The sequence below is a fragment of the Budorcas taxicolor genome, chromosome 8, assembly GCF_023091745.1.
Source record: "Budorcas taxicolor isolate Tak-1 chromosome 8, Takin1.1, whole genome shotgun sequence".
NCBI lineage: Eukaryota > Metazoa > Chordata > Mammalia > Artiodactyla > Bovidae > Budorcas > Budorcas taxicolor.
This window is the reverse complement of record NC_068917.1, coordinates 41,421,248-41,565,426: the sequence shown is the minus strand read 5'-3', so window position 1 is coordinate 41,565,426 and position 144,179 is coordinate 41,421,248. Positions and strand designations below refer to the sequence as shown.

Genomic DNA, 144,179 nt, shown 5'->3' with positions numbered 1-144,179 from the left:
CCAGTGCTTCACAAGAGAAGCCACTGCAATGAGAAGCCTATGCAAGGCAACGAAGAGTAGCTCTGCTAGCTGCAACTAAAAGCAACAAAACCACAACACAGTCAAAAATAAATAAAAATAGTGGATGTGAACTAGTCAGTTAGTAATTGCACAAGTGACTGTGGCCAGGATTTTTGATGAAGCTCACAGGAAAAAAAAAAAGTAATGGCTTCTAAGCATTGTTGTAGCCTCAATGTTTGTGTCCCCTCCAAATTCATATGTTGAAGCCCTAACAGCCAAGGCGATGGTATCTGGAAGTAGGCACTTGGGAGGTAACTACTGAGGTCGGGTCATATGAGAATAGGGCCATATGATAGGGTTAGCATCCTCATTAAGAAGAGACACAAGAGATTCTTCTCTCTGTTGAAGACAGCCCTGCAAGCCAGGAAGAGTTCTCACCAAGAATCACATCTGCTGGCACCCTGACCTTGGACTTTCTAGCCTACAGAACTGTGACCAATATATATCTGTTGTATAAGTCACCTGGTCTATGGTGTTCTGTTGTAGCAGCCCAAGCTAAGACAATGCTCTAAACAGTCTTTTTCCAAAACCTGGAATCTGTCCTATTTTCAAAAAGTGGGGATCCAAATACCCCTCCTGCCTGTGTAGGAAAGCTCAGAGCAACACACAAGAGAGTGAGACAGAGATAGAAGTTGAGAGAGAACTTTTTTAGAAAGGACTATAAATTTCCATGTAGTTATTGAAGGCACTGTATTAAATGAAGTAGTTGTTCAGGTGGAAGGACTGGAAAATAGAGGTATTAGTATGAAGTTTGTGATACAAGGAAATGAGCAAATCACCTCCTGGAGAATCAGAGACAGAAAAAGATCAAGGCCAACCTAAGTTAGTAAGTTGTTGTAGCAAGACTATAGTATTAATAGTATTTCTTTAAATGATACTTGCAGTAGAGATTCCATTACCTAGAGTCACCAAAGCAGATATTGCTATCTGGATGTTCACATGTTACATAAACCCCATACGTGTGTGCTAATACATGCTAATACATGCATGCTCAGTCATGTCTGACTCTTTTGCAACCCCATGGACTGTAGCCAGTCAGGCTCCTCTGTCTGTGGGATTCTCCAGGCAAGAATACTGGAGTGCGTTTCCATTTCCTACTCCAGGAATCTTCCCAACCCAGGGATGGAACCCAGGTCTCTTGCATCTCCTGCACTGGCAGATGGATTCTTTACCACTGTGCCACCTGGGAAGCCCCTAGTTGCTATCACAATATTTTAGAAAAGCTGAGTCTTTGGCGGGGAACTACCTAGATAGAAGGGACACAATTTTAAGACTTAAGGCCTAGGGGCTTGACAGTTTTGGTCCTAATGGAAAGCAATAATAAAACCATAATTGTTATATTCTTGGTCACTTATTTCTCAAGGCCACTTCTTTCTGAAGAAGTGAGGATGAAATAAGCTATACAGGAATAAAATACCAATAAAGGCACAGTCAGGAAAGGGATGTTCTTTCTCCAAGATCCAGGTGGAATACATGGCTCTTGGAGAAAAAGCATTCCTTTCCTATTAGTAGGTGGTATCTCTACTATGCTGATCCTTCCTACTCTGCACGATCTCCCATGTCTGAATCCGCTTTTGGCTTTCTCTCTGGCCTAATTTTATTTCCCAAGTTTGAATTAATCTCTAGCACTTTGCTAGTAGTGTGAATCTGACTTGAGAAATCCATATGTATCAGGTAATCAATCAATTATATCTTCCAGAGCCTTCTGAGATGTTCCAATCTGGGCTAGTTAACTTCAATGCCTTGGTACATAACTCTCATTCTGGGACCATCCCTCATTATCAATCCTGGGAATTCCTTGACCTCATTTGTATCACAAGTTTCATGTACCCTATGTTTTCCCCTTCCTTGTTTTGGTGGAGCATATCCTCCAGTAACTTTCTGGGAAAGGGTACTTGATAAATAAAATATGACACCTTGCATGTATTAAAATGTCTTTATTCTGTCTTCACAGGTGATTGACAATTTGGCTCAGTACAGAATTATGGGTTAAATCTTGAAGGCACTGTTCCTTTGCCTTCCAGATTCCAGTGTTGCTTGTGAAAAATCTGAAGTCATTCTGATTCCTAGCCGCTTGTATTTCACACCTCCCTCTCTCTCTCTCTGCACCAATATTTGCTTTGAGTTCTGAAAATTCACAATGAAGTCCTTTATGAAATTACATTGAAATTGATTTCTTTAGTTCTGGGGGATTTTCTTGAGTTACTGACAAATTTCTCCCCTCTATTTTTGCAGTTCTCTTTTTTGGAACCTAACATTCAGCTGTTAAATCTGCTAGAATGACACATTAATGTTTTCTTTTCTTATTTTTCATTTCCCTTATTTTCTGCTCTACATTCAGAGATGTTTTCAGTTTCATTGCCTAATTTTTATACTGAGTTTATCATTTTGGTAATCACATTTTTAGTTTTCAAGAGTTCTTTTTTATTCCTTAAATATTCCTTTTATAGTGTTCTCTTATTTCAAGATTACAGTATCTTATCTCTATGAAAATATCAATGATCATTTTTAAACTATTTTCCTTCTTCCTACATTGTCTCTGTTTTCTAAGTTATTACTTAGTTTGCATGCTTTGGCATTAATAGTTTCCTTTTGTGTACACAGCTTTCCTCAAATTTCTGATATTCTTTAGTTGTCTTCTCACAGTTAAGAGAGCAGACTAAAAAGCTAATTGAATGTCCAGAGTACCTGGGTGCCATATGCTCACTGTGAGTTTCATCATTAGATATTTCAGAGAGTCTTTTAACTGGGAATCTAAAATGCCAGTATGTGATAAAGTATGCCAAAAGTTGTTTGATAGCTAACCTGTTGACCATTCTTCCCTACACAGTTGCTAACAGAACATCATTTTGTTTTTCTTTAGAATGGTAAATTTCCTCCATCCAAGGTATGAAACATAGTCCTGTGGGAGCAGCTGCATAGCCTATAACACAGCTTCCAAAAGGCACAGCAATTCTTGGCCACGAGTTAGGCAAATGTCAGTACCAAAAGAGTTCAATCTAGGAGTACAGAGCAGAGTGGAAGTGGAAGGTATTCTCAAAGCCACAAAGGTAACTACATCATGATCCCAGACTGTATCTACTCATTTACAGCAAGACTAAGGAAAATGACAGGGGAGGGGGAGAGTCAAAGGAAGTTCAGTTCAGTTCAGTCGCTCAGTCGTGTCAGACTCTTTGCGACCCCATGAACCGCAGCACAGCAGGCCTTCCTGTCCATCACCAACTCCCAGAACCTACTCAAATTCATGTCTATTGAGTCAGTGATGCCATCCAACCATCTCATCCTCTGTCATCTCCTCCTCCTGCCCTCAATCTTTCCCAGCATCAGGGTCTTTTCAAATGAGTCTGCTCTTCACATCAGGTGGCCAAAATATTGGAGTTTCAGCTTCAGCTTCAGTCCATCCAATGAACACTAAGGACTAACCTCCTTTAGGATGGACTGGTTGGATCTCCTTGCAGTCCAAGGGACTCTCAAGAGTCTTCTCCAACACCACACTTCAAAAACCATCAATTCTTTGGCACTCAACTTGCTTTATAGTCCAACTCTCACATCCATACATGACTGGAAAAACCATAGCCTTAACTAGACAGACCTTTGTTGGCAAAGTAATGTCTTCGCTTTTTAATATGCTGTCTAGGTTGGTCACAACTTTCATTCCAAGGAGTAAGCGTCTTTTAATTTCATGGCGGCAATCACCATCTGCAGTGATTTGGGAGCCCCAAAAAATAAGGTCAGCCACTGTTTCCACTGTTTCCCATCTATTTGCCATGAAGTGATGGGACCAGATGCCATGATCTTCGTTTTCTGAATGTTGAGCTTTAAGCCAACTTTTCCACTCTCCTCTTTCACTTTCATCAAGAGGCTTTTTAGTTCTTCTTCACTTTCTGCCATAAGGGTGGTGTCATCTGCATATCTGAGGTTATTGATATTTCTCCTGGCAATCTTGATTCCAGCTTGTGTTTCTTCCAGCCCAGCGTTTCTCATGATGTACTCTGCATAGAAGTTAAAGAAGCAGGGTGACAATATACAGCCTTGACGTACTCCTTTTCCTATTTGGAACCAGTCCATTGTTCCATGTCCAGTTCTAACAGTTGCTTCCTGACCTGTATACAGGTTTCTCAAGAGGCAGGTCAGGTGATCTGGTATTCCCATCTCTTTCAGAATCTTCCACAGTTTCTGGTGATCCACACAGTCAAAGGCTTAGGCATAGTCAGTAACACAGAAATGGATGTTTTTCTGGAACTCTCTTGCTTTTTTGATGATCCAGCAGATGTTGGCATTTGATCTCTAGTTTCTCTGCCTTTTCTAAAACCAGCTTGAACATCAGAAGTTCACGGTTCACGTATTGCTGAAGCCTGGCTTGGAGAATTTTGAGCATTACTTTACTAGCATGTGGGATGAGTGCAATTGTGTGGTAGTTTGAGCATTCTTTGGCATTGCCTTTCTTTGGGATTGGAATGAAAACTGACCTTTTCCAGTCCTGTGTAATGCAAAAAAAAAAAAAAATCAGGTACCAAGCACACTGGGGAGCAAAACTGAAGCAAAACTTACCCTACAAATAAAGCCAAAATTAGGGGATGGAGGGAAAAATACAACAGAGGATTGTCTAGACAAGCTGGGCTCTGGTTGGAAAGGAAGCATTCAGTTCAGTTCAGTTCAGTCACTCAGTCATGTCTGACTCTTTGCGACCCCATGAATCACAGCACACCAGGCCTCCCCATCCATCACCAACTCCCGGAGTTCACTCAGACTCACGTCCGTCAAGTCAGTGATGCCATTCAGCCATCTCATCCTCTGTCGTCCCCTTCTTCCGCTTTCAGTCTTTCCCAGCATCAGGGTCTTTTCCAATGAGTCAACTCTTCGCATGAGGTAGCCAGCTACTGGAGTTTCAGCTTTAGCATCATTCCTTCCAAAGAAATCCCAGGGCTGATTTCCTTCAGAATGGACTGGTTGCATCTCCTTGCAGTCCAAGGGACTCTCAAGAGTCTTCTCCAACACCACACTTCAAAAGCATCAACTCTTCGGCACTCAGCTTTCTTCACAGTCCAACTCTCACATCCATACATGATCACTGGAAAAAGCATAGCCTTGACTAGATGGACTTTTGTTGGCAAAGTAATGTCTCTGCTTTTCAACATGCTATCTAGGTTGGTCGTAACTTTTCTCCCAAGGAGTAAGCATCTTTTAATTTCATGGCTAAGCTTTAGGTTACTGATGTTGTTGATTAGACTGCCATTTTCAGGCCTGACTCAGGAACTGGTGAGAGTTTGAGCCTAACAGATGAGATACATCATCTGCAGAGCTCGATAAAACATTGAGTGACAAAATAAGGCAGTAATAAACAACATAGGGTAAAGTAATATCTAAAGCATCCTAAAGAGAGTGAATGATTCACATAAGGACAACATGGTTAAAGTAAAAGGAAAAGGCTCAGGGTTGACAATTAGTTATGTGTACCATTATAACAATACCTACTGTAAAATATGAAAATATCTCCATGCTAGTTTGCAAATAGCAGTTACAATGAGCTTCAAAGTGTCCTCCTCTCCTCACCCCTCTCCCTCACTGACATCCCCAGTGGCAGATCATCTCATGACCCAGCATATAAACAGCACAGCGGAAGGTCTTTTGGACCCTATTCCAGTCACTCTCCATTCTGTTTATTGTGCTCATGCATCATTGGTTATTAAATAATTTGCTATATTCCTGGGAGGCTTAACCTGAATTGTGAATGTAAAAATGTGTATCTGTCTGATGTATCAAATGTATGCAAATGAACAAGTTAATAAGTATTTTTGTATGAGCAACCCAACTGTTTAGTACCTTTATGCATGTCAGTGCAAAGACATTCTAAGAGGTTATGGAAAGAATTTTCATCAATAGAGGAGTCTTCTCATAATGATATGGGAAACTTCAAGGTTTTCTGGTCCATACAGCTATCTTTTATAACCCTTCTGTGTCTATGAGACATCTGTAGTATTTACCAATCTAACAAGGTCCAGTAAAACACTTTCAACTTTAAGATACAAATTCAACTCTGGGCTCCTGTTAAAACTCCACATCCTCCGATGATTTCACCGAAATGAGAATAGAAGGAATTACATACTTTTAAGGCACAAGCCGTAAGGACAAAAAGAGAGAGGAGACAATCACCACAAACATGAAGAAAGCAGAGGGAAGAGTAGTAACTTGCCTGGAAGACAAGCAAGAAAGAAAGTCAAGAATCAAAGCAAGTTACATTGAATGACCTCCAAAGGTTTAAGAAGTGGCAGCACCAGGTGTCTCTGGAAGTAGAAAAAGGAGGGTGGTGGAAAGAAAATGGGGCTAAAAATATGAAGACAGGTTGAAAATCCAGTTAAGGAGTTAGACTTCCTACAACCCCTCCCCCAACTGTGGTCAAGCAACTATGTCAAAATCATCACAAAATACTGAAAGTTTACTGACTGGAAAGGGTAAAACAGGGTTTTTGTATTGAAGGCACAAATGAGAGCAAGGATTTTGTACTCAAAACAGGGAGATAATTTTGCAAAACAATAAAGCCAGAGATGGCCAGTGAAGATCTTTATGTTCAACTAGTCATTAAAGTTATATAAATTAAACAGTAAAATGTAATTTTCCCTATAAAATTGGCAGACTAATGATATGATCTAGTGTTAATGAGAACACAGGAAAATAAACTCTCTCTCATTCTGCTGATAGAGTGTTGTTATAAGTTTTTCTGATTCATATATATATATAATATATTTTTCTATATCAGGTCACTTATTCATTCTTCTACCTCAATTATTCTGCTATTGATTCCTTCAAGAATATTTTTCATTTCAGACATTGTATTGTCCATCTCTGTTTGTTCTTTAGTTCTTCTAGGTCTCTGTTAAACATTTCTTTCATCTTTTTGATCCTTGCCTCCATTCTTTTTCTGAGATCCTGGATCATCTTCACTATCATTATTCTGAGTTCTTTTTCTGGAAGGTTGCCTATCTCCACTTCACTTAGTTGTTCTTCTGGGGTTTTACCTTGTCACTTAATCTGGAATACATTCCACTGCTGTTCCATTTTGTTTAACTTTCTGTGATTGGGGTTTCAGTTCCACGGGCTGCAGGACTGTAATTCTTCATGTTTGTGCTCTGTGCCCTCTGGTGGATGAAGCTAAGAGACTTGTGCAGGCATCCTGATGGGAGGGACTGGTGGTGGGTGGAGTCGGGTCTTGTCCCTCTGGTGGGCAGGGCCATGCTCAATCAGACTTTAGTCTGCTTGTCTTCTGATGAGTGAGCTGTGATTCCTCCAAGTTGCTTGCTTGGTCTGAGGCTTTCCAGCACTGGAGACTACAGGCTGTTGGGAGGGCTCACACTAATGAGTATACCCCAAAACCACTGCTGCCAGTGTCTTTGTCCCTACAGTGAGCCACAGCTGACCCTGCCTCATCAGGAGACTCTCCAATACAAGCAGGTAGGTCTGGCCCAGTCTGCTTTTTCCCCTGGGGCCTGGTGCTCACAGGTCCTTGTGCATGCCCTCCGAGGGTGAAGTTTCTATTTCCCCCAGTCCTGTGTAATTCCTATAAATAAACTCCACTGGTCTTGAAAGCAAGCTTCTCTGGGGGATTCTTCTCCTATTGTCAGACCCCCAGGCTGGGAAGCCTGATGTGTGGTTCAGAACTTTCACTCCAGGGGAAAAACTTCTGTGGCATATTTGAAAAAGAATAGATACATCTGTATGTATAACTGAATCACTTTGCTATACCCCTGAAACTAGCATAACACTATTAATTAACTGTACTACAATATAAAGTAAAAAGTTTTTTAAAAAAGAAAGAAAATAGCAACACAGGATCCTGGGGTAGGGGTGGGAAGCAGGTGGGGTAGGGTAAGGATAGGAGATTTCTCATTGCATATCTTTTAGTATCTTTTGAATTCTGTGTCTTGTGAGTGATTTACATATTTTCCCATCACCACATATACACACACAAAAACAATTTTAAAATAAAAATGTTTTTAAAGTATTTGAAAATCATAATAAAAGAATGTATATTTAATGACATGGAAAATGTTCATGATAAACTGATAAGAGAAGATAACAGGTTATAAAGCAGAAATGTATATATAATTCAAATCTAGTAATCATATATGCACAGAGGGAAAAAAGCCTGGCAGGGTATAATCAAAACTTTTCTTTTGCAACTAGAAAGAATTGTTAGCTTTAAATGGATATTATATATAGCTATAAAAAAGACATAATAAAATAAACACATAACAACATAAATAAATCTGACATAAATTTAAATAAAAGAAGTCACACACACACACAAAAGTGTTTATTACATGATTCCATTTATAGGTTGTTCAAGAAGAGGCAGAATTTATGTTAACAGAGGCCAGATTGGTGACTACCTCTGTGGGAAGAATGGCTGTGACTGGAAAGGGGCATGAGATAATCTTCTAGAGTGTCAGAAATACTCCATGTCTTGATCTGGGGGGATGTTACATAGTTGTGTCCATGTGTACAATTATCTTGAGATATACACTCAAGACTTGACCACTTTATATATGTTATGTCTCAATTTATAAAATTAAGCCTGGAAGGATATGTGTGTGTATGTGTGCATGCTCGGTCGCTTCAGTCATGTCCGAGTCTTTGCGACCCCATAGACTGAAGCCTGCCAGGCTCCTCTGTCTGTAGGATTTCTCAGGCAAAAATACTGGAGCAAGTTGCCATTTCCCTCTCCAATTATGAGAGTTAAATATACCATATCTCAAGAGAAAAATAATAAGGATGTTCCAGGTAACATGAAATGGTAAAGAGGTTGAACTCTGGAGTCAGATAGACCTAGGTTTGAATTCCAGCTCTGCCACTTATCAGTTCTGTGAATTTGGGCAAGGTATCCAACCTCTCTCTGTCTCAGATTCCTCACCTGTAAAAATGGGAAAAATAAGAGTACTGATATCACAGGATTATTGTAAGTGTCAAACAAGATAAAGTAGGTGAAGTGCTTAAAAGAGTAATAGCAGGTATTGTATTCAGGAAAAATTTCTCTGCTGCTAAAAGTAAACGCAGAAATTCTTTTTTTTTTTTTGATCCAACACAGGAGCATGCCCATGCCTAAGCACCCACTTGCACACACACATGCATGCATACACATACACACACAGACACATACACACAGATTCTCTACAAATGCCTCTATTCTATTAGCCAAAATTACCAAGAAATAAAGCAAAAAGAAAAGAGACTAACAGCCAGAATTACACCATTTCCTGGAAAAATATAAAGTATTAGACAAAAATATTTTAAAGTATGTATATTTCAATTTGCATAAAACATTTTGTGAAGTTTCCAATGGGATTTTCAAAAAGTCTAACATCAAAAGAACATATTTCAATATTCATCATCAGTTTTCAAAATTATCACTTGGGAATAAACAATAAGGTCTTACTATATAGCACAGAGGACTATATTCAGTCTCCTATGATAAACCATAATGGAAAAGAATATTTTAAAAAGAATGTATGATTGAATCACTTTGCTGTACAGCAGAAATTAACACAATACTGTAAATCAACTATTCTTGTTCAGTCGCTGAGTCGTGTCCCCATGGATTGCAACCTCATGGATTATTTCAATTCAAAAATATGTTTAATTCTCACTGAGAATTTCAAATAGGAAATTGGAAAATACATTAGAAAATGGACATGCAAGTTTGTAAATGCAATTGACTTCCCTTATTGGAGATATTCAGATCAATCATTAACCATGTGGTGAAAAAGTAAATAAATCTTTATTTGTATACTAATAAAAGCTGAAATAAACCCTGTAATTCTTTTGCTTGGGCCAAAGGGAAGAAAATGATAATAACTCTTTTTCATAGATTTTTAATCAGAACTGCACTCCTGGCCTGGGAAACAGAACTATATCAGTGGATCAATGACTAAAAGAACCAGTATTCTAAAGAAAATTTTCAAATTGTGAGTGAACATAGCACAAGTTTAGTAACTAAATTATACAAACAAAATGAGAATAAAAATCTTTCAAAGGAGTGCCTTGTGAAGTATTTTTGTTGGCAGACAATGCAAATTTTAAAGCAATGTACAATATTTTAGGGATAATTCCAAACTCTAAGAAATAAAAAGACAAAGATCTTCCCATGTTCAAAGTTTAAAAACCAGGTTATTTGTGATTTTTGTTTTACCACTGAACACCAATAGTTTAATTTCTGAGTGTGAGAGAGACCAGAGGACACATTAGTAGAAATACACAAATCTCATGTTAGTCAATAATATAAAAAAATAGTCAAAACTGATACTGAAAGGTTGTTGCTGAGCCATGAAAAATGCCAGGATTCTTGGCCTCCAGAGGAGAGGAATTCATTCCAGGGCCAGTAACTAAGCTTGATCGCTCAGAGCTTTTGTGTAATAAAGTTTTATTAAAGTATAAAAGAGATAGACAAAGCTTCCGACAGACATCAGAAGAGGGCAGAAACAGTGTCCCCCTTCTAGTCTTTAGCCAGCTGTTTTATGTCTGTTAGAAAGCTGTTACTCAGATAAGAGAGACGCCTCTAGGCTGAGGGAGTTTCACCAGACCCCTCTTCCACAATATGCATTTTTGAGATAGGATGGCATGAGGTGTGTCATCACCCAGCCATAAAACAATTGATATGAATACTGGTTTGTTGAGCTATTATCAGCCCAAGATTTGAGAAAAGAAAAAATGTTAGTCTTAGGTGGAATCATTTTGAAGAAAGGCAAATTCCAAAGCAAATACACAGTTTCATTAACATAGCTGAATAAAAACATTTCCGTAAGAAAAATGCATTGGTTAGTTCAAGATTTGAGAAGTTAAGTTCAGGTGGAACCAGGTGTCGCCATGGCAACACAGAATTTTAAGAGAAACCTCTTTTTAATTTTGTATGGAGAAGGAAAAAAATCTGACACTTATAGTTTGCTTCCTCCTGCTGCTTAAGGGAGAGATAAAAAAAAATGTCTGACACTTGCAGCCTATTTCCTCCATTTGGAGACCCCTGGCCTTCCTGCCTGTTACCTTCCCAATACCCTACTTCCTCTGTGCCAAACACTACTCTAAGTGTTTTTCATGTATCTACTAATTTAATACGGTAAATATTATCCAATTTAATACAGTAAAAATTATCTACTAATTTAATACGGTAAATATTATCATTTTTATCACTTAACAGACAAGGAAACAAGGAACAGAGGGATTAGGCAACTTTACCAGGTCATGAACTAATAAATGACAGAATCATGATTCTAATTCAGTCGTCAGACTCTAATACTGATGCTCTCACCACTCAGTCATCTAACTCGATATTAAAAAGTATGTAAACTCAATGATGTCATGTTGACAGTATCCTTGATATAATGTGATGAGAATGACATGCTCCTTTGTGGTTATCCTCTCCCAAACATCAGACAACCTTAAATTGATAGACTTCTACAAAATACTCGACTAACACTACTCAAAACTGTCAATGTCCTCAAAAACAAGTTAAGTCCAAAAAACTGTCACGGGTCAAAGGAAGCTAAAACGGCACTAGGACTAAATGTAATGTGGTACAAATGGTGGATGAAATTCTGGAATAGAAAATGGACATCAGGGAATAATTAGAGGATTCAAATTGTGGAGCTTACTTAACAGGAATACGCCAGTGTTGGTTCCTTGGATGTGGCAAATGTAGTGCAGTAATATAAGACACTAATAAGAGAAAGCTGAGTGAGTGGATGTAGGAATGCTCTGAACTATGTCTGCAAATTTAATGTAAATCTAAAACCATACATACAAACAGCTTATGCAGCTCAATATTAAAAAACAAATAACCCAATTTAAAAGTGGATAGAAGATCTTCTTTCTTCAAAGAAGACATCTAGATGGCTAAAAAGCACATGAAAAGATAGTCAATACCATTAATTATTACAGAAATGCAAGTCAAAACTATAATGAGGTATCATCTCACGCCAGTCAGAATTGTCATCATCAAAAATATACAAAGAAAAAATTCTGAAGAGGGTGTGAAGAAAGGGGAAGCCTTCTAGTGCTGTTGGTGGGAATGTAAATTGGTGTAGCCACTCTGGAGAACAGCGTGGAGATTCCTTTAAAAACCAAAAATAGAGCTATCATATGACACAATAATCCCACTCCTGAGCACGTATCTGGAGAAAACCATGGTTCAGAAAGAATAGCCAGGACATGGAAGCAACCTAAATGTCCATCAACAGAGGAATGAATAAAGAAGATGTGGTACAGGGACTTCCCTGGTGGTTCTGTGATTAAGACTCTGCTTCCACTGCAGGGGGAACAGGTTTGATCCCTGATCAGGGAACTAAGATCCTGCACGCTGCACAACATGGAAAAAAAAAAAAAGAAAAGGAAGATACAGTACAAATATACAATTAAATAATACTCAGACATAAAACAAAACAAAATAATGCCATTTTCAACAATATGGATAGACCCAGAGATTGTCATACTGAGTGAAGTCAGACAGAGAAAGACAAATACCATATGCTATTGCTTATATGTGGAGTCTATTTTTTAAAAAAAGATAAATTTATCTATAAACCAGAAATAGACTTATAGATGTAGAAAACAAGCTTAATGGTTACCAAGGGGGTAAGGGGAAGAGGGATAAATTTGGAAGATTGGGGTTGACAAATACATACTACTGTATATAAAATAGATAACTAATAAGAACCTGCCTCTTGAGAAATCTGTATGCAGGTCAGGAAGCAACAGTTAGAACTGGACATAGAACAACAGACTGGTTCCAAATAGGAAAAGGAGTACGTCAAGGCTGTATATTGTCACCCTGCTTATTTAACTTCTATGCAGAGTACATCATGAGAAACGCTGGACTGGAAGAAACACAAGCTGGCATCGATTGCCGGGAGAAGTATCAATAACCTCAGATATGCAGACGACACCACTCTTATGGCAGAAAGTGAAAAGGAACTAAAAAGCCTCTTGATGAAAGTGAAAGAGGAGAGTGAAAAAGTTGGCTTAAAGCTCAACATTCAGAAAACGAAGATCATGGCATCTGGTCCCATCACTTCATGGGAAATAGATGGGGAAACAGTGGAAACAGTGGCAGACTTTATTTTGGGGGGCTCCAAAATCACTGCAGATGGTGACTGCAGCCATGAAATTAAAAGATGCTTACTCCTTAGAAGAAAAGTTATGACCAACCTAGATAGCATATTCAAAAGCAGAGACATTACTTCGCCAACTAAGGTCTGTCTAGTCAAGGCTATGGTTTTTCCAGTAGTCATGTATGGATGTGAGAGTTGGACTATGAAGAAGGCTGAGTGCCAAAGAATTGATGCTTTTGAAGTGTGGTGTTGGAGAAGACTCTTGAGAGTCCCTTGGACTGCAAGGAGATCCAACCAGTCCATTCTAAAGGAGATCAGCCCTGGGATTTCTTTGGAAGCAATGATGCTAAAGCTGAAACTCCAGTACTTTGGCCACCTCATGCGAACAGTTGACTCATTGGAAAAGACCCTGATGCTGGGAGGGATTGGGGGCAGGAGGAGAAGGGGACGACAGAAGATGAGATGGCTGGATGGCATCACTGACTCGATGGATACGAGTCTGAGTGAACTGCAGGAGTTGGTGATGGACAGGGAGGCCTGGCGTGCTGCGATTCATGGGGTCACAAAGAGTTGGACACGACTGAGCGACTGAACTGAACTGAACTGAGTAAGAACCTGTTGTATAGCATAGAGAACTCTATTCATTACTCTGTAATGGTTTACATGGGGGAAAAAACTAAGAAAGAGTGGGTAAATGTATAATTGATTCACTCTGCTATACACCTGAAACGAACACAACATTGTGAATCAACCATACTTCAATAAAATTTTTAATTACAAAAACATTTTTAAAATGTGTGTTACAAATAAAAATGGTCTGCATAAATTCCCTTTTTTAAAAACGTAAATCTAAAACTATTCAAAAATCAAAAGGCTATTTATTCTAAAATATATAACCAAATGTATGATTTTTTACTTGCCATCTCCACTCATCCTTTGAGGTACTTCTTGGTGAGATATCTGACAGATAGGCAGCTAGTGTCAGAAAAACACAAAGAGGAAAACAAATGAGAGATTTTCTTTCCATGCCAAGAAAAAACTCCTGGAAAAGAAACTGGGATTCATCTTGTTGCTCTTGGAGAAAGTTCTCTGGAATCTAGCCAAAAGACCTGAAGGCAAATGAAAATAATCCGTATTTTTCCAACTCTCTTTTACCAACAAGGATATGATTCGTGCCCTACCCCCAACCTAAGGACATTTTTTTAACAATGGAATTTCCATATTTCCTGTTTATTAGAGTTCAGTTCAGTTCAATTCAGTCACTCAGTCGTGTCCAACTCTTTGTGACCCCATGAATCGCAGCACGCCAGGCCTCCCTGTCCATCACCAACTCCCGCAGTTCACTCAGACTCGTGTCCATCGAGTCAGTGATGCCATCCAGCCATCTCATCCTCTGTTGTCCCTTCTCCTCCTGCCCCTAATCCCTCTCAGCATCAGGGTCTTTTCCAATGAGTCAACTGTTTGCATGAGGTGGCCAAAGAACTGGAGTTTCAGCTTTAGCATCATTCCTTCCAAAGAAATCCCAGGGCTGATCTTTAGAATGGACTGGTTGGATCTCCTTGCAGTCCAAGGGACTCTCAAGAGTCTTCTCCAACACCACACTTCAAAAGCATCAATTCTTTGGCGCTCAGCCTTCTTCACAGTCCAACTCACATCCATACACGACTACTGGAAAAACCATAGCCTTGACTAGACAGACCTTAGTCGGCAAAGTAATGTCTCTGCTTCTGAATATGCTATCTAGGTTGGTCATAACTTTTCTTCCAAGGAGTAAGCATCTTTTAATTTCATGGCTGCAGTCACCATCTGCAGTGATTTTGGAGCCCCCCAAAATAAAGTCTTCCACTGTTTCCACTGTTTCTCCATCTATTTCCCATGAAGTGATGGGACCAGATGCCATGATCTTCGTTTTCTGAATGTTGAGCTTTAAGCCAACTTTTTCACTCTCCTCTTTCACTTTCATCAAGAGGCTTTTTAGTTCCTTTTCACTTTCTGCCATAAGAGTGGTGTCATCTGCATATCTGAGGTTATTGATATTTCTCCCGGCAATCTTGATGCCAGCTTGTGTTTCTTCCAGCCCAGCATTTCTCATGATGTACTCTGCATAGAAGTTAAATAAGCAGGGTGACAATATACAGCCTTGACGTACTCCTTTTCCTATTTGGAACCAGTCTGTTGTTCCATGTCCAGTTCTAACTGTTGCTTCCTGACCTGCATACAGATTTCTCAAGAGGCAGGTTAGGTGGTCTGGTATTCCCATCTCTTTCAGAATTTTCCACAGCTTATTGTGATCCACACAGTCAAAGGCTTTGGCATAGTCAATGAAGCAGAAATAGATGTTTTTCTGGAACTCTCTTGCTTTTTCCATGATCCCGCAGATGTTGGCAATTTGATCTCTGGTTCCTCTGCCTTTTCTAAAACCAGCTTGAACATCAGGAAGTTCTCGGTTCACATATTGCTGAAGCCTGGCTTGGAGAATTTTGAGCATTACTTTATTAGCATGTGAGATGAGTGCAATTGTGCGGTAGTTTGAGCATTCTTTGGCATTGCCTTTCTTTGGGATTGGAGTGAAAACTGACCTTTGCCAGTCCTGTGGCCACTGCTGATTGTTCCAAATTTGCTGGCACATTGAGTGCAGCACTTTCACAGCATCATCTTTCAGGATTTGAACTAGCTCAACTGGAATTCCATCACCTCCACTAGCTTTGTTTGTAGTGATGCTTTCTAAGGCCCACTTGACTTCACATTCCAGGATGTCTGGGCTCTAGATTAGTTACTAGTATACAAAACAGACCTTTCATACAATCTTTACAGGCACCAAGTATAACTATGCAGTTTTATTCAATATTACTTTGGATACTCCAGAAAACCAATTCTGACTAAACCCTGAGATGACAGCAGGAAGTCCCCTCTGTTAATTCAAGGAGAAACTCCAAACCAGAAGGTAGTGGAAGACGGTTTTTGTAACCAGACGACTCCTGATATGTGGGCAAGAGTTGGCCAGGAAATAACCATTCCAGGCAGAAAGAGTGACATGTGCCGAGGCCTATAGGCAAGAGGATACAGTAAACTTGAAGTTTTCAGAACTGCAAAAATTTAGCTCTGGAGTATAAAGTGTATGATGGGAAGTGAAAGAAATGAGACTGGAAAGATAACACATCAAATTTGTTTCAGGATACATTTCAGGAAAGAAGAGTCTACTGTGAACAAATGCAGTCACGTGTGCAAGAAAACATTAAATGTATATGCAGGAATAGACTTAGGACAAGCCTCTGATCTGGGGTGGTATACCAGAAAAACTTGCCTTCTAGTCACTCAGTATCTTGGTGAAGAACTTTCACAGATAGAATGTTCAAATACATTGTGTTATAGGCACACCAAGGACTACTATACAGCAGTGAAAATGGATAAATTATAGCAATAACACCAAAATGAATGAATCTTAAAAACAGTGGATAAGTCACAGAAGAATACATAAGGTATGATTCCATTTATATAACATTCAAAAATGGTGACAGATGTTAACTAGACTTATTATAGTGATCATTTCACAATAAAGTTGATCCTTGAACAACATGGAGGTTAGGGATGCCAATCCCCACACAGTTGAAAATCTACATATAATTTACAGTTGGCCCTATGTATCTGTGGTTCTATAATTATGAATTTAACCAACTGTGGATCATGCAGTGCTACAGTATGTATTTACTGGGGAAAAAAAATCCATGTATAAGTGGACCTGCGTTGTACAAATCTATGTTGTTCAAGGATCAACAAATACACAAATATCAAATCATTATGTTGTACATCTGAAAGCGTTACATGTCAATTATACCTCAATAAAAATAAAGTTCAATAATTGGCAAAACTAAATAATACATTATTTATAGACACAAAGGTGATAAGAACTTATGAAGAAAAAAAGGAATGATCATCCCAAAATTTAGAGTAGAGGTTAACTGGTGGAGAAAACAGAATGAGATGGACATGATGTATCAAGCTTCATAAACACTGGAAACACTGTTAGTTGAGTGGTGAGTACATAGTTCTATGCATAATTTTTTAGAAGTATGTATATTATATATACTTTTGTGTGCATAATATTTTTCAGAATTGAGAAAGATAATGAAAAGATTAAATGTGAGTTTAAAAAGTGAAGCAGCCCTCAGTTTACAGATTAATACCTCAAATCTGCTACTTATTGGTGATGGACAGGGCAGCCTGGAGTGCTGCAATTCATGGGGTCGCAAAGAGTTGGACACAACTGAGTGGCTGAACTGAACTGAACTGAACTATGTTACGAGTTATTTTCTGTGTCTATCAGTTTCTTGATCTGCAGAAATGGAGAAACTAGTCTCACAGAGTTTAACAGTATTCCTAATCTCTCTCTCTCTCTCAAGATTATTATGAGGATTAAATGAAATAACACATGTGAAAGCACTTAGAACAATTTCTGGCACATAGTAAGTAATCAATAAACATTAGATATCACCATTAATTTTACTATTGTAGCAGGTATTTAATAAATGCTAATTTTCCTCTGTCCCTTCTTTCAGAAAGAGAAGAGGAACCAGTGCAAATGAAGGTCCATTTGGAATTCCAATAGAAGAATCAAGCACAGCCGTTAGTGTTTATACTTTGCTTCATTACTACTGTATTTCTTCTAATATTCACATTTTGTGACATTTTAATGTTTCTAAAACTGGGGTTGAATGATTTAATCAGCAGGATTTAATACAGGTTTTTCCTCCTAGAAACCTCTTATTAAAATGAAGATGTGTCTTACAACTGATTGTGTCTCAGAATCAAGGAAATAAAGTAGTTATGCTGTTGCTATAGAAGGCATGACAGTTTTAAGACAAGAATAGCTAAGCAACTATACAGAAGAGTCCAGGCCTTAGGTTTTTTGTGTTATAACAAATTCACCACAATGGCCATAACCTTTAAAAGATTGTGAATTTTCTATTGGTAGTAGCCTGATTGTTCCCAGGCCTCTGCAGCCTATGGATACAAGTAAGTCAAACTGCTTTGGCCCCCATGTTTCACTAATTCTAAATCCTCAGGGCCAAGCTTCAGGACTTAAGCACACCTTCCACTCCCAAGTCTTCCCAGTAACTTCTTGGAGTCCTCTATGCTCAAGACCAGCCTTTACATGAGATTCTAATCTGTTCTCTCTGTAGATGTCCAGTCTGCGCCCAGTCACTTGAGGGAAAGTGTACTCAAAATCTCAACATCCTCCAGACAAATTTTCCTGCTTAGTTAAAGTATCAAGTAATCTGGGTCCCTTATACACATTAACAGCAGTCTGTGCCTTTGTTGAAACTGCATGTACTTCAGGAAGTGTGTTACGTGGGGAAGAGGGTGATAGTGAGAAGCAAGTATGTCAAAATGTCTTTCGATAATCCCCTGCTTCCCTTTTAAGGAATCCTCCTAGTTTTTAGATCCTGACTAAAGAAACACAAAAAACCCTGGGTTCCTTGGCAGAGCACAGACAACTTATTTCTCTCCACCCATAACTAACCAAGTCTTTTCTGGCTCATGTACCAGCTTCACATACATTCTTCTCTTGGATGACTCCCTATTGTCGCTCCCAGGACTTACCATCCAACATACTATCTTTCATCATGTAAGAAGAAATAAAATAAAAATTTCTGGAAAGGGAGAATCTATTCCCTACACTTGCCTCATCCAACTGGAAAAAAAAATGAGAACATATTCTGTTGTGAAAATCCCCCTAAAGTCTGCTCATCAGTTGAGTTCAGTTCAGTTCAGTCACTCAGTCGTGTCCAACTCTTTGCGACCTCATGAATCGCAGCACGCCAGGCCTCCCTGTCCATCACCAACTCCCGGAGTTCACTCAAACTCACGTCCATCGAGTCAGTGATGCCATCCAGCCATCTCATCCTCGGTCGTCCCCTTCTCCTCCTGCCCCCAATCCCTCCCAGCATCAGGGTCTTTTCCAATGAGTCAACTCTTCGCATGAGGTGGCCAAAGTACTGAAGTTTTAGCATCATTGCTTCCAAAGAAATCCCAGGGCTGATCTCCTTCAGAATGGACTGGTTGGATCTCCTTGAAGTCTAAGGGACTCTCAAGAGTCTTCTCCAACACCACACTTCAAAAGCATCAATTCTTCGGCACTCAGCTTTCTTCACAGTCCAACTCTCACATCCATACACGACTACTGGAAAAACCATAGCCTTGACTAGACAGACCTTTGTTGGCAAAGTAATGTCTCTGCTTTTGAATATGCTGTCTAGGTTGGTCATAACTTTCCTTCCAAGGAGTAAGCGTCTTTTAATTTCATGGCTGCAGTCACCATCTGCAGTGATTTTGAAGCCCCCAAAAATAAAGTCTGACACATACTGCCCTTTATTTAGCTTAGTTTTGTAGCTTCTTTGCCTTTTATCTTCAGCATTAGGAGGAGAGTTTCTCGTTTGGAATCTGGGAAAATGCCTGAAAACACTAATGTTTCTGCAAGCATCAAAAGAAAAGTCCATTCTCTGGAACAAAATAGTGGTTACAGAGCCCTTACTACTCTTGGTTGTTTTGTAGTCTTAAGTTGTATCTGACTCTTGTGACCCCATGGACTGTAGCCCGCCAGGCTCCTCTGTCCATGAGATTTCCCAGGCAAGAATACTGGTGTGGGTTGCCATTTCCCTCTCCAAGAGATCTTCCAAACCCAGGGACTGAACCTCAGTCTCCTACATTGACAGGCGAATTCTTTACTATGAGTCACCAGGGAAGTCCAACTACCCTTTGTAGGTCTTTATATAGCCTTCACATTCCCAACAAGAAAAATATTCATTTTTAATCTAGGGAAGTTCCTATATCTTTTTTTAAATTAATTTATATTAATTGGAGAAGTTCCTATATCTCTTGATCATTTTCCTTTCCCTTCTTTTCACCCTTCCACCTCCCTGTCAATTCCTCTTCTTCTTCTGAGGAGCCACAAACAAAATTCCCCCTAATAAGCCACTTCATCTCATACATATCATCTATTGCAAAATGGAGGGGGGAGAACACTAGTTCTTCAGATACAACCAGATTCTGAATTTTAATTTGACTCCTCCAGGGATTCTTGCTACAATTATATACACCACCAAAGAAAGTGAATAACTCTCCAAATAAACTAAGCTCCTATTTAATTCCTGAGAGTATGTTTGGGCTTCAGAGAGGAAAATCCTACTCTGTAATATACCTCATTATTTTTTTAATTAATTAGTCCATGTAGAAGGGCTACTGAAAGGAAATGCCATCCTGGTTCTAAATGAAGACCAACTCAACTGCTGAACTATGAGGATTATTACCAATAACTCAAGTAGCTGTAAACCACAGCAAATAAATCAGTTCATGCTGGAGAATATCTATGGGGAGGGTGACTCACTGCATACATTACTGATGGAGCTGGGCTGTGATTTGAGATAGTTATGAAAATAACTTATAAACTGAAATCAAATATAATGTTATGGCTTTCCACAAGAAAAGCCTAACTACCAATTTTCTCCTCCTCCTCTTGAAACATTCTGACTGGATTAGGTTTTCAACTATATGTCTTATTTTAAGGCCCAATTAAATATTTGAACATTTTTCCTGGTATTCTGCTAAAATGAACAAAATATTCATGATAGTATTATAGTTCTGTCATCATAGAAATAAAGCCCTAGGGAAATCACTATGGTTAAATCTAGCAGTGCAAATGATCAGACTACAGGGTGAGTTATCACTTCTTTAGAAGCAATCTTAACCACCAATGTGGATTATTTTACAAGAGCTGATGTAATCAGGAAGCTCTATATTGACCTTTCATAACAAAAGAAGTTATGAAAGGGGTTTCCCAGGTGGCACTTCCCATCTGCCAATGCAGGAGATTTAAGAGATGTGGGTTCAGTTCCTGGGTGGGGAAGATCCCCTGGAGGAGGAAATGGCAACCCACTCCAGTATTCTTGCCTGGAGAACCCCATGAACAGGGGAGCCTGCAAGGCTACAGTCCACAGGGTCACAAAGATTCGGGCACGACTGAAGCGACTTAGCCTATAACACAGTGCAACAAAAGAAGTAGTGAAAATCGCTGACACTGGTGCAAGTCCCGAACCATTTCTAGACTCAAGTATCAATTAATACAATCTCACTCCTTCCATCCCCAAACAACCCAGATCTGGTGAGTGGTATAACTCTGCTTTTACATTCAAGTTTTACTAATTCATTTCTAAAAGATAACATATAGGCTTCTAAACAGTAAAAGAAAAACAATCATTTTGTTGTATCACTTACCTTTACAAAGGATTAGTATAAATCCACTACTCTTACTAGAAAAATAATTCAAATATTATTCTTTACTAAAAATGGGTCAATAATGTCTTCCTTGGCAACAAAAGATAGCAAACCACTGTAGGAATAAAAATAATTTTCAAGATCTCTTTTCAGAGGTTACTGAATCAAATATTTTGTCTGGTTTTAGTACATGTGTGTGCATGCTCAGTCGCTTCAGTCGTCTGACTCTTTGCAACCCTATGGACTCAAGCCTGCCAGGCTCCTCTGTCCATGGGATTCTCCAAGCAGGAATACTGCAGTGGCAAGAACAGTGACATGGGTAGCCATTCCCTTCTTCATGGGACCCTCCCAACCCAGGGATTGAACCCAGCTCTCCCACATTGCAGGCAGGTTCTTTACCGTCTGAGCCATCAGGGAAGCCATAAATAGCATCAAAAGTGCATAAATAGCATCAGAAAGCTTTCAGTTTCAGATGAACAGTTTTGTAAGCCTTGCTGTATAATACAGATTATTTCATTGTCTAATATAGAGACGTGAGCTTCTAAAGTCATGAGGCAGTAGCTCAGTATTTTACATCTTAAAAAAACAGTTTATTCAAATAGTTTCTTAGAATCACTATAAATCAAGCGAAACTTCATTTGAAAGATCTATGTTTCCAAAAGACATGAGTTTTTTGTACGTACTTATGCATAAGCCCAATAAAATGGATTATTTCATTGTGTTACCTATTTTTCCAGGTCTACTCAGGTCAGAACATTACTAGATAGGAGGCCCCCTTCCAGAGGCTATATTTTGATTTGGAATCTGGAAACGAAGTTGCTCAGAGAGGTCAGGTCAATTTTGTATGAGAGAAATCATTACTCTACAAAAAGAATCAAACTTCACAAAAGATTTCATACACTAAACGAAAGGGTGAGGAAACAGAAAAATAAGAAAATAGACAGTGAGGTTGGTGGCTGCAACAATTCAGAGGATAATCAAGTGCAAGCTCAAATCCAGTGATTTGGAATCTCAGCTTGGAATAGACAAATGTGTGCTCCACATTATTTAGTTTAATTCAGAGGTTTCTTTGCCCTTCACCTTCAGTTTTGAAAGAAGAATACTGGTTCAGAGTCAGAACATTCCTGAAACCACTAGTGTTTCTGCAGGCAATGGAGGAAGAGTCTACCCTCTGAAACAAAACAGTTTTTAAGCAGTCCTTACTGCCCTTTTCAGGCCTTTATACATACAGGAAAATCCCTTATCAGCCTTCATGTTTCCACAAGGGCAATCCTTATTTTTTTAATCTAGGGAGGCACGTGCTTCAAGGTAAGCCAATAATAAACACTACTGAGCTATATGAAAGGATTATTAAATATAAAGCCGAAGGTTTATAGTTGGTTTGGATGCCCAGCTAGATGCTTCACTGTAGCTATATAGACATGAGTATGGCAAATTGCTGAAATCTGCTGAGGATCATATCACCTTCCACAAGATCATGCTTGTAAGAATTACCAGAATATCCAACAAAACCACTAGAAACTAAGACCTGCTCAAGGCTATTCCCTGGGAATGGGCAGCCAGGTAATGAGCTAAGTGATACCTAGCCACCTGCCCTCACTGGACTGAAGTCCTGATTTTTCCACTCTATAAGTTACCAGCTCTGACTGAAGTAGGGGATATGGTAGCTTGGCACCCTGACAGAGCCTGTTCAACTATTACTACTTTTCTGTGCGGACCACCTCCCACAGCTGATAACTGTGTATGTGGACAGAGATGCCCTCAGAAACGTAAGTGGATGCTTGGAAAAGAAAAAAAAAAATGAAAACCCATGAATAATCTGCATATATCATATTTATTCTCTCTTAAATTCTCATAATACAGTAACCTTTGCTTTTCTTAAGCTTAAACTTGACACAACTATTATAAATTTACTAATTCTCCCTCCCTTTCCTTCCTTAAAGTGACAGACAGTTGTGACTGGTCAGGCTCATTTTCTAAGCTCCACCACCCCAAGCCTCTGGCACTGTTGATACTTCATACCATGGGGGCACTGTTAAATTTAAGAGCTTTGAGAGGGCCTTCAAATACACTTTATAAGTGGTGCCAGAAGTGTCTCAGGCTCCTTTGGGAACTTCAGAAGTGAAAATTGGGAGGGTACCCATTTTGGAGTTCTAGACTCCCTGTCCCACTTTGAGGTGGTTTTTATTTATTACATGTATGAGGCTTTGTTATAAATCTGTTAGCACAAAAAAGTTCAACTGACTTTCAGAGTTTTTAAAATGTCTGCTGTGATGGAAAGAGGTCAGTACACGGAGTCAGATGTGGTTTTAAGGCCAGTACCAGTCACCTACTGAGGTAGGAGGGCAAATACCTCTCCCTGACAACCGCTGCAGTACCTACCTCACAGGGACGTTGTGATGTCGAAGCCACTATGAATACTGGAGGCGCAGGCACTGAGCCTAAGTTCCGCCCTCCGCCGCCTTCAGGCCGGAAGTCCGACCTCCACAACCCCAACCCAACCTACCCTACCCTCCAGCCACCGCCCCCAACCCTAGCCGGAAGTGGACCCTATAAACCAAGGCATCTACCTCCGCAGCCAGGACATTCACTCACTGGCCAAGGCGTCCGTTCTACCAGCCAAGACATGGATCCTCCCTGCCTAGAGTCCCACCCCACCCTAGAGTCTGACCCCAAAGGCCTAGACTTCAACTCTGCTGGCCAAGACTGTTTCTCCTCTGGTCACGAGTTCGACTCTCTCTACCAAGAACTGGACCTGGACTCTCTTAATGAAGATCTTCTTTCTCAGTCTATGCCAGACTCCTTGACAGAGACCGCTGCAGGCCCTTATGAATCCCACTTGACTGCCAAACCAGAGGATCTCACTGAGGCAGAGCAAAAGGAGCTCAAATCTGAGCTCGCTAAACTGGAGGCAGAAATTGTAGTGCTACGCCAAGCGCTGGCGGCCAAAGAGAGACGCTGTGTGGAGCTTAAGAAGAAGCTGGGCCTTACGGCCTTCGTGGGGCTGAGGCAGAATCTGTCCAAGAGCTGGCACGACGTTCAGGTCTCCAACGCCTACGTGAAACAAAAGACGTCAGCTGCGCTGTCCACCATGGGCTCTGCCATCTGCAGGAAGCTTGGAGACATGAAGAAATCAGTCACATTCAAATCCTTTGAAGGGCTTATGGGGACAATCAAGTCCAGAGTCGCAGGTGGCAGAGAGCTTGGCGGTGACTGTCTTCCTTCTTCAGCGGGGAGTGGGGATGATCCACTCCCAGTTTCTGGGAGTAGGGATGATCCGCTCCCGGTGTCTGGGAGTGGGAATGATCCAGTTCTGGCAAGTAGGGATGACCTACTCCCCTTTCTGGAGCCAGAATGAGCTCCTTGGTTAACTTGCCTGGCCACCTAACCAGCGCAAGTACCCCCTTCCGTGATCCTAACTGCAACTCTGCCCATCAAAAACAAGTAACCAAACCACAATGGTAAAGTGAATTTAGGAAACGGAGAGAGTCCAGTTTTGAGAAAAGCAATCCCCGTTAGTACATAGATATTTGCTACTGTTGAGATAAAAAATCCAACGTTTCGTACCCAGTTATTTCACACTGAAGTTTGTAGATGAAATGTATCACTATACTAGCCTTCCTGGGGTTGCATTTAAATGGACAGGAGTTTGGTTACAGAGGGGTTTTAGGCCAAAGCCAAAACTTCTTTTTTGGAAAAACTGTGTACAAAAAGGGCAAAATAGGTTTCTGTTTAGATCTAGGAACAAAGTATGAAAGAACTACAAGTTTCCTTCCTTCTTTCCCTAATCTTAGAAAGAACCTTGAAAGCTCTGCCTGGGCTATGATTTTTATTTTTTAAAGGTGATAAAACTGTTGTTTTTCTCTGAGACCCTCAGAAAGGGGGAAAATATTAATAGTCTAATTGGTACGGGATACTATGACTTTTATAAAATGATTTTTTTAAACTGCTAATTAAGCAAAGTAGCTTCAATTTAGGGATTGTCAACTACTTTGGACTCAAGCTGAAATTGCAATTTTATTCTGCTTTGTGCTTTGTTTATAATCTTTTTATATATGAAAATGAGGGCCTTATAATCTAATCCTTGTGGCCGTGTGTCTCTGCCACAGCAGCATGTTACCTATAAAAAAAGAATATTGTTCCTTTGTTCTGCAGCAATTCCTAGTTATCATTTTCAGTTGAGGGACTGAAGGGAAAAGAGCATTGCCAAATTCAAAAAAGGTAAACCCCTGTCTTAAGTGACATTTAAGACAGACTGTCTTTCCCCTGAAATTTTGGCCATTATACCTTTGAATGGACCTAACTGATTGTACATCACTGGTCACTTTGACTCCAAGATTGTACTTGTTTATAAGCACTTGTTTGTACTAATCCGAAATGAGAAGGAAACAAAACCCAGCCCTCAGGGGATATCAAGATAACAGGACCCTGTAGGACCTGGTTTGGGTTTATTCGAACTTTCTCATATCTGATTTTCATAGGAGCTGCTTTTTTTTTCTTTCTTTCTATTTTCAGCTGTCAGGATCTGGCAGCTTCTTTCATTCCTCCAGTAACACTGCCTGGATTAAAAGCTTGTGTTTTATATTGGCTTTTAGCAGGGGTCTAGAGTCTTTATTTTCTTGGATATATATATTGATAACATCTCATTGCCTAAAGGTAGTCCCTCCAATGTAATAAAGTGATCCTGTATTGTTGACTTTTGACTGCTTCCCTTATATTTCTTCGGTTTGACTATAAGCAAAACCAACAACCACTATAAATACAAAAGCATTTGGTAAACTATAAAGTCACTGATATAAAGTCCACATATTCCTGAAAGCAAAGTTTTGCTTGGATTAAAACAAGATGTTCAACTTGTGTTACAAGTTGTGTTTTAAGTTGTTGTAGTTTTTTAAATTTTTGGCTGATTTATTTATTTTTGGCTGTGCTCAGTCTTTGTTGCTATCTGCAGGCTTTCTCTAGTTGAAGTGAGTAGGGGCTACTTTGCTGTTGTGCACGGGCTTCTCATCACGGTGGCTTCTCTTTTTATGGATCATGAGCTCTAGAGCACCCGGGCTTCAGTAGTTGCAACTCACAGGCTCCAGAGTGCAGGCTAAGTAGTTGTGGTACATTGCCCTGCAGCATGTGGAATCTTCCTGGCCCAGGGATTGAACCTGTGTCCCCTGCATTGACAGGCAAATTCTTTACCACCAGACCACTGGGGAAGTCCAATTTGCTGTAGTTTTATAAGTTGAAGAACTAGAGAGAAACTTGCAGAATTCATGAAGCTAAAGTAGCCCAACAGGCAAAGTCTTTGATCCCGTATTACAGAAAGCCTTGTGTTAGAGAAAATCTCCAGCTAACATGATGGGCCAAACCCAGAATATGTTCTATTTTATTTAGTAATTTATACAAATGCTATAATAGTTTCCCCCTATAAATCCTCAACTCCTGAAAGCAGTGAAGAACACAACTATTTTTGTTTATCATTGTATTCCCATGCCAGGCTTAGGGTAGATGCTCAATAAATACTTGTTGCAGAAGGAATCAATATCACATACTTCAGACATCAAATCTTGAATCCAAGAAATTATCAACAACATGAACTCGTTGACAAATTCCTCCTGCTTTTAAAGCATTTCACTTCCCTATCCAGAGATAATTTGAGATCCTACTATGTGTCAGGCACTGTGCCAAGCTCGGAAGGCACAGAAATTTATTAGTCATGGCCCCTGCTCTCTAGAAACATTTTCAAATCATTGCAACTCATTGCAGTAGATGCTAAAATATAAGATACCTATAAAGAAAGAATGTTCAACTCTGCCTTGATAGATCAGAAAAGAATTCAGAGTCAAAGTCTTAGAGGACTAGTAGGAATTTATAAGATATAAAAGAGTAGAACATTCCAGACAATATCCAGAGGAACTAATTCATGAAGGAATGTAATAGAATAGTATGTTCCAGGAAATACCAATAGGTCGTTGTGGCTAGAGAGAGGGAGGAAGTGGTGAAAGATGAGGATGGAGAAATAAGCAAAGGGCAAGATCATAACTAGTCTTATATACTATGTGACATTAGTATTTAATTATGTAGGAAATGAGGAGTTGAAGGTGCTTAAGTCAAATTCATGTTTTAAATGTATCACTCTGGTCACCATAGAAATAGATTAAGTATTTAAGAGATATAATCTCTAAAACTTCGGAAGAAACTGCATAGGAGAGAGGGACAGATAGATTTGCAAGTTGATAAAGATGTAGAATTGAAAAGACTTGATACTGATAATGCTGGAGCTGAACATTCATTTTGCTTTGACTTTTTTATTGGATTCCAGCATACCTGCGTCAACAGCCACAGACACCAAACAAAATGCCTCCATGAGCATGTGGACTCTGGATCAAAAGTTTCCTGCAGATTTTCTTTCTTCCACTTGCCTCTACCCGTCCCATACATTGCTGACCTTCATTTTCTAGCCTGTTAACCTTTATGATTGGATCACTTCTGTTCATCTAGCCATGTCTGGATTTTGTAGCCCAGAATCAGTCTATTTCAGTTTAGGGAACTTCAGGATGCAATTTGCAATAGTGCTCAGAATATGTGAACCCTCAAAGATGCCCCATCTGACTCAATTTCTGAGAACCTTTGGTTGGGAGTGATATTGGAACAAAATTCCGAGTTTCTTGGTTTTCTTGATTTTCCACTGCTCATATGAGTGAAGAGCTGGAGTGGAAGATAGAGACAAGGTTGAACATTCTAACTCCCACAGATGGCACTCTCCATGCAGTTAGCAAGGATGGGAGTATAGTACCAAACCCTTGTTCATTAGCATCGTACATACACCAGCATATTGCAAGCATCACTCCCAGAGAAATTCACTTGCACTTATGGAATCTACTTTATTCTTATCTTCATATTTGAGAGAAAATATATCACATACCTATTCTCATGAATTGCATGAACTGCAGAGGGGTCAGCAGTAATCTAGAACTGTGTAGGTCTTCTGACAGTGCTAGCCAATGTGCTTGATGGTCCTCCCCATTATGGGGACAATGATGCCATTTGTTGATTCTGCTAAGGAATGAGATCAGTTGCCTCTGGGCCATGGAATTTCATTTCTTGTCCATGAATTTCAAGATAATAAAAATGATGAGTGCCACGCTATCAAAATTACTGGGGCTTCCAGGCAGCTATTAATATCTGAGACCATGTTCCGCTCCTTCTGACCAGATCTATTTCTGGGAGGCTCAGTGATGCCATGCCTCCCAGTGCCTATAGCCTGATTCATATAAGGCAAGTGAAAAGTGGAAGAATGCCCTCAAAATGATGCACCTTGGCCAGCTACTATGACACAGTATCATGGCACTTGGTCATCTCTCAGAAGTTGCTAAGCAGATCCCTAGAACAGTCAAAAATATCTGGAAATTCCTGAGAATTTACCAGGTAATTTAAAAGTTCCTTCCCTGTTTAACTATACAACAATCCAAATAAATGATCACCTCAAGAAAAGAAGTGGGTTCTTCTGGAAGTTGAAGGTTTCCATCACCTCTACCCCAATCCTGGCTACTCTTACCTCAGGCCCATGGCACTAAAACTTTCAGCTAATTGGAAAATGCTTACCTAAATTAGAGGAACAATTCATAGACTTAGCTGAGCCAAACTTTCATTCTAGAACATTAGAACTAAAAAATTAAAAGATTCAATTACATTGAAAATGGTCCATACAGTCATATAGATTTTTCATATTTAACTTCATAGTATGGCTTTAAATATCCTAATATTGACCTAGAAACTTGTATTGTAACCCAGGCCACCCACACTTCTGACCAGCTGGCCACAAACCTTCAGGGATTTCTTAGTACTCCTCGAAATACCATAATTAATTGGAATGACTCACAGAACTCAGGAAAGCCCTGTGCTTGTGATTAAAGTTTTATTATAAAGGGTATAAATTGGGATTGATGAAGTGGAGAAGCACCAGAATGAGTCCTTAGAGAAACTCTGATGCTTCCATGTCTTCAGGATGCATCATCCTGACAGCATATAAATCTATGATTACCAATCTGGCAGGCGCAGGTGTACAGTTTCAGGTGACCAGAGTTTTTAGCGGGGTTTCATTACACGGGTATGGTTGATCGAATTATTGGCCACATGATAGAACTCAATCTTCAGTCCTCGTCTCTCTCCAGAGACTGGGATGTCAGGCTGATATAATGTGACTCAACTCTCCAAACCTTAATCCATGGTTGGGTCTTTCCAGCACTGCTAGCTCCCATCTTGAAACTATTGAGGGACCTATCAGGAATAACGACAACAGTTCTTTCACTCGGGAAATTCCAAGGATTTAGAGGCTCCTTATAAGGAATCAGAGACAAAGACCAGCCAATATTTTTTATCATACAGAAAAACAAGCAATAGGAAGCTGCTCTACAAAATGGTCCCTCAATCTCCACAAACGCAAGCAAAAGTTATTGCGCCTCTGTGCTAGCCTGTAAACACTTCTTAGAAATAATTTAGCTGGTCAATGTTTCTTACTGCCACGAAAATCTCATATAATTCACAGCATTGCTTCACCACCCAACATATATCATTCCATAACTCTTATAGCTTCCAGACTATTATTTACCCCAAATTCCTGATTATTAGAAACACCCCAATGATCAGCACCTAGAAAAGACACACACTACAGTGGACACGACTGAGCAACTGAACTGAACTGAACGCATGCATCTTGATGAGTTTGGACATATGCATACATCAATTCAACTACAACCAGTACCACAGTTAGAGTACTGAGCTATTCATCACCTTAAGAAAGTTCTTTGTGTTGTGTATGTTTGTGCAATTTGCATGTAGTAAGAATACTTTATATGAGTTCTATCCTCTTAACATGTTTAAGTGTGACATATTGTATTATTGACTATAGGTAATAAGTTGTTTAACAGATCTCTGGAACTTATTCCTGCTATATAACTGAAATTCTATACCCAATGAGAAACAATTTCACATTTTCCCCTCCCTCTAGCCCCTAGCCAACAAATTTCCTGCACTGTTGTATGTCTGTTAGATTTTATTGTATCCTGAACATTGTGAATATTGTTTTGTTGTGTGTCTGCTTATACATCTCTATATAAAAAATGATGAACTTTGTTCTGACAAGCAATGAAGATATTTGAGTCAGTTATATCCTTCTGAATCTTTTTTAAAGCTTTCTTAGTGTAGATCTAAAGTAGTGTTTAATAGTACCAGTTAAGTTCAAACTGATGTAATGACCTTCCTTATGTTCATACTGAATGCTTCGGTGTTGTTCAATGAGTTCTTTCTACTCTGATTGTCTCAGTCTTGTACCAACAGTGATAGTTGTTCTGTTTACTGTTCCCCTCAGGTAGTTGTTTTTCCCTGCTATTTGTTCTTTGCCTGAACTATGGTGTTGGAGAAGACTCTTGAGAGTCCCTTGGACTGCAAGGACATCCAACCAGTCCATGCTAAAGGAGATCAACCCTGGGTGTTCTTTGGAAGGAATGATGCTAAAGCTGAAGCTCCAGTACTTTGGCCACCTCAAGCAAAGAGTTGACCCATTGGGAAAGACTCTGATGCTGGGAGGGATTGGGGGCAGGAGAAGAAGGGGACGACAGAGGATGAGATGGCTGGATGGCAACACCAACTCGATGGACATGAGTCTGCGTGAACTCCGGGAGTTGGTGACGGACAGGGAGGCCTAGTGTGCTGCAATTCATGGAGTTGCAAAGAGTCAGACATGACTGAGCGACTGAACTGAACTGAACTGAACAGTGGACATGTATAAAATGCCTTCAAAGGCACCAGTGACCATTGGATTGAGGCTGTACTAGAGATGAGACATCTACTCCACTCATTCTTGCATAAAACTTAAATATGTCTTCCTTAGCATGTTTATCTATCTTTATCTATCCTATGGAAGAAGATAGCTAATTATTCCCATCTCTGCGTGTTCATCCTGCCTTCCATCAATCCTTGCTGAGCCAAGTCAATCTAAATCTTTACCTACTCTTAAATATTATCTCCTAGTCCTAAAAACTTGGGCTGAGAAGCCAGGGCACATAAAAATATTAGACACCTGTTGATTGGTACCTTGGCTCCCTCGTCTATGGTACTTAATACCATGAGGATTTTATGGAGCCAGAAAAAATTGTAATGGAAATCAGTCTCCCACTGTAAAATTATCCTGGACCCTGGCCAGGGCCTTTCATGAGGCTTTCCTGATGGGGTTGGGTGGGGAATCTAGGGGAGTGGGATGAAGCTTTGCAGCAGCCATCCTGAACACCATCTCATTTGTTTCTAGCATGCTGTCATACTGAACTCTCCTCCTTCCTCTGTGCTCTTCTCCGCCTCTGTCTGACTCCCAATTTTTGACACTATACCCCCAACTTTAAGCCCACCTTTGGCTATATGGATTTGTTATTCAAATCGAGTGTTCTCATCAACTGGCCCTTATCTTTTCCCAGTGGACTTAGTTTACCTTTCAATCTGTGACTTTGTGTTGCTGCCTATGAAAGCCTGATAAGCCCACCTGAACCTTATAGGAGAGGAGATAGGCACACATTTGGAGGAATTTGATTGGCTAGTTTGTAATGTATATAGTTGCCAGGAAGGCAAACATTTATAACAATAAGAGCAAACATTTATATACTATTTACTATGGACCATAAATTTTCCCAATTTCATTTCATTTTATTAATTTAGTCCTCATGATACCTCTGCGAGGTAGATTATTATTCCAATTTTACAGATTAGGAAACCAAAACGCAAAGAAGTAAAGCAACTTTCCAAAAAATATACAGCTAGTAAATGACAGAGCCACATGCATACCAGAAAGAGGAGTCTCCTCAGAAACCAACCCTAACAGAACCCTGCTGTTAGACTTGAAGCCTCCAGACCTGTGAGAAAACAAATGTCCTCAATTTCAGTCACCCAGTCTGTGGTATCCTTTTATGACAGCCCTACCAGACTAATCTCCTTCAAATTTTTACTCAAAAACAACCCCTTTGGCCACCCTATGTACAGTTTTAACCACTGTATCCTTGTTCCTGGGTTTAGCATCACATGTCACATTATATTTTTGCAATCTGTTTATTGTCTGCCTCTTCCACTAGAACGTGAACTTCATAAGGGCAAGATTTGTGTCAGTATTGTTCACTAATATATTCCCTCTGTATAATGCAGTGTCTGGCATAAATTAAGTGTTCAGTAAATGAATGACAGGAGGAAAGAGAGTCCAGGAGCTGACTGGCTCCATTCTCCTCATTTCTCACCAAACTCCACAGGACAGAAAGGAGGCAGGACTGGGACAATAAATGAAAGCTTGTCTGTATGTAGAATGGTTTCAGCATGATGACAAATACCAACTTCTACAAACAGAGTAGCTAGAGTCAGAAAAGCAAACCAAAGAGACATCTAAAATCGCTAAAAACTTAAGGGCATCTAGGCAACCAATGACTGACTCTACCCTGTACCTGCTTGTTAAGGCTTGTGACTTTTACTTCTGCTTATTTTACCTACTCAGATATCTGTCTTCAGAATGCTTCTGCCTCCAGAAGCCTTCTCACTCTTACTTCATCACTCTTGTCCTTAGCTAAGGCAAGGTTGGTGGTGATTTGAGGAATGATATGCAAGTTTACCCAGGGTCTTCAAAAATGTCCTTCCCTTAAAAGCTCGAGAGTCCAAGAAAAATAAATGCTTATAGTGTTCGCTCAGGTGGCAGCCAGGGGTCTCTCCAGGCTCCACCAGGAATCCTTTGCTTCTGCCTAACTTCCGCTACTGTCTATAGCTCATTCCTGGCCACTTGATTTTCACCTCCCTCCCTGGTCTCTTTTGATGGCATCTTAGTTTTGGTTTCATCCCTGGATGCTTCTGTTGAATTACCTTAAGCACTTTACTCAGAAGTCTCTTGGCAGATGAACCCAGCATCCTGGAATTCTGCTCCTGAAGAAGTGGATTTAAAGCAAAGAAATAAAGAGAAGGGGCTTCCCAGGTGGTACTAGTGGTGAAGAACCCACCTGCCAATGCAGGAGACACGAGAGACATGGGTTCAATCCCGGGGTCACAAAGATCCCCTGGAGTAGGAAATGACAACCCACTCCAGTATCCTTGCCTGGAAAATTCCATGGACAGAGGAATCTGGCAGGCTATATGGTCCATTGGGCCATAAAGAGTCAGACATGACTGAGAGCCTTAGCACCAACAAAGAGAAATTCTGTAACATCCTCATCTCTCAGCCACCTCCCCTCTACTCACAGCTTCTCCTCAACACTAGGGGGTGCTAGTCACACTGTCATTTTACCCTGTTAAACCTCCAACCATCAGTTACGTTTCTTGATATGTTTATCACTAAAGACTAAATCCATGGCCCCTCTTGAAATATGGGTAAATCTTGCACCTGTTCCTTATATGATAGAAGAGGACTTACCATTAACTAGGGTTTTGACCTTAACCTGTAGAACCTACTTGAAATACTGAGAATAAGGTCAGGGGGGAATTTCTTTGCTAAATTCATAGAGTATCTGATTCCGTGTGTTCTGTGTATTCGTTTCAAGACTAGGCAAGTAGAGGGGACTCCTTGTTCTGATGCAAAATGAGAAGAGAGAAATCCTTCTTTGAAGAAAGAGGTTGTTTGTGGCAATGGAAGGAGAAGGAACAGAATCAATTATTGGGCTTGGTGGATGAAAAGCAAGGAAAAGAGGAAGGGCACTCAGGCTGAGGACTGGGGGGTGGATGGAGTGCAGGCACGGTGGGACCTGAGGGCCACCTGTGCCTAGGAGCCTTGGACATGTATCGCCAGTTGGCTGGGGTGCTGTGGGCCAGGAGTATCACGCGCTATTTTGAGGTGATGGCGGTTATGGGAAGGAAGGAGGAGAAGCAACCTAAACGTTCATTGTCAGAGAAAGGGATAAAGAAGATGTAGTACATTTATCAATGTACTACCAATCAGCCATTAAAAAGAATGAAATAATTTTATTTGCAGCAACATGGATGAATCTAGAGATTATCATACTAAGACAGAGAAAGTCAAATACCATATAATATTGCTTATATGCAGAATCTAAAAAGAAAAAAAAAAAAAACACTTCCCAGATGGCACTAATGGTAAAGAACCGCCGATCCCCTGGAGAGGGCATGGCAACCCATTCCAGTATTCTTGCCTGAAGAATCCCATGGAGAGAGGAACCTGGCAGTCTATAGTTCATAGAGCTGCAAAGAGTCAGACATGACTGAAGTGACTTAGCATACACACACATAGGCAGAATCTAAAAAAATGATACAAATGAACTTATTTACAAAACATAGACTCACACACTTAGAAAACAAACTCATGGTTACCAAAGGGGAAAGAATGGGGAGGGAGATAAATTAGGAGTCTGAGACTGACATATACACACTACTCTATTTAAAATAGATAACCAGCAATGACATATTGTACAGCATAGGGAACTCTGCTAAATATTCTGTAATAACGTAAATGGGAAAATAATTTGAAAAAGAACAGACAGATGCGTATGTAAAACTGAATCACTTTGCTGTACACTTGGAACTAACATAGCATTGTTAATAAACTATAGTTCAATATAAAATAAAAATGTTTTGTAAAAGAAAGGAAGTACATCAGGAGCTACTCTAAAACTAAGCAAGGGAGAATTCTCACAACATATCATCCTCCAGTCCCCAGACTCCGGGGACTAAGGAGTCTGAGAGCCTCCAGCTCCACACCTCATTACCCTGCTTTCAATCACCTCTTAGGGAAATTCTTTGCCCTAGGCAACAGAGGCTCAGAAATGGAGGATGGGAAGGACAGAAGAGGCTCCATTCCTGGCATCCATAGTTAGATCCCTGAACATATTTCCCTGTAAAAATACTGCTCATTGAATGGCCACATCATATAGTTCTGTTGGAACTTTACTTCTAAGTATTATGGGTTAAATATAACTAACCACCATGTATAATATGGTTTCTATGGAGTTCCACATAACTCACTTCTACAAACAAACCACTGGAATTCTGGCACTCCAACAGGAGGACTGCCTGTGCAACTCTCAAGTGAGAGAGGAAGATAAATTAATGTGTTTTGAGACCGTTGACTTCATCGGACAAGGAAAGACTTTGTGTCCTTTTTGCTTGAGAGCTTTCTTATATTGCCTCCTGATCATTCTAGAGATAAAGAAATATAAGAGAACAAGTAAAATATAAGAGAATGAGTAAAAATCAGAAGGAAATCTAATTTTAGCTTCTTTGGGTATTTTGATAATGAAAACTACTAAAGCATACCAAATAAAAGTGAGATCAGTAAATTAAGTTTATCTAAATTCAGATTATTAAACTGTACTTTAACCACTTTAGTATAATTGTATGTGTGCATGCACATACACACAGATTAGGGAGAAGTGGAGAAAATCATTCATGTAGTTCTTCTTAGTGAAACTGCAAGTTTAGTTAACCCTGAAAAGATGCCATTATTTCGTGAGCTATAGGTCATTGTTTATGTGCAAGTTAGCCAGACATGTATCCTTTTTGGGGACCCTTAGCAAAACAAGACATTTAACTTCTAGTACATAGAAATATTTTTACATTTGCAAGGGTTTTTTCTGGTAAAAAGAAACCCCATGATTTGAAAATGCAAGAGATGAAACAGGCTTTTAAAAATGATTCTTCAGTAATTAACATTTTTACATAAAAGAAATGCCCTGCAAATATGTAAAGAGCATTTATAAGTGTCAGGACAGAGATGAAAAAAAAAAAATCCAGTAAACCTTGATATCATGCATTTGAGCACTTCCTATGTGCTAAGGGCTTTACTTCTATTATGTTCTTTAATCCTCACTAAAGGAAGAAATTAACTCTCACATTTCATCAATGAGAAACTTAAGGCAGAGAGATTAAAGAACTTGCCCAAGTCTTCGAAATCTGCAAATAACAGAGTGAACACTTGAATCCAGGTGCAGATAACTCACGGCCAGGCTCTCAGCTACTCTGCTGCCTCACAAATGGCAGAAGTCCAAGTGCCACTATTAAACATTAGCTATTATTACCAAGAATTGCCCCACGGGGATCTTTATAGTGCAAGTATCATGTGCAAAACACTCCCAAAGGGTTTCTCTTTAGAAAAGAGTACACTTGCCAGAGGAAGGTGTTTCTGAATATCATTATCGGTAACAAATCCTTGAACTTAATCTATACTTTTTGGGCAATAAACAATCTAAACAAGTATCATTTTTAGAAATAAACCATGAACAATGCAATCTGCATTAAAAAAAGCATAATGTCTTGGAGGGATATAGATGCCCCGCTTGAGGGAGCTGGCAAACAGAGGTGGACAGGCAAACACAGGGGCACATGTATGTTTACATGTGTGTGCACCTTGAGGCATGGTTCTGTTATCATCCAAGAGAAAAAGGGAGTCATGGTCTGTTCTATCTCTAGCCTTATACAGAAGCTTGTTAATATTGGGAGGTTCAAGTCTAGTAACCTGAACTAGTTCATTGCATAACCCACTCTTGAGCCTCTGGCAGAACTGTGGTGGAAGTTTGGATCCTTTCCCCCAAGAGAGCCCATAAAGCTTAAGAGCTGTCAATTCTTTCTCCTGGCAGCTGATCAATGTCTATCAGTTCTTGTGGGTAGACCTTCATTGCTTCCTCTTTCCTCCTGGGAAATGACTGCTGGGCTTCTAAAGCTATCACCCTCCACATCTCCTAAAATGTAGTATGTCAGAATTGCAATCAGTGTGCACCCAACAGTATTACCCACCCCAGCTCCCCACCAATTCCTAACCAAAGCTCTGGATATTCACGAATCATTATGACTACTTAATCCCAGTGAGTTCTACTGAATTGCCTCTAAATTTCTCTGGATGTGTGAATAGGGAAAGGCTTAGCTGCTCAGAACAGTTGTTAGACTCAGTACCCATGAAAGCAGGGTCTGAATCTGCATCTCAACCTCCACTGACTGGTTGGACCCAGCAGAAATCTGTCCTCAGGATTTTGAATTTTCCTTCTGTAGTCATAGTCCCCACACCTAGGGACAGAGGAGCCTGGTGGGCTACAGTCCATGGGATCACAAAAGAGCTGGACATGACTTAGTGACTAAACAACAAGGGAGTAAAGAAAAGCAAAGACATTGCCTTCTTGCCAGGGTGAACAAACAGATGCTCTGAATCCAGTGGTTCATAACAAAATGCTCAATTTCTCCTTGCTTGGCAGCAGAAGTTGTTCTAGCTAGGATAGAAGTTAGATTCCAAGTGATCAGAACTGGAACAGTGTTTGCCATGTGATGTCAGGCGGTCAAGTGGGCCAGTTAAGTCACAATTCAGTAGGGAAATCTTACAGTTGAAAGCTGGCAAGACAAATAGCTAATATATAACCCAAAGGCCAGAAATTAGTATCTCAAAACAAAGACTTGAGAATCAGACAAACTGTGGTTCAGTTTGTTACACAGGAAGATAGAGAGCAAAGAAAGGTGTTGAAGGGCACTGTTGTAAAGAACCTTAAAGTGTTTTTAAGTGAAAAAGAAAGTGAAAGTGAAGTCGCTCAGTCGTGTCCGACTCTTTGTGACCCCATGGACTGTAGCCTAACAGGCTCCTTCGTCCATGGGATTTTCCAGGCAAGAATGCTGGAGTGGGTTGCCATTTCCTTCTCCAGGAGATCTTCCTGACCCAGGGATTGAACCCAGGTCTCCCTCATTGTAGGCAGACGCTTTACCATCTGAGCCAAAGGACATACAGGCAGGTTTGTCAGGTTTACAGGAAAGTGTGCATACTTCTTGCTCCTGCCCATCTTTCACATGAGTTGGAACAGTTTCAGGCCCAGGGGTATGCATCAGTGAGTTACACTATAGAAAAGCTCCTTCCTCAGAGCTGTGATATTACCTTGGCTCCATCTGAATATTTTTGTCTACTTTTACCTATATTTGACCACAGACTGGCTGAAATCTCAAGTCCCTTCTTTCAGATGTTCTGTCTAAAAGCTTTGCAGATAAGTCTCAAGGTCCCAATCAACTCTCACTTAAAGCTTTGCAGACCTAATTGCAGGTTGACTGGCAAACAAGATATGATAAAAAAAATCTGAAAGCCTTTTCATGGTCTTCAAAGCTTAGACCATCAGTCTCAACTTATTATAGCTTCTCCTGCTTACCTCCTTCTAGCTTCACTAGTCTTTTTGTTCCCTGATCATTCCAAGCTCCCCTTCCACTCCTAGACCCAGGCCCTACCTCAAGTCCTGTACTTTATAAGGTTCCATCTACCTTTCCTTCTTTCATGTCCTTCCCTGTAGGGTGAGGTCAAAAGACAAGGGACATGCCACTGAGACCCAATACCTCCCACCCTTTTAGATCACACTTGGGATTCCTAGGACCACAGAAGGCTCTAACCAAACAGCCTCCAACCTGCCCCTAGAACCTGCAAGGAGGTTTTCCCTACCTTCATCCTCCTGAGAGAACCACCCCCACCTCTAGATTCTCTGTTATGTAGCATATCGTGGAATATAGTGACACAATGTAGTTATTAAACAAAGAAATCAAATTATTCAACATATTTGGTTAGAAATATGAAGAGTTAAATTAAAAGCAGTGCCTTCAGCTGTGCCCTGCCTGAACATCAACTCACTAAAACATCATTAAACCAGAAAGTCAGGGAAACTCAGAGCTCAAGTTACTCCCAAGACAACTTTAGTTCTTGTCTCTTTTGATGAAAATCCAGGAACTTGCTCCTAGTCTTTCAATATATGCAGTGCTTCAAGGTTTGAGGATTAAACCCAGCATTTCACAAGTCCATTGCCAAATTAATGCTACAACACAAACATTATCATTGACAGTAAAGACTGTCTTTTTAAAATATTTTCCAAGTCAGAATGTCAATCATATTTGGACTGTGGTGCAGAGATTAGATGGAGAAGGCAATGGCACCCCACTCCAGTACTCTTGCCTGGAAAATTCCATGGATGGAGGAGCCTGGTAGGCTACAGTCCGTGGGGTCACTAGGAGTCAGACACAACTGAGCGACTTCACTTTCACTTTTCACTTTCATGCATTGGAGAAGGAAATGGCAACCCACTCCAGTGTTCTTGCCTGGAGAATCCCAGGGATGGGAGAGCCTGGTGGGCTGCCGTGTACGCGGTTGCACAGAGTCAGATACGACTGAAGTGACTTAGCAGCAGCAGCAGAGATTAGAATATTTAGTACTTGCAATCTTAAAATAATTGCTCATGGACACTGGTTTGCTGATACAAACTAAGTGATAAATGTAAATTAAAATGACCAGATGCTATATGGCTATTCAGAAGGCCGGTATAGAGAAGTGCAACTGTCTTTCAAAACTTACCTCTGCTTATCTACATATGTATGTTTCTCTTTCTAAGTTCAACCACTTGGAGTGTGTGGATGTCCATTTTCTTAACTCAGATTTATTAGAAAACAACATGAAGCAAAACTTTCTGCTAATCCTTCATTGAGGATTGAGTCCCAGGGAGGCAAGAATGAAGGGAAAAAGCAGATACGGCAAAGAAGAAGAAAAAGGTAAATAGACTCTTTCTCGTATTTACTGAGCTCACTAGACCTTTAAAAGAGACTTCACAAGTTGTTTGTTAATGTAGGATATCTCCAGAAAGGCATTTTTGGAATTACTGCATTTTGGAATCTTTGAAGGGCAAGAAATTTATCTTTCAGCTTTTTTTCCTTGTCCGGTTTCCCATACGGCATTAACTCAGTGCTGTTCCTGCCATGTAAAGACAAAGAGATTTTGATACTTCCTACTGTGGACTGGAAGAAAAGCATTTATTAACCGATACTTGCATGGCAAATGCCAGAGGATAAATCGATATGATTTTGTAAAGATAACCATATCCTGCCCACTAGCCATTACTGGGACTGTCACCAGACTGGATGAATGGGGACCCACCATCATCCAGAACCATGATCCATATGGTTTTGAGAGAACATAGACGTGAACTGAAAGGGAATGTGATGAGTAACACCATCCCCACATCCTTCCAGTACAATAGCAGCACTAATTACTGCAATCTTTCCTCAGGTGAGACATTGTTTCTAATTTACATTCTTGAATGGGAGGGTGGGAATGGTCAGTTTCTGGAACTTCCACTTGGCTGTTCTAAAAATAAAGGTCCTTAATTTACATAGTGGAGGGAACATATATAAGAGTTCTGATATCTATTCCAGTTGATACCTATTCCATTTATATATTCAAGGACTAAGAAAATAACCACAGACTACAGGGCGGGTCTGCTGACTCAATTGTCCTACTGTGAATTGGACTTGGGCTAATACCCCGCTTATCATCTGGCTACGGTAACTTCTGCTCTAAACAGAAGACCAGGATAGCATTTTGGTTCTCCTAATATCAGTGTCGGGCTTCCCTAGTGGCTCAGATGGTAAGAATCCACCTGCAATGTGAGAGACCTGGGTTCGATCCCTGGGTTGGGAAGATCCCCTGGAAGAGGACATGGCAACCCATTCCAGGATTCTTGCCTGGAGAATCCTGGTGGACAGAGGAGCCTGGAGGGCTGCAGTACATGGGGTTGCAAAGAGTCAGACACAACTGAATGACTAAGCACAGCACAGCACAATATCAGTGTTAGTGCCAGCTCAAGTCTCATGTCTAACAGATTTGAAAAGCCTGAGTAGTTGCCCTTTCCTCTGGAACAGTTACGCTGGTAAATGACCGAAGGTCCCCTTAGGGAAGAATCAGAAAAGACATTTATCATATATATCTATGGTGGCACTGACAGACTGTTCCTCATGGGGACAGGTCTCCCTTTTGGTAAATGAACTCTAGGTCTATAATCCCATTAGTTCTAGAAACTGGGTGATTTTTTCACTGCAGCACTGATGTCAGCTTTCCAGCTCTCAACTTTCTATTACACAAATCAAACAATGCCCAGGTCAGTTATCCACCTATCTTACCCCTAAAATCACCATAGATCCATGTAAGCCTAGTCACTCCGATTTCTACTCTGACTTTGATGCCATTGTGACTCTGAGAATTAAGGCCTGCCACTGGTCTCTGTCATTCTGAAATCCCACCAGCCTCATTAATATCAGGCAGCCTAACTTCTACGCCACATATACAGTCATGGCCAGCAGAGAAGAGGCACCACCAAGCTTCCTAAAGAAACTGGAGTACCTAGCACTAGTATATTTCTTATTGCTGTAGAGATGAGAGTGAGCTCTGGACCCTTCCAGGGGATATAATCAGTGATAAGCTCTCCGGTTGTACATCGTAAATCCATTCTAACGTTCCTTATCTGGAGCTGCCAATGAGGTGTAGTAGAGGCAGTCTTTGAGAACAGTATTATCTTGTTAGGCACATTTAGGTAAGATCACTGCACAGCCTCTAGGAAAGCAAAGAGGAGGCTGCTTTCCTTTGGCAAAGAAAGCAGGTAGATGCCACTGGCCCAGAAATATTCCAGGAAATTTTTTTAGTTCTTTCTTAGGTATATCCACTCAAATATCTTCATTACAGACAGATCTTCCTGCCCTCTTTTCCACCTGGGTCCTGAGATTTTCATATAGCATATTCATGGATGCTACAAATTTAATTTCCTTTACCTCTCTACTGTCTTTATAATTATAATCTGTATCTGATTTTCAACTAAAGTTGAAACTACTCCAGAGTATTCTACTCTGAGACCAGACTGCTTTTGACACCTTTGGTTTTCAGAGGATCCTTTAAGTTAGCAAGGAGCTGCCCGAGTCTATCATTTTCTTTTAATAAGACTTGCACTGCCACCAAAAGCAGCCACCCCATATAAAAAATCTCATAATTACCATTTACCACATTATGGTCTCACAGTGCCTTGTCTTCTGCCTTGCATCTCCTTCCAACTAATCAGGGGTGAAATTTCATTAATTGTGATCTCAGTGCCAGGGGTTATTATTACCACCACTACCACTGAGCAGTGGGGTCTCTATTGCCTTTAGTCAAGCAGGCAAGTCAACTCTAAAATTCCATCCTGAGAGTTTGCTTTTTGGGACTAATCCTGGAACCTGTTGGGGCATCACAGGTGGCACTAGTAGTAAAGAACCCACCTGCCACCACAGGGTGACATAAGAGACACAGATTTGATCCCTGGGTCAGGAAGATCCCTTGGAGAAGGGCATGGCAACTACTCCAGTATTCTTGCCTGGAGAATCCCATGAACAGAGCAGCCTGGCGGGCCATGGTCCATAGGGTCACAAAGAGTTAGACTTGACTGAAGCAACTGCACACATACACACACACTGGAATCTGTTTTCTTAGCCTCAGTTCCAACTGAGTCTAGGCTTTTGTGCCATTGTTTTATTGGGAGTGCAATTCTACAGAAAAAAAGAGGAAAAAAGAGAAGTCAGCCAGGAAAGGAGAGGAGGTAAATACAAAGTAGAGCATTAATAAGTTGACCATAGCTCCATAAGGCATACCATGAATTGTCCAGTCATCCTGGGACCTCTCTAGAAAAGCCATAAAAGCTACAGTGTCTTGAAATACTTGTTAGGGAAAAGAAAGGTGGGCAATTTATCTACTGATTGCTTTGTGTTTCCTACTTTCTTCAGACAAGTTTGCCTCATATAGCATGAATGCCCCTTCTTCCATATTCCCTCTGAACATCTACTGGCTCCAGATCGATCAAACAGGTCATAGAGTTACTGTCACAGCAGTGAAGAACCTTGGAACATAATGGATCTATGAAGACAGATATATAATCTAGGTCTTGCAAGCACAAGTAGGGAGAAATGTCATCTCACAACTTTTAGCCATTCAAAGTTATTGTTAAAACTCTCAAAGAGAAACAAAGCTGGATATGAGTTAAAGGCAGTAAAAACAGATTTATTCAGTACCTACTGCTATAGTTAAGAGAGTCCAATGTAAACCAAGCTCAACTTTGATCCATGTAGAGGTGACTGGGCATTTTAAAGGGAGAAAGATGAAGTGGAGAGAGGGAGAAAGTAAGTAGAAGCTCAACAGAGTCAGGCAAGAGGAAAATTATATTTAAAAAATGGGTAGTGAGGTTGGTCTATGGGATCACAAAAAGTCAGACACTACGGAAGCGACTTAGCAGGCACAAACACGTGTACATTTAGTCCCACACTTCTCTAAGAAGCCTGGAGGCTGTAACAGTTCCTGTCTGACTGACAGATGGAAACCTCAGCCACCTTAAAAGAAGACCCCTGCTTTAGCCTTCTAGAGCCACATGTAGCCTCTTCAGTTTCAGCTCTGTCCAGGCTTCTAGGCATTCTCTCCTGACATCTGCTGACTCCAGCAGGCCAGCCCTGACTCACCAAGCTAGCTCAGTGTCCCAGAGCCCTAGTTGGGGAAAAAAAGTTCAGAAATCCCAGTAAGAAAATTAGCTCCCTTTGCAGTTGAGTAGCATCTCCTCAACCCTGAAAAAAACAGCAAGAAAAACCATAAAACATCTCCTCAACTCCTGACTCTTCTCTGAAAGACACTGCAGTTAAGATTAATTAAGCTTCTAAACCTCCAAAAGTGTAAGATAACTCTAGTTTCTTATTGTTCAAAGAGAAATTGGCATTTTGTTGCTGTTGTTGCTGCTGCTGTTTGGGGGGATATCAGGCATTGCTGCCTATTTATTATAAATTCATATTTTAGTCTCACTGACTTCATTTAACTGGATGCTGGTTTATTTAAAGTCAGTTTAATGACAAAGCAACTTACGTAAAAACTGAGAGGCTGCCCCTCTGAAATTGTTTAATACAGATATAGAGCCAGCAATCAGAGTTACCTCTGAATCCTAATGCAACTCTGTGAAAAACCTACCTGTTGTGGCTTCAGAGGCTCTACTCCCTACTGCAAAGATGCATTTGGACTTTTCAAACATCTAGCTTCAAATCTTAAAAATAAATCTAAATATTCAGTTCAGTTCAGTTCAGAAGCTCAGTCGTGTCTGACTCTTTGCGACCCCATGAATCGCAGCATGCCAGGCCTCCCTGTCCATCACCAACTCCCAGAGTTCACTCAGACTCACGTCCATCGAGTCCGTGATGCCATCCAGCCATCTCATCCTCTGTCGTCGCGTTCTCCTCCTGACCCCAATCCCTCCCAGCATCAGAGTCTTTTCCAATGAGTCAACTCTTCGCATGAGGTGGCCAAAGTACTGTAGTTTTTTAGATTGTCAAAAATCTCTATCATAGAAAACCTGGACCAAGAGAATTCTTTTCCAAACAGTTATTTCTCCAGTAATAATCTATTGGATCAAGGAGGGTAAATAATCTAGATAGGTTATTTCTTATTTCAACCAAATTTTGTTAGAAGACTGTGGGCAAATGAGAAATTTTGCCCATTTGCTCATATTTAAGTCATCCTTGAATTAAATATTTGGACTAATTGCCCACCTAAGAAATGGTTGGTTGGTATTTTATACATACACACATACACACCATACACACACACATATATATATTTGACATCTTCTTCAACAATGGACATTTGTGTTGTTTCTATGTATTGGCCACTGTAAACAGCATTGCTGTGTCTTTTCAAATTAGAACTTTCGTCTTTTTGTATATATACTTGGGAATGGGATTGCTTGATCATATGACAGCTCTATTTTTAGTTTTTTAAGGAGCCTACTATACTATTCTCCAGAGTGGCTGTACCAACTTACATTCCTACCAACAGTGTAGATAGATTCCCTTTTGTCCACACCCTCTATGACATTTATTATTTATAAACTTTTTGATGACAGCCATTCTGATAGGCGTGAGGTGATAGCTCATTGTGGTTTTGATTTGCATTTCTCTAATAATTAGAGGTACTGAGAATCTTTTTATGTTCCCATTGGTCACCTGTATGTCTTCTTTGGAAAAAATATCTGTTTAGGTCTTCTGCCCATTTTTTGATCAGGTTGTTTGTTTTTTCAATGTTGAGTTATATGAGTTGTTTGTATATTTGTCATCATATTGTTTACAATATTTTTTTCCCAATCCATAGGTTGTCTTTTCATTTTGTTTGTAGTTTCCTTTACTATGCAAAAGCTTTTAAGTTTGCTTAAGTCCCATTTTTTAAAATTTATTTTGCCTTAGAGACTGATCCAAGAATATATTGCTATGATTTATGTCAGATAATGTCTATGTTCTCCTCTAGGTTTTAGGTCTTATGTTTAGGTCTTAAACCATTTTCAGTTTCTTTTTTTATATGGTGTGAGGGAGTGCTCTAATTTCACTGATTTACATGTAGTTGTCCAACTTTTCCAAGGGCTTCCCAGGTGGCTTGGTGGTAAAGAATCAGCCTGCCAATGCAGGAGACACAGGAGACATGGGTTTGATCCCTGGGTAAGGAAGATCCCTTGGAGGAGGAAATGGCAACCCATCCCAGCATTCTTGCCTGGAGAATCCCATGGACAGAGGAACCTGGTGGACTACGGTCCATGGAGTTGCAAAGTGTCAGACATGACTGAGCAACTGAACACGCACACACGTCCAGCTTTTCCAACAACACCTGTTGAAGAGACTGTCCTTTCTCCATTGTGTTGTATCTTGTGGCCTCCTTTGTCAAAGATTAACTGGCCATAGGTGTATGGGTTTATTTCTGGACTCTCTTCTGCTCCATTGAGTTCATGTCTTTGGAAGGATTATGCCTCCAGCTTCGCTCTTTTTCCTCAAGATTGTTTTGGCAATTCTGAGTCTTTTGTGGTTCCATATAAGTTTTAGCATGATTTGTTCTAATTCTGTGAAAAATGTTGTGAGTATCTGATAGAGATTGTGTTAAATCTGTAGATTGCTTTGGGTAGTATGGTCATTTTAATAATAATTATCCCAATCCAAGAGCATGGATAATCTTTCCATTTCTCTAAATTATCTTCGATTTTCTTTATTAGTGTTTCACAGTTGTCAGCATATAGGTCTTTCATCTCCAAGGTTAAGTTTATTCCTAGGTATTTTTTGATGTGACTTTAAACAGGATTTTTTTTTAACTTTCTCTTTCTGATATTTCTTTATTAGCTGAAAGAAATGTACAAATTTATGTTTTTAATCTTGTATGATGCTACATTGCTGAGTTCATTAGTTCTAATACTTTTTGTGTGGAGACCTTACGGTTCTGAGTATCATGTCATCTACAAATAGTGTCCTGGAGAGAGGCATAGCAATCCACTCCAGTATTTTTGTCTGGAGAATCCCCGTAGACAGAAGAGCTTGAGGAGTTACAGTCTATGGGGTCGCAAAAAGTTGGACACAAGTGAGTGACTAAGCACAAAAAGTGTCAATTACCTCTTCTTTTCTAATTTGGACAACTTTTACTTCTTTTTCTTGTCTAACTGCTATGGCTAAAACTTCCAATACTGTGTTGGATAGAAGTGGTGAAAGTTGGCATCTTTGTCTTGTTTCTGAATTTAGCAGGAAGGCTTTTAGTTTTTCAACAGTTAGTATTACGTTGACTGTAAGTTTGTCATAAACGGCTTTTATTGTATTGAGATATGTTCCCTCTAAACCCACTTAAAGGAGAGTTTGAAAATTAGAGATACCAAGGGAACATTTCAGGAAAAGATGGGCTCAATAAAGGACATAAATGGTAGGGACCTAACAGAAGCAGAAGATATTAAGAAGAGGTGGCAAGAATACACAGAAGAACTGTACAAAAAAGATCTTCACGACCAAGATAATCACGATGGTGTGATCACTCACCTAGAGCCAGACATCCTGGAATGTGAAGTCAAGTGGGCCTTAGAAAGCATCACTAAGAACAAAGCTAGTGGAGGTGATGGAATTCCAGTGGAGCTATTTCAAATCCTGAAAGATGATGCTGTGAAAGTGCTGCACTCAATATGCCAGCAAATTTGGAAAACTCAGCAGTGGCCACAGGACTGGCAAAGGTCAGTTTTCATTCCAATCCCAAAGAAAGGCAATGCCAAAGAATGCTCAAACTACTGCACAATTGCACTCATCTCACACGCTAGTAAAGTAATGCTCAAAATTCTCCAAGCCAGGCTTCAGCAATATGTGAACTGTGAACTTCCAGATGTTCAAGCTGGTTTTAGAAAAGGCAGAGGAACCAGAGATCAAATTGCCAACATCCACTGGATCATGGAAAAAGCAAGAGAGTTCCAGAAAAACATCTATTTCTGCTTTATTGACTATGCCAAAGCCTCTGATTGTGTAGGTGTGGATCACAACAAACTGTGGAAAATTCTGAAAGAGATGGGAATACCAGACCACCTGACCTGCCTCTTGAGAAACCTATATGCAGGTCAGGAAGCAACAGTTAGAACTGGACATGGAACAACAGACTGGTTCCAAATAGGAAAAGGAGTATGTCAAGGCTGTATATTGTCACCCTGCTTATTTAACTTATATGCAGAGCACATCATGAGAAATGCTGGGCTAGAGGAAGCACAAGTTGAAATCAAGATTTCCAGGAGAAATATCAATAACTTCAGATATGCAGATGATCTTCAGATATGCAGATGACACCACCCTTATGGCAGAAAGTGAAGAAGAACTAAAGAGTCTCTTGATGAAAGTGAAAGAGGAGAGTGAAAAGTTGGTTTAAAGCTCAACATTCAGAAACCTAAGATCATGGCATCTGGTCCCATCACTTCATGGCAAATAGATGGGGAAACAGTGGAAACAGTGGCTGACTTTATTTTTCTGGTCTCCAAAATCACTACAGATGGTGATTGCAGCCATGAAATTAAAAGACTTACTCCTTGGAAGGAAAGTTATTACCAACCCAGAAAGCATATTCATAAGCAGAGACATTACTTTGCCAACAAAGGTCCGTCTAGTCAAGGCTATGGTTTTTCCAGCAGTCATGTATGGATGTGAGAGTTGGACTGTGAAAAAAGCTGAGCGCTGAAGAATTGATGCTTTTGAACTGTGGTGTTAGAGAAGACTCTTGAGAGTCCCTTGGACTGCAAGGAGGTCCAGCCAGTCCATCCTAAAGGAGATCAGTCCTGGGTGTTCATTGAAGGGACTGATGTTGAAGCTGGAACTCCAATACTTTGGCCACCTGATGTGGAGAACTGACTCATTTGAAAGACCCTGATGCTGGGAGGGATTGGGGGAAGGAGGAGAAGGGGATGCCAGAGGATGAGACGGCTGGATGGCATCACCGACTCAATGGACATGGGTTTGGGTAGACTCCGGAGGTTGGTGATGGACAGGGAGGCTCGGTGTGCTGCGGTTCATGGGGTTGCAAGGAGTCGGACACGACTGAGCGACGGAACTGAACTGAAAGTTGAATTTTGTCAAAGCCTTTTTCTGCTTCTATTGAGATGATCATGTGTTTGTCTTTCCTTTTGTTAATGTGTTGTATCACCTTGATTTGCATATGTTGAAGCATCCTTGTAACTCCAGAATAAATCTTGACCATGGTGATGATCATGGTGGTCATGACTTGATCATGGTGTATGATACTTTCTTGTAGCATTAGATTCTGTTTGCTAATATTTTGTTTAGAATTTTTTCATTTATATTCACCAAAGATATTGGCCCATAATTCTCTTTTTTATAGTGTCTTTGGTTTTGGTATCAGGGCAACAGTGGTTTCATAGAAGGAATTTGGGACTGTTTTCTCCTCATCAATTTTTCAGAATTGTTTGAGAGGGATAGGTATAAGTTCTTTCTTGTATGTTTCATAGAGTTCTCCATTGAAGCCATTCAGTCCTGAACTTTCATTTGTAGATAGTTGGGTTTTTTTGTTATTATTATTATTACAGATTCTGTTTCACTTCTGGTGATCAATCTGTTCAAGTTATCTGTTCTTCATGGTTTGGCTTTAACAGGCTATAAGTTTCTAGAAACTTGTCTATTTCTTCTAGATTGTCCAATTTTTTGGCATATAACTGCTCATAGTATTCTCCTTTATTGTTGTATTTCTGTACTTTGTTGTTGTATTTCTATGGTATGAGTTGTTATTATTCCTCTCTCATTTTGTTTATTTGGGTCCTGTCTCTTGGTGAGTCTGACTAGAGGCTTATTTATAAAAATAAGATTTATCTTTTCAGAAACCAGTTCTTGGTTTTATTGACCTTTTCTATTGTTTTTTAATCTCTAATTAATTTATTTTCTCTTATGATTATTATTTCCATCCTGCTGCTGGTTTTTGCTATTCTTTTTTCTAATTCTTTTAAGTGATAGATTAGGTTATTTTCTTGTGTTTTTGAGAAAGACCTGTATCACTATGAACTTCCCTCTTAGAACTAATTTTGCTGAATCCCATAGATTTTGTAAAATTGTGATTTCATTTTCATTTGTCTTAAGGTATTTTCTCATTTCTTCTTTGATTTCATCGTTGACCCATTGGTTTTTTACTAGCATGTTGTTTAGTCTCCATCTGTTCATTCTTTTCTTGTTTTTCTTTCTCTGCTTGATTTCTAGTTTCACACAGTTGTGGTCAGAAAAAATGCTTGAAATCATTTCTACTCTTAAACTTTGTTGAGGTTTATTTTATGATCTAATATGTGGTCTATCCTAGAGAACATCCCATGCACACTTGAAAAGAATGTGTATTCTGGTTGTTTTCTTTTTCTTTTTTTGAAGGGGGTAGCTGTGGTGTCCAGTAGATACTGATTACATCTACTTGGTCTATTGTGTCATTTAGGACCTCTGTTACTTTATTGATTTTCTTTATGAATGATTTGCCCATGTCGATTCCTTCCTTTTCTGGTTTTTGGTATTTGTTTTATATATTTAGATGTACCTATATTTTTGTTGTTGTTTAGTCTCCAAGTTGTGTCCAATTCTTTGCATCCCCATGAGCCTGCTAGGCTCGTCTGTCTGTGGGATTTTCCAGGCAAGAATACTGGAGTGGGTTGTCATTTCAGGTATATACATATTAACAAATGTACTATTCTCTTCTTGTATTGGTCCCTTTATCATTATATAATGTCCTTCTTTGTCTTTCTTCATAGCCTTTGTTTTAACCCTCTTTTGTCTGATATGAGTTTTGCTACCCCTGCTTTCTTGTAATTTCTATTTGTACAAAAAATCTTTTTCCATACCCTTACCTTCAGTCTGTGTGTCTTTCACCCTGAAGTGAGCCTCTTGTAGGCAGTATACTGTAGGTTCTCGGTTTGAAAACAAAAATCCAACCTGCCATTTATGTCTTTTGATTGGAATATTAAGTTCATTGGCATTTCAAATAATTATTGATAAGTATATTCTCATTGCCTTTTTAATCCTTGTTTTCCAATTCTTCTTTGCTCATTCCTTTTTTTGTTTTTCCTTTTGTGGTTTGATGGGTTTCTTTTGTAGTATACTTGAATTCTTTTCTTTTTTATTTATGTGAATCTATTGCATATTTTTGAACTCCATAAAATATTGCATATTTTTAACTCCATGGAGTTCAGGTGTGCTGTGACTCATGACTATATCTACTCCCTTTAAACTGATAATCATTCAAGTTCAAACATTCTAAATTATCTACACTTTTATACTCCCCTCCCCCACACTGTGATTTTGGTGTCATATGTTAACATCTTCATGCTTATTTTTCATTGCTAATTGTAGCTATAATTTGCTTTTACAATTTATTTTTAAATCTATGTAATGGCTTATTTAAATGATCTTCAATCCTCTTATATATGTGTCTTTCCTATTAGGATTTTCCCTTTCCTATGGAATCTGGCTTCTTTTTTATTTCGTAAAGATCCTTCAATAGTTCTCTTAGGGTAGGATTAGAACTGCTGATTTCTTTCAGTTTTTTCCTTGTCTGAGAAGTTATTTCTCTCTCCTTGTATTCTAAATGATAAGCTTTTAGGATAGAGCACCCTGGTTTGCAGGTTTTCCCTTTTCAGGACTTTGACATATCATGCTACTCCCTGCAACAGGTTTTTATTATTGCTTTATAGGCTTCTGAAGTGCATTTATTTACCAGTGTCAGAGTGGGAAAAAATGAAATGGGAATGACTTTCTCCTGATTTTCATAAGCCATTCTAGAAGCTATTACAGTGAAGCATATGGGTATATAACCATTTCCTTTGCCTCAGAAAAGATCACTGAGCAGCAATAACAAAAATATCTTTCCTGGATGATTTTCAACAAAATTACAATATTTACAGTAGATAATATCTGTGGTCAGAGTTGCTGGGAGAAAAGGAATAGATTGTAAATTTTCTAACCTGAATTTTTAAAAGCAAATTAAAAATTTCTTTTATATCTGTAGCTTTATGTGATCATGATATCATATTTTAAACCTCAATGAAAGGTTTGGATTTTCAAAATAGGGAGAATTTCTGAGAACAAGCACACCAAAACCTGCCAACACACAAGAGCCACTACAGATTTGTGGACAAACCAGCCAAGCAACCACAGGCTTCTTTGCTTGTATGCACATAATGAAGGCCAAATCAAAACAATTATTTTTCAAAATGATTCAGTACACTCTCCCTTATTTTTCTAAAGCCAGTATCTATTCCTAAGATATTCTTAAGATAAAACATACATATAGATTCTATCTCTTTAGATTATGTATACAAAACTCTTTCTTTTCTTACCACCTATTTTTAGAAATTATTAGTTTAAATTATTGAGTTCTGTGTTTTTTAAGGAAAACATTTTGTCTTAACTATCTAGCTTTAGAAAACAAAGTTCTTTACTTAAGCTATTTTAGGATTTAATGTGATTTATTAAAAGGAAAAGGAGCTCTGAAAATAATCTCATCTAGAGGGTCTTTTGCAAAGTAAAAAGGACAAGTCCATTGCATTCTTTCTCACAGTGTTTTCTCTATGCAGTGGTTTTTTTGTTATCTATTTGCCAGTGTGCTGACTAACATTTTTAGATAATTGTGTTTTCTAAGATTAATATTGATTACATGGTTATAATTCATTTAGCTGTTAGAAATCTGAACTTCTACCTGGCTGAAGCAAATGTTAAATTCCTAAATTAGTTCTGGATTGGTTTGTTTGTTTTTTAAATAGCAATTCATCCTTTATTTAAGGTATTTTACTGCTTGTAATTAGTAGTAAGCTGTATTATTAAAAGTAAAGTGGATAACAAGACAATTTTAAGTTCATGGGTATAGCATCATCCCATAGATTCATCGTATCCCCCTCCCCAGAATTTATCTGCTGAAGTCCTAATCCCCAGTGTGATGGTATTTGGAGATAAGCCTTTAAAGAGGTGACTAGGTTAAATAGGTCATAAGGGTGAGATTTTAATCCAACATGATATCCTTATAAGAAGAGAAGGAAACACCAGGGATGCACCAAAACAGAAAAAAAGACCATGTGAACATACAGTGAGAAGGCAGCTATCTGAAAGCCAGGGAGAGAGCCCTAGGAGAAACCAAACCTTGGACACCTTGATCTTAGACTGCCATCCTCCTAACTGTGAGAAAATAAATTTCTTTTAAGTTACCCAAGTTTGTGGTGTTTTGTTATGACAACCTTAGAAAACTAATACAACATCTGAGGCTTTTAAATCACCAAGTATTTTTAAGCCACAGATAAATGTCTATGAATGATAATAGGAAAAAAAACCCCACAGGAATCTTGCAAATAATTTAACAGAAAAATAATAAACTGGTTCTATACACAATAGCAAATAGAAAGACCATGTGTCTAGATGCTTTAATGACTACACCACAGTTAAACTGATTGCTCCAAAGCTAGGCTATGTTCAGAGTAACCAACTTAATCACCGTATATGGATTGGGACTCAGCCCAGAAAAGATACAGAGAAATCATACTTCCTCTGTGCACCACTACTACCTCTCTTATTGTTTTGCTTGGACTTCTTTCTTCAAAGGAGACATTCAGGGGCATCTATTCTATTTCTACTTAGATTTCCAAACTATGGGACATATAAAAACCCTCAAAGCGACTTCACTTTCAATATTTTAAGGGTTGATTTGCTAAAGTTACTGAATACAAAATCTGACAAGGCCATGACCCTATCTCAATTACATCCACTGTCCTTGAGTTTCTTTTGACCTCTTTGACAATTATAATTCATTCAGCATATATGCTGACTTTGGATAAAGTTGTTGAAGATAATTTCAATGTAATGATCTCAGTCACATTCATTCCTAATTCATTATTTTCCACCACCCATCTATGACTAATTCACAATAGCTGAAAAACCTCAAGGAATATATTTTTAATATGATCCTACTTTTAAAAATTCACACTTTTCTTCAGTTTGTCCCCATAATCATGATATCAGGAAGCTAAATGCAAATGTATTTTGGCTTTTAATTTTTGACTTTTTAAAACCATACGCATGGGATATCTCAACACATGAGAAAAAAAAAATCCAGTAGCTCTCATTCTTTCGTCTCTTCTCATTCATATGTCATCCCAGTCTCTTTATCAAAGACCTTATACCACACTGTGAGCCAAGTGTCTGCTCATTCTCCCCCAGCTTTTTCACTCCTGCCTCACCTCAGGAGCTTGGTCTCTCGTCCCCTCCTGCATTTGTCCACACCATAGCAGCTTCTCTGTAGTCACATAACTCCTAACTACCACCTCCACAGTGAGGTTTGCTTCACTTCACTCCTGGTGGCTTTGTGAAGTCTAGGATCACCGTCCTCCCTCACTACATCCTGTTTTTCTAGTTACATTGGCCCCAGGGAGAAGTGCGGTGGTAAGGCTGCTCTTCTGTTTACCGCCTTGTCTTCTTCATTCCCTGCCCACTGTCCCCACAACACCAAGCACATAAGGCTGCAGAATGGGTGCTATGCTTTCCTGAAACATTGTGGGAAATATAGAGTGAATTACAATATAGGAAAAAACATAGAACTGGATGCTATAGGTCTAAAGGAACAGAAATAAGGGCCTCCTTGGGCCAGCACTTTAGTTCTAGACTTGCTTTGACTACCCTCCTTCATAGTTCACTATTATCCTCCTTTCCTCTTCACAGTGTGGTATTAACCCTACTTTAGAAATATTCTAGTCCCTAACACACAAGTGACTTTCTAGTCCTAGGCTCTCTGCCTTGTATCCCACCTCCATCTAGAGCAATTCATCTGAAGCTGAACATTTCCCCAAATCTGCATTGTTATCCCAGAGAAGGCAATGGCACCCCACTCCAGTACTCTTGCCTGGAAAATCCCATGGATGGAGGAGCCTGGTAGGCTGCAGTCCATGGGGTCGCACAGAGTTGGACACGACTGAGCGACTTCACTTTCACTTTTCACTTTTATGCTTTGGAGAAGGAAATGGCAACCAACTCCAGTATTCTTGCCTGGAGAATCCCAGGGATGGAGGAGCCCGGTGGGCTGCCGTCTACGGGGTCGCACAGAGTTGGACACGACTGAATCGACTTAGCAGCAGCAGCAGCAGCATTGTTATCCAGAATAATAGCCCTTGGGATCTTCACCAGAATTTTGGGACTCAAAGCCTACACACTTTCATGAAACTTTTGCTATTTTAGAGAACAGCTATGCCTCCTCACGCTTCCTAAGGGAGTTTAGTAGAAAATACACATGCATACATGTACATATTAGTGTGCATAGAGCATATGCACACACATGGTTACAAAATGCATACATATTCATACATGTGTATATGTGCCATACCTTTCCCAAGAAATAGAACAACCAATCTCCCATCAATATTCTTAATTCATGAAACTGGAATACTTAGGAAGCTTTTATTTATTTTTTGTGTGTGCTATTTTGGGGGGTGTTTTTGTCTTTTAAGAAGCTTTTAAATTTCATTTGTCTTATAATTTTGACTAGATCAAATTCTTATACTGGACTTCCCCCTAATTAATCTCTGAAAGAGGAGGAGGAATAGCAGAAAACAGATCAACTTGAGGCCATGAGTAAGATTTATGTTTTCATTTATAACACCACTAGATAGAATTTTAAAATCCACTTTTTCTAAAATGGACATCTATATAAATATGTGTATACTTTACTATACATGTATGGTAAAGTGAATATATCATGAGTATATAATTTACTAAATTTTTACATATCTAAACCCTGCTGTGGCTCCTACCTAGATCAAAACACAGAATATTACCAAAACCCAGAAGTTTCGCTTTTACTCTTACCAGTTAACACTACAAATTTTGTTACTCCCCAGAGGTTTGACATCTAACAATATGGACTAAATTTGCATCTTCTTGAACTTTATATGATCTAACATCCATTGGATCATCAAAAAAGCAAGAGAGTTCCAGAAAAACATCTATTTCTGCTTTATTGACTGCCAAAGCCTTTGACTGTGTAGATCACAACAAACTAGAAAATTCTTTAAAAGATGGGAATACCAGACCTCCTGACCTGCCTCTTGAGTAATCTGTATGCAGGTCAGGAAGCAACAGTTATAACTGGACATGGTACAACGACTGGTTCCAAATTGGGAAAGGAGTACGTCAAGGCAGTATATTATCACCCTGCTTATTCAACTTATATGCAGAGTACATCATGGGAAACACTGAGGGGATGAAGCACAAGCTGGAATCAAGATTTCTGGGAGAAATATCAATAACCTCAGATATGTAGATGACACCACCCTTATGGCAGGAAGTAAAGAAGAACTGAAGATCCTCTTGATGAAAGTAAAAGAGGAGAGTGAAAAAGTTGGCTTAAAACTCAACATTCAGAAAACTAAGATCATGGCATCCAGTCCCATCACTTCATAGCAAATAGATGGGGGAAAAGTGGAAACAGTGAAAGGCTTTATTTCTTGGGACTCCAAAATCACTGCAGATGGTGACTGTAGCCATGAAATTAAAGGACACTTGCTCCTTGGAAAAAAAGTTATGACCAACTTAGACAACATATTAAAAAGCAGAGACATTACTTTGCCAACAAGGTTCGTCTAGTCAAAGCTGTAGTTTTTCCAGTGGTCATGTATGGATGTGAGAGTTGGACTATAACGAAAGCTGAGCATCAAAGAATTGATGCTTTTGAACTATGGTGTTGGAGAAGACTCTTGAGAGTCCCTTGGACTGCAAGGAGATCCAACCAGTCCATCCTAAAGGAAATCAGTCCTGAATATTCATTGGAAGGACTGAAGCTGAAACTCCAATACTTTGGCCACCTGATGCGAAGAACTGACTCATTGGAAAAGACCCTGATGCTGGGAAAGACAAGGCAGGAGGAGAAGAGGATGACAGAGGATGATATGGTTGGATGGCATCACTGACTCAATGGACATGAGCTTGAGTAAACTCCGGGAGTTGGTGATGGACAGAGAGGCTTGGTGTGTTGCAGTCCATGGAGTCACAAAGAGTCAGAGACAACTGAGAGACTGAATTGAACTGAACTTTATATAAGGGAATCATATAATATGTGCTTTTTGTGTCTGGCTTCATTTAATCAATAGTTTTTTGATACATTCATATTTTGACATATATTAGCAGTTAATTCTTTTTTATTGCTGTGTAGTATTCTCTTGTATGGATAAACTACAATTTTTTCATCTATTCTATTTATAGACATTCAGGCAATTTACAATCTGGAGCTATTATAACTAAAGCTACTATGAACATTCTTGTACACATTTTGTTAAACATATACACTAATTTCTATGCTCAGGTTTCAAATTTGGTTGAATTAATTTGTACTCTCACCAGCAATGTATGAAAATCCAGTTGCTCTATATTCTTGCTAACATTCAGTATTTTCAATCTTTTTATCTTGAGTCCATTCTACCGAGACTTGTGATAAGTTTGAAGAAACTAAATATTGTGATATTCTTAAAAGCAGTTTTTATTCTTATGGATAAAAACTAAAAATTTTCTAAAGTCTTTTAGATTTTATCATAATATATTCTGAGAGGTAATTCAATAAATTATATAATTTTTTCTTACAATTGGATAAAATGATACTTGATCACAAATTTCAGATAGATCAGTTTATGGGCATCACCCAGTAATGTGACAAAAAATTTCAGCCTGTACCAGCACATATATGTGCACACTTACAGCAATAATCTGTGCTAGACTGAAATACTGGAAGATTATGAGAAGCAGAGTAACAAAATTACTAAAGCCATAAAATATTATTAATGGGTAATCTATTTTGACTAGGATTGGTAGGAGATGGTGTTTCAGATTAATTTTAAAGTGGCCATAATTATTTCCCTCTCTATCCCTTTGCAATGAGTCATTGCATCTCCCCCTTTTAAGAAAAGGAGTCAATTTTCCCTTTCCTTTAGCTTGGGCTGATATGACTTGCTTTGGTCAATAAAACTGATGAGCTGACCCTGGGCCAATTACAAGTCTAGACCTCAAGAGGCCTTGGTGGCTTTCACTGGTTCTTGTAGAACCCTGCACATCCACCATGTGAACAAGCCCAGGCTAGACCTATATGGTGCAGTGACAGATCATCCCAGGTGAGGCCATTCTAGATCAAGGCAGCCATCATCTGAGAGTTGAAGAACTGCTCAACTGGCCTAGACCAAATTGTTACCACACAGAATAATGAATTAAATATTAATAAGTGGCTTTTGCTTTAAGCCCAAAGTTTTGAGATGGTCTCTTAGGCAGCAAAATATATATAACAAATACAAGAGATATACAAGAAGTATATCTCAAGTACTTTACGGGGAAGGAATTCTTAATTATTATTAAGTATTACTCCAAGAAACTCACACTTCTGAACCCTGCCAACAGCTGCTGCTGACAGTGGCAGTCAACATTCATTAAATGGTAATGTTAAGTATTATATGTATCTTATTTATTACATGATATCTTATTTGTTCTTACCACAGATCTACTAGGTACCTAATCAGTTATAGTTGAGGAAACTGAAGTTTGCCTCACAGTTTACTCCAAACCTGAACCCAAAGCTTAAGTTCTGAACCACTGCATCATCAGCTAAGAGCAAGTAGTTTAACCCAATACTACCTTTCCTGCTCATCTTGATTTATGTATAGGAAATTGATAGCCAAGAAAAGCTATGATTTGCCCAAAGCAGTTCCTTCTAACTCCCAGTATAATATAGTCTTTTGCTAAAATTCTTTGTTGTCTATAAATTACACTAAAGCTCATGATAAAAAAAATTGCGGTAGTTTGTAAACAAAATATGTAAGCTAAATATTCTAGAAAAATTCTCTTCAAAAACCTACAAGGGATAACAAAATTTCTTCAGTGTATGGAAACTTTATAAAATGTGATTTTAATAGTAAAGTTTGGGAAGGAGTTGCTAAAGGTATCTGGTTTATTCACATTGTATAAATAGCATTTTAGAAGTTTGTTTTGTTTAGTTGCTAAGTCGTGTCTGACACTTTACCCCATGAACTGTAACCTGCCAGGCTCCTCTGTCTCTGGGATTTCCCAGGCAAGAATACTGTAGTGCGTTGTCATTTCCTTCTCCAGGGTATCTTCCTGACCTGGGTATTGAACCCGCATCTGCATTGGCAGGCAGATTCTTTACCACTGAGCCACTCGGGAAGCATGAGTGGGATTATTATACCCTTTACAGATACAGAAATCAAAGCTCAGAGAAATTAAATAAGTCACCCAATGCCATAATACTGGTAATGAGCAGAACCCAGATTCAAATTCAGGTCTATCTAACTCTAAAGCCCCTGTTGTTTCCATCATGCTACATAAATTCGTTAAATCTGTATTAAACAAATAATTACTAAATGGATATAGATCAGTTATACAGTATTTCTTACTTATGCAAATCTGCAAAATAAATTTAACATGTATTTTTAACTGGAAATGAGGAGGGGACATATTTTTCTATAGATAGTATCAATATTTTAAGGTCAATAACTTTTCTTCTTTGCAGGCAACAATCCTTACTTATAACACGTTAAATATTATATTAGTGAGACTGAAACACTATTATTTTTTTGTCCAAATAGTCTAGGAAAGAAAACCCATTTTTTATTATCTTAATTTTCTTGTCCTTCATAAATAGTAATAGTTTTGAAGGTGTTCAATACCTTAGAACCTAGGAATTAAGACCATGAGAAAATATACAAGCAAGTTTTTTCTATGCAAAAACTATAACCACATAAAGGACACAATTTATCTGCCTCCCTGCAAAGAGGAAGTGAGAGGGCATGAAGAAATACTCTCAGGTGAGGTGGGGTAGAATGATGAAGAGAGGTGTCTTTACTTTTAGAGAATTGCGTATTATGCAAACTTGTTTTTTTCCAAGCAGACACCTAAATACTAGTTCCTTCCTCCCTCCCTTCCATCTTGCAGCAACCACTTGTTAAGTACAACTAGGTACCAAGCACTGAATTCTGTGTTGGAAACAAAGCTAAATAGAACAAGTCTCTGTTGTCTCAGTGGAGAAGACAATCATGTAAACAAATAATTACAGCTCTAAATGTAGTGTTAGACATATGAACTAAGTATGGGAACACAGAAGCAGTCTTTCCTTCAGCTGGGAGGTATCAGGAAAGGCATACTAGAGCAAGTGGCATTTGTGGAAAATCTTAATATATGAATTAAATATATTCATATGGGCAGAGAAGGCATTGTAGGAAGATGCTAGTCTGAGTTCAAAAGAGGGTGACTAGAGGGGTCTAAAAGTAGATGTTCATTGACCTTTACTCTCAAGAATAAATGATGAGAAGTGGAGTCCAGTGTGGCTTTTCATAAATCAAAACTTTAGTAAATCTGTCAATTTTATTCCTAAATTAGTGTTTCTCAAAATTTCTTCTTAAGGCAAAGGAGCATGATAAGGATGGGGTTGGGAATAGCTTTCAGTGAACACAAGATATCTAAAATGTCATATATTGTATACTAGAGCTAGCGTCAGCAAACTATGGTCCACAGGCCAAATTCTGTACTGTATCATCTATTTTTATAACTAAAGTTTTATCAGAACACAGTTACACCATACACCTACATAATGAGTAGAGCTGCTTTTGTACTACAACTGCAGAATAAGTAGTTGCAACAGAGATTGTCTGCCCACAAAATCTAACATATTTACCATCTGAGCCTTTAAGAAACTCTGTATTAAAGCTACATATCACCATGAGTAAGTTTCAGAAAAATAATACTGAGTTCAAAAATAAGTTTCAATGCTATAGAGAATCATTTTGTGTAAAGCTGTGTGTATGCGTGTGCACATGCATGTGTTAAGTCATGTCCAACTCTTTTCGACCCCATGGACTGTAGCCTGCCAGGTTCCTCTGTCCATGGGATTTTCCAGGCAAAAATACTGGAGTGGGTTGCCATTTCCTTCTCCAGGGGATCTTCCCACCCAGGGATGGAACCGATGTCTCCTGCTTGCGAAGTGGATTCTTTACCACTGAGCTATCTGGAAAGCCCATATAAAGCTTTAAAAGACCCCCAATTTACTATTGTTTAGAGATACATGTATTAGAAGTGTAAAGATGGGCATAATAATAGTAAATAAGATAATGTTTATCTCTTTGGAAAATGGAATGAGGACTGTAAATAGAGAGGGATTTTAACTATTTTAAATGTTTTATTTCTAAAGCAAGGTGGTGAATACAAAAGTGTCTATTATATTATTCTCTGTACTTTTCTTGAATGACTGATGCATTTCATAATTTAAAAACTCTTGGTCATACAAAAAAAAAGGGGAAAAATCAGATGGAGGAGTTGTGTTGCAGATTCTATTGCTCCCCCAACAGATGCAACTTCTTTCATCCTGTATACTCTTACTATGTAGCTTTGAAACCCTTCCCATTGAGAGGCAAGGTCTCTATCCCCACCCCCTGAAACTGAATGTTCTGGTCAAAATAATATGGTAGAAGTGACACTGGATTAACAGGCAAGTTTGGCCTTGGAGTACAGAAGGACGTGTGGCAAGGGCTAACAGTTTTGCCAAGAGAATGCACTGGTCATAGCACACACCCTCTTCCAACAACACAAGACATGACTCTACACATGTACATCACCAGATGGTCAATACCAAAATCAGACTGATTCTACTCTGTGTAGCTTAAGATGGAGACGCCCCATAAAGTCAGCAAAAACAATACTTGAAGTTGACTGTGACTCAGATCATGAGCGCCTTATTGCAAAATTCAGAGTTAAATTGAAGAAAGTAAGGAAAACCATGAGGCCATGAAGGTATGACCTAAATCAAATCCCTTATGATTATACAGTGGAGGTGATGAATAGATTCAAGGGATAAACCTGGTAGACAGAATGCCTGAAGAACTATAGACAGAGGTTCATTGCACAGGAGGCAGTGACCACAACCAACCCAAAGAAAAAGAAATGCAAGAAGGCAAAGTGGTTGTCTGTGGAGGCCTTACAAATAGCCAAGAAGAGAAGCAAAAGGCAAAGGAAACAGGGAAAGATATACCAAACTAAAGGCAGAGTTCCAGAGAATAGCAAGGAGAGATAAGAAAGCCTTCTTAAGTGAACAGTGTAAATAAATGGAGGAAAACAGTAGAATAGGAAAGACTAGAGATCTCTTCGAGAAAATTAGAGACACCAAGGGAACTTTTCATGCAAAGATGGGCACTATAAAGGACAGAAATGGCAAGGACCTAACAGAAGCAGAAGAAATTAAGAAGAGGTGCCAAGAATACACGAAGAACTCTACAAAAAAGGTCTTAATGACCTGGAAAATCACAATGATGTGGTCATTCACCTAGAGCCAGACATCTTCAAATGTGAATTCAAGGGGGCCTTAGGAACTCTTACTATGAACAAGGCTAGTGGAGGTGATGGAATTCCAGCAGAGCTATTTAAAATCCTGAAAGATAATTTTGTAAGAGTGCTGCACTTAATATGCTAGCAAATATGGAAAACTCAGCAGTGACCACAGGACTGGAAAGAGTCAGTTTTCATTTCAATCCCAAAGAAAGGGAATGCCAAAGAATTTCCAAACTACCATACAACTGCACTCATTTTACATGCTAGCAAGGTAATACTCAAAATCCTTCAAGCTAGGCTTCAACAGTATGTGAACCGAGAACGTCCAGATGTACAAGCTGGATTTAGAAAAGGCAAAGGAACCAGACATCAAATTGCCAGCATCCATTGGATCATAGAAAAAGCAAGGGAATTATACAAAAACATCTCCTTCTGTTTCATTGACTATGCTAAAGTCTTTGTGTGGATCACAAAAAACTGGAAAATCCTTAAAGAGATGGGAATACCAGGCCACCTTACCTGTATCCCAAGAAACGTGTTTGTAGATCAAGAAGCAACAGTTAGGACCAGAGGTGGAACAATGGATTCATTAAAAACTGGGAAAGGAGCATGACAAGGCTGTATATTGTCAGCCTGCTTATTTAACTTATATGCAGAGTACATCATGAGAAATGTAGGGCTGGATGAATCACAAGCTGGAATCAAGATTATCAGGAAAGATATTAACATTCTCAGATATGCAGATGATACCACTTTAATGAAAGAAAGTGAAGAGGAACTAAAGAGTCTCTTGATGATGATGAAAGTGAAAGTCGCTCAGTTGTGTCCGACTCTTTGCGACCTGATGGACTATACAGTCCATGGAATTCTCCAGGCCAGAATACTGGAATGGGTAGCCTTTCCATTCTCCAGGGGATCTTCTCAACCTATGGATCAAACCCAGGTCGCCCGCATTGCAGGTGGATTCTTTACCAGCTGAGCTACCAAAGAAGCCCCGAGGGTGAAAGAGGAGAGTGAAAAAATTGGCTTAAAACTCAGCATTCAAAAACCAAGATCACAGCATCTGGTCCCATCACTTAACGACAAATAGATGGGGAAAAAATGGAAGCAGTGACAGATTTTATTCACTTGATTCCAAAATCACTGCAGACGGTGACTACAGCCATGAAATTAAAAGGTGCTTGCTCCTTGGAAGAAAAGCTATGACAAACCTGGACAAAGTATTAAAAAGCAGAGAAGTCACCTTACTGACAAAGGTCTATATAGTCAAAGCTATGGTTTTTCCAGTAGTCATGTATGGATGTGAGAGTTGGACCATAAAGAAGGCAGAGTGCTGAAGAATTGATGCTTTTGAACTGTGGTGCTAGAGAAGACTCTTGAGAGTTCCTTGGATAGCAAGGAGATGAAACCAGTCAATCCTAAAGGAAATCAACCCTGAATATTCATTAGAAGGACTGAGGCTGGTATTCTCACTGTTAGAATCTAATTTAAACCCATCATCAGGAAGTTGAACCCTAACAGTCTTCAGTGAAGAAATCCAAGCAGATTGACCCAAAACCCTCAGAGAGGTTGAGCAATAAGAAGAACCAGTCTCACAAGGCAAGAGAAGGAATGTGACTGAAAACGGAATAAACTGCAAGTGTTTAGTGAGAATCTCAGGTCCTCACTCCTACTTGAACCATCAGGTATTCCAAAGAACCAGAGAACTCACTGCAAGAAAAACGAGGATTATTCTCTGGACAAACTGAATGGGCAGGCCTCCAGAGAAACAAGAGGGACAGCTGAAGGGTAAAGAACTCTGACTAAGAGGAAGGACATGGGAAATTTAGGGTCCTAACACTGTCAGTTATTGATTCATGTCCTTGTCCAAGTCATTTTCTCATTTGTTAAAGAGCTTAGAGCAAAATGACCTATGAAATACATTTCCATAGTAAAAATCTGTGCTTCTATTAAAACTAGAAAAAAATTCTAGTAAAAATAAGTGATTCTTTAAAATATGGCTAATTTAAGTAATGAACCACAATATGAAGTGTTTTTTAGTCAATGGAAATTCTAGTTCAATTCTTGTAACATGTAGTTCTTTTTAAAATAGCATTAGAGACACAAACCACTGGACCAACCTTAGAAAGTGAAAGTGAAGTTGCTCAGTCATGTCCGACTCTTTGCGACCCCGTGGACTGTAGCCCGCCAGGCTCCTCTGTCCATGGGATTCTCCAGGCAAGAATATTGGAGTGGGTTGCCATTTCCTTCTCCAGGGGATCTTCCCAACCCAGGGATCAAACCCCAGTCTCCTGCACTGCAGGCAGATGCTTTGTCCTCTGAGCCCCCAGGGACAACCTTAGGAGGGCAGAAACCAAAAGGAAGAAAGAATTCAACTTTGAAGCCTGGGAAAAGGAGACCTCAAACACAAGAAGTTAAAAAAATAATAATGAAAAGGCAGAGAAATACTACACAAATGAAGGAACAAATTAGAAATACAGAAGTCCAAATAAATGAAAAGTAAATAGGCAAACTACCTGAAAAAAGACTTCAGAATAATGATAGTAAAGATGATCAAAAACCTTGAAAACAAAATGGAGAAAATGCAAGAATCAATTAACAAAGACCTAGAAGAATTAAAGAATAAACATACAGAGACAAACAACACAATTACTGAAATTAAAAATACTCTGGAAGGAATCAATAGAATATCTGAAGCAGAAGAATGAATCAGTGAGCTGGAAGATAAAATGGTGGAAATAATTTCTGAAAAGCAGAATAAAGTAAAAAGAATGAAAAGAACTGAGGATAGCCTGAGACCTGTGGGACGATATCAAATGCACCAACATTCAAATTATAGGGGTCCCAGAAGAAGAAAAGAAAAAGAAAAGGTCAAAAAAGAAGAGATTATAGTTGAAAATTTGCAGTCCAAAAAGAAGAGATTATAGTTGAAAATTTTCCCACCAAGGAAACTTGACTAGTCAGTCAAGTCCAAGAGGCACAAAGAGTCCCATACAGGATAAAATAACATTAGAAACTATAACAGAAAATCTCCCCTTGAGGTACTTTTAATGTTTATTTCCTCCACAAGGGACTAATTAGTGTGGGCCTGTGAAAAACACTATGGAAGTTCCTCAAAAAATTAAAAATAGGACAAACATGTTGTGTTGTTTGTTTAGTTGCTAAGTTGTATCTGACTCTTTTATGACCCCATGGACTGTAGACTGCCAGGCTCCTCTGTCCATCGGTTTTCTCAGGCAAGAATACTGGAGAGGGTTGCCATTTCCTTCTCCAGGAGATTTTCCCATTTCCTTCTCCAGGAGATCTTCCCAACCCAGGGATTGAGCCCACATTGGGTTCTTTACCACTGAGCCACCAGGGAAGCCCAGAACTACCACATGACCCAGCAATTCCACTCTTAGATATTTAAAAAAAAAAACAAACACTAATTCAAAAAGATATATGCATCCCAGCAATGTTCATAGCACCATTATATACAATTGCCAAGATATGGAAGCAACCTAAGTGTCCATCAACGGATGAATAGATAAAGAAGATGTGAGATAGATATATATATATACAAACACACACACACACATACACACATACATATACACAGTGGAATATTACTCAGCCATAAAAAGGAATGAAATTTTGCCATTTGCAACAAAATGGATGAACTTGGTAGGTATTGTGCTAGTGAAATAAGTTAGACAGAGAAACACAATTACCGTTCAGTTCAGTTCAGTTGCTCAGTCATGTCTGACTCTTTGTGACCCCATGGACCACAACAAGCTAGGCTTTCCTGTCCATAACCAACTCCAAGAGCCTACTCAAACTCATGTCCATTGCGTTGGTGATGCCATCCAACCATGTCATCCTCTGTCGTCCCTTTCTCCTCCTACCCTCAATCTTTCCCAGCATCGGGGTCTTTTCCAATGAGTCAGTTCTTTGCATCAGGTGGCCAAAGTATTGGAGTTTCAGCTTCAACATCAGTCCTTCCAGTGGACACCCAGGACTGATCTCCTTCAGGATGGACTGGTTGGATCTCTTTGCAGTCCAAGGGACTCTCAAGAGTCTTCTCCAACACCACACTTCAAAAGCATCAATTCTTCGGTGCTCAGCTTTCTTCACAGTCCAACTCTCACATCCATACATCACTACTGGAAAAACCATAACCTTGACTAGATGGGCCTTTGTTGGCAAAGTAATGTCTCTGCTTTTCAATGCTGTCCAGGCTGGTCATAGCCTTTCTTCCAAGGAGCAAGCATCTTTTAATTTCATGGCTGCAGTCACCATCTGCAGTGATTTTGGAGCCCCCCAAAATAAAGTCTTCCACTGTTTCCACTGTTTCCCCATCTATTTCCCATGAAGTGATGGGACCAGATGCCATGATCTTCGTTTTCTCAATGTTGAGCTTTAAGCCAACTTTTTCACTCTCCTCTTTCACTTTCATCAAGAGGCTCTTTAGTTCTTCTTCACTTTCTGCCATAAGGGTAGTGTCATCTGCATATCTGAGGTTATTGATATTTTTCCCAGAAATCTTGATTTCAGCTTGTACTTCATCCAGTCTGGCATTTCGCATGATGTGCTCTGTATATAAGTTAAATAAGCAGGGTGACAATATACAGCCTCAATGAACTCCTTTCCCAATTTGGAACCAGTCTGTTGTTCCATGTCCAGTTCTAACTGTTGCTTCTTGACCTGCATACAGATTTCTCAGGAGGCAGGTCAGGTGGTCTGGTATTCCCATCTTTTTAAGAATTTTCCACAGTTTATTGTGACCCACACAGTCAAAGGCTTTGGCGTAGTCAATACAGCAGAAGTAGGTATTTTTCTGTAACTCTCTTGCTTTCTTGATGATCCAATGGATGTTGGCAATTTGATTTCTGGTTCCTCTGCCTTTTCTAATGTGGAATCTAAAAAAATTAAAGCAAACTAGTAAGTATAACAAGACAGATAAAGAGAACAAGCTAGGTGTTACCGCTGGGGAGAGGGTAGGAAGGAGAGGCAAATAGAGGTAGGAGATTAAGAGATACAAACTACTAAAACTATAACTATAAAATAAATAAGCTACAAGGGTATATTTTACAGCACAGGGAATATAGTCAATATGTTATAGTACCTATAAATGGACTAGAACCTTTAAAATTGTGAATCACTATGTTGTATATCTGAAATTTACATAGTACATCAACTATAACTCAATTGGAAGAAAAAAGGAGAGAAAGGCTATGGCCAAGGTATAGGGAACTGAAAGAATATATATGAATCTAGGACTGTAAAAATGTTACAATTCCTAGACCCAAGCAACAAAAGAAGGGAGAAATTTCAAGAACATGAATAAGTAAGTCATGCTTAGTGAGTCACTTTCAGAGAAAGTCACTTTCGGGGAAATAGTTACTTCCTTAGCCAGGAAGGCTAAGACACCTTTCCGGGAGAAAACCAGGGGAATAAATATACTGACCTCACTCCTTTCCCATTCTGCAGTGTTCCTGTCTGTGCTTCCTCTCCATTGGCCAGACTCAGTTGGAAGTTGGAAGTATGAAAGCACTGACCCCATCTATGTACTCTCTGTCTTTGGACTTCAGGACAGTGGGCAGGTAGAGAGTGGTCCTGGAGGAGTGAAAGGAAGGTAATCATAAAAATGTGCAGATAAAAAGGTGGTAATAAAAACCTTAGAGACCAGAATAAAATTCACTCTACATGTGTGTGTGTGTGTTGACTAGTTGAGAAAAGGAGATATCCTGAGGGGTGATAAGATTCTAGAATAATTAGTTCTACAATTAATTTTTATTTTCTGTTTTTGCCTCTTTTGATTTGAACGAATATTGAATCATGACTGATGGCATAAACTTTAGTATTTGCTTCTCATCCATGTAAATAATTCCTCTTTTCTTTCCTTGTTCACATCCAGGTTGTTTCAGCTACACATCTGATAATAAGGTATGGTATGTCAGAACTGTCTCATAGTATGATTTTTGTCAGAGAACTTCTATCTTGTTTTTAAAATGGGGCAACTTCCTAAGTAGACAACAGCATTGCAAGGAAAGAGAGAAAATCTTTACATGTACTGTGTGAATAAACACAAAAGGATGTATTTTGTTACACATAAAATCACTGTTTGTGGTTATTTATAGGCTAAGTAACTTAGTATACATAAAATCTACGTTTCCAGATGTAATTCATTTGATCTGCACAGGACAAATAATATATTTTCTGAGTTTTAACATCTCTAAGCCCTGTCCTATCAATCATTTGGGATCTATACTGACTAGATTAACACATATCCTATATAATCTCAGTAGATAACCAATTTTGACAGTTAATTTCCTCCTCTCCCCACCCTCACCAAGAGTTCTCCATGGAAGATCCGCTACATTAAGAAGGACAAATTGTATCATGGAAGTGAGTACCAGAGGTCTTGATCAGTTCCTCCTTCAGAACGTCCCTCCAAAACTTTGGCCTTGTATTTCCAACGGTCACATAGATATCTCCATCTAGGTATATTTTAGATGCATTTCAAATGCTATACAGTGCAAACGGAACTCACCTTATTTTCCCAATTTGCTCTCTCTTCTAGTTATAAGCAGTACCATCTACCAAAACCATCATTTAAGTCTCCCAAACTAGAAACACTGGGCTGGAAGAAGCACAAGCTGGAATCAAGATTGCTGGGAGAAATATCAATAACCTCAGATATGCAGATGATACCACCCTTATGGCAGAAAGTGAAAAGGAACTAAAAAGTCTCTTAATGAAAGTGAAAGAGGAGAGTGAAAAAGTTGGCTTAAAGCTCAACATTCAGAAAACGAAGATCATGGTATCTGGTCCCATCACTTCATGGGAAATAGATGGGGAAACAGTGGAAACAGTGGCTGACTTTATATTTTTGGGCTCCAAAATCACTGCAGATGGTGATGCAGCCATGAAATTAAAAGACGCTTACTCCTTGGAAGGAAAGTTATGACCAACCTAGACAGCATATTCAAAAGCAGAGATATTATTTTGCTAACAAAGGTCCGTCTAGTCAAGGCTGTGGTTTTTCCAGTGGTCATATATGGACGTGAGAGTTGGACTGTGAAGAAAGCTGAGCACCGAAGAATTGATGCTTTTGAAGTGTGGTGTTGGAGAAGACTGTTGAGAGTCCACTGGACTGCAAGGAGATCCAACCAGTCCATCCTAAAGGAGATCAGTCCTGGGTGTGGACTGATGCTGAAGCTGAAACTCCAATACTTTGGCCACCTCATACAAAGAGTTGACTTATTGGAAAAGACCCTGATGCTGGGAGGGATTGAGGGCAGGAGGAGAAGAGGACGACAGAGGATGAGATGGCTGGATGGCATCACCGACTCGATGAACGTGAGTTTGAGTGAACTCCGAGAGTTGGTGATGGACAGGAAGGCCTGGTGTGCTGTGATTCATGGTTTTGCAAAGAGTCGGACAAGACTGAGCAACTGAACTGAACTGAACTGAAACTAGAAACGAGAATTATTCTTAGCATTTTCTTCATTCCTCATATCCACACATTCTGCAAGGCTGATAGGCTTGATTTTCTAGAATACTCTAGAATTTATCCTTTCCTCTCTCACCCACTGCCACAAATTTCACCAAAACTGACACAATTACTGTTCAGTAAGCTTTCTGACAGCATTCCACCTCCGCCCCCTACTTAGTTTTTCCCTAAGGCATCCTTCCACATTCCTTCTGCTGTCTTTCCAAAGGCCTATTTAATCACATCAGTGGGCTCCTGTAAAAACCTTAATTTCTCCCTGGGGCCCACAAAATCTACTGCTTTGAATGCTAAGCTTCACACTCTGCTCTTCTCCATTTAGTCAAACTTTCTCTTACATGCAATTCCTACTGGACTGCAAAATTGTGTACCGTCAGTCTTTGCTTAAGCACTCTCTCCTCTGAGGGCATTCTGTACTTAACTAAATCTTCTCCATAAGAGCACAAAAATAATTGATTGTGTACCAGCTAGGGATAGGCACTATGCTGAACCCTCTACACTCTTTAGACATTACAAGCACCATTTTACATTGAAGAAACTGAAGTAAACAATCTCTCCAAGATCATATTTTAAGTAAAGAGCAAAACTGAGTTCACAATTCAGGCCTATCTCAACCTGTGAACTGATTATTTAAATACCGTCTTCCTTATAGTACACCATTTAACTCAGGTCAAGGTGTACCCCTGTCTTCAAGCTCACAGATTATTCTAGTCCCTCATCTCTAATTCTAGTCTCTCATGTCTAATTGTTGCTTTAATCAAAAGCAGACTATTTAGTACTAAACTATTCTTTAATATTTTCATGCTTTCTAAATCTTATCTCAATTGGATTGTAAATTCTTTGTAAGCAGAGAATTAGAAAAAAATTTTCTTAATATGCTTCCACAGTGGCATAGGATATCCTATAATAGCAAATAGCTATCCCTTATTGGGACAGGTTACAAGCGTGCTTAATAGTTACACATGTAATGAATACTCAGTATTTGCTTTACTTAGGAGCAGAGAAGATGAATCATATCTAGAAGATACAGCAAATGTAAAATTTCCAACAAGAGCAGAGACCAAGTCTGTATAGGTATTCCATTTTTTTTCTGTCCCTCCCCTGTTGGGCCATCTTTTTTTTTTTTTTTTCCAATCATACTACTGGATCTCTGTACGGCAATTATTTCAAGTGGTTATAACAAAAATGCTGCTCTGCCTTTATGCTAATAATTTGCACCAGTCTGAATAGTCAAGTTATGGATTTTGGCAAATATTAAGTTCAAATCTTTTATATATGTATAATTTTATAATGCTCTCTTCCTTCTTATTTGAAGTAAGCGCACTGTTTGTGCTTTGGGCCTATTTCTGATAATTTATTCCTAGTAGGATCTCTGGACTTCCTCAGAGGTGTGTAATTTTGCATCCTTTAAAAGCATTATCCACGACCCTGCAGTCCCTCAGACCAAATGACGGGTAACTCAGGTCCACAATCGGTAACCGCGAAGGGCCCTCCCGGCGGCGGTACCAACACTTCCGAGGCCTGAGGCGCAGCGGGCCCGAAGAGACGATCCCAGCAGGCCCTTAGCCTGCCCGCCTAGGGCCGCCACCTCAGCTCAGCGGCGGGAAACCCCAGGATGCGGGTTTCCGCGCGAAGACAGCATTCGGGCCTGGCGGGAAACGACTTCGCGAAGCAGAAGGGTCCCCAGGGTCTTGACTGGGTGGCCGGCCCAGCCAGGCCGCGTGGCTGACAGTGTCTGGCAAAGAGCGGTGGAGCGGGTTCATTTCCTGACGTGATTTCTCACAAATTTAGGCTGCACCCGCACGCACGCACTCCCCTTTTCTTGATCACATAAGTGCACGTCAGAATTTCTTATCTTTGGTGTGTTTTTGAGACCACAGAACCGAATCCGCTAAGCCTGAGGAGTCGCTGGCGCCCTGGGTAGCGAAACCTGGACCAAAGCGGGAATCCGTGTGGGCGGCCTTGTAACCGCCAGACACCCCAAGGCTAGAGGGCGTGTCCAAGGCCCAGGTGCAGGCGGAGGCGCAAGTAACGGCTCTCGGCGGCCCCGCCCCTCTATCGCGTCCTCCCGGCTCCCTCCCATTTTAGTTCCCTCTGGTCTACAGCCTCTTCCCTAGTCGCTACCTCTTTAAGGCGGAGCCCGGCGTAGATCTCGCGAGAACCGGGTTGGCGCCGTGACCTCCATGTGGGAGCTAGAGCTCTATAAGTAAACACTCCGCGCAGCGCAGACAAGGCTGTTTCCTATTTGTGAGGCGGGGGCTGCGATAGCAACCGAGCTTCCGACTGGTTTCGTTTTCCTTCCCTCTCCAGCTCTGTTGGGCGGGCGCACGGTCTAGGATTCACCGCCGCCTGTCGGGCCCGGCGCCTGGTCAATCTTCCTCCCTTGTGCGCGCGCTCGCCGGCCAGCCGCTGAGAGCCAGAGCCGCCGGGGAAGCGGCGCGGGCCGGGCGGGGCGCGGCGCCCGGAGCGCAGGGGTAGACAAAGCGGAGCCGGCCCCTTCTCCCGGCGCCGAGATGTGGATCCAGGTTCGCACCATCGACGGCTCGCAGACGCGCACCATTGAGGACGTGTCTCGGAAAGCCACAATTGAGGAACTGCGCGAGCGGGTGTGGGCGCTGTTCGACGTACGGCCCGAGTGCCAGCGCCTCTTCTACCGGGGCAAGCAGGTAAGGCGCGCCCAACGCACTTCTCTGGAAGCCCTAGCAAGGGCAGCGGGATGCTTGGGCTGGGCGGGTCGGAGGGCTTGGTGTGCCGCGCGCACAGAGCGCACCTGGCTGCACTTCGGATGGGCAGCCCGCGAGGCTCAGAGTGCGGCCCTGGGCCCGCCTGTAGGGCGCAGCAGGGTCCCGGCCACCCGAGTTGCAGGTGCGCTTGGCGGGGTCGGAGGCGGGGGCGCTCCGAGCGCCGAGACCTACCGCCCTTGCCAAGCCGGTCAGCAGCCGCAGGCACAGCCCGCCAGAGTGCCTGGGGTCCCTCCTTTCCCGCGCTTGGTGGGGTCCGTGGCCCCTGGAGGGCGGAGGGCAGCGGGCTCTGGCGGCCATGCCGAAGTGCGGGTGGGGAGGGCAAGAGGCTCCGGCTCTCGGCCGTGCTGACCCGGCTAACGGCTCGTATCGCTTCCGTACCTCAGACGCGCTGCCGACTCCCAAGTGGGAGGGGAAACTTACATATTGCTCCCTATGGGGCACAAGATTGTAAGTCCGCCTCCTCACTGTGGAAGGGATTTGTATACACTGAAGATTCGAAGGGTTTCCAGAACTTCTGTTTCCCCACCCCACCTCCTTTCCTAGAATCGAATCTGTCGTAGGGGAGATTAGAGACCTGCTGAAGAAGCTGTTGGTGTAACCCGGGACCAGGCTTAAACTGCCCAGTTTGGGCCAAGGAGGTTGTTCGAAGAGTGAAAAGCAGTACAAAAGATTTGTTTTGCTCTTATCCTTCACCTTCTACTAGAACCCTCACTCAAGCTTTTGACACAGTAATTGGAGCATAGCCAGCGGTACACACTTGAAGGCGAAAGTGTTTTTTGGCGGTGAGGTTGCCTGTGGGCGTCGCTGGTAGTTGAACGGTATGGCCTTGGTCTGGCCCATTGAAGATTTTTCCTACTCACATGGTCTGTATCAAGAGACTCAGACCCGTCCTATCTTTATCTTTTTCTTTTTAAAAAAATGTTAATCAAGTAAAGAAGTTGGCATCCTCCAGCTGATCATAGTTTGGCTCCAGTCCTGTTGTTTGAAATAAGTGTAACTCTCTTTGATTTGGTAGAAGTAGCCTTTTTTTCCTACAGCTTAGTGTTTGAAAGGAATATTTTTCTCCCCTTCGTAGGCTTACCGTTTGAAACTGTCCAGAAATTTTAGAGTAATGAGATTACACTCAGACAGAAAGAGCCAGGGATTGTTTTAAGTAAGAAATATCATGGGCTTCCCAGGGAATGCAGGGGACACAGTTTGATCCTGGGCCGGGAAGACCCCCTGGAGGAGGAAATGGCAACCCACTCCACTATTCTTGCCTGGGAAATCCCACGGATAGGGGAGCCTGGCAGTCCATTGGGTCACAGAGAATCGGACACGACTTAGCTACTAAACAACAACAGCAAGAGATGGCATCTTTGATAGTAGTTTTATATTGATCTTCCAGTGTTTGACTTACAAAAACAGCTGTTCGATTTAAACTTTGCTTTAAAAATAAATGTATGTGTATTAAACTCTATGCAACTTTATATCGCTGTGCCTCCTATGGCTAATACCTTGTTTATCTTTTGATCAAAAGTGAAAAGCATGTAATCAAGTCTATTGAATTTTATTTTCTAGCTAGGGACAATAGTACATAAATTCCCAGGATACTTTTTAACTTCACCAGAGATAGAAATGAAGCATGAAAATGTATTCTCAGGCAACACCTCTTAGCGTCTAATAATAAAAATATGATAAAAAGAAAAATGTGCACCTGGCTGTCTTGAGGGAAAGGAAGGGATTGTGATAAATTCAAGGCAACAGAGTACATTTTCAGGACACCACGAAGCTATTCCAGGCTCATGGGAAAACTGTTGAGGATAACAACCTTATGTACTTCTAAGCCCAGGACAGTTGATAACTCTCTGCTTTGATTTCTCTATAACAGTAGGCAACTAGGAATTAGGAATGGACCTTGGGTTCCTACTTAGTTGGAGAGGGAAGAAAGATAGTGCTCCAGGTGTTTATTTACGAGCTGACAAGTAGCCATGGAGTGATTATTATCTCTATTCTCCTTTGGAAATACAGTCTACAGTCCTTGGACAAGATGGTGTGTCTGTAGTAGGCTTCTGTTGGATTGCTGTCAAAGACCTGCCCTTATCCTGTAAAATGCTCTTTTGAGAGTCAAAAGGAGAAAGGGCGGAATAGATCGATGCTACCTTTGAGAGTCAAAATGGAGAGAGAGCAAGGCTGTAAATTCCAGGTAAAGTAGGGTAACCTCATTTGGATATGGTTCTCTGAGAAGCTGAATTTGCACTCTGGAGGTCGGAATTTTTTTAAGGATGAGTTATATTGGTGAATCTCTAAACCTTGGAGAAGTCAGAGTTTTGTGCTTATTAGGAAAACACACTCCTTCCTCAAGATACCTTATGCTGCCACATAATGAAAAATGTCATAAATAAAAAAAACATTTACAGTGTCCATGATGTAAATTGCCTCCTCTTCCACCTTTGTATGTTAGGTCTCCTGCTTTTAATCTTTGATAAAGCATCAGAATCACTTGGTGGATATTTATTATAGATGTTCACTTCACCCTAAAATTGCAAGTGGTTGAATTTAACAAGACCCCAAGGGAGATACTGATGAACACCTGAGTTTGAAAGTGCATTTTGTAGGAATTCAGCCTAATACTAGTTTCTTACTGTTCAGAGTATGGTCCCTGGATCTGCAGGACCAGCAGCATTAGCTTCACCTGACCAGCCCCACTGTACTAGAATCTGCGTTTTAACAAGGTCCCCAGGTGGGTCGGTATGCAAATGAAGCTTGAGCAGCGCTGTAATTGTGTGATTGACTCTACTTTTGAGAGTCAAAATGGGGAGAGCAGCAATTCTGGGCTGTAAGTTCCAGTTAAAGTAGGGTAACCTCATTTAGATATTCTTTGAGAGGTTGAGTTTGCTCCCTGGGGGGTTGTTTAAGAAAAGAGTTGTATTGGTGGATCTCTAAATATTTGAGAATCCAGAGCTTTTCCTGCTCTGAAAGGATTCTCTTCCCTCTTCTCTTCCCTGTACCATTGTAGGAACTCTTAGAGTAGATTGTAGATGTGAAGCATGAACCAGAAGAAAGTTTTCTTTTGCCCCTGTATTCAGTTTTCACATTCAGTACAAAGTAAAAGTGTTTGCCTGCTTGAAAGACCAGGGAGGGGCGGGGGGGTTGGTGGTGGGGTGTGTGTTTGTAGTATATGTGCTGTGAAAGATAGATGGAAGTTAGTAATGGTCTCCACCTGCATCCCTTATCAGTAGCCTCTTGGTGTTTGCTTCCTAGTTTTCCCTTGCATCACAGCTGTAATTCTTACTGTTACCTATAATTTCTTAACTTCAACCCAATTCAAAGAAAAAAATTATAGGACTATCCCTGCATCTTTAATATTATAAATTCTTCAGCCATATCTTCTGGAATGGCAGTTCTCAAACATATTCTACAATGAGACATTCATTAGTTAAATGCCTGAAACTCGTAAGTGTAAGTTTCAAATCACCAATCTGTTTCTCCCCTACTCAGCATAATTTAAGTGCAGGTAATTTTCAGTCTATACTTTTGTTAAATTTGGGAGGACTTTAGTACTTTTATTATTCAGTTGGCTGCATGGCTCCTGGAGAAGGGAATGGCTACCCACTCCAATATTCTTGCATGGAGAATCTCATGGACAGAGGAGCCTAGTGGGCTACAGTCCGTGTGGTGCTGAAGAATCAGACATGGCTAAGTGGCTTTCACTTTCAGAATCTTAGTTCCCCAAACACGGAGTGTACTGCCCTTGGCAGTAGAGTCCTAACAACTGGACCACCAGGGAATTCTTGGTACTTTTAAAGTAACAAATCATTCCAACAGTCTTCACAACTCTGCACAACAGCAAAACTCTGTGGAACTTGCTATACAGTGGATGGATAATCACTATTTCAGAAAAACTTTCGAGAGTGCCTATGAATTAGGAAAGGACTCATCATCTGGGTAAAAGTGGCTATCTTAGCAAGCATAACTGATTGAGGAACAGTGGTTACAGGTTACTGTGGGCCTGATTTCTATTATACGGCTTCATATAGGTATCTTCATTTGGGGGAATGTCCTACCAGTTAGTTTTCATGTTCTGTGCTGTTAGGTGTTTTATTTTTGTTTTTGTTCTTTGGTGAGGTGGGGATGCTGTTGGAGACAGGCAAAATGAAGGTGTGAACGTGTTTTTTGCTTATTGAGGTTTTCCCAGTAGTTGAGGATTAGGAGTTCTTGTTTTTCTAATCAGATAAGCCATGTTAACATCTCATCCTGAAAAGGGCTTATCTGCTTAGTGACTTGGGAGACTCCTTAGACTTATTTGAAAGAAGCATGTTAGCTAGTCTGTTAGATAATGTCTTGTTTAATTCCACTATTGGGAAATTTTAATTTCTCAGTTCCTTGATCTGTTTAACAGTTGTGAACACCTGTGATGTATTCAGCTCAGTCGTGTCTAACTCTTTGAGAGCCCATGCACTATTGCACACCAGGCTTCCCTGTCACCCCAACTCTGAGTCTGTTCAAACTCATGTCCATCGAGTCGGTGATGCCATGCAACCATCTCCCATCCAACCATCTCTTCTTCTGTTGTCCCCTTCTCCTCCTGCCTTCAATCTTTCCCAGCATCAAGGTCTTTCCAATGAGTCGGTTCTTCGCATCAGGTGGCCAAAGTATTGGAGTTTCTGCTTCAGCATCAGTCCTTCCCATGAATATTCAGGACTCATTTCCTTTAGGATTGACTGCTTTGATCTCTTTGCAGTCCTGTAATGTGTAGGATTGTTCTAAGTATGTTTTGGATTGCTTGAATTAAAGGTATTTATTTGATATACACTAGTAAGTTTGTCATTCAAAGACAGATTTTTTATTCTTGTCTCTTTGGTTGACTTCTCACATATGGCCTTATTGTGTTAGAGGTGTGGATGGTGACAGATTAGATACAAAGGGAAACATGACTAGGGATTAAATTGGTTGTGTTTCCTGGGAAATGATAGTTCTGAGCCTTACAGAGTTTAGTGAAATGGCCAACTAAATTGTATAAAGAAACAAAATGGAGACTTAGTTTGCTAGGGCTTGCATAACAAAGTATCAAACCCTAGGTGGCTTAAGAGACATACTTTGTCCTACATTTCTGTTAGCTGTAAGCCCAAAGTCAACTTGTCAAGCAGGGCCATGCTATACTCTAGGGGAGAATCCTTTCTTGCTTCCTTCAAACAGCTTCTTGATGTTTTGATAGCAATCCTTGGTGTTCTTGTCTTGTAGATACATCATTCCAGTATGTTACTGTTTTCTCCACACGTTTGTCTGTCCAAATTTCAACTTCTTACAAGGACACTAATCATAATGGATTAGGTCCACCCTTATCTAGTTTTAACTTGATGACCTCTGTTAAGATCCTATTTCCAGATAAATATGTTCACATTCTGAGTTACTTGGGATTAGAACTTCAACGTATTTGGGAGGAGTGAGAGTGGGAATGGTGGATGCAATTCAGTCCTTTTTAGAAACCTTGCCAAAATATGGATAAGTTACAAGATAATTTGTTCACTAGTCATCCTGGAATACTTTTCATAATTCAGCTTGATCACCTTTACAGAAAACTTTGAGCAAGTTGGAGTAGCATGAGCAAGCAGTGTAATCATTCATGGTTGAATTTTTTTCTACTTCGTTTTTAAAGTTGCTGCTTCAGAAAGATAAAATGGTTAACTAAATGTCTTTATGAACACAAAGTTATAAAACAATTCACTTTGAAAATTCACCTTTTGTTTCTTGTAGTGGATTCATTAAAATGCATAGAACTTGTTGAAGATGAGTTTTTCTGCCTAGATGATGAGATCACAGCAGCAGTGATAATATTTGGTTTCAGTGGCTGTCCGTTTTCCCTATAGTTTACATAGAATGATTCCTAAGAATTTATTGAGGTTCTGAGAAGATGCTTCCCAGGTGGCGCAGTAGTAAAGAATTCGCCTGCCAATGCAGGAGACACAGGAGGTGCGGGTTCAATCCCTGGGTTGGGAATATCCCCTGGAATAGGAAATGGCAGTCCATTCCAGTATTCTTGCCTGGAAAATTCCATTGACAGAGGGGCCTGGCAGGCTACAGTCCATGGGGTTGCAAAGAATCGGACATGACTGAGTGCACACACAGACAAACTGAGAAGATGCTGACAACAGCGGCCATAGGAATGGCTTCAAGATCACTAAATTGTAATGCTGAGAATTTTATATTAATAATTTGACTAGGGCATTTGGGTTACTAAGGATGTAAAAAAATCGAGTTTTGAGAGAAGCATTTTAATCTTTTTCTGTCCTTTTTTTTTCCAGTTGGAAAATGGATATACTTTATTTGACTATGATGTTGGACTTAATGATATAATTCAGCTACTAGTTCGCCCAGACCCTGACCTTCCTAGCACATCAAAACAGACTGATATACAGGCCAAACCCTGTTCTAATAGTCCACCTAAAGTAAAGAAAACCCCAAGGGTGGGACCTTCCAGTCAGCCGTCTACATCAACTCGTGATTTTCTTATCGATCCTGGCATTGGACTATATAAGGTATGTTGTCTTCCTCAGACTTCTTGTTAATTGTGAAAATGTAGATGTATTCTCTTCAGGATGCTGTGAATAAGTAAACATTGATTGCCATTTGAAAGTAAAGATTGGAGTTGTTAATATTTTAACTTTTTAAAAAGTAATATTGAAAAAACAGTGAAAGTTGTGTAGACATACTATACTCAGTGGTTCAGAGCATAAAAGCAAATACCTATGTAATTCCACCAAGGTTATGTAGTTGCTTTCTGAAGCCTCTTGTATGCCCCTACCAGAGTACATCTCACTCTCTCCCCCTCAGAAGTAAACTACTTGTTCTGACGTCCATGATCATTCCATTTTTCTTTAGTGTTACTAGTTATCTCTAAACAACATTTTGTATTGCCTATATTTGCAATTTTTCACATGTGGCTATATTTTTTCACTGTATTATTCCATTTTATTAACATACCATAATGCATTTATCTAACCCATGATGAATAGATAATTGGGTTGTTTCCAGTTTTAGCTGTTATAAACAGTGCTGTTTTGAGCCAACTATGTGTATCCTGGTACACACGTTCAAGAATTTCTTTAGGAATTTTTACCTAGAAATAAAAATACTGCTGAAATTTCAATGGAAACCATATCTGTAGACCACCTTGAGGAATTGACATCTTTACAATGTTGAGTCCTTCATTATTGAAATGATAGATGTCTCCATTAATTTAGATCTTTGACATCTTTTTCAGTTACTTTCCTCTTTACATACCTTTTATTTATTTCTAGTAGCTTTGTTTTTGATGTTATTATAAATGGTTACCTTTTAAAATTAGTTTGTTTGCTATATAGAAATGTGATTGATTTATTGACCTTTGTTATCTAGCAACTTCTTCAAATTCTAGTAAATTTTGTATAAATAATTAACACTTTTGCTTCATCTTTATCGTTATATTTTTTCATAATTCTTAATGGTTGAGGTAAACTGGGACCCAAACTTAACTAAAGATTGGCAGACAAAATGAATCACATAAGAAATGCAGATTGAGATCTATGAAAACATGCAAACAGAGCCACAGGAAAGGAAAGAATCAAAACTGGTGAAGAGGTTGTCAAAGCACCTGGCCTGGCTGCACTACACTGAATTGCTTCAAACCTATAAAGAAAAATAATGATATCTAAATTGAGCCACAAGATTTTTAAAAAAAGGAAAGCTTTCATTTGTTCTATAAATTTAGTATAACACTGATACTGAAAACATGATTACAAAAGCACATTAGTATCACTACATATTGATATAAAATCTCAAGTTATAGCTTACAAATAAAGTAATAACTATATATTAGAGGAACATACGTTGACCAAGTGTGGTTTGTCAGGAAGTGGGATAGTTTATTGTTAGGAAACATTTTAATATAATTCATCATATTACTATAACCAAAGAAAACAAATGATCTAATCTGTTTTCTGCATCTAAATAAAAATTTGAATTTATTTCTGATTTTTAAAAAAATCCTTAGTAAGAGGAACAGATGGAATAGATGAATATTTTAAACCATACCCAGCATCATGCTTAATGGTGGGGAAAAGCCACAAGCATTTCCATTAAAGATAGAACCAGACAAACAAGCCTGTTAATGCTATTGTTTAACATCGTTCTAGAAGTTCTAGATAATACAGATAAGCAAAAAACAAAATATTGTAAATCCTGGAGAAGGCAGTCAATACTTAGGAATACCTGGTAAGCTGAGAAAATACATAAGAGCATTATGAGCCATTAGCAAAGTGGCTGTTCAAATATCAGTAGCTTTCCTTAACTATGGTCATTTAATAAAGAAAAAAAATTATAGTAACAAAGCAAAAGTCTGGGAATAAACTTACATGATATATACAAAACATATAAATTAGTGCTTTTATATAATGTTCACAGTTCAGATCGAATTGTTAATATTGAAAGCGCACTTGCCAAATTGTCTGTTTCATTCATTGGTTTCATCCCTCTTTCAGTTACCAAAACTTTCTACTTGATAATTTTTCACATTATTTTAAATATAAAGTTGTTATTTTAGAACAGTTTTAGATTTACAGCACAGTTGGGAAGATACTGCAGAGTTCCCATATAGCCTACACCCAGTTTGCCATCTTACATTAGTGTGGCACATTTGTTACAATTAATGAACCATATCTCCTTAGCATTTATCTAATGTCTTTTATGTTCCAGAACCCCATCTAGGTTACCACATTACATTTACATTAGTTTTATACTAAATAGTCATCTCCTTAGGCTCCTCTTGGCTGTGGCAGTTTCTAAGACTTTGTTTTTGATGACTTTGACAATTTTGAGGTGTATTGGTCAGGTAGTTGTAAAATGCAACATAAGAATATATTTTCTTCATCGTTAGACTGAATTTACATACTTGGGGAGGAAGAACACAGAGGTAAAGTGCTATTTTCAATGCTCAGAGCTAAAGTGCTATTTTCAATGACATGTCTAGGGCACAATACTGTTGACGTTCTATTTTATAATTATTTAAGTTTTAAATGAATAGTAACTTACCATTGTGAACCTTAATCACCTGGCTAAGATGGTGTTACGTTTCTTCACTGTCAAGTTATTCTACCCTATCCCCTTTTGCATACTGTATTCTTTGAGATTAAGTCACTATAGGTAGCCCGCTCTTAACACATTATTGCTGCTGCTGCTAAGTCGCTTCAGTCGTGTCTGACTCTGTACGACCCCATGGAGAGCAGCCCACCAGGCCCCTCTGTCCACGGAATTCTCTAGGCAAGAATACTGGAGTGGATTGCCATTTCCTTCTCTGTAACACATTATTGACTGGGGGATTTTTGCAGCAACTAAGGCCTGTGACCGGCAATTTGTTACGCAAGTGAATATTGAAAACATCCCTGCTGTAGTCAGTAACGTTCAGGTAAAAAAAACATACTCTGCATCTGTGTTTAATAAGTTGTTAAGGAATGGAGAGTTAGGAACCCTCCATATTTAAGGTCAGATTATCTACAAAAGTTATTAGGAATTCTTTTACGTGGGTACTTGTCTCTTCTTCATTTTTTTTGGTCATATATTTACACTAGAATTTTTTCTCCTGTGTCCTTTCCATATGCTCCTATTTGGGGTTTGAGTTTTGTTTTGTTAAAACCTTTCTTTCTGGCACTAGAAGGTGCTGCAGGCTCATCTTGTGTGTTTTCTGCCCCAGTCCTGCAGTCAACCATTTCTCTAAGAAGCCTTAGTTCCTTTAATTGGAGAATGATATTGGAAGCTAATACCTAGGCTTTAGATATGCTCTTTGCTTCTGGCATGTCCCTATTTTTAGGGTCCTCGGTATAGAAGGCAATGACACCCCACTCCAGTACTCTTGCCTGAAAAATCCCACGGACAGAGGAGCCTGGTAGGCTGCAGTCCATGGGGTCGCGAAGACTGAGTGACTTCACTTTCACTTTTCACTTTCATGCATTGGAGAAGGAAATGGCAACCCACTCCCATGTTCTGGCCTGGAGAATCCCAGGGACGGGGGAGCTTGGACTGCAGTCTGTGGGGTCGCACAGAGTCAGACACGACTGAAGCGACTTAGCAGCAGCAGCAGCAGCAAGGAAATACATGTGTGTATGTGCAATAACTTCTGTATATCCATATATCTATAAATATTTATGTAACCATCTTTGTATATATTATGCTTACATTATTACATTTTAACTTTTTATGATGTAATGTAACTGTTTGGAAGCTGCTGCTTTTGACCTGGTTTGTTTGGGGCCATATAAGTATAAATGTGTTTTCATAGGAGGACCAGCTTATATATCTGCTGGTCTGAGAGTAATCAAAGTTAAACTGTTAATGGTCAATTTAAATTCTCTGTTTAGCACACTTCTCGATACCCAACTGTGTCCCTTCCCCCAATCTAATTTAGAAAAGCATCTTGAGAAAGTACTTCTCTTAGCAGATCTTTGTGTTTTATTTTCAGTGTTAGCACTTTGCTGTCAACTATTCCTTGTACTTTCTTTTTTTTTTTTTTTAAACATCTCTTAGATTTCATATTAATACATAGCATAGATGTTAAGGACTTGAGCTTTCAACTTTCATCAGACTTGGTTTCATGTTTCAACTCGGCCATCTTCTGAGTTGGACAAATTTGGCAAATAAGTACATTGTCTCCCCTTGCTCATTTAGAAATACACTTGGAATCTGGCACGTAAACTCTCAAAAGGCTAGTTATTTGTAAAGTAATATTTAGTCAAAGTTTAGTCAAAGCCATATTTAACCTTCCTTGTTAGTTAAAGAGTGACAGTACAGATTTACTTGGTTTTTTGGATGAAGCTCAGTAATTGCTATAGGTATTTGAAATTTTGACTAGGGACTTTCATATAGAAGAAATTATTTCTGGATAATTCAGTCATTGAATATTAAGGTATTTAGTATGTATTTGTACTAGGTACTAGAAATGATGGGTAAACAGATGATATTGCCATTGCATGGAATTCATGGAATCATACTAGATATTAACTTCGTTTTGGGCTAGCCTGAAAATGCTTAGAGGCTGCTACTTTTGATTTAAGTTTGCTTTGAATTTTGTCTCTTTTCCTTAGAGCAAGTCTCTAAATAGTAAGTATATCAAAATTTCATTGTTGTGTCTGAATTATTTAAAATTTGGGAAATTTTTTTTTTCTCTTCTCATGAATTCTTACCTTCGTAATTTTTGGTTTATAAAGATTTTGCTTTATGGATGAGCAAACAGATATAAGGGCTTTCCCTTTTGCCTAAAAATATTTTTGGACCTCATGATTTGCAGGCACAAAAAGTAAATTAAATATTTTTAGGTAAGCATACATAAAACAGACTATAACATTTAAACCTTAAGATGCAATTTTAATTTGAAGTTATTACCTAATATCAGTCTTGTTTTGCCTTATTTGGTAACTTTGAGCAGTATTTGGTCAGTTGTAGCTATCTTTTCATGTGTAGTAAGAAACTAGATATCACTATCATGTTTGGAGAACCTTTGGAAAATAGTGCAGAGGGCAAGGTCCATTTATTCCCCTTGTACAATACATTGAATTGCTGACTCTAGGAAGTAGTTTATTTTCCGAAACCAGGTGGACTTCTGATGCCTAAATTGGTGTTCTGGTTTTTGTGGAAGCTGTGTATGACTCACATGAGGTCTTGCTGTTGAAATGACTCATTCTGGCTTAAATAGTGACTGTTTAGCTTGCTGATAGTAAGCTTTCGGGGTTTACCTAAGTGTGTGGCACTGTTAAACTTTTTTATATGCCTGTGCTCATTGTAGCAAATAAAGGAAAAGGAAAGTTATCAATAATTACTAAGTAAACATCATGGATTTCTTAGTATTTCCTGTCTTTTGTCTAAAGTACTATGCTGCTTTTTAAAATCTTTTTGGTCATGAAATGTAATAGACAATACAAATATGAGTAGAACTTAACAACCTATTATAAAGTCCTTGTCCATAAATACCACTCAAATCAACCCCAGAAACTTCTCATGTACCCCCTCTTGATTAAACTTCCCTCTCCCTAGTTACTACTACTACCCAAGCTTCTATGGTAATCATTTCTTTGCTTTTTATTAATTTTATCCTGTTATTACCATTAAACAGCCTGATAATAACTTTTAACCTATGTCTACATCCCTATTTTTTCTCCATCTGAACTTTATGTGAATAGAACCATATTGTGTTTTGATTTGTAACTCTGAAGAAACATGGTATAAAGAGGAATCCTGTTCAGAGTTAGAGAAACCTTTATTAGCCCCCACTCCTAGCTGTATTGGAGAAGGAAATGGCAACCCACTCTGGGATTCTTGCCTTGAAAATCCCATGGACAGAGTATAGTCCATGGGGTTGCAAAGAGTCGAACACGACTTCACTTCTAGCTGTATATCTCCTGAGGGCAAGTGTTTTTCACTTCTGAACCTAATTAGGAAATAAGAATGACTTTGTATTGTAATTTTTAAAGGAGATAATGTATATAGCATTAAATGGATAATGTATTTCCTAAGCATGGTATAATAAGACTTAACTATGAGCTCTAATAAGTCTTAACATTGAACATATATTGATAATTAGTGGAAGGAGAGTTTTTTCATTTGTTGCTACTGTATGCTTGCTAAGTTAGCACAGTATACAAATTGTCACCTAATCTCAATACACTGCCAAGTATGTTACTTTGTAAAAGAAGCTGAGGCTGGAACAGGTTAAGGACTTTGTTCAAGGTTACATTTAGGAGGTGATAAGCAAGGACTTAAACCTAGGTTTATGTGCAGAGCTTGTGTGTTTTTCACAAAACATACAAAACTGTAGCTAGCTATGGTAAATCCTCAAGTATTTGCTGTTGGTGCTATTTTATTTTTTAATGATTTTTCCTTTCCTCTCATATGTGGAGCTTTTGTTTGGGGTGTTTTTTTTAATCAAATACTTCGACATGAAAGACTCTTTTCTAAATGTGGCCAACTGTATATCTCAAAGATAGTACAAGTTTGGTTCCAAATGACTGCAAAAAAGAGAATACCTCACTAAAGCAGGTAACACAAGTTTTTGGTTTTCCAGTACATATGAAAATTACATTTACACTATTCTGTTAAGTGTATAATAGCATAATTTTTAAAAAGTCTGCATACCTTAATGTAAAAATGCTTTATTGCTAAAAAAAAAGCCATCATCTGAGCCTTCAGTAAGTCATGATCTTTTTGCAGATAGAGGGTCCTGTGTCCATGTTAATGGCTACTGACTGATTAGGGTGGTCATAGCTGTGGCAGTTTCTTAAATAAGATGACAATGAAGTTTGGCCACATTGATTGACTCTTCCTCTCACAAACAAGTTTTCTGTAGCATGCAAGGCTTTGAATAGCATTTTACCCACTTCTTTCAAAATTGGAGTTAACCTCCTCAAACCCTGCCACTGCTTTATCAACTAAGTTTATATAGTATTCTAAACCCTTTGTCATTTCAACAATCTTCACCACATCTTCACCAGGAATAGATTCCATCTCAAGACACCGCTTCTTTGCTCATTGATAAGGAGCAACTCCTTATGAATTTGCTTCACTGCGGGATTACAGCAGTTCACCTACATCGTCAGTATCCATTTCTAATTCTAGTTCTCTTGCTATTTCCATCACATCTGCAGTTACTTCCTCTATGAAGTCCTGAACTCCTCCAAGTTCATCCATGAGGGTTGGAATAAACTTTTTCTAAATCCTGTTAATGTAGATATATTGGCCTCTTCCCATAAATTGCAAATGTCCTTAATGGCATCTAGAATGGTCAGTCCTTCCCAGAAGGTTTTCAGTTAACTTTGCTGATGCTGAGATCCATAGAAGGAATCACTATGATGGCTGTATCCTTACATAATGTATAGCAATGTGCAGTAGCAAGAACATAATCTTTAAGGTTAAGGTGTCTTCAGATCCTAGTTTTGCATTTTATTAACTTCCATTTGGAGCAAGTTAACTTGTCAGAGCTTTTGTTTCCTTATCCTGTAAAATAGGATTTATTAATTATTAAGATTGTTAAACCTAACTGAAGTAGCCTTGCATAATATCTAGTATATAGGTTTTAACTTTTAATATATACTCACCCCCACCCCACCCTATATGATACCTTAAAGTGGTCTTAGACTTTCAGAAAGAGCTAGCTTGATTAGGTGATGATCGTGTATTAGTCATGTCATTTTTTTGTTTTTAAAGACTTAAAGTTGAAGGGACTTCTCTTGATTATTGCTCCTGAAAGGGCCTTAACCTTCAGACCAATTCCTTCAGTTTTTTGACAACATAATTTTTTTAAAAACCAGCTTCTTTAGGTAAATCTAAATTTCTCTGGTGTACCTGTTTTTCTGACACCTTGTCTTATACCTTTTGTTAGATTGTATGATTTAGTTCTGGAACATCTGCTAGAGTTGACTACATGTATTTTGCATCTTTATAGCTCTGTTCTCTTTATATTTGTCCTTTGAGGTAGTAAATAATGCATTTGCTAGTGAATTACTGTTGGTGAAACTTAACCCCATTTTGTATAGGTGGGTTCATTAAATTCTTTCCTTTGTACATGTGCACAAGTCCCTCTTTTATTTTTTGCTTAATACACTGTTTTCTGGTTGGTCTGACTGTAAGTTATCTGAAGGATTCTGAAGAAATAGTTTTACAGTCACAATACTCCAAAGTTCTGGCTTTTTGTTAGTGACATTCTTAATGAATAACATGCCAGGATGACTCTTTGGTACACAAGAATTATATTTTAAAAGTCTAATATAGATAAGGATAAGGAATAGTTAAATACCTATTTCACTGAAGAATATTGGGAGGAAAGTTAATTTCATATTAGTAAATAACAGATCTGACAGTATAATCCAAAAGAATAATTTTGTTCTAATCTTTGAAATTACTTTTAACTTTTGTATCTGCAAATATTAACCGTGATAACTCTCAAAATAACTTGAGTCATATTAAGGTTTTTGAAGCAATAGATGAAGTTACGCTTCATTAACTAATTTTAAACTTTTTTAGGTAAATGAATTGGTGGATGCCAGAGATGTCGCCCTTGGTGCTTGGTTTGAAGCACGTATACATAGTGTTACTAGAGCTTCTGATGGACACTCACGTGGCAAAACTCCACTGAAGAATGGCAGTTCTTGTAAAAGGACTAATGGAAATGTAAATCATAATTCCAAAGAGAACACAAAAAAATTGGACAATGTACCCTCTACATCTAATTCAGATTCTGTTGCTGCTGATGAAGACGTTATTTATCATATCGAGTATGATGAGTAAGTGCTCATGATATTGAGGACTTCATTCATATTTTTGTTTGCAGAAGCAAAATCTCCCATTTCAAGATTGTTTTCAAATAAGTCTTTCTGAAGAGATCATCTAGGAGTCATGTTTGGTCTAGTACCATGTTTTTGTTTCTGTTTAGTGGTTATAATAAGAGCTCCTTAACATTCAACATTTGGCTCATAAGTAGTTTGTGTTTGGTATCCTAATACCTGGCTTAATTTAATATGTAAGGTTTCTCTGTCTGGTCCTCTGGTATGTTAGGGCTTTTGCTGTGCATTTTAAGAATATTTTAGAAAATATATAATAACGTGGGATGTAATAGTCTTTAGAATGGGGTTGAAATGTTTTCTGAAAGCTATTGCTGAGTTAATTCACATAAAATTTATACATATAAAGGGTATAATTCACTGTCTTTAATAGAGTCACAGGATTGAGCATTATCGCAAACTAATCTTAGAACACTTTTTTTATTTTCCCTCCAAAAAACTACATAAGCAGCAATCACTTTCCAGTCTCCCTCTCCCAACCAAATGTTTCTAAATGTTCACGTGAAAATAGTATTAAGAACTAGATTTGAGGGCCTAGACTCTAACACTGAATTATCATTGTCCTTACTTATTTTTAAAATCCTACTATAAAATTTACTATGGTGAAAGATTTAGTGTTTATTCAACACTACATAAACTTTTAAGTCTTCACTCAAGTGACATTTTCATATGTGTAGAAAATACGCAACCAGATATTTTATCAGATGTAAGTTCAAGATTCTAAAAGGGTTGTAATTTTTCTTACAAAAATGGTATAAAAGACTTTGGTGTTGACACATATTTCCAGGATACCTGGAAAGGGCTCCAAAGTAGATCCCTTTTATCTTTTCTGACACTTCTTCTGGCTCTAACTAAGTTGCCAACATGGCTTATTTCAAATGGCCATCATACTGCTTTTTTTTTTTTTTTTAAACATAGTAGATGATAATAGAACCGACAGTTTAAATGAGTATTAAAATGTGGGATTGGCCAGGACTTGAAATATTGGTAAGTCAAGGCTGGGATAGGAAGGGATTGGAGTTGGTAGGTTAACAGTAACCAGTCTCTGGGTTTATGAGTACCATGGCAAAGAGGCAAGACACTGCATTAGTTGGGGACTTCAGCTATCTGTATATCTGTTGTCAACAAGTAGAGCTCTTGATTTGTTTTGAGTGTTTATTTCTTAGAGAAAAGAACTCAGAAACCAGCTACTTGGGACTTGATTCTGGCCCATAAAGGAGTTATTATTTGGCCAAAAATTAATAATTGTATAGAATGGCACAGTGTGGATATAGAGTGAGTTTTAAACACTAAGTGAACTAAGGCTTACTAAATTTTTACAGGTTTAGGGGCTCTTAGTTGGTTTTGGAATACAACTTTCCAAGGGATAGGCCTGAGTTTGGTATAATGTTAAAGCATAAATCACAGTATCTTAGCATTTATTTGACTATTTATTTATTTGGTTGCACCAGGTTGGCATGTGGGGTCTAGTTCCCTGACCAGAGAAGGAACCTGGGCCCACTGTCTTGGTAGCGTAAGCCACTGGACAGTCCCTGGCTATTTTTTAATGTAGGAGAAATTTTTCTTGACTAGAGTGAATGTTAGTAAAAGGAAGTGTAAACCCAGAATGCATGAGAAGACTAAAATTATCTGTTCAAAATAATTTCACAGGATGGAATTATTTCAGTACTGGCAACTTAAGGAAAACAGTATCTGAACTTTCTTTGAGAAATAAAGTATCAGAAGCTTAATTTAATATGTATCACTTACATCTTCAAAAAGAACAAAGGACTATATGAAATAAAGTATGAAAATAGATGAGTTTCTGGATAAGAGTCCTAAATAACAAAAGGCTGGTGTAAGCACCTAGAAAGACCCATGACCCCATATGGATGTGATGACAAATCTTGTTAAAATTTCATTCTTCATGGTTATCAGAAAAGTTAAAAATCATGGTCAAGTTTATGTTAATTTCTTATTAAACAAGTCCTTACTTTCTTGGGTGGAGGATGCATTGACAAGAGACTGGCATATATGGCTTAGCAGTAGTAATAGATTCTTACTGAATAGTAAGCTCCAACTTAGTCAGTAGAATGTAGCTGTCAAATAGTTATATTGTAAGGTGTTTGATTAGAAACAAGATAGGTAGAAGAAGACTGGTGTTCCTGTTGTACTGGGCTGATTATTCTCTACTTGGATATCTTTAGAACTCAAAATACAAAATCATCATGAAGAATAGCTGAAAGAACTAAGTATTTAGCTTGAAAAGACTGGGATCAAGATGGCTTTCATATTTTAAAAGCTCTGGGAGGAAGTTCTGTACAACACAGAAAGTAGGTTTCAGGATAACCTGGGCTTCCCAGGTGGCGCAGTGGTAAAGAATCTGCCTGCCAATGCAAGAGACGTGAGAGACATGGGTTCAGTCCCTGGCTCGAGAAGATTCCCTGGAGGAGGAAATGGCAATCCACTCCAGTATTCTTGCCTGGAAAACTCATGGACTGAAGAGCCTGGTGGGCTACAGTCCATGGGGTCACAGAGAGTTGGACACTACTGAGCATGCACACAGTTCCCTTTAGAGATAACAGAAACTTCCTACCAGCCAGATCTCTAAAGATAGAGAATAGTCTGCCCTGAGAAGTAAACAAAAACAAGCATTGACCCGCTTTAGTCTTAGATGGCGGATTACTAAATATGTTACGTTGCAAACAGAAATAATCCAGTCGTTCTAACTTCAGTTTTCACTTTCAAAACAGTATTTGTCAGACAATTTTTTGTACTTAAACTTAATAAATTCTAAGTACATATAGGCTGCGTTTATGATTCTGATCTAGTACTATCATTTCTCAGTGACTTAATTCATTTTTCTCATAGAGTAAGTTGAAAGTAATCTGCTTGATTATTTCCAAACTCTTGAGTGCAGCATTGTATTTTGAACAACTTGTCATTTAGCCTTAGCAGAGGGATATGGTACTTGGGACCAAGGAACCTGTCAGAGGAATTCTTTGGGAATAAGTTTAAAATGGTGGTGTCGAGAAGTTAGTTTTATGGTGACCTACTGGTCCTAACATATTAACCAGATCAGAGTTTAAAACAGTTTTTACTCTGAGAAGTGACATTACAGAATTATGATATAACTTATAAGGTTCATGGTTTCACCAGTCTAGCCCCAAAAGCCAGATCTAGTAGTTAACAGTGTTATAGAATCTAAATGAAATCATTTGTTTCCTAATCTTACATCATTTTTCCTCAAAATTATAGCTACAAATATTCTAAGTTCATAAAAAGCAGGTTATAATAAGAGATTTATTTGAAATGTTTTAAGGTTTAAGAGTTTTTACTGTTTGTAAGAGGCCCTTTTCTATAGATTCTTCAATGAACATAGACTGAATTTATTTAGAGCTTCTTACTACAAATAATGTAAAGCAAAATCGTGGAGTTAACATCAGAGTACCTGATTCAAAAAACTTAAATGTGTGTGTGTTTTTTTTTTAATGATTGTTGTTCTGACTCATCTAGCATCACCCTTGTCTGAGCAAGGGTTTTGTATTTTTAGAGTTAAACCACCCCATTAAGTACTTTGAGAGAAAGAGTTGGCAGTATAAATATTAATTCTAGACTTTAGAGATTTAGATCCAAAGGATTCTTAAATCTTTTGTAAAGTTTTTTAAATTCTTAAAAGCAGCTATGTTAAGACAAATCACACAGCATTCAATTTGCCCATTTAAGTGTAAAATTCAATTTTTTTTTAGTATATTAACAGGATTGTACAACAGTCACCACAGTCTAATATAGAACATTTTCATCTTCCAAAAGCCTCATACCCATTAGCACTCACTCTCCATTCCCCTACCTCTGCCCCCACCTCCTCCAGCCCTTTTCTCAACCCCTCTCAGCCATAGGCAATCAGGAATCTTCTGACTCTGGATGTGTGTATTCTGGACATTGCATATAAATGGAACCCTCTAATATGTGGTCTTTTGTGACTGGCTTTTTTTACTTAGTAAAAGTAAACAGGTTCATCCACGTTGGAGCTTGTGTATCAGTACTTTATTCCTTTTTATTGCAAATAATTTATTGCCAAACCACAGTTTACTTATCCATTTATCAGTTTATGGGCACTGATGTTTTCTACTTTTTGCTGCTATGAACCTTCATGTACTATTTTTTGTGGGGGCATTTTAATTTTTTGGTATGTATGTGACAGAGGGATTGCTGGGCTGTATAGCAGTTATGTTTCACCTTGGGAAGAAGTGCCAGATTTATTTCCAGATGGCTGCACCATTTTATATTCCCATGACTTATGTATGGAAGTTCCATTTTCTCCATATCCTCACCAAAAGCTTAACTACTTCTTGATTAAAGCCATCCTGTAGTGTTGGAGTATAACTGTTTTATACTATATGTATATATTTATATATATTCGCATGTTGTATATATATATGTCATTTTATAGTATTGTAGGTATAATTGACCTACAACACTGTAGCAGCTACAGGTGTTGAATATAGTGATTCAGTATTTCTACACATCACAAAATGATCTTACTCCTAAAGTGTGTTTGTTGGAGAAGGACTATGCCTGATTGAAACTTTTTTTTCCCTAGTGATATTTTGGCAGAAAATAAAAGGAAGGTAATACAGGAAATTAAAAATGCATGAAGTCGTTATGGTCAAAGAAAGAGAAGATGAAAATTTTCTTTATTTCCTAGTTATATTGTGTTGTATATTTCCATAGCTTTCTAAAAGTTGTTTATTCCCATTAGTTACTCTCTGTAGTTATTTAAGGTTTAAAATTTTTAAGGGTCCTAAACATTTAAATTCACAAAGCTATAACTGCAGTCTTGTGAGAGTAGAGATCCCAAAGCTATTGTGATGAAGAGCCGTGACCTTGACTGATGTGGAAGTAGATGAAAAGGGGCAGTCAGTTCCTTAGCATTTCTAGTAGTTTAATATGTCTATAGTGTAGCTTACAGGTACTTACATTAAGTCTTTTTTAAATTTAGGTTTACTTAATTACACTAACTCTTCTGTACCAGACTCTGAGCTGACTTCTTACTGGAATGTTCATATAATCTTTAACATAACTATAATGTTTCATTAACTCCCATATGAAGAGACCAAGACTTATGTAACTTGCCAGAGGTCACATATGTTAAATGGTCTGACTCAGAGCTTGTGCGTTAACCAATATGCATTATTGGCACTGTGCCTAAACATGGTATATGTAATTGGTAGAAGCCTATGTGACTTCAAAGGTCAAACATTCTGTACGACCTAAAGACTGGCTTTCGACTCTGCCAGGGTTTTAAAGCAGACCGCACTCACAACTTTGAGTTCAGTCCTGGGTAGCTGAGGGCACACTACTGAGTTTATACTCATCACTTGGCTGCTCTATCAACAGATAAAGGCTTAAGTCCTTACCCTGCTTTTGTATTAAGAAACATCTGTTCCTTGTGGATTTGGTTTAGATTCATTTTAATTAGGCTAGTGGTTCTCAACCCTACTTCCACGTTAGTTGTCTAAGAAGCTTTAAAAATATCAGTGCCTAGGACCTACTCCCAGAACTTCGTATATAATTGATCTTTGGGACTTCCAAGCATTGGTGTCTAAAAAGTTCCTCTGGGATTCTCATATGTAGCCATAGTGAGAACTGTGGCCTTAGAACAGTGGTTCTCAAAGTGTAGACCTGGCTGGGAATGTGAGCATTATACTTGCTAGAAATCCAATTCCTTGTACTTAACTCCAGATATAATAAGTTGATCTCTGTAGGTGGCCCTGCAATCTGGGTTTTAATATGTCCTCTGGGTGGTTCATATTTATACTCAAATTTAAGAACCACTCACTCATTGCCTTTTGCCCAGCTTTATCATTTGCTATCACATATCTGCCTCTAAAGACCAATATGAGGGAAAGGGGTTGATATGACAATTTAAATATAGTAACTATATTAAAGACTGGAGATGATACACAATACCTGAGGAACCTGAGTGTTCATCTTTTAGTACCTATATAGGTGGCATATGACTTGTTGATTTTTCCATTTTTGTTTTCATATAGATAAAATTGTTAGTTAAGTCTTTTTTCTATTAATAAAAGAATTGTATTTCATTTAAGCTAAATGATCTATATCATTGAAATGAGGGCCCATATTCCACTATGCAGTCTTTGTGCCAGCTTGGCTAACATAGGGAAGCAATGTCCATAACATGTTTGTGGAGAATTTATCTTTTATGATATATTGGTAATTTTTTTTGTTTATTCTTTATTTATATAAATTTTTTTAAACTGAAGGATAATTGCTTTACAGAATTTTGTTGTCTTCTGTCAAACCTCAGCATGAATCAGCCATAGGTATACATATATCCCCTTCCTTTTGAACCTCCCTCCCATCTCCCTCTCCATCCCACCCCTCTAGGTTGATACAGAGGCCCTGTTTGAGTTTCCTGAGCCATAGGGCAGATTTCCCTTGGCTATCTATTTTACATATGGTAATGTAAGTTTTCATGTTACTCTCTCCATACACCTCACCCTCTCCTCCCCTCTCCCCATGTTTGTAAGTCTATTCTCTATGTCTGTTTCTCCACTGGTAATTTTTTTTAGCCAGTTAATGTTTTGAGTTTTGTGACAATTTTAGTATGTTAACATCATTCACATACTGTTTCTTTTGACTTGATAATTTCTCTGAATTCCCCAAACTTGCACTTCCTCTTAAGAACTCAACCCAGATCATATAAAAGGAACTTGGTAGTAGTATTTGCAGAATTAGCTCCAGAATGACTGTTTAAAAGTATACTTTATTTCTTCTCTCTGTTCCATCATCCATTAAGTATTGGTAAATTCTGGAGTGGGGGCCAACACTCATATAGTAGTTGAGTATTTGCTCTGAGATCTAGTCCTGGCTTTCCTTTAGAATTACACTCTAAAATGCATCTGTGGTTTTGAGACAAGCTTCCTAAATTTGGTTTCACGTTGAAGTAGATCTCAGAATCTTCCCACATACATGCTTTCTTGCTTGTGCATCCTTACAATGTGTACCTTTATAGGTCATTTGAAAAGGTGAATTTAGGAATACTAGTCATGTTAGTGGCTTTTTAAAATTGCTTTGTTAAATTTAGTGGTCTAATTTAGAGATCTTGGTTTATAAATTGGAGCTAATTTCTATAAAGAGAAATGTAAGTTAGAAACCTCTAGTAGTTTGAACAAGGAGGTATATATCTAAAGAGGGAAAATATTTATGAAAATTACTTTATTTCTATATCTTAATAATTGTCAGTGGCTAGGCAAAGTTGAAATCTTGAAACATGAGTGTTAAGAGTTTTCATAATGATGTGAAAATTACCATATAAGCTTTCATGTTCCATAGTGTTCACATTTAGAATAGAAATGTCGGTTTACCTTGGAAACAAACTTAACTTCTTATTTTGAATTTTTAGTAAATTATTCTGAAGTACCCTTTTAAAAGTATAGTTTAATAATTCTCTTTTTAATACAATGCTATGTGCCAGGCACTCTACAAGTCCTTTACCTGGATTATTTCATGTAATCCTCGTTAAACAATCAATGGAGTAGATACTTTTCTAAGTGTAAAGAAGGAATAACTGAGATTTAGAGAAGTTAGCTAACATACCCAGTATTGAATAGTTGATAGGAGGTAGATCGAGATTCGGAAAAGCACATACTTAGAACCACACTACCAGACTATCTCTCACTTTGAGAGAAGCCTGCTTATAAAATATTTTAATGTATAAATAAATATGTATATATAATATTATAAAGCAGTTATGTTTACATATTTTTAAATTTTCTGTCAGTCTCTCCAGTTATACTTTCACAGAACAGAAACCTTCAATCAATAAACAAATACCTGTGTGCTTTCTTTTTTTCTGTAAGGGAAAATAGATTATTAAACTGCTGTTTTTAACACAGTGTCATGGCTCAACCCATGGGAATGAGATCAAATGGAACTGTTAGAGCATCACTTAGGACTTGGAGGGTAACTTATGCTAGGCTACAGTTAAAAGCCCATCTGGCGAATGTCTTAGAATAATGTTGTCATTGCCACCAGCAGTCTTTTTAAGATTTTTTTTTTTTGAGTTATTCTGAGCCTGTGGTGCATGCTTTTGAGTAGCCTTGATTATGGTTACTACAAATAGAAGTCAGTGAGCCAATTTTGAATAAAATCAAGTGGTATTTTTAAGTAAAAGTTGTTCTGTAAAGTAACAAAACTGATTTTCTTGAATGTATTGATGTGATCTGTTTCTAAAGGACTGTCAAAAATGTTTGAATGATTTCTGGGTTTTCACGGGAGAAAAGGAGTATGATTTTTAAAAATCAGGTCAGCGTGTCATGTTGATCTTGAGTAGGGAGCTATAAATGAGAAGTTAAGTTTCAGAACCCTGGCGCAGTGACAAGTCTGCTTCATTGTTTCTTGGTTGTTACTGACATGTTTGCCAAAAACTTAGAGTATTTCCTCTATGACTTGCAGTGTTCTGAATGGATAAAAATCAAAAGGAGGGCAGAAGAAGTTAAATCTTTAACCTTATTGTTGTTCTTCTCTTGTGTTAAAAGATAAGTTAGTGCTTAGAAAAATAACTACAAATATTAGTTAAAATGACTACAGATATCAGTTGATTTCACTTTTTCAAGTTTATACATCATTCCTTTATAGTAGTATCTCTCAAAGATGGTCAGCAAAACTGTGGATTCACCCAGATAAGTGTCTATAGTGCAGTTTCCTGAGGGCTATCAAAGACCCACTCCCTGCATTGGGTTGGCCTGGAGTAGAGCCCAGGAATCTGCTTTTCAAACAGGTAGCCAGGGCCTTCTTAAGTATACAGATCATTGGTTCTGTTATAGGCAGCATAGTTTTCAGGCATTAGAATCAGAAATTTGGTTTGAATTCTAGGTCTTTGGTTAAGTTTTTTGCTTTGCTTAACTTTCAGCTTTAATTTACTCATTTGTAAATATCTGCTTGACCGTGTTCTCTTTTTCCCTAACAACCTCAAAAAGTATCCAGTAATAATAGTCAAATTTTCTGCTTTTAATTTATTAATAAGACCAAGTTATTTTGGTAAGTACTCTAAAATAATTTACCTTTGGCATAGCTATTTTTAAACATAATTACATTGTTTTAACAATTAAAAGTTATACACCATTGTTAACATGTTGTACAAATGAGTTTTATTTCCATGTATGTATTTAAGTCCTACTGTAAGCAGTTTTAAGTAAGTTATTTTTATCTGTGAGTAAGCTTTACATTTAAGGTGTGAAAGTTAGCAGTGCTACTTATTAGATTAAAAAATGCTCTCTTTTTGCATGTAGTATGACATTAAAGATTGGCTAAACTAGAACATGCCTCCAGATGAATGTTGTCCTTATTTAAGCATTTTAACGCCAGGAAGCCATGTTTTGAAAGAAGGTTGCAGTGACAGTACTTTGCTTAATACAGTTTGAATCTTATAAAATGATCAGTTAGCTTACAAGTCACCTAAGGAAATGTACTTTTACTTTCTTATAACAAACCTGTTGTAAAAATTGTGCTTAATCAATTTCCTTGTAGTTTAATTCCCCAGGTTTTACTCAATTTGCTAATTGAGAACACAGTTGGATTTTGTTAAAATGTCACATAGTTCAGGATAAAGCATATACTGAAGGATAGCTCTAAAAGATACCTGAAGAGTATGTAGAGCAATGAAAATGTTACTGGGAAGAAAAAACTTAGGGATATTTAAGGTTTATCTGAAAATATAGGCTGTATAACACCAAAGTGTTTCTCTACTCTCAGAGATGCAAAGTAGCTAACTGGAATAGTCTGTCTTACATCTCTATTAGGATAATAACTTGACTTCAGGTTCTGAGAACAGGAGGGCATGAAGTGTAATTAGAAAAAAAAGGACCCTAGTCTCATCTTTGCATATCTGTATGTAGGCTCATGGCACAGTCTAGATAGAGTCAGCTTTGATATGTTCCTACCTCTCTGCTTCAGATTTTGAGGGATATCTTGAGCCCTGTTTTAGAATTTTTTTTTAAGCTTCCAGCACTTTCCAAAATATTTCATGCAGTCTCCTGCAGTCTTCCTCAGTGCCAATGCTGGAAGAAGTCAGTGCTTGGACCAATTTGTAGTGCTTATCTTCAGCCCTTTGATGCCATGGGAGGCAGGGAATGCTGTGTTAGAGATTGCTTTTTAAGAACTCCAAAAACGTAATCTTTAAAGTACCTTTTTGTTATCTCTCTATAGAGTTCTTCATTGCCACTTAATTATCCTAAAACACAGTGGTCATAGTTGATTTATTACATTTTTTTCAAGAGCTTTAGTTATATAAAAGATTTTTTCATTTAATGAGTTGCATGTTTCCAAACATTTGTTAGCCTGTTACATCCCAAACACACCAAAGTTTGAACATGGTACCTGCTTCTTAATGAAAACTTGGTATTTTACAGTGTAAGTTGTGATAGAAGTACGCACACCTAGCTTTCAGAATACCTTAAGTTCTGAGAATATAAGGTAGAGAAGGTAATTCTGTATTCCTGACGGAGGAGAATGCTAGGATACCGGGATAAGGAGATAGGAAATATGGCATTACCTGAGGGTAGACTAGTATGGGTGGAGTGCAGAAGATACATGGTGAGTAATAAGAAACCAAACTAAAGGTGAATAAAGATTTCCAGTTAAATGTGGCAGATTAAGATGCATGTTTGTCTCCACTCCTTCTTAAACCCTCCTAGAAGACAGTAAAAGAATAAAGGCATAAGCCCCTGAGGACAAAAAAAAAATGTGGTAGAAGTAAGACACAGAAGAGAAAACAGCAAACTTTTGAAAGGTAAGAAGCTAATGGGTAAATGATGCCTAACTTAGCAGGCCATAAAGAGCTGAAACCTGAGTGTAAGCCAACAACAAGCAAGTGCATTGTGTTGAAGAACCTTAGGAAGGTTCGGATCTTGGATTTACCAGGTACTTTGGAGGTCGGCATATCCATGGGGTGACAAAGTGTTGGACACAAGCGATTGAGCACACACACACACACACACGGAAAAAACTGAGAACAAAAAGATTTATTTATATGAAAGAGCATTTTAATCACTTCTACCACATTCAAGGCTTAAGTCAAGAAAGAGGAAAACATGGTATTTGGGAAATAGGATTCAACACAAGAAGTAATGATAGGAGATCCCAGCATGATATCAATGAAGAGCAAGCTGTCCAGATAAGAATAGGACAGAGGTATTTAGAAAATGTTTTGCAACCCAGAAGATTAGTAGAATACCTGAAATGTCTGAACACAGTGGAGTTTTAACAGCTGTGGCAGAATGGGGGTAATTAATGGTGAAAGTGTTAGTCACTCAGTTGTGTCTGACTCTTTGTGACCCCATGGACTGTAGCCTACCAGGCTCCTCTGTCCATGGAATTCTCCAGGCAAGAATACTGGAATGGGTTGCCATTTCCTTCTCCAGGGGATCTTATCGACCTCGAGATCGAACCTGGGTCTTCTGCATTACAGGCAGGTTCTTTACCATATGTAAATAGAAAACTAAGCAAGTAGCAACCAAAAAGAAAACTTAAGTACACAATAGAAAACAAAGCTGTGGAAGAGCGGATGTATAATTAAAGCATACTTCATTAGTTAGCTGTGAACACTTATTAATATTTAGTCAAGATAATAAAGAAAAAAATACTGATATGTACAGACAACTCATTTTGTTTAATGTGCCTAAGAGCAAGCAAGTTCATCAGTCATTGCAAGAGTCTAGAGCCAGGTGATCAGTTTAAGTCATGCCTCTGCTTCTTACTTCTTTCCAAATAACTTCTCTGCCTTGTCTGTGAAATGGGGATAGAATAATATCTATCTCTGTCCTAAGAGGTAAATAATGTTAACACTTAGAGCAGTGCCTTGTGTTAGTGAAGTGTAAGAAAGAGGAGGATGGAGGCAAATGAGCTGTACATGAGGGGTGGGTAGAATAAGTTTGAAGTAAAAAGCAATGTAAGCACATTGCTTAAATGTAAATGTGGAGGTGAACAAAAATAGCTAAACAGTTTCATCTGGGGAATAGAAATCAGAAGTGTAGTGGGCTGGAACCAGAGGCTGCTTGTCCTCATTGTAAGCCTTGAGTGTTAACTTTGAGTTTCGTTCACCTGTGGGAAAACTTTAAAAGTGGGAAGATCCTTTTGCCTGAACTTGAAGCACAAAGCATTTTATTTTTTATTGTAGAAATCTTATGCAGAGGTTGAGAGAAAGTATAATGAACTCATCACCTATCTTTACTCATTTTGACCTCCTGGCCAATCTTGTTCAGTCCCTGCCAGCATCCCCAGGTACCACCACTGGATTATTTTGGAGCAAGTCCCCAATTTTAAGTGTTTTCAACCAGAAATAGCCTTAGCAGCTATGGTGGGCACACTGCTCAGATCTTCAAGACAGAACTTGTTGACCTACAGGGAATGATTGCAGTTAACTGACAACTTTTAATCACAGCACTTTTGAGATCTGTTACAGTGTTTGAGCCAAGGCCACACTCTTTCCTGGTTCATCTTGTTGTTGACATCTTAAGAGCATTCAACTGAGAAAATAGCTAAATGGATTCTTTTTAAAGTGTGCAGAAGAGAGCTAACATCAAGCCAGAGATTTACTACTTTTTGAAGGGTTGATATGTGGTTGACCTTTGGCTGCTGTTGGGAAGCTAACTTTCAGGAGAATTCTCATTCCTTGATAAAAATGGTTGACTATGCATAAGCTCTACAAAAGAAATATGGATTATGTTGAAAACCTGCTTCTGAGAGTCTGGAATTTTGGTTTGTGCTAGGCATTGAATGCTGATGTGATCAATTCCTAATAAAACTCTTGAGCATTCTTTACTGCACATCCCTGGTAGACAACATTATAACACATGTTGTCAGAATTTGTTGCTGAAGGAATTAAGCACATTTTGTGTGACTACTGGGAATGGACTGCTTGAGCTTGTACCTGGTTTCCTCTGGACCTGACCTTATGTTTTTTTCCTTTGCTGAATTTGCTTTGTATCCTTTCATTATAGTAAATTATAGCTATGGGAAGAACTGTGTGCTCTTCTGTGAGAAGGAGACCTGTGAGTTCCCCCAACAAATCACTGAACCTGACTTGGAGACCCCAGCATGTTAAAAAAAAAAAAAAATCACACCTGAAATTTACAATGATTCCTTAAAATCAAATGACCAGTCAATGTTCAGACTTATTTGTTTTTAAAATATATTCTTAGAATGTACAGATAAGGATAAAATTAAGATTCATCCATTGCATGTAGTTGCTAGGTTAAGTCTCAACCTACAGATCCCCCCTACTGTTTTCTTTTTCTCCTTATTATTTGTTTATGCAAGTGACAGTTTATTCAGTTTTCCCACAGTTGGGACTTTACTGATCACATTTCTGTTAATGTTAGTTTCCTGAAAGCTTATACAGTCATCCCTTGGTATTCATAGGGCATTGGTTCCAGGACCCCAGTGCATACTAAAATCCATGAATGCTCAAAATGACTTTGACTTTTTGGGGTATAACCTATACACATCCTCTTATTTAAATCATGTCTAGATTACTTGTAATACCTAATACAATGTAGATATTCTGTAAATAGTTGTAAATACTATATAGTAAAAGTGCTCAGTTGTGTCTGACTCTTTGTGACCCCTTGGACTATATCCCACCAGGCTCCTCTGTCCATGGAATTCTCCAGGCCAGAATACTGGAGTGGGTAGCTGTTCCCTTCTCCAGGGGATCTTCCCAACCCAGGGATCGAACTCACATGTCCTGCATTGCAGGCAGATTCTTTACTGTCTGAGCCACCAGGGAAGCCCAAATACAATGTAAATGCTGTATCGGGACTTCCCTGATGGTCCAGTGGTTAAGACTCTGAGCTCCCAATGGAGGGAGTAGGTTTGATCCCTGGTTGGGGAACTAAGATCCCACGTGCTGTGTGTCCAATAAATAAAACATTTGGAAAAAAAAAAATGCTGTATAAATAGTTGTTGGAACCTGGCAAATTGAACTTCTGCTTTTTTGGAACTTTCTGGAATTTTTTTCTGGTTATTTTCCAACAGTGATTGGTTGACTCTGTGGATGCAGAACCATCCATATATTTACCTGTTGCATGACATTGAGAAATGTATAATACCTGCTTCCCCTTTCTTTTTTTGTTGTAAGATTTGGGTGTTGTCAGTCTGATAAATCCATTGTGAAATTTGCTGCCAGCTTTTAATGGTTTTAGTAGCCATTAACCTTTACCTTCTCAGGTGGTGCAGTGGAAGAGAATCTGCCTGCCAATGCAGGAGATGCAGGTTTGATCACTGGGCCAGGAAAGACTCCCTGGGAGTAGGAAATGGCAACCTCCTCCAGTATTCTTACCTGGAAAATTCCATGGACAGGAACCTGGGGGGCTGTAGTTCATGGGGTCACAAAGAGTTGGACATGACTGAGTGACTGAGCACCCACATAACCTTTACCTATCGTTGCTATGTAATGAAATGTAGTAACAATGGTAATAGTTCTCTTTCCTTCATTTGTTAGCTATATAGCTCTTTCATAAAGAACTTTCCTTAACAGTTGATTCATATATGAAAGGTAGAATAAACTATCAATTGTTGAACTTTTTCAGTGTTCAGAGTGAGTAAATTCCCTAGCATCCTCCAAAGGATCCTCCAAGGTCAGTGAGATTTTTACTAAGTATCATGTGAACTAATGGATTTTAATACTTGCTTTAATCTAACTCAGCTCTTTGTGGTGCCCAAGTTGTCTCATCTCTGGCCTGTGGAAGCTCCTTCAAGTTGAACCTGACTTAATGAGGATTTCTTTACACTCAGGTACAACAGGATGTCCCAAGCTCTCCTGTTTCCTGCCCAGGACTGGATTCAGCCATTTCTTTAAGGAGCTTTGGTTCTTTAGAGTGTATAGTCAGCTGTTTATTGATACTTGCTTTGATCGTGTTTCTAGGTCTTCACATTGGAAACAGCTAAGAAATGTTTGTATTGATACTTCCAATTAATTTTAGAGTTGAAGGGCTATCATTTAATCTTTTATTTTTTCTCTTACTCGAGAATCATAGTTCTGATAATGTCAGCATTACCCTGCTTTATTTTACTCATATGATGGTTTCAGACTAACAGTGCTACTATTGCAAACAATATTAGTGAAAAGTTGGTGTATTTTTTACTTTGTCCTTAGTAGAGAAGTATAACTCCACTAGGAATATAGTTAATTTAGTGTATTTTCAAGTCACTTAAGAGTTTGTATTTAAGCCACTTTTTTCATTTTGCTTTTGATCTTTAGTGATGTATCACATTTTGTAAATTTATGATCATTTGAAACATTATACGGTTCTAAAGGAAAAACATCAATAAGTACATTAAGAAAAACAGTGTCCATCTTGGTTCCTTCTAGCCTATTTCTTATCTCTTTTTGTGGTAAATAAATGAGTTTTGGTTTATCCTTTTATGTCAAAATATACATATTTGTGTGTGATGACATGTATACTCATATACACACTTATATATACACTGACTTATATATGTACATATATACATATGTATATGTGTCATGTCCGACTCTTTTGCAACCCCGTGGACTGTAGCCCGCTAGGCTCCTCTGTCCATGAAATTTTCCAGGCAAGAATACTGAAATGGGTATCCATTTCCTCCTCCAGGGGATCTTCCCAACCCTGGGATCAAACTCATGTCTCCCGCATTGGCAGGTGGATTCTTTACCACAGAGCCACCTGGGAACCTATTCTTCAGGCACAAAGACTGGAATGGGTTGTCATGCCCCCCTCCATGGGATTTTCCTGACCCAGGGATTCAATCCGAGTCTCCTGTATCTCCTGCATTGGCGGGCAGGTTCTTTACCACTAGCACGGGGTAGGGAGCCCATGTACAAATATATTTACTTCAACACATACTTAATAGGTAGAAGATAAATATTGTTTGCATCTTCGGTTTTTTGAGTTAATATATCTCTCCATATATATGTATCACTCCAGCAAATGTCATATTCTTTCCATTATATAATTGTATCATGTAGTAAGTAGTTTCCTATTGTGGACATTTGGTTATTTCTAGTCCTGCTGTTACAGATAGTTGCAGCCTTCTGTGTGTGTCTTTTCATGGGGTGTTTTGTTTCTTAATGTTTGGGATGGATTCCTAGAGTAGATAGAATTCCTGGATCAAAAGGTAAATACATAGGCAGTTTTGCTGGATATTGCCAAATTCCCCTCTTCAGGGAGACCATACCAGTTTGTATTCCCATCAGCAGTGTTTGAGAATGCCTGTTTTTCTACAGCTTATGAACACATTATTATCAGGCTTCACAAAATGTTTTAAGTAGATCTGTGTTTTAGAGTCTTTGGCAAAAGTATGGTGGAGTCTAAGGAGTCTAAAACAGGGAGATGAATTGGCCTTGACAGCCTCAGAGAAATGCAGGCCTTTACTGAGGATATAGAGTTACATTAAAGTGTTGACAGTATGCATAAGGAGGACTTAGTAATGATGGAGAAATTGGAGGTAACTTCAGTTTCTGGGAGTATGAAAAATAGTGAAGAATATTGAGCATCAGCAGATTAGAGGATGGGGGAATTTCTTGAATTTGAGGTGCTCCTGAAATACATGTTAGAGATGTAGTTGGATATATGAATCTGAAGAGAAATTTGGGTTAGAATAGAGCATTTGAGTCATCCTGTGTGATATTAAGATATGTGTAAATAAAGATGCTGAGGAAAAGAATAAAAGTGATAATGGAGCCTCAGCGTGTTCTTGACTTTGGTAAAAATAGTTTTATGGGTCTTTTCTATGTCTTCTTACTTAGCAGCTGATTTAACATCTCTGGGTAGCATTAGAAAAAGTATACTTCATTTTCATGACTTTTACACACTATACATAAAGACTGTATTTATATGCTCTACAATGTAATTCTGTTCTGAACTCATACAAACTTAGTTTCAGGGCAAACATAGCTTAAATTCCTTTGATGTAGGGAATGGTTTATTTTGACTCATCTCCAGTAAACATGATTTTATATATGATTTTAAGACTTGTTTAAAATATTTCCATTCTTGGTATCTAATCATAGGCAAATGGAGAGTTCTTGCCAGTGAAATACCCTTTTTCCCTATATTAATCACACAGGAGTATATAATGTCAGGATGTAAAAATCATGTTACAGCTGAGAAAAGGATCTCATAAAAGAATAGTTTTCTATCATTTATGGCCTTAAGAATATTGAGTCAGGAAACACATTCACTACTTTAGAAAAGCCCTAAAATAGCTAGTTAGAAGTCTTCACCATTTTAGTTTTCAAAACAACCATATGGGCTAGTTAATTAACCACGAGGTATGTTTTACACATGATAGATAGTCATGTGTAAACTAAACACAGGTAAAACTAAAACAGCGAAGTTGGTAACTTTCCCAAGGATACACAGTAGTAGGAAGCTAAAATGGAATTTAAACCCAGACAGGTTGAAAATAGAACATATTTTGAGTGAAAAGACAGGATGATAAAGGATTCAAAACCTTACGTAAGTTGAAGGAAATTCATTTATAATGTTTTATACTTAAAGGGTGGCAGGGTGACCAACTTAGACTATCAAGGATTAGGTCTTTAGTGGGGACGGTGTGTAGATTTCTTCTTGGCACTTAAGCTGTGGAACTCATTGTGTTTATCTTTGGTCCAGTATCAAGTATATTCTGTTTCCTATGTCAGAGTTATGTGAAAACAAAGTGACTTTTTTTGGAGTTAGAGCTGCCCTCTTCTTACTGTCTAAGTAGAGGTTGCTCGGAGGCTTGTGGTAAAAGGGCATTGCAGCACTGAGGGTGAATGGACCAGACCCTTTTTAAGGCCCCTTGCAAGTCTGAGAGTTTTTTTCTTTTTTCTTCTCTGCTTAACTAAAATTTGAAGAAATTTGATTAAACTGAATGATTAACTAAAATATCACCAGGATTAATATCCATTTATTATAAATAAGTTAGACATACTGTGAGAGTCCTAGGCCTGCATAGTACTTATTTGATTTGGAAGAACCGAGACAAGCTGCTAGAGCTGCTTCCAACTTCAGGCTCACTTCCATTTTGAGTAGGCCACTCAATTAGTTAAGGGTTAATGGTCTCTTCCCTTAGTTACTACCTTGTTAATGCCGTCACAAAATGCTGTGATATTTAACTATTCTTGTGTTTCTATATAGCACAGTAGCTTATCAAACTTGAGTATGCTTGAGAATTGCTGAGAGGATTTGTGAAAATAGACCATTGGGCCTCACTCCCAGGGTTTGAGTCACATCAGAAGTGGAGTTAGGAGTTTGCATTTATAGCATGTTCCCAAATGGAACCACTGCTTTGAGAACCACTGCTATAGTAGTTTGACCTACCCGAGGAGATTGAGTTTTCTAAGAGCAGGAACCAGAAATTACTTGTTTCCTTATCCCTCTACTAGCAAGCAATACATAAAGACAACAGATCTTATTAATGTTACAGAAACCACTGTGGACTGTTACATTGCTCTTTTTGCCTGTGGATACCAGATGTTAGGCCCCAAATTGAGGAACCTTTTAAGTTCAAGTCAGGTTTAGGTTTGTTAAACCTTTAGAAATTAAAGTAAGATCAAGATTCTACTGGAATTCTTTCGCATGGGCTTCCCAGGTAGTGCTAGAGGTAAAGAACCTGCCTGCCAGTGCAGGAGACTTTGGAGACGTGGGTTCGATCCCTGGGTCAGGCATATCCCTGGAGGAGGGCATGTCTCTCCAAGATTCTTGCGTGGAGAATCCCATGGACAGAGGAGCCTAATGGGCTACAGCCTAGAGAGTCGCACAGAGTCAGACATGACTGAAGCAACTTAGCACTCATGCATGTTCTTATGCATAAAGCAAATGGCAGAGCTGGATAAACTAGTTCCAAGTTCAGGAAGAGATGAGCATCTGGTCTTACTAAAGTAATTTTTAAATGTGGGTTAAGAAAATGTAGAAAAGAATAACTTGTTTTTTTTTACCTATCTCTACTCATCCATTCCCCATCACCTCCCTCCCCAAGCTAGTTAAGAATGACATATTAAGATTTTAACAAGACCTGTTTATTCTGGCATTTAAAATCAGAAATAAATATCATTTACTTAAGTGCCATTAAGAATAAAATTATTAGGCTTTTATACATATAATTTAGTCTTCCATGCTGATAATCATAATCATAAGCAGTGTTCTGTGATTCTTTCTCCTCAGATATCCGGAAAGTGGTACTGTAGAAATAAATGTCAAGGATCTTCGACCACGAGCTAGAACCACTTTGAGATGGAATGAACTAAATGTTGGTGATGTGGTAATGGTTAATTACAATGTAGAAAGTCCTAGTAATAGAGGATTTTGGTTTGATGCAGAAATCACTACATTGAAGACAATCTCAAGGACCAAAAAAGAACTTCGTGTGACTGTTTTCTTGGGGTAAGATTCTCTTCACTGATGCCGTTTAATTACCGAATTAAGAAATGTAATTTTTAAGTGTTAAGCGCATGTTCTTTAATTTAAAAAAAGATGAAATCCATGAAAGATGGAAATTTCCATACTAGAGGAAAACTTTTTAATAGATTTCTTGAATTTTTTATTAAGAATGACCCTTAAATCTCCATTGCTACTTTAAGGCTGAAGGTATTATTTGAAAGCACCTTGGAAACAATTGAACATGTTATTAGAGAAATTTTTGTCTACTGTACAAGATTCTACTAGGCTAAACCAATAATATACAGACATGTTTCAATAGCTATGTTTGCTGTGAAGATCTATTGATAGAATAGAAATGAATGTCTACCTAGCCAGCTGTCTGCTGGACTTGAAAGACTAACAAAAATTTTCCTTTATAGTAATTTTATTTAACTTAGAAACTTAAAACCACCTTTGAAAAGGATTCAAAACATAAAATATCACCCAAGATTTCATATCACTCAGATGCTTCCATTGTTAATTCTTTAAGAAATACTTTTAGATGTTTCCTTCAAGTGATTCAAGTACTATGCATTGTTTCAAAGCTACCTTTTTACACTTGGAAAAATGTTGTCAACACAGTTTTGTGTTCAGTTCTTCTGAATAAAATGTATTTGAGAAATAGTCACTAATTTACTTTTTAAAAAAAGTCTGCTAAAGTATTTCCAATTCTTTATCATGATGCTTAAGTAAAAACCTTGTGTATGCACTTCTGTGCATTTTTCTTTAGAATGAATTCTTAAAAGTACATTTGTTGTGTTGAGCATTGCGGACGCTAGAATGACCCTGACGGTTTTCTTTTACTTAAGAGAAGCAGCCAAACTAACACTTGTTAAGTCCTGGTTAACTGATTATGCACTGTGCATACATATAAGGGATACATGTATATCTAGTTTACCGTTGAGGTGACAGACCTAAGGTTAAGCATCTGCCTGTAATGAGTAATATAATGAGAGGTGGGTAAACTGTGGCCCACTGGCTACTGTTTAATGAAAAGAAATTTTTATTGGAACACAGCAGTGCCCATTTATGTTTTAGCTAAAACTGGCTTTTTTGTCTGTGTACTCAACAGCATTGTTGAGTGGCTGCAAAAATAAAACTTACAGAATTTTAAACTAGTTACTCTCTGACCCTTCATGGGAAAAGTCTGCTGACTCCAAAGATAAAAAGATTGTGAACTTTTTTTTTTAGAACTTTGTGCAAACACAAGTGTGATTCTGTTGTCAGGCTAAGGATGTAATAACTCAATTAACAGATTCCTAAGTAGCTTGAAATACTGACATGGATACAAATCATGAAGGAAAGGAGAAAGCATCTACATAAATTAGTTATATAGAGATTCTTATAATGTACGTAGGTGTAGGAAGTGAAAAAAAAGGATGTATACACAGCAGTACTCGTAACATTGAATGCTTGCTATTTAAAACGTTTTCCTGAGTAATTCTGAGGTACAGTTAGTGGAGCACTCTGGCTTTAGGGACTAGAGATAAGATTGAGTGGAAATTATAGATAGGCAAATACTGACTCATGAGAAAATGGTGGTATTTGAGTGCTGTCCCAAAATAAAACACACTGTCCTATATAAAGGCTTATGTTTGCTGTCATATAGGTTTTCACTAGGCTTGTTAAGGATACAGGAGCCAAAAAAGGAATCACTTTGGCTTGTAGATGGGAATTTTTTTTCATTGTTAGAAATCTTTTCCCTTCACTGAAAAGAGTTTGGTGCTGTTACAGACAGTGCTTCCATGACATTATACTTCTGTCCTGGTGCTTATGTGTGTTAGTTTCTGTTGGGTGAGTCTTTTCTAGAAGTAGAATCACTTGATTGTAGAACTTGTGCATCTCTAACTTTAGTAGATAGAACCAAATATTTAAGTGGTTGTACCAGATTCCACTTCGACCATAGTGAGTTCAAATTGCTCTGCATTCTTAACAACACTTAATTTTGTCGGACTTGAGTTTTTGGTACTCAGGTGAGTTTCTAATAATACACTATTGTGGTGTTAATTTACGTTTCTCTGACTATTAATGAGTTTGAGAACCGTATGTTTATTGGCTATTTGGATATCTCTTGTAAGAATCCTGTTTCAAGCATTAAGGATCCTGTTTCAAGCATTGGTGTATGTTGTAGTTAATTAGGTAGTCTCTCATTGAATTTTTAGGAGTTCTAGTTATGGACTTGACCATTTCAGTTATATGTGGAGAAAATACCTACTTCAATTCTGTGGCTTATCTTTTTTTCCTATGTTTGAATAGTAGTCTTAATTTTAGGTTGTCGAATTTATCAAAAATTACCCCTAATGCTTATAGTTTCTGTATCTTGATTTAAGAAACCTTCTGAGGGTTAGTCAGGGTGGGAGATGGGTGAGAGTGGTTAAAAGGTACAAACTTCCAGTTATATGATATATAAGTTCTAGGGATATAATGTATAGCATGGTGACTATACTTAATAATGTACTGTATGTTTGAAAGCTGCTTAGAGAGTAGATCTTAAAAATTTTCATCACAAGGAAAAAATTTGTAACTGTGGGGTGTTGGATGTTAACTAATCTTTTTGTGGTAATCACTTTTCTGTATATTAAGTCATTATGTTGTACACCTTCAGTTCAGTTCAGTAGCTCAGTCGTGGCTGACTCTTTATGATCCCATGGACTGCAGCACACCAGGCCTCCCTGTCCATCACCAACTCCTGGAGCCTGCTCAAACTCATGTCCATTGAGTCTGTGATGAGCCATCCAACCATCTCATCCTCTGTCATCTCCTTCTCCCACCTTCAATCTTTCTCAGCATCAGGGTCTTTTCAGATGAATCAGTTCTTCGCATGAGGTGGCCAAAGTGTTGGAGTTTCAGCTTCAACATCAGTCCTTCCAATGAATATTCAGGACTGATTTCCTTTAGGATGGACTGGTTGGATCTCCTTGCTGTCCAAGGGACTCTCAAGTCTTCTCCAACACCACACTTGAAAAGCATCAGTTCTTTGGTGCTCAGCTTTCTTCATAGTCCAACTCTCACATCTATACATGACTACTGGAAAAACTTCATGTCTAGCTTTGACTAGACAGACCTTTGTTGGCAAAGTAATATGTCTGCTTTTTAATAAGCTGTCTAGGTTGGTCATAACTTTCCTTACAAGAAGCAAGTATCTTTTAATTTCATGGCTGCAGTCACCATCTGCAGTGATTTTGGAGCCCCCCAAAATAAAGTCTGTCATTGTTTCCACTGTTTCCCCATCTCTTTGCCATGAAGTGATGGGACCAGATGCCATGATCTTCGTTTTCTGAATGTTGAGCTTTAAGCCAACTTTTTCACTCTCCTCTTTGACTTTCATCAAGAGGCTTTTTAGTTCCTCTTCACTTTCTGCCATAAGGGTGGTGTCATCTGCATATCTGAGGTTATTGATATTTCTCCCAATAATTTTGACTCCAGCTTGTGTTTCATCCAGCCCAGCATTTCTCATGATGTACTCTGCATATAAGTTAAATAAGCAGTGTGACAATATACAGCCTTGACATACTCCTTTTCCTATTTGGAACCAGTCTGTCATTCCATGTCCAGTTCTAACTGTTGCTTCTTGACCTGCAAACAGATTTCTCAGGAGGCAGGTCAGGTGGTCTGGTATACCTTAGACTTAGACAATTGTACGTTGGTTATATGTCAGTAAAACATGGAGTGGAGCAGAGGGGAGAAACTTCGTCCTACTCATAGATTATATTCTCCATTATTACCTTATGAAAGCTTAATACCAGCTTTCTTTAGCTGTTTAACCCACTTGAAGTAGGTTTTTTGGTACAATGTGAGGTAAACATGAGACTTGCCTTAATACGTGTGAATAATCATTATTCCTGGCATCATTCATTTAAAAGGCCATTCATCCATCTGATGTATGGATGTATCTATTTTGTATCATTGGTTTATTTTGTATATCCTTACATAAGTTTCATACTTTCATAATATGACAGAGCATTCTAGTCACCTTGGTAACACCTACATAAAAACCATTAGGAATTTGAGAGGTACAGGATTAAATCTAATCTATGGGTGTGATTTCTTTGCATTTATTTAGGCCTTTAATATGATTTTGTCATGTTTTTATTAGGTTAGGCATGTGCGCTCAGTAATGTCTGACTCTGTGATCCCATAGACTGTAGCCACCCCCAGGCTCCTCTGTCCATGAGATTTTCTGGGCAAGAATAATCAAATAGGTTGCCATTTCCTTCTCAAGGGGATTTTCCCAACCCAGGGATTGAACCCATGTCCCTGTGTCTTCTGCATTGGTAGGTGGATTCTTTACCCCTGGTGCCACCTGGGAAGCCCTTTTTATTAGATTGGACCATATGAAATGTTTTTATAGATTCAAAATATTTGAATGTTGACAATTATATGACTCAGCCTGGTAGAATTCTCTCTAGAGGCCTGATCTTATGTGTCTTTTATTCTTACTTAGCCTCCGGTAGCACTTGTCATAAATAAATAAATTTCATTTTTCTTTCTTACTGGTATGTAAATAACCTTTGATTTTGGATCGATTAGCTTTACTAGAGTTATTAATTTTAATTTACATGTAGGTTGTTTTGGGGTTTTTATGATTGTAATCATAATCTGTGAATTAGGTTTGTGTTAGTCACTCAGTCGTGTCCGACTCTTTGCGATCCCACGGACTATAGCCTGCCAGGCTCCTCTGTCCATAGAATTTCCCAGGCAAGAATATTGGAGTGGTTTGTCATTCCCTTCTCCATGAATTACATTTATGTGTTCTTTTTCCTTTGATCTCTAACTTTGTCTTCATTCACCAGTTGCCGCTTGGTGGTTAGAAGGAGGTGGTGAAGTAGGTATCTTTTATTTTTCTTTCCACCCTGATCGCCAAGAAAAAACTTTGTTGAACATTTTACCAATACTTACAGTGTTTGACAGGTATTTTTTAGGTATGCTTTCCTGGATTTGGCTTGACAGTATTTTGTGTAGGACTTTTCCATTTGAGTTAGTGAGTGAAATCTGTATATTATCTTTCCTATCTAGCTATCCTTTACAAATTATGTTAATTTTATAAAAATAGTGTGCTGTAATATTTTTCTATTTTATGGTAGAATTTGTGTCCTTTTCTTGAATGTTTATTAGAACTTCTAGTTAAGGTCTTTGGGGCTGAGTTTTCTTTGTACAAAGTTTTTTTTTTTTTTTTCCCCTGTAATGATTATATTGAACTATAAGGTGCAAAGGAAGAAGCAAATAGAGGACATGATTTTTAATCTGCCTTGGAGATTTGATAAGGGAACTTGGAGTTAAAGTTCATTATTGTTTCTAATTTTTAATGCGAGTACCAAAAGGCGAATATGCTTAAACTATCTAATTCTAGTTAACACATTCTATTTTTCACTTGTCGTTTCTATTTGAGCTTTGAAGAAAATAGAAGTGTGGAGTTTAAATCCATTTTTTAAACTTTTGTTCACTTACTCTTGTATACTTAATACTACATGAAATTATACTAGATTAGAGTTTCCTAAGTAGAATTTGAATCCTATAGCAAAAAAATTTAACCTCACTCAAGCTATGAATATACATAGCATATTTTGCATCTTTTTTATAGGGTTTCATTTACTAAATTTTATCTATACTTGTTTATCATTACATCTCTAGTGATGATTTTATTATTGAATGTGCCATTTTTACAGATTTATAAACTTGATGTCCATATCAAGTTAAATCAGAGTTCACTGTCTTCCAATCGTATTGGCCTCCTTGTGTTGCTTAATCATACAGACGTACTCCTGTTTCAGAGCGTGTGCCCTTGACCGTTTCCTCTCACTGGTCTGCTCCATACCGGTATTCATTGACTGGCTTTGTCTTTCGTTTTATTTCTTTATTCAAACATCACTTTGATAGACAACTTTCTTGATCATGCTGTGTAAAATCATACACACCTGGCATGGGTTACTTAAATTCTCCTTTAGTCTAACTTAATTTGTTTATGATACTGATTATCACCTGACATTTATTATTCTCTCTTGCCCTACTTGTATTAGTTTCCTATTATTGCTGTAACAAATTACCACAGACTTCAGTGGCTTAAATCGGGGAAGGCAATGGTAACCCACTCCAGTACTCTTGCCTGGAAAATCCTGTGGACGGAGGAACCTGGTAGGCTGCAGTCCATGGGGTCGTGAAGAGTCGGGCATGACTGAGTGAATTCACTTTCATGCATTGGAGAAGGAAATGGCAACCCACTCCAGTGTTCTTGCCTGGAGAATCCCAGGGATGGCGGAGCCTGGTGGGCTGCCATCTATGGGGTCACACACAGTCAGATATGACTGAAGCGACTTAGCAGCAGCAGCAGTGGCTTAAATAATACAACTTACTATTTTACAGTTCTGTAAGGCAGAAGACTTACAGAATTCACTGGGCTAAAAGTATCAGCAGAGTTGTGTTCTGTTTTGGACACTGTAAAAAAAAATATATTTCCTTGCCTTTTTAAGATTGTAGGGATCTCCCAGTTCCTTGGCCTATGGCCTACTTCCTCCATTTTTAAAGCCAACAAAGTTGTATCTTTGACTATTCGTTTTTAGTCACATCTTCTTCAGGCTCTTTCTTTGCTCTTCTACTTTCAAGATCCCCCCATGATTACCTTTGGTCTATCTAGATAATGTTATTTAAAGGTTATTAACTTCATAATGTCTGCAAAGTCCCTTTTGCCATGTAAGGTAATATATTCATAGGTTCCCGGGCTGATAACAGATATCTTTGGGGCCTATTATTTTGCCAGTCATACCACTAGAATGTTAATGCTTTGATTTTTGTTTTTGCTGCTGTGTGTCAGACCTTGTTCTAAGAACTAGTTTAAATAGATATTCAGAAAAAACAGCATTTCATAGAATCTGAAATGAACTTTTCTGTATTTTAACATCTGTGAAATTAGGGTATATCTTAAAATTGCTATTGGACTGACTAAAGTTGGGTTCTTTCAGATACTTGATTTTACTTCTGCTAGTTACCTTGGAGTGCCATCTAACTTGAAGTTAAATTTTCTGTATCTAGAAATAGGACTAAAGGAGGTACATAAAGGAGAAAATATAATATGTAATGGCTTTATGGGTAGTATGTAACAGCTTTATGGTATGACACTATAGCCGTAATTGTAATACATGGAAGAAATATACAAAGAAATTTTTAAGTATTTTCTATAATCCTAATGACACCTGGTGAAAATGTCTTACGTGTAACGTGGAATAAAGCAAAGAAGTACTTGTAGCATTCTCATTTAGGCATCCCTGCTGTCTTCGAGAACTAGGATTTTCTGATCGTGAAAGAAAAGAGAAACAGATAAATAATTGCTTTGTCAAAAGCCAACTTTCCCTTCAGTCCTGAATTTGAACAGAAAGTGTTTGCATGATCTCATGAGGTACTTTGTATATGTATTAATGTGTAGGTCTCAATTTTGTAGGTTTGTCCACTAAAAAGACCTGAAAATAGCAATCAGTCCAGTTGCAATAAGCTTTTTAGTCCCTAAATTGTGGTCTTGAAATAACCATTTCCACCTAAAAGAAGGCTTCCCAGATAGCTCAGCTGGTAAAAAAATCCACCTGCAATTCAGGAGACCCTGGTTCAATTCCTGGCTTGGGAAGTTCCCCTGTGAAGGGATAGGCTTATCCACTCCAGTATTCTTGGGCTTCCCTGTGGCTCAGACAGTAAAGAATCTGCCTGCAGTGTAGGAGAACTGGGTTCAATCCCTGGGTTGGGAAGATCCATGGAGGAGGACATGGCAACCCACTCCAGTATTCTTAACTGAAGAATCCCCATGGACAGAGGAGCCTGGCAGGGCCCAGTCCATGAGGTCACAGAGAGTCAGACATGACTGAGAGACTTAAGCGCACACACACACACACACACACACACACACACACACACACCTAAAAAACCAGGCTTCATTGGAGATAATAGGACAGGCTAGAGGCAGAAATGTACAAGAAGAACTAGGGACATCTTGTCTCGCAGAAAACAAGAAAGCCCACAAAGACTGCTAAACTCCTGTCAGAAAGATTTGAGAATCAACTGGAAGATTCCATTGGCTGAAGATGAGACAATTTGACCATCAATAAGGCAAATAATAACTAAAGTGGAAACACCTCAAATATGTAAACTCATAGTAATATAGAAACTGATTGGTCAACTGCATAGAATGTTTGAGAGCTATTTTTTTTTTTTTTTTACTGCTAAAGAAAGTATTCCATTTGTATTTGTTATATGAGCTATACCACTGAGTTACCAAATAATTGATGTGGTCATGTTTCTCTTTATGGAATTATTTCAGCAAATAAGTGAAAAGGGAGTGAAAGAACTAGAATGTCAACATCCAATCCCCAGTGAATTAATCTGGAGAAGGCGATGGCACCCCACTCCAGTACTCTCGCCTGGAAAATCCCATGGACAGAGGAGCCTGGTAGGCTGCAGACCATGGGATTGCAAAGAGTCGGAAACGACTGAGCAACTTCACTTTCACTTTTCACTTTCATGCATTGGAGAAGGAAATGGCAACCCACTCCAGTGTTCTTGCCTGGAGAATCCCAGGGCCGGGGGAGCCTGGTGGGCCGCCGTCTATGGGGTCGCACAGAGTCAGACACGACTGAAGCGACTTAGCAGCAGCAGCAGTGAATTAATCTAGTCGTTGAGCATCTGTGGCTGCTATCATCATAGGAAAAGACAACTAAATAATTAGGTGCTTACTGATGAAAATAGACCTGTAGATGATTTTACTCAAAAAATGAACCTATTTGAGTAAACATTGAGAAGGTCAGCAGTTCTATTCTGTAAAGAGCCAGATAGTGAATAGTTTAACCTTTGGCCGCCAGATGGTCTCTGTCACAACTCAACTCTGCTGCTGTAGCGTGAAACCAGCCATAGAGAATACATAAATGAATAGGCATAGCTGTGTTCCAGTACACATTTTTAAAAACATGCCTCAAAGCAACGGTTTTTGACCTTTTCACCAGACCAACTACTGATTTACTGGAAACACAAATGACAGAAAAAACTGAAAGGAACTTAGGGAATTCAGATATCAAAATCAAAACCAGGGGAAACTGTAGGACAAATGGTGGGGGTTTGTCAACAAGTTATAAGGGAAAAGATTGGGAATTTAGTTTTTGAAACACAGAACTATATCATATACTTAGGGAGGAAGACAGGTGAGAAGATTGAAGAAAATTAAGGTAAAGGTGACTCATGGGAGGGAGTGAAGAGGTTTTGACTCGGAGGGAGGATGTGAAGTGCTGAGGGGGTTGATAGTCCTGTCTCTTGTCTTGGTTGATTACAAGGATATGTGCCTTTTAATTGGCTAAACTACACATCTGTCTATAAATTTTCTGCATTTGTTTGCATTCTATGTTAGAAGTTTTAAAAGAAAGGTGAAATATTTGAAAAAGTCACCAAGCAAATAGTAACCCAAAAAACCAAAGGTACCCTTGTGATACAAAATGCGTTAGTAGAGATAGAAAGACATTTCATAAGAACATTTAAATATTCTTAGTCTGTATATCTTCAAAAATATAAAGGAAAAGTTGATAGATTAAAAGGAGAATTATATAAATCTATAGTTACAGCAAGAAACTTTGAAGAAGTATATGCAAATAGCTATAAATATGTCTGTGAAAAATATGGCTTAGTATTTGAAAGACTTTTCTTTGTAATGAGGTCATCTGTTTACTCAGAAACGTGCATGTTTATTGGAAATATGTTTAAATCTTTTGTTTTAATTGGGAGTATCATTTTACCGTATCTTTAAATTTACAAGATAGGTGTCTTCTCACCAGATGATCTAAGTCTTGATTTCTTTTCCCCTAATATCAAAGTTACATTTTAACTTCAAATATTAATCACTGGACTTGTCCTACTGCTGGAAACAATAATTCAGTGATTAGAATAGCTACTACCCCATTTTTAGTAGTGTTCAGTGAGTTTTGAAACTGACTTTTAATTACTATTTGCATATGGTTTATATTTTGCAAATTTGCATACGGTTTAGATTTTGCTAACCTTTCTTCTTTTTTTTTGTTTTTCCTTTCTTCTTTTTTAAACAGGGGTTCTGAAGGAAAATTAAATGACTGTCAGATAAGATTCATAAATGAAATCTTCAAGATCGAGAAACCTGGAGCCCATCCTCTTTCATTGGCAGATGGAAAGTTTTTAAGTATGGATCTTTCTTATGGGCTGAGACTGCATGTATTGTTCAGGAATGCCATTTTGACTGGCCAGGGAATGACTATTGAGGAAGTACAAAACTAAAAACCATACAAATTTATTTTCAAGACAACCATTTTGATATAAGATCAATTTGGTTTAATGGATTTTTCTCAAATGATAAAATTTGTTTTCGAAGAGTATTTTCTCATCTTGGCATTTTATTTCCATTTTCTTGATGTTTCCTTTATTATAGTCTGTCCAGATAAAAAACCCACTTTGGTAATGTGGCCATTTAAGATTAATATTTAATAAATGAGCCTTATTTTTATACTAGTAGAGCCTGAGAAGAATAATCCTGGTTGAGCCCTGAATTTCTGGGAGGTAATGAATGGTTTATGTAATCGTTAGAATGCAGCCTCATCTCGTATGTAACGTAATTTCATGCAGCTAGTTAGTAACAAAGGTAGGACTAAATTCTAAGTCTTTTCCTTCATAGTTCAATTGCTGTCTTTCCAAATAGGTTACAGTGTCTCATACTCTGTTAATTCTGATTTGTGTGTGTGTGGAGAAGAATTCATTGAGCTTTTGCCATATGTCGATGCCAGTGTCTCATATATTCTGACAAAAGAAATTCAAGATTAAAGAGTCCTGCCTATCCTCTTCTTAACCACAGTTGTGCAGAATTAGAGCAAGACAAGTCCTTTAACAGATTAATAACTAGACTTCCGTGTTACTGGTTTAAGCCATACTCATTTTTGAGACTGCAATGCTAATACATCTAGACTTGAATTAAGAACTTTAAGGCATTCTGTGTATGATTGTATGGTTATATTCTAGGGATAAAGGTAACTTGTTGAGTAAACTTGTTTAATGTGACTTGCTTTCAGTAAAACACAAAAGAAAAATTGACTAGGTTTTTCTTGTGTTTTCTCTGTCAGTATATCTGCATATATATGTTCTTTGCCTAATGCTTATCATGTTATAGCTACAACTTTGAACTTCTGTGTAAGGAAACCATTTCAGAGCCACAGCCAGACTGCCATTGATAACTCTCTAAACCAGAAATCTAAACATACCTTTGGCAGCATGTCATTCTAGACATCTTTCTATATCTATATAATTCATCTTTGTGTGTTTATACAGTTCTGTATAAAAACTTCATTCTGCAGTTTCATTTTTTTAATATATTTGGCTATCTCTATATTATAGTTCTTATAAATTTAACTTGATGTTAGTGAGCATTACTATAAGACTTTTGTGTATATATGTTTATTTTATAATTTCAAATGAACATTTTGGCAAAAAAGTATTTTGGATTTAGATGGGAGAGACTGGCAGGGGAGGGGTGGGCAGTAAGTGGAACCTGTTAGTTGCCAGAATTCTGAACCAATTGATAAGTAAGATTAAAAAAAGTCAACTGTTAGTACTGTATTTACTAATAAAGAGTATGTTGGGGGCATAGCAAAACCAAAATGGATTTGCTGACTTCTAACAGGTATACCCCTCCTAGTTTAGTCCACCTGGGCAAAGGTTTGGATCTGCAGAACAGATGATACCTAACACTTCCATTTTGGAACAACTTTGTTGAGTTATTTCACTGGAAAATTTAATATATCTTATGATGCCCCATGAGTTAACTGCATTACCCCTATACATCTTGATGCACATTTGGGGAATTTTAAAGTCTTGCACTGAATTATTCCATATGGTTCTTTTTGTTAAAAAAAAAAAAAGGCTGTGTGCTATTTCTCATGGGTTTTTCTTTATAAGATTCATAGACATAAAAATGATTTTAAGACTGGGCTTGCTATAATTTTGTTCTTAATAGGGAAAAATGACCCTGAATGTGATTCTTGTGGTGGAGACCCAAATAAGAAATGCCGTTCTTGCTCCTGTCATGTATGTGGTGGAAAACAAGAACCCAACATGCAAGTTCTATGTGATGAATGTAACATGGCCTATCATATTTACTGCCTGAATCCTCCTTTGGATAAGGTCCCTGAAGAGGAATACTGGTATGATTATCAGGGAACTTTTGTTGTTACTAAGTAAGAATTGAATGTGCAATATGTATTTGAAACCCCAAAAGTAGATTTCTAAAGATACAAATATGTAAGAGGTGGGCTTATTGAGAGAGATACACGTCTTCTCTTAGCAGAGATGCGGTCCATCTTAGAAGACGAGTGGCCTGCATAATGTATACTGAAGTGCTTAAAATTGTATAACTAATGGTTATTTGGCATTGGTACCTTTATTCAGTTACTACAACAGCTTCTGAACTGATCTCTCCGTTTTTTAATCCCTCCAGTCCTTTCTCCAATATGAGTCTGTGTTCTTTCAAAAATGCAAATTTGGTCATTACTCCTTTGCTTCAGACGCTTTACGTTACTGTAGAGAGCCTTGCACAGTGTTTTTTAGTTGATTTTTCCCACTGTATCTCTTACCACTTTCCTCTTGTATTTTTCCAAGTGCTCCCTAGATGGCTTCATGCAATGATGAGACTTTAAATACCAAGCAATTGGTTCAGAATTTATATTTTCAGACCCAGCCTTACCTGAACTTTATGTTCCTGTATTCCAACTGCTTGCCTGACTAGTATTACAAAATAAGTGGCTCCAAGTGGAGATCTTGATTTCCACAAACATGTCCACTGAAATCCTACTCCTCACTCAATCATAATAATAATAAAAATAAATCTTTGTCTCATCCACCTATTGAGGAAAAAGCTGAATTTGATTTCAGTTCTCGCTTCTCCTTCGTCACATACTCTATATCCAATAACATTAGCAAATCTGACAGTTCTACTCTCATTACCCAGCTCAGCCCCCATCTGTACCCTGAACTCTATGCATGTATGCTCAGTTGTGTCTGACTCTACAACCTCAGGGACTGTAGCCTGCCAGGCTCCTTTGTCCATGGAATTTTCCAGGCAAGAGTACTGGAGTGGGTTGCCGTTTCCTTCTCTGGGATCTTTACAACCCAGGAATTGAACCTGAGTCTCTGGCATCTCCTGCGTTGACAAGTGGATTCTTTACCAGCGGAGTCACTAGGAACTCTATAGTAAATGCACAGCTAGTCGTCTTGCTTTCACCAGTTATCCTTCCTGCCATAGCAGCAGAATGATCTAAATCCTGAATCAGAATACTCACCTGTTTAAAACCCCTAATGTCTTCCTGTTGAATTTAGGATAAGATCTAAACCCTTGCCGTCTGTGAACCGACCTCTGCCTACTTTTAATTTTCTTCAGAACGTACCATTCCTTATTATGCCTCAGGACCTTTACACTTAATGTCTCTTTGCTTGGACTCTTGATAGGTTTGGCTCTTCTAATCTCATCTGGAATAGCACTAACCCTGATGTATTTCCTTTATCAGTCAGTTCAGTTCAGTTACTCAGTCGTGTCCAATTCTTTGCAACCCCATGGACTGTAGCACACCAGGCCTCCCTGTCCATCACCAACTCCCGGAGTTTACTCTAATTCATGTTCATTGACTTGGTGATGCCATCCAACCATCTCATTTTCTGTCATCCCCTTCTCCTCCTGCCCTCAATCTTTCCCAGCAATGAGGGTCTTTTCCACTGAGTCAGTTCTTCGCATGAGGTGGCCAAAGTATTGGAGTTTCAGCTTCAGCATCAGTGAATATTCAGGACTGATTTCCTTTAGAATGGACTGGTTGGATCTCCTTACAGTCCAAGGGACTGTCAAGAGTCTTTTCCAGTATCATAGTTCAAAAGCATCAATTCTTTGGTGCTCAGCTTGCTTTATAGTCCAACTCTCACATCCATATGGAGAAAGAAATGGCAACCCACTCCAGTATTCTTGCCTAGAGAATTCCATGGACAGAAGAGCCTGGTGGGCTGCTGATCATGGGGTTGCACAGCGTTGGACACGACTGAAGCAATTTAGCATGCATCACATCCATACATGACTACTGGAAAAAGCAAAGCTTTGACTAGACGGACCTTTGCTGGCAAAGTAATAATGTCTTTGCTTTTTAATAAGCTGTCCAGGTTGGTCATAACTTTCCTTCCAAGGAGCAAGCGTCTTTTAATTTCATGGCTGCAGTCACCATCTGCAGTGATTTTGGAGCCCAAGAAATAAAGTCTGTCATTATTTCCACTGTTTCCCCATCTATTTCCAATGAACTGATGGGACAAGATGCCATGATCTTAGTTTTCTGAGTGTTGAATTTTAAGCCAACTATTTCACTCTCCTCTTTTACTTTCATCAAGAGGCTCTTTAGTTCTTCTTCGCTTTCTGCCATAAGGGTGGTGTCATCTGCATATCTGAGGTTATTGATATTTCTCCCGGCAATCTTGATTCCAGCTTGTGCTTCATCCAGCCCAGCGTTTCTCATGATGTACTCTGCATATAAGTTAAATAAGCAGGGTGACAATATACAACCTTGATGTACTCCTTTCCTGATTTGGAACCAGTCTGTTATTCCATGTCCAGTTATAACTGTTGCTTCCTGACCTGCATACAGATTTCTCAAGAGGCAGGGCAGGTGGTCTGGTATTCCCATCTCTTTCAGAATTTTCCATCGTTTGTTGTGGTCCACACAGTCAAAGGCTTTGGCATAGTCAATAAAGCAGAAGTAGATGTTTTTCTGGAACTCTCTTGCTTTTTCGATGATCCAGCGGATGTTGGCAATTTGATCTCTGGTTCCTCTACCTTTTCTAAATCCAGCTTGAACATCTGGAAGTTGACAGTTCACGTGCTATTGAAGCCTGGCTTGGACAATTTTGAGCAATACTTTACTATCATCTGAGATGAGCACGATTGTGCAGTAGTTTGAGGATTCTTTGGCATTACCTTTCTTTGGGATTGGCATGAAAACTGACCACCTCCAGTCCTGTGGCCACTGCTGAGGTTTCCAAATTTGCTGGCATATTGAGAGCAGCACTTTCACAGCATGATCTTTTCGGATTTGAAATAGCTCCACTGGAATTCCATCACCTCCACTAGCTTTGTTCGTAGTGATGCTTCCTAAAGCCCACTTGACTTTGCATTCCAGGATATCTGGCTCTAGGTGAGTGATCACACCATTGTGATTATCTGGGTCGTGAAGATCTTTTTTGTACAGTTCTTCTGTGTATTCTTGCCACCTCTTCTTAATATCTTCTGCTTCTGTTAGGTCCATACCATTTCTGTCCTTTATTGTGCCCATCTTTGCATGAAATGTTCCCTTGGTGATCTCTAGTTTTTTTGAAGAGATCTCTAGACTTTACCATTCTGTTGTTTTCCTCTATTTCTTTGCATTGATCACTGAGGAAGGCTTTCTTATCTTTCCTTACTATTCTTTGGAATTCTGCATTCAAATGGGTATATCTTTCCTTTACTCCTTTCCTTTTTGCTTCTCTTCTTTTAAAGCTATTTGTAAGGCCTCCTCAGACAACCATTTTGCCTTTTTGCATTTATTTTTATTGGGGATTGTCTTGCTCCATGTCTCCTATACAATGTCACAAAGCTCCATCCCTAGTTCTTCAGCCATTCTATCAGATCTAGTCCCTTGAATCTATTTGTCACTTCCAGTGTATAATAATAAGGGAGTTGATTTAGGTCATACCTGGAATGTCTAGTGGTTTTCTTTCTTCAATTTAAGTCTGAATTTGGCAATAAGGAGTTCATGGTCTGTGCCACAGTCAGTTCCCAGTCTTGTTTTTGCTGACTGTATAGAGCTTCTCCATCACTGGCTGCAAAGAATATAACCAGTCTGATTTCGGTGTTGACCATCTGGTGATGTCCATGTGTAGTGTTCTCTTGTGTTGTTGGATGAGGGTGTTTGCTATGACCAGTGCATTCTCTTGGCAAAACTCTATTAGCCTTTGCTCTGCTTCATTCTGTACTCCAAGGCCAAATTTTCCTTTACTCCAGGTATTTCCTTTATATTTCCTTTATAGCACTTAACATTTTCTGAAATTGATTCCTTGTGTGTGCTAGTTTTCCTTAACTATTTGCAAATATTTTAATCACAAACATTTATCCCTATCCAGTGCCAAAATAGTACCTGGACTCAAACCTGATAAAGAGATGGATCCCAGGGATGACTATAATTAGAGGACTCTTAGATTACTCTGTAAAGTATTTCTACATTCATATTGAGGTCCTTAACCTTATATCTTTTCTACTTCTCCAAATCACATTGTCTGGATATTTAGTCTCTGAACTCATTTTCTCATTAGAGATGATACCTGCTTTCACCATAAAATCTTTGATAAAATTATAGTTAGAAGGTTGGCATATCAGGTAAAACAGTCTTTCTTAACACAAATTAATTTTTGGAAGTGTTCCTGATTTCCAGATTAGTAGGGATTTTACTTGATAATATTCATTGCCTTATCATACATAATTTTGCCTTGGATTTATTTCTGTGTCTCACTGCCCAGTTAATTTTCTCAAGATCTGAATTGTCTACATATCTTGTCTATAGTTAAACGTAACATCTCATAATTAGGTATCCAAAATTAAATAGTGGGTATAGATATCATCATCTTTGTGAAAATATAGAACAAGAAATCTAAGATTAATGGGTGGAATGGCAAGTTGATCTTTGGATATACCCAAAGTTTCTATTTCTTTGTGACTCAAAAATAGCCCCATTTCATTCTATGTATATATACTTATGCTTTGCTTTTCAAAACTGATAACAAGGCAGCTTATAATGATGTATACATTACAGTGGGCTTCCCTGGTGGCTCAGTGGTAAAGAATCTGCCTGCCAGTGCAGGGGACACAGGTTTGATTCCTGGGTCAAGAAGATCCCCTGGAGAAGGAAATTGCAACCCACCCTGGTATTCTTGCCTGGGAAATCCCATGGGCAGAGGAACCTGTCAGGCTACAGTCATGGGGTTTCAAAGTTGGACACGACTTAGTGACTAAACAACAACAACCCAAGTTACAGTAGAGTGACAGCCACAAATAGGATAAAGGATAAACAACTGTAGAGAATTAAAGTTGAGCTAGAGACAAACATCCTTTAATCCAGTATACTTGTTATAATTGGCTATAGATTTTTTACTTTGAAAATTCTAATAACCAGTTCAGATGGGGAGATACATCAGTTGCCATGGTTCATTGTTCAGTCTAGAATCTATTCTTACCATTTTTGTTTTAATGGTAAAGAGTTCAAATGAATGATGTCTACTCTGAGAATTAGTGATAAGATCAGAGTTATGGTGCCATTTGGATTGGACAGCCTTGTTGGCTTGTGTACTGAATTTGATAGTAAAATATTAAGTTCTCTAAAAGAATGGCAAGCTTAATCGTGTAAATATTTTGGAAAGTTTAGTACTGAAATGCCAACTGAAACTCTAATATGCACTAAGTATTACACATCTTAAAAGTTATTCTGAACTAGAAAGGCCATTATTTGTTATTGACATTAATATGATATTATAAAAATTCTTTTTTTTTTTTTTGAAGGTATTGTCCTTCCTGTAAAACTGATTCTAGTGAAGTTGTAAAGGCTGGTGAAAGGCTCAAGATGAGTAAAAAGAAAGCCAAGATGCCATCAGCTAGTACTGAAAGCCGAAGAGATTGGGGCAGGGTAAAGAAGGAATTCTTTTTGTTTCTAGCTATAATGTTTATAACTGTAATGCAAGTTATAATGTTTCGATTCCAGTAGTAGTAATGGTATAAGTGATAATCTGAAATGTTAACAAATAACAATATTGACTAATCATATACATTGTTGGGATGTGCCTGATGGCCCAGTGGTTAAGCCTCTGCTCTTCCACTGCAAAGGGTGTGAATTCGATTCCTGGTTGGGGAACTAAGATCCTGCATGCTGAGCAATGTGGCCCCCAAAAAAGGAAAAAAAAATTGTTAAATATTAATCATATAAATTGTAGGGTTTTATTTTATTTGCGTTTTATGGGGATTAAGTGCTTTCTTTAAGATTTAAAATAACTGATTTCTCAAACAACTTGTTTGGTACCTTGTAGGGAATGGCCTGTGTTGGCCGCACTAGAGAATGTACTATTGTTCCTTCCAATCATTATGGACCTATTCCTGGAGTTCCTGTTGGATCAACTTGGAGATTTAGAGTTCAGGTATGTTTCAGATTGGCTTAGTCAAAAGAGTAAAATTGGGTATACCTCACATTGTAGCAGTGTTAGTGTTAGTTGATTCTAAGTGAACTAACGTAGGTAGTATCATATGGCATTCACTTTTTAAAATGAACAGTTTCCTGTAGGATGATTAGGCACTTCTTTATAGCTTAGCAGACAGAGGAACATAACATCGTGGACTTGGGCATCATCTAAGCCTTTGTATCACTTTGTTTTATTTTTCTGTTATTGTTATACTTGTTAAAGTTGTTATTCAATATTCTGAAGAATTTTCCTTGCCAAAAAATGCAATATTTGAAATAGATCGTCTGTCATGCAATAAGTTCTCATTTAATGTTATTGATCTGCAAGGAAGCTCACTTAGACAGTATTTTCTTTGGCAATAATTCTTCTCAGTGAATATTAAGATACTGGTCAGAGGGAAATGTCAGACAATCCAAGGATTTGATTACTTCCCTTTTTCTCTTGAAGAAGACTCTTGTAGTTTTCTGATTTCTTCTTTAGAAAGATAATTTTTTCATTGTGAAAAATTTAATGTGGGAAAAAAAAAATCTCTTAGTTTCCAGTTAGACGGGATTCTAAACTTTCAAGAGCTGAATAGCGCTGGTGCTTAGAATATTGATGAAATTTTATGATTAAAATAGTGTAATACATATACTTAGCTTGAAATGTTGACTGTTAGTATATGATTTATATTTTAAAAACCTACTCTTTTCACTCATTTTCTGTTTCTAAAAGACAGTCACTTTAAAGTTCTGAATTTACCTCCTTATATCTAAATAACATATGGCTTTTGTCTGTATTTTGGTTTTGTTAACCTCTTTCTGTGGAAGACAGGCATTTAGTTTAACAAGTACTGTTTTTTTACAAATGGAAAGTTTTTGGCAACCCTTTGTCCAGCAGGTCTGTTGGTGCCATTTTTCTGATAGCATTTTAAAATTAAGATATGTACATTTTTTGGACATAACGCTATCAAGCACTTAAGACTACAATATAGTATAAATAGTGGCTTTTATATGTACTGGGAACCCAGAAAATTCGTGTGGCTTGCTCTGTTGTGATATTCACTTTACTGCAGTGGTCTGGAACCAAACCTGGAATATCTCTGAGGTATGCCTGTACAATAATATTTATTTTTTATACTATGCATTATTGATAATATTTATATATGAAATAAAAGTTATAAAATACACTTCATTTTAGTCGCTCAGTTGAGTCCGACTCTTTGCAACCACATGGACTGCAGCATGCCAGGCTTCCCTGTCCATCACCAACTCCCACTTAATTGTCTTGTTCTTTGTTTTTTTTTTTCTTTTTGTGTACCTGTCATTCATTCCCAAATTATAAAAACCTCATTAATACAGTCTAAGATGACTTTGAAGCCATTGACTTGAGCAACTAGAAGGATAGATTTGCAGTTTAGGAAATAGGGAAGATTCAGCACAGATTTATTTTTGGGGTTGTTCATGAAGCTGAGAATCAGATGGTCCTTGCTTCTAAAGTACTTGGTGTTTCCAAGGCCTAAATCCAGGTTCTGTTGTTATCATCTTCTCATTGACTTCTAATATATCTCTTTACCCAGCCCACTTTACAGGCTTGGATTTCAGTTTGCCTTACTCTGAGAAACAGTTGTGTAATAAACAAATGAATAGAATACTTCTCTTGGGGAGTTTGAAGTACATGAAGAAGTGACACTTAGTTTAAGTGAGCCAGAATTAAAGGTATATGGGGAAATGTAGTAAGCCCATTGTACTAAACTAAAAATGAATGCTATGTTTGAGTATTACTGAGTAGTTGGGCTTAGATGTATAAACTCCATAAAGAAGAAACTGGATATAAGGATGAGAAAGGAAGTAGAAGCCCAATTGAGAGAAGGTAACATATAATACTTAACTTGGGCTTGATATACTATTATGACTGTTTAATACATGTTAAGCAGTTGAAAATTAAAAGCAGATTTGTTCTCTAAAGGGTTATTCTGTTCTTAATGGGTAGAAGGAATTTGAAGGAACAAAGCTGGAGGCAGTGAAAAAGGGTATGTTTTAAGTATTCATAACTCAAATTAGAATTATATCAGTGAATGTGGAAAATGATGGATTTGAGAAGATTAGGAAATCAAATCAGCAATATTTACAACCAGATGTGTTTGAAGAATACAAAAAAATGAAGCTGAAATAACTGTTGCCTGTCTGACTTGACTGGGTTTCTGCCTGCATTGCAGGAAACCTGGGTTCAGTCCCTGGGTCCGGAAGATCCCGTGGAGAAGGGAATGGCAACCCACTCCAGTATTCTTGCCTGGAGAATTCCATGGACTGAGGAGTCTGGTGGGCTACAGTCCATGGGTTGCAGGGTCAGACATGACTGAGCAACTAAAAATTTCACGTTGACTTGAGTAGGGAACAGTACCATAATGAAAGATGAGAAATGAGGAGTTCTGGAACACTGATAGTAAATTATTTTTCACATGAATTGAGCTGGAATTACCAATAGCACAGGATGATGATGATTTAATAGTTATTTTGAAACTCAAAATTCTAGGCCTGAGCAGTTTCACAAGTCATTACTTCAGTACCGGAAGAATATATAGTTGGAGAGAAGTCAAGTCTGAGCAAAACATGGAATTCTGGGTGACATTCAGTTCTTAGTTGGAAGCTTTTAGGATACAGTAACATATGTGAAACCATTTTGTAAATGTAACTTAATGAACTGTTTGAAGGTATTTTGAGTCTCACTTGATGTTATTATAGGTGAGTGAAGCAGGTGTCCATCGACCCCATGTTGGTGGAATTCATGGTCGGAGTAATGATGGCGCTTACTCTCTTGTCCTGGCTGGTGGATTTGCGGATGAAGTAGTAAGTCATGATGCAGCCTTGTTCTTTAGAACCTGTCTTGATTATTCAGTAAAATACAGAAGCTTTGTCCAGGATAAATCCCATCTCTCTTAGCATCACTTTTGTGTTGAAGTGGTCAGTTCTATACAAGTAACATAGTAAATCAGTCAGCGTCTTTAATCATTGCATGTGCTGATTACTGCAATGAAAATAGTCACATTTTCTTTAGATAGAGCTCATTTTGGGGATAATTGTAGATTGACAGTTATTAGAAATAATACAGAAATGTCTGTGCCCTTTACTCAATTTCAGCCAACGGTAACATCTTGCAAAACTGTAGCCCAATATCACAACCAGGATACTGACACTGCTATACATTCAGGACACTGAACATTTTCCTTACGTCAAGGATCCCTCACATTGCCCTTTTTTAGCCACCATACTATTTCTGCTTCCCCAATACCCATTAACTCTAGACAACCACTAATTTGTTATCCATTTCTATAATTTTTGTCACTTAAAAATTTTTTATAAATGGAATTTTATAGTGTATAAGCTTTGGGATTGGCTTTATTCAGTCAGCATAATCCTCATTGTGGCATGTGTCAATAGTTCATTCCTTTCTATTGCTCAGTAGTGTTCCATTGATATAGGTGTATCACAGTGTAACCATTCACTCATTACAGCAAATAATGCTGCAGTAAACATTTGTGTACAGGGGGTTTTGTGTGTATAAATATGAGTGTTTGTTTCTTTGGGATAAATGCCCAGAAGTGTAATTGCTGGGTTGTATGGTAGTTGCATGATTGCTGCTACTGCTGCTGCTAAGTCGCTTCAGTCGTGTCCGACTCTGTGCGACCCCATAGATGGCAGCCCACCAGGCTCCCCCGTCCCTGGGATTCTCCAGGCAAGAACACTGGAGTGGGTTGACATTTTCTTCTCCAACGCATGAAAGTGAAGTCACTGAGTTATGTCCGACTCTTAGCAACCTCATGGACTGCAGCCTACCAGGCTCCTCCGTCCATGGGATTTTCCAGGCGAGAGTACTGGAGTGGGGTGCCATTGCCTTCTCAGTTGCATCATTAGTTCTTTAAGAAACTGCTTGCCCCTCAAAAAAATGGGGAGGGAAAAAAAAACTGCCAAACTGCCATTGTGAAGTCAATCCAGATACCATCTGGAAGACCGTATCTAATCAATTTAAGAAGTATTCTGGACTTTTTAATATGTACTTTTTATTAGACTTTCTTCAAATGATGTGTACACTGAAGATGAATTCCTTAATGCCTTATTCCTTAAAATATAAACCTCAGTGTTGAATCAACAGTGTTTAACCCAAACCTCAGTTTGGATCTGCAGAGGGTCACAAAAGTTTTAAGACATTTAAAAACACTTAAAATCATGAAATTTTACTTCTGATTCTTAGTCCAAAGGAAAAATTAGATGAAAAACCTTTATTACAAGCAAGAATGAAGTAAAAAAAAAAATCATTATATTCAGTCTGAATTAATTAAAATAATCTTGCATTGAAGAACCACTATTAAGATAGCGTTAGTAGAAGTCATTTACATACTGATGGTTTTCTTAGTTTAAGTACTGAATAGAAACTTTAACAATAACGATATAAATTTGTAGTTAAATTCTTTTCTAACTTTCTTCTTAATTATATGCAGTTGTCTTACCCAAATATAACTTGGGTAAACCCATAGATTTTGAAATGTGAGGAACTTTACAATGCTATGAGGATTATAAATTTGAAAGTTACCAGCAAACTTGGATATGGTATAGATTGCAGTTGAGAAATCAGTTTTGGAATATTTATTAAAATGATGCCCTGCAAAGAACCTACAAACATAGTACTGATTTATTTATTTTAATAACATTGAATTAAATTAATATTCCCAACCTATAAGACCTTATTTTGTAACATTCTATAAATTATTTGTATATCACAAGAATAGCTATGCTTGGAGGTGTTGAAAGCTATAATATTAAAATGAAATCTTTAGATAAAGTGATACAGCTTGAAGGTATATTACACACAAGACTATATTTGAATTTTCCCTTATTTTGGTAGATACCTTGAGAGAACATGTCAGCTTATAGCATCCTAACCAAAGTTCTGGCTATGAAATAAGAATTGGTGAAATCATACCTGGATTTAGATGTTTAATGCCAAAAATGCTCTTCTGCAGGACCGAGGTGATGAATTCACTTACACTGGGAGTGGTGGTAAAAATCTTGCTGGTAATAAAAGAATTGGTGCACCGTCGGCTGATCAAACATTAACAAACATGAACAGGTACTCTTTATTGTTGGAGTTTATGAAAACTGTTTAGAATTTGAGCTTTATATTAACAGTTGGACTATAGGACATAATTTATAACTTACACTGTAGAGAAGAATCCTAAAGTGTAAGTTAATATAGCTAAAATAAAAATCTTATTACCTGATTAGTATATAAATACTTATAAACTTTCTAACTAATTTTTAGTATTATTCTTTTTTAAATGACGTAATTCCCAGTCTTAATACGTGTGCTTTGCATTTGGAAACATGTTGAAAACTTTGAAGAAAAGAAACCTATATAATTTAAGTGAAATTAAGGACAAGATGGCTTGCCTACTACCACGTAGGTCAAATTTTGTTCTACTAAACACAAATTTATCTTTTAAAGTGACAGACTTCTTATTAGAAGAGACTAATGTGAAATAGGGTTCTGTTTGGGAGCCACATTTATGTGCATGAAACATCAGATAACTTAATCAGAACTACACAAGGTGCTTTTAGAATTTATGTCTTTTAAGTGTCTTAAAAAAAGTCATTATGAAAGAGCCACCTTGTTCTAACTTTATCATATAGAAGTATTTATGATATTCCAGCTTCCATGGGAATACAAAGTTTTAACTTCAAATGTTTTATTTTGTAAATGCATGCTAGCACCAGAAATAGATTGTGACCCAAACCATCAGATAGCAATGACCACATTGTAACTTGTCATAGTGATAATTTTACAATGATAAAGTTGAAATTTTTTGTATTTTATTATTAATATTTTGTGGAATAAAAGTGAGTTTTGCTTTCCTGAGTCTAAATCACTCAGTTTTAAGTAGTGTGCCCTTAATTTCTGATTACAGTGTAAAGAATATACTTTGTGGTTTCGAGACTTTTGTTGTATACCAAGTTATATAGAATCTGTTTTTATGTCTTCCTTCTATATTATTTCTGACAGTAGGATTATTATATTGAACCAGCAGAGGAGACAGGTCAGATTTGCTGGTGAAAACATTGTTGAGGCAGAAGTCTAGTCCCTATGCAGCCTTTTTCTAATGAGGAAGCAATTCTTTAGGAGGAATGATCTTAAAAAGAATCAGAAATATTTTGATGTGTATTGTCAATGTATCTTGAATTTGCAAAAGGGCTTTTTCATGTCAAATCTGAAAATTATATATTTTTTTAAAATAAGATTATTTGACTTGAATGAAACTTCCTTTGTAACTACCTGCACTTGTACATGAGTTTCTTTTCAAGCTTGGAAGAATCTAATAAGTATACCCTGTTTATCGTATGTTACAATCTCAGAAAATAATTGACAGTAAAAATGTCTATATTAATAAGGAAGGTAGTGAAAATGAAATAGTAACTCAGAAAAATTCAGGATTAACTTATCACAGAGATGCTAACATTCCTTCAGTTAATTTATACACTGAGCTGTGCGTACGTCTTGTGATTGTAAAGACCTCTTCAGCAAAGATACCTATGTGTCTTACTATAAACATGAAAACTGAAGTAAAAGACCCTTAGCTTTGACTCATAGTATATTCTTTCCTGGAGTGTATGTGTTCTAATTCCTTTTTGCTTCTCTACTGAGAGGTAGTTTGATACCTGCTCCTTGCTTTTAAGAAGTTTGTTCCTATTTCTTCTCAGCTCTTACACTTTATGAAACTGAAAAGGGCAGCAGGTTACCTGACCATCCTTTATCAGGACAATTAGAGGCAACTGATTGAGCTGTGGACAGAGTAATGGAAAAGCCTTTTGTTTTGCCTAGTTTCATCCTCTTGGACTCTTTACACAGACTTGAGCAGACTGCACTCTTACATGAAACTGGAAGTGAGTTAATAATGCCAATTAGTGGTGACAGTCATTATGACGGAAGGTACCTGTGGTACCAAAGCATTCTACTCATTAACAGGAAGATAGTACATATCTCTGCCTCAGTTCTTTTAGGGGATAAAGTATGTGTATCTCAGTAGATATTCCATAAATAATACCAACGCTGGCATTGATGGCTACAGTTTTTTCTACCTGACAGGGTTTTAATGCATTTCCCATTTGAGATTTTAACCAAAAAAAGATAACTTGATGAGCTTTAATGAAACCTAAAAAAAAATTTTACAACAGAACACTTAAGTTCATTTACTTTAACTATGATAGAGATTATGATAGATTAGTCATTTAGTCTTAATTTTTTTTTTGGAGCCTGCATAAAAAGAACTGTACCCTGGAAAAAAGTACTTTGTTCATATCTGATTTTACCAGATTTCAGGGGAGGGTGTCTGTATATTTATTTTAACATTAAATGTTCTCAGTGGATTCTTTCCACTTAAGTTAGGATACAGGTGTCTTACAGAAGGAATCCTCAACCTCACGGATCTCATGCCTGATGATCTGAAGGTGGAGTTGATGTGATAATAATAGAAATAAAGTGTGCAATAAATGGAATATGCTTGAATCATCCTGAAACTATCCTCCCCCACCCCCATTCCATGGGAAAATTGTGTCCCATGAAACAGGTCTCTAGTGCCAGATAGGTTGGCTACCACAATCTTAGAGGAAAAATACTAACTTTAAATAGTTCTAATTTGTCTTTTGGAGGGTAGGACTATGTTTCCCCAGGAAAGTCTTCTAACATCTAATAACCTTACTGATTAATTACTACGCGATGAGTACACATACTAAGGAAGGTTCAGCTAAATCAAGTGCTGCTTCCAGCTCAGTGTTCCTCCTTGTTCATGTGTCATCAGTAAAATGTAGTGATCTTGAGCAGCCAGAAATCTTTATTGTCATGATTTAGCACAGGTATTTGAATGCTTCAGTTTTATTTAAACTTATCTTTTTACTGGAAATCTTTAAAGGATACCTTCATGTTAAACTTGTTCTTTATTATCTTGTAAACTTTAAGGAATCTCTGTCTGAAGTATGGAAAGTAGACCAAGAAAGGCCATTTGTACCTTGCAGACAAATTTATTTTTCTGGATTTCTTTTTACATTATTCCAACAATTTAACCTTATTCCCTTATCAAAAATAATGATTACAGCAGTCAACTTGCTTTAGTTTTCCAACTTTCTCCCTTCCCTCAACAATGTTATTTAAAGAAAATTCCATGTATTTCTAGTTGTTTTCTATTATACGTGGCACAGATGTTATTACTTTCAGAAGAACCCTACAGGCTATCTGAGAACCAATCCCCTGGCTTGGGGGTGACATCAGAAAACTGATTTGTCTTCTCTGCTGGTGGGGGAAAGCATAATCCTATTATCTGGAATAATATGGAAAGAATCATAGAATCTTAACCATCAGGTAAGGCATAATTCACCTTTTAAGTTAGCTAATGATGTGATTATATACTTCAAGAAAGATTACTTGGTATAAAGACTTTGTTTTATTTTTTAGGGCATTGGCCCTAAACTGTGATGCTCCATTGGATGATAAAATTGGAGCAGAGTCTCGGAATTGGAGAGCTGGTAAGCCAGTCAGAGTGATACGCAGTTTTAAAGGGAGGAAGATCAGCAAATATGCTCCTGAAGAAGGCAACAGATATGATGGCATTTATAAGGTGCTCTATCTGGCATGACATCTTGTTAGTCATTCTTCCTGGGCTTTCAAGACAGGGTTGCCACAGGGAACTGCTCTACTGTGGGTGGGCTAAAGGAAACAATAGACCTTCTTAGTTGGTCTTTCTACTTTTTCTAGAAATAAAACATGCACAAAATGAGCTCTTAATTTTGATACTTGTCTTTTAAGACTTACTTGAAGTCCCTAAAGGCAGAGTTACATTTGGGGTTAAGCTTTTTTATAAGTGATATTCTCTTATGATAAAACTGTTCAAATAACTTGGCCGTTGTAAATACTGGATTCTTATATCTTCCAGAATGATTTTAACTGTAATAGATTTTTCAAAGTAGAGCACATTATAATTTTAAAATAGGATGCATTCTTTGTTTTAAAAATGAAGGCATCTACTGCCACCATTTTAATCTACTATGTAACATTATATTAATGAACATAATCTTGCTACAACTTGAAATTTGTAGCAGTCTGTCCTTATGGGAATTATCATAATTAGGAAATAAAGTCAAAACAATATTTTAGTGCATACTTCTTACTATTCCAGCAAAGCCAGTTTTTTTCAAAGTTGCATTTAGTTCTGCCAAGTTTACTTAAAACACTAACATGACATTTTGAATAAGTCTAAACCGTACATCTCAAACTAGCTGAAATATTATGATTTAGGTGGTGAAATACTGGCCAGAGATTTCATCAAGCCATGGATTCTTGGTTTGGCGCTATCTTTTAAGGAGAGATGATGTTGAACCTGCTCCTTGGACCTCAGAAGGAATAGAACGGTCAAGGAGACTATGTCTTCGTTTACAGGTTAGATTACATTTGTCTAGGCTACATGTGTGCTCATAAAAATGTATGCCTGTGTGCTGTGTGCCTTAACACTGGATATAACCCACAGCAGTTGATCAGTGGACTGTAAGGGGTGAGGAATGAGATCACACAAGTATAGGAAAGGAAAAGAAGTAAAAAAGCAGCCTCCTAGGTGTCAAACTGCCCTAAGACCAAGAATTATGCTTGGGGAAAACTGGGCTTGACAATGAAAAGTAAAATACATTTGACCCTTGAACACCACAGGCTTGAACTACATGGGTCCACTTACACACGGATTTTTTTTTTTCAATAGCAAATATTGCAGTACATTTCTGCAGTTGGTTAAATCCCCAGATGCAGAAGGCCAACCATAAGTTACTCAGGAATTTTTGACTTCTGTACAATTGGCCCCACCCTAACTTCCTGCATTGTTCAAGGGTCAACTGTATTTCCAATTCACTCTGGACTTTTAAGTATGAGGGAAAGGGATACCTGAAATTGAGGTATAGGAGGCCTTGAGAAGGGAAGTTTTATCCTAGAGGGCACAGGGGGTGTGTCTCTGGTAGGGGAAGGGGGGAGGTGGCTTATAAGAGTGGTCTGCTTTCTACCCTTCTCACTTTTCCTCACCCCTTTTCTCTCTTCCCCCTCCAAGCTGCTTCCTTGTCCTGTCACCACCTTTAGTGCTTTGCCTTTTTTTTTTCTCTTTGCCCATGCTTAGCTGTTAACCCATGTAAGACTTTGTTAGTTTTGTGTGCATAATGGATGGTATGGCTACATTCCCCCTCCACTGCCTATACACCCTAGACTTTGTCCCTGACACTGACTTCAGAGCATGGTTTGAGTTTATCCTCCATCATTCCCCATCACTGTGCTTCTCGTAAAGACTACCAGCTTTGTCATTTCCCCTGGCTCTGCCCACACTGCATGTGTAGGGGCTGAACTATGGGCAAGTGTCTGACCACCCAGGCAGGTGAGTGTGTCTCTTCTAGTGCAAGTCTTTTTTTTTGGTTTTTGGTTTTTGTTTTTGTTTTTCTTTTTAAACTCATAGAATTGTTTAAATGAGATCTGTCAGCTGCTAAAATAACTGCCAAAATCATTGCTTTTATAACTAAATATTTTTAAAACCTATTGTTAAATCCATTTTCAAAAGATTTTTTTTTCAGGTCTACTGTTCAGCAGAGCAGTATTCTAGATAGGTTAAATGTGAAACAGTTGAACAGAAAGAAGCATGTAAGCCAATCAGCTATGATGAGTTAATATTATTGAGACTTGTAACATTTTGAGCTTTAAATATGAGTGTTATCACAAAGCATGTCCAAAAAAATGTATAGCTAATAAAACACAGGGTAATCGGTAAGAATTTATTCCTTAAAGTCTTACCTTTTAGTTGATAAAGGATTCAGTAGTGTAGTGGCTTTAGGTCTTCTAAAAGCTCTCCTGCCTTACCCTATCTGCCTGTTTATTTTAGGAGACAGAGACTTACCTTTCTATCTAATTCTACTTTCTTCCTCAAACTTTTTAAGCCACCTAGTCACAACTTGTAGACTGTTCTTTTCTCTTTTCAGTCTGAAACTAAGATCATGATGTTATAAAATGGAATATCTCAACAGTCAAAACTATCTTCTTACACTGAATTGGGGGATTTTTAATAATCTTTTGTCCTTTGAATTCTGTTTCTTTCAATGTCTATGTCCTTTATATAAATCCTTTTAATTTAGGGAAAGTATAGATTCCTCCCCATTCCCCTTTAACCTCTCTTCTCTATGAAGGTTAAATCTACATTGCACTTTTTCCCCTCATCAGTATCCAGTAGGTTACCCTTCTGATAAGGAAGGGAAGAAGACCAAAGGACAGTCAAAGAAGGCCAGAGGAACCTCAAAAAGGCCATCTGCAGATGGTAGGTAATGATCTAAGGATGTAAATACAAATAACTTAGTTTTTAATAAAGGGAAATACTAAGAGTAAGCGGAAAACTCATAAGAAATTAAAAGAAAAAGGGGTGTGTGTGTGTGTGTGTATGTGTATGGTGGAGGTGGAGTGGGGTGGGATATTTGTGTATTTGAAAAATGTCAGAGCCTAAACAGCAAAGTATCCTAAACTATGGGAAAGTTAGATGCTGCTTTATGCTTGTTATCTTCATGTTAAGCATAATTGGTGCCGGTTAACTCATCTGCTTAGAACCACTTGTAGTCTGCTGATATATTTTTAAATAAATCTAGATGATTGTCCAAGTGCCTCCAAAGTCCTCAAACCATCAGATTCAGCAGAAGCAGTTGAGGCTTTCCAACTAACCCCTCAGCAGCAACATCTAATCAGAGAAGATCATCAAAACCAGAAGCTATGGGATGAAGTTCTTGCATCTCTTGTGGAAGGACCAGTATGTAAAGATTTTTTAAAAGAGTTTCTAATATTAATAAATGATGAAAAATAATTTCCCTATGAATTATCATTTTCACAAGGCAGTTAAAACTTGAGCCTTTTATCCAGGCTTCTCATTCAATTGCTCCTTTCAGAAATGAGGCAGCACTCAAATGCTTTTAAGTTGATTTTAGGCCTCTTAGATGTTGGTTTTTTGACTACTTTGTGCTTAAACTGTATGAGGTACTTTTCATAGGGAGAATTTTCAGTTACGGAACACATTCAATTTAATCTAAAACTCATCAGGAAAGTTTTGTTCCAAGTAACCTAATAGAATAAATTTTAAGCAGTTCAGCACAATTTTCAATGCTCATATGTTTAGCCTAGGAATAAAATAAAAACCAGTATATAAGTATTTCCTATGTTTTTTATTTTTTTGTTTTCTTTGATAATCATAACATTTTAAAGTGAAAAGGAGTTTCAAGTTTAACTGATGTCTGGGTTTTGTATTAAGCTGTGTTTTGCAATGAATTTTTATTATCAAATCCCAAAAGGCAAAGTTCCAGATGTAAATGTCTATTCATTCGTGGCTCACTTGCTTTTGTCTCTCAGTTTACTTATAAATTTGATTCTTCAGTTTTCTTAGATATTAGACCTTTGTCGGGTGTAGTGCGTTGCTCTTCTGTTTTCTTTCCTTCAAAGTATGTGATGTGCAGCTGTCGTGGGCGGACTCTAGTAACCTCTCTTGAAATTCCATTTGATCACCTTTGAGTAGTTTCTTCCTTCCTATGTTCTCTTCATTTTCTGAGGGCATTGGCCAGAACTTCTGTGTGCTTGAAATGGGGTTAATGCATATCTTATATGAGCCTCTTATGTGGATTTAGAGGAAACTCTCATAGTTTTTGTGTTGCTTTTAGTCATCATTATGGAAAAATCTTCCTGATACAGTTTTTAGACTAAGGAATGAATCAGTTCAGTTCAGTCACTCAGTCATGTCTTTTTGCAACCTCATGAACTGTAGCACGCCAGGCCTCCCTGTCTATCACCAACCCCCGGAGCCTACCCAAACTCATGTCCATTGAGTTGGTGATGCCATCAACCACCTCATCCTCTGTCATCCCCTTCTCCTCCTGTCCTCAGTCTTTCCCAGCATCAGGGTCTTTTCAAATGAGTAAGCTCTTTGCATCAGATAGCCAAAGTATTGGAGTTTCAGCTTCAACATCAGTCCTTCTAATGAATACCCAGGGCTGATCTCCTTTAGGATGGACTGGTTGGATCTCCTTGCAGTCCAGCGGACTCTCAACAGTCTTCTCCAACACCACAGATCAAAAGCATCAGTTCTTCGGTGCTCACCTTTCTTCACAGTCCAACTTTCACATCCATACATGACCACTGGAAAAACCATAGCCTTGACTAGATGGATCTTTGTTGATAAAGTAATGTCTCTGCTTTTTAATATGCTGTCTAGGTTGGTCATAACTTTTCTTCCAAGGAGTAAGTGTCTTTTAATTTCATGACTGCAGTCACCATCTGCAGTGATTTTGGAGCCCAGAAAAATAAAGTCTTCCATTGTTTCCCCATCTATTTGCCATGAAGTTATGGCAAATAACTTCAGATGCCATGATCTTAGTTTTCTGAATATTGTGCTTTAAGCCAACTTTTTCACTGTCCTCTTTCACTTTCATCAAGAGGCTTTTTAGTTCATCTTCACTCTGCCATAAGGGTGGTGTCATCTGCATATCTGAGGTTATTGATATTTCTCCTGGTAATCTTGATTCCAGCTGTGCTTCTTCCAGCCCAGCGTTTCTCATGATGTACTCTGCATAGAACTTAAATAAGCAGGGTGACAGTATACAGCCTTGACGTACTCCTTTTCTTATTTGGAACCAGTCTGTTTTTCCATGTCCAGTTCTAACTGTTGCTTCCTGACCTGCATATAGGTTTGTCAAGAGGCAGGTCAGGTGGCCTGGTATTCCCATCTCTCTCAGAATTTTCCATAGTTTATTGTGATCCACACAGTCAAAGGCTTTGGCATAGTCAATAAAGCAGAAATAGATGTTTTTCTGGAACTCTCTTGCTTTTTCCATGATCCAGCAGATGTTGGCAGTTTGATCTCTGGTTCCTCTGCCTTTTCTAAAACCAGCTTGAATATCTGGAAGTTCACGATTTGGAGTGAAGGAGATTTATGGAATACCCTTTTTCTTTCTTTGTTTCATCTATAAACATGATATTTTGGGTTGTCCTTGGGTAGAATGAGACTTACATGTTTTGGAGGATAGAGAAAAGTGAGTTAGCTCTGTGAGAAGTGTTGACTTACTTTTTAGCCTAGAGACTCAGGCATGTAGAGTCTTGACTCTGGTATGTGAGAGTCATTTTCACTTAGAGCAAATAAGAAACAACAAGCAGTTGTTGATTATGGTCTAATTTTCTGGGTGGAGAGGATACAGCTGGGTTAGTGGTAACTCAGATGAGTCCCAGCTGTGAATGGGCAGAAGACAGAGTAGCAGATACAGGTAAAGGATAATGACATCTGGGTGCACATGAAAGTTCTCTTTTGCACATTTGTTGTCTGGGTGGAACATATGTATTAAACTTCAGTCTGAGGCTTTTGATATATCATGTTTATCAATTTAAAAAAATCAAAGTCATCAAATCCTGCAAGACTTGATAGATATGTGCAAATCAAGTATACTTTTCAATCTCTTCTTTTAATGTAATTTTTTTGTGAAAGTCACCTCTTGACAGTTCTCAAACCAGCAATAAACCCCTGCCCTCTGGTGGCAGGATCTTACATACCTAGGTCAGGTGGCTGTAACGTTGCTGCTAGTGGTTACCCTGCGTAGGCTTCATGCCCATTCTTTCCAGATAAACCAAGAACAACAAATCAGATTTTAGCCAGCTGTGACTTTTAAATAAGTGCATATATTACATATGTACATTTATATCCAAACACCTTCCCAAGGCCTTACCTGATCTGGCATCCCTGCCAACCTCTGCATTCCCCTCTTGCCACTCTTCCCCTCAAAACTGCTTCAGCCACAGTGACATTTGTGCTATTTAAACACACTGAGCCTGTTCCTGTTCCTGGACCTTTACACATATGCTGTCTCTCTGACTGGCATTCTCCTCTCTGTATCTTCATGTAGCTCACTCCTTCATATCCTGTAACTCTCTACTGAAGAGTACACTCCCCAAAGAGGGCTTCCCTAGCTATCTTTCCTAAAATAGACCCTCTTTACCCTGTTGCTTTAATTTGCTTTGTTTCCTCAGTTATGACTATCTGAAATTGAATTTTTAAAAATTGGCTCTCCTAAAGGAATATAAAGTTCTCTGGGAACAGCGACTTGGCCTTTTTACTACTCTCTGTAGATGGGTACCTAGCACATTGTAGGAACTCAAATTGTTGATGCTACATATGCTTATATTGCACTGTGAAGGTACTGGGGAAATAAAGTCGTTTGACAGAGAGAGGGACTTGGTATTAAAGTGTTTTCCACATCTCCCCAGAACCAGTATAATCTTCTAGTGTGTTGGATAATACTTTATTGATAATTCACTTGACCTTTATAATCCAGGTTTATAAATAAGTTAGTATCAAGATATAAATATGAAATGTAATCCTTGTTTGTTTTTTTTTACCTGAAATGCTTGTAGATTTTCCTTTTTCTATTAACAAAACAAATATAAAATACATAAACCCACTACCCAAAAATAACTGAGTGGAGGATTATTCTGGTGACTATTCAAAAAACTACTTTTCCTTCTAGGTTAAACAGCTTGGATAAAATAGAACACAATAATGGCTTTTGAAGATTAAAGAGTACTCATTTGATCATGTTTGCTTTAGAAAGCTTGACCTTCTATAATTTAATCCCAGTTTGAGTAAATGTTAGCAATAGGAAAATAGGGGATTTTTGGATTGGGGCAAAATATCACAGAAAATTATCCTAGGAATATAAATACATTGATTCTTTGGGGTTTTTTTATACTAGAGTATTATTGCCAAGTGGTTTCATCTTTTTCAGCATAAAAAATAAGTATTAAAGTTTTATAAGAGAAAAGGGTGAATAGATATATTAGAATATATATAGATATATTTAGAATACCATGGAGCTTTTTGAAAATCTGTATGTAATGACCTTGAGACAAAGTTGTTCATGATTTTTTCAAGTGAAAAATAGTAAACTCTGAAATATGAGGTTTTCTTTTTAAAGTCGTATCTTGACTTTGCAAACTTTGCGACTGAATCCTAAGATTTAAAAACTAATATGTTTATCTTATGGATGAGATTTCTACAGTTTCCTATTACACAGTTGCTTGTAGTTACCACTACTTGATTTTGTTTTTTCTTGATAGAAAGCATATATACTAAACGCGATAGACACTTTTCCCCCCAATTATTTGGAATTCTGTTAATATATTATGAAATGCTAACCTTTTTTTCTTTCGCTTGGGTACCATTTTAGAATTTTCTGAAAAAATTGGAACAATCTTTTATGTGTGTATGCTGCCAGGAGCTAGTTTACCAGCCTGTGACAACAGATTGCCTCCACAATGTCTGTAAAGTAAGTAGAATTCCTTTCTCATTTTCCGTTATTAGGCGAGGAGGCACACTAACCTCCAAACCTGTTTTTAGCTCATGAAAAAGCAGTTTTTTTCATGAAGCAGAATAGATAGGGAACCTTGCTGGATAGGAAGCATTTAATTTCATCTTGGTGGTGGATGCATATTTTAATTCTACAGCAGTTCAAATCTATATAGTCTCCACATTCTGTCATGTTTGAAATTATTAAAGATGAGTTGAAATGGAAAAGAAAGTAAGGTGTTGCTGGTGTTTTCTATTACAGCTTATATATGTCTCAGACTGAAATAATTCTGTATACTTAACAGAATCTAGAACAAATTCTGTCTGGCAGCATGCCCAGAGGAGTTGTGTATTGTCTTATCAGTGTGGTATAAAAGGAATTTGAATTTCGGTCAAACCAAGGTTGGAATCTTGTTCTGCTGCTTGGTGGTTATATGTCCTGACCTAACTTCTGAGGTTTAGTTTCTTTTGTAAAATGGAAACAGACTTTCCACATAAGAGTTTGTATCTGACCTTGAGTCAGTTAAATATTATCTTTTTGGAATACACATTATATAAAATAGATAATGTAGTTTTAAGGAGGGAATTCCTGAGTTGTTTTTTTTTTCTTTAGTGCCCCATCAGGAAAGATAAGGATTAAAATCCAACCTAGGTGAGGCTAGTGGGAACCATGCAGAATTCTAACACTCATTTCACTGAATGAGGAAATTTATATAAAAATTGTCATTTGCCTGAAGTCTCACATCGTGTGTTAGAGGTGGAACTGAAGCCTTGTCTGTAAGTTCATTTTCATACTGCAGGTTCAGGCCTTGACAGTTGTTCATCTTTTATGTTTCTCTTGTTGCCAAATTGTAAGTTTCTAGTTCTATTCAAAAGCCCAAATTGTTGAGTATTTTCTATATGCTTTACCCTCAGATGATATCGGGTGTGTTTACTTTTCATTTTGATTTTGGTTTTGCCTTAGGATTGTTTGCAGCGCTCCTTTAAGGCTCAAGTGTTCTCCTGTCCTGCTTGCCGGCATGATCTTGGCCAGAATTACATCATGATTCCCAATGAGGTTCTGCAGACTCTACTTGACCTTTTCTTCCCTGGCTACAGCAAAGGACGATGATCTGTCTACTACTGTGTTGCTCCCCGTGGCTTTTTGGACAATAAGGAATCTAAAATGGTTGGGGGTGGTTGGGAGGGGTGGAAGCAATGGTGGACCATATCTCATGTTCTGAAGCAGCTAATCCTCTTTCCTACATAGCCATCATCTTGTGTGTGTAGTAAGAGGCCCATTTCTCAACTGTCTTTTAAATATCAAAAGGTAGTTCTTGTCAGTTAACAACTAGTTTTAATGAGTAAGAAGTCAAAGCCTCAGCTCTAGTTGATATCCAAGTTATGATTTATTTTGCAACTACCTCAGGACAGAAAAGATTTATGGGGATTTTTTAAATCATTGAGAAATTAGTTAAATGAAATTTTAGCTACACACTGCCTCCCAAATATTAGTTGTGCCTGGTTCATGTAATTTGATTTTAGAAAAGGAAGTGACACTTGAGATTGTTGGAATGAACGCAGCTTCTGTAGTGTGCATAATACATTTTTAATGTCTTCTTCCATTACAGTGTGTGTTTTGCAAGAACAGGTTCATTTTTTAGCCCATTTTGTGAGCTCCATTGTGCTTTTTTCTGGTGTTTTACGCAAGTTGACTACTAATGAAAACAATATGAATGCATCGTTGCTGCATTAGTGTAATGTGGTGTGGTTTTGCACTTAAAAGAGGTATTCAGATGATCTAGTTGTAAATTTTATGAAAAGCCTCTTCTGTACTAGTCAAACTGCTTTTAGTGAGTCTCACCAGTGGTTTTACATCTGCAAAGCATTGAGGACTGGGCTGACTTTTTGAGAGGATTGAAATTGCTTCATATTGTGATCTTAAATTTTATATTCACTATATTCCCTAAAGTATACCTTAATAAATATTTTATGATCAGAAAAAAAATAGCTCATCTTGCTTCCCTTTTTTACATTTGTATGGCTTATATTTGTTGGTATCTTTAAGAATTAGTCACTTCCAGAGTATTTCAGTGTGTGTTTTTACTGAAACAGACATTATGCACAGTTTTTTACTCTTGATTTTTGGTATTGAGAACTAGTATGAAATCTTAAGTACTAAAGGACAGATTTCATCCTGAATTTGATCTTTTTTTTTTTAAACTAAATGGGGGGAAATTTTCAAATTAAGAACCTAGTGACTATTTTATCTATAACGTCTCAGTCTTATGTTCAGTTTTAGCATAATCAGTGATACTTGTTTCACAGACATGAGAATATTCTAAAACAGTTCTAGTTTCTAAAACTAAATTTTCACAAAAGTTTTAATATTAAGTCAGTTTTCCTGCCCTTAAATACAGTCATAAATATAGTCAGTATTTATTGAATATTTGCTTTGCATTTGTTCATTTTCATGTGTACTCACTTAATCCTACTGGCAGTCCTAATAGGCAGAACTTCTTACCCCTTCTTATGGATGAATATCAAAGGCACAAAAAGGTTAAGAAACTGGCCAAAGTTCACTGGACAGGGGAGTGACAGAGCTGTGCTGTACACAGGCCATCTGAGTCTAAACCTGGCA

General features: G+C 38.2%; 2 protein-coding genes across 2 annotated transcripts; both read left to right on the top strand.

Moving 5' to 3' along the window:
* Positions 1-23,838: 23,838 nt before the first annotated feature.
* TPD52L3 (TPD52 like 3) lies at positions 23,839-24,783 on the top strand. Its single transcript, XM_052644518.1, has one exon. It carries the CDS (start codon positions 23,839-23,841, stop codon positions 24,781-24,783), a length of 945 nt encoding a protein of 314 aa, XP_052500478.1.
* A 47,090-nt stretch (positions 24,784-71,873) lies between these two features.
* On the top strand, positions 71,874-143,531 carry UHRF2 (ubiquitin like with PHD and ring finger domains 2). The gene is made up of 16 exons (XM_052644947.1): positions 71,874-72,026; positions 78,389-78,622; positions 87,126-87,385; positions 106,639-106,857; positions 116,958-117,067; positions 118,889-119,075; positions 124,487-124,610; positions 125,008-125,115; positions 127,881-127,985; positions 130,157-130,263; positions 133,636-133,798; positions 134,476-134,616; positions 136,420-136,513; positions 136,836-136,993; positions 141,441-141,539; positions 142,524-143,531. The coding sequence occupies exons 1-16, from the start codon at positions 71,874-71,876 to the stop codon at positions 142,668-142,670; spliced, it is 2,409 nt and encodes an 802-aa protein (XP_052500907.1). The 3' UTR covers positions 142,671-143,531.
* Positions 143,532-144,179: the final 648 nt, after the last annotated feature.

Bases quoted from the DNA above. Each gene is read 5' to 3' on its own strand.
- TPD52L3 (XM_052644518.1), top strand. From the start codon at position 23,839: ATGAATACTGGAGGCGCAGGCACTGAGCCTAAGTTCCGCCCTCCGCCG.
- UHRF2 (XM_052644947.1), top strand. From the start codon at position 71,874: ATGTGGATCCAGGTTCGCACCATCGACGGCTCGCAGACGCGCACCATT. The intron at 127,986-130,156 runs GTAAGTCATGAT...GCTCTTCTGCAG, and splicing joins GTGGATTTGCGGATGAAGTA to GACCGAGGTGATGAATTCAC. The intron at 141,540-142,523 runs GTAAGTAGAATT...GTTTTGCCTTAG, and splicing joins GCCTCCACAATGTCTGTAAA to GATTGTTTGCAGCGCTCCTT.